Genomic DNA, 144,179 nt, shown 5'->3' with positions numbered 1-144,179 from the left:
TATTTTCTGTTGTTATTGTCATTGCTTGTAATAGCCATCCTAACGGACAGGGGGTGGTATCGAATTGTGTGTTCGATTTGCATTTCTCTAATAATAAGTGATCTTGAGCACTTTTTCTTGTGATTATTGGCCGTTTGTGTATCATCTTTGAAGAAATGTAAATTCAAGTCCTTTGAAGAAATGTAAATTCAAATTCTTTGCTCATTTTTGAGTCAGGTAATCTGTATCTTTGTTATTGAGTGGTTGGGAGTGAATTTTTTACATATTCTGGATATTAGCCCCTTATCAGATATATGGTTTATAAATATTCTTTCCCTTTCTCTGAGTTGTCTTTTCACTCTCTTGATAATTTTCATTTTTATAAAGTCTCATTTACCTATTTTTCTTTTGTTCCCTGTTCTTTTGGTGTCATATCCAAGAACTCATCGTCAAATCTAAAGTCAGAAAGCTTTTCCTGTATGTTTCCTTTCCCTTTTTTTGGCCACACTACGTATCATGTGGGATCTTATTTTAGCTCCCTGACCAGGAATTGAACCCATGTCCCCAGTGAAAGCCCTCTGAACCACCAGAGAATTCCCTTTCTCTGTTTTCTTCTAAGAGTTGTGTAGTTTTAATATAAATTTAATTCAAAACTCTAGTACTTCGGCCACCTCATGCAAAGAATTGACTCATTGGAAAAGACTCTGATGCTGGGAGGGATTGGGGGCAGGAGGAAAAGGGGACGACTGAGGATGAGATGGCTGGATGGCATCACCGACTGATGGAAGTGAGTTTGAGTGAACTCCAGGAGTTGGTGATGGACAGGGAGGCCTGGCATGCTGTGATTCATGGGGTCGCAAAGACTCAGACACGATTGAGCAACTGAACTGAACTGAACTGAATTAATTTATTTATTTGACTGAGCCATGCGGCATGTGGGATCCTAGTTCCCCAAGCAGACATCAAAACTCTGTCCCCTATATTGGAATTGTGGAATCTTAATCACTCACCCACCACGGAAGTCCCAAGGCATTTTATTTTTAAACCTCAAATCGTTCTTAGGTTTTGTGAAAAAAAGAAAAAAGAAAAGAAAAACCTATAAAACACATTTAATTGTTTAGAACTTTGTGGCTGGAGCTTTAGCAAAACAGTTTGATTTTATAAAAATTCCAGGGGACTGCTCTGGCACTTTAGCGGTTAGGAATTCATGCTTCCACTGTAGGGGGCACAGGTTCGATCCATGGCTGGGGAACTACCATCCCACATTCTGTGCAGTGGAGTCAAAAATTTTAAATAATTTAAAAATTCTAAGGGAAAAAATTTCTAAAGAAATAAATGAAAATTATTTTAAAAACTGCCTTTCAGCTAAAATAGGAAATACTGAAATGTGTTTTCTAAACCTGAAGTTTCCTTACAAAAGATTAGTATTTCAACAAGTCATAAGGAGGAGATGACATTAAAACAAATAATAGTTAAGTAGGGGAAAACCTTCCAGAACCACATATTTCTGGTTTAGCTAGAGGTATCCCCACATTGGCTTTCCTCCCCTCTCTAAAGCTTAGAACCAGTGATGTTTCCTGCAAAGGAAATAAACAAAGGGATAGGTACATAGCAGCAATTCACCTTTTAAATGTCTTTCCTACACTAAGTACTATTATGCCTTACAACCAATTAAGGAAGAAGAATTTCCCCCAATTATCAGGCTCTTTGGCTCTGGCTATTCCTGCTGCTTGTCCAGAAATGCTTTGGGTCTGAACAAGCCTGGCAAAACCTCCTCGCCTATGGATAATCATTAAGCAGCATATCAAATCCCCCTCATGTACAATCAGATGACGTTGACTTTCCCTTCCCAGAACTACAGCCTGAGAAAAACAGGGCAGAACAAGTTAAAAGCAAATTTAATTTATTCTGATTTTCTATAACTGGACAACTTGGGCTTTCTTTCCTCATTTCTCCCAAGAAATAGTCCAAATGATTATACAATTAGTTATCATGTCCCAAATTAATAACAAATTGATGAAAGGCAGCAAAATGAAACAAAAAGTCAATAATAAGCCAACACACATTTATTAGATTCAGTACTTATGATATGTTCAGCAATGACGCCAAAAATTTATATTTTGTTAGCTGAATTTGGCTCTAAACTTTCTACAGAGAAATTCAACTTCAATATCTCCTGCTTTAGATCTTGGCAAATATTTTATCAGCATGCTGAGAAAACAAACAGGATCTCCAGCCTCCAGCCCTCCTCTTTTTCCTTTGTGTTTTGTATGTTCAGTTCAGTTCAGTTCAGTCGTTCAGTCGTGTCCAACTCTTTGCGACCCCATGAATCGCAGCACACCAGGCCTCCCTGTTCATCACCATCTCCCAGAGTTCACTCAGACTCATGTCCATCGAGTCCGTGATGCCATCCAGCCATCTCATCCTCGGTCGTCCCCTTCTCCTCCTGCCCTCAATCCCTCCCAGCATCAGAGTCTTTTCCAATGAGTCAAATCTTCTCATAAGGTGTCCAAAGTACTGGAGTTTCAGCTTTAGCATCATTCCTTCCAAAGAAATCCCAGGGCTGATCTCCTTCAGAATGGACTGGTTGGATCTCCTTGCAGTCCAAGGGACCCTCAAGAGTCTTCTCCAACACCACAGTTCAAAAGCATCAATTCTTCGGCACTCAGCCTTCTTCACAGTCCAACTCTCACATCCATACATGACCACAGGAAAAACCATAGCCTTGACTAGATGGACCTTAGTCAGCAAAGTAATGTCTCTGCTTTTGAATATACTATCTAGGTTGGTCATAACTTTTCTTCCAAGGAGCAAGCATCTTTTAATTTCATGGCTGCAGTCACCATCTGTAGTGATTTTGGAGCCCAGAAAAATAAAGTCTGACACTGTTTCCACTGTTTCTCCATCTATTTCCCAGGAAGTGATGGGACCAGATGTCATGATCTTAGTTTTCTGAATGTTGAGCTTTAAGCCAACTTTTTCGCTCTCCTCTTTCACTTTCATCAAGAGGCTTTTTAGCTCCTCTTCACTTTCTGCCATAAGGGTCGTGTCATCTGCATATCTGAGGTTATTGATATTTCTCCCGGCAATCTTGATTCCAGCTTGTGTTTCTTCCAGTCCAGCACTTCTCATGATATACTCTTCATAGAAGTTAAATAAGCAGAGTGACAATATACAGCCTTGAGGTACTCCTTTTCCTATTTGGAACCAGTCTGTTGTTCCACGTCCAGTTCTAACTGTTGCTTCCTGACCTGCATACAGATTTCTCAAGAGGCAAGTCAGGTGGTCTGGTATTCCCATCTCTTTCAGAATTTTCCACAGTTTATTGTGATCCACACAGTCAAAGGCTTTGCATAGTCAATAAAGCAGAAATAGATGTTTTTCTGGAACTCTCTTGCTTTTTCCATGATCCATCGGATGTTGGCAGTTTGATCTCTGGTTCCTCTGCCTTTTCTAAAACCAGCTTGAACATCAAGGAGTTCACGGTTCACGTTTTGCTGAAGCCTGGCTTGGAGAATTTTGAGCATTACTTTACTAGCCTGTGAGATGCGTGCAATTGTGTGGTAGTTTGAACATTCTTTGGCATTGCCTTTCTTTGGAATAGGAATGAAAACTGACCTTTTCCAGTCCTGTGGCCACTGCTGAGTTTTCCAAACTTGCTGGCATATTGAGTGCAGCACTTTCACAGCATCATCTTTCAGGATTTGAAACAGCTCAATTGGAATTCCATCACCTCCACTAGCTTTGTTCGTAGTGATGATTCCTAAGGCCCACTTGACTTCACTTTCCAAGATGTCTGGCTCTAGATTAGTGATCACATCATCATGATTATCTTGGTTGTGAAGATCTATTTTGTACAGTTCTTCCGTGTATTCTTGCCACCTCTTCTTAATATCTTCTGCTTCTGTAAGGTCCATACCATTTCTGTCCTTTATCAAGCCCATCTTTGCATGAAGTGTTCCCTTGGTATCTCTAATTTTCTTGAAGATATCTCTAGTTGTTACTCTCTGCTTAAAGAGCAAGCAGGCCAGATTCTTGACCTGCTCCTTCTCCAAACTTCACTGGCTCTGTAGGTGGTGGGCAGTTAGGAAGAAGTATGAGTTCCAGGTATTGGATCAAATGCTTAATTAATAGTGGCATCAGGATTAAAATATTTGGAATTGCCCAGAAAACAGCTGTGGGTGGCTGAAGCACCAACCTTCTGAATTCTGAGTCATCTCCGTGGAATGGAATACAGCATAAATATGTTCACACCCACTGAATTTATCTCAACCTCTGGAAATTATCTTGAACCAAACAGGGATCTCATTGCATTGGCCCTCAGGCTTACCCTCCTGGAGGAAAAACCTCTCTCTGTGGGAAGAATCTGACATATTTGCCAAGAACTCTGAACCATCAGGAAACTTTAAAGAAAAGTTCATACGAGGAAGTGGAGGTGGGATGAACTGGGAGATTGGGGTTGACATATGTACACTGCTGCTGCTGCTGCTAAGTCACTTCAGTCGTGTCCGACTCTGTGCGACCCCATAAACGGCAGCCCACCAGGCTCCTCCGTCCCTGGGATTCTCCAGGCAAGAACCCTGGAGTGGGTTGCCATTTCCTTCTCCAATGCATGAAAGTGAAAAGTGAAAGTGAAGTCACTCAGTCGTGTCCTACTCTTAGCAACCCCATGGACTGCAGCCTACCAGGCTCTTCCATCCGTAGGATTTTCCAGGCAAGAGTACTGGAGTGGGGTGCCATTGCCTTCTCCAATATGTACACTACTATGTATAAAATAGAACCTACTGTATAGCAGAGAGCTCTACTCAGTGCTCTAGAGTGACCTAAATGGGAAGGAAATACAAAAAAAGAGGAGATACATGTTTATGTATAACTGATTCTCTTTGCTGTACAGCAGAAACTAACTCAATATTGTAAAGCAGCTATACTCCGATAAAAATTTAAATAACCAAAAAAATGCATGAAAAATAGATAAAAGAACAGTTCATGTTTCTGTAAGTGTTTTCTATCATATGAAAGCTTTTGCTGAGGGCTATCTTAGAGTCTTCTTTAACTGTCCAGCTTTATTGCAAACAGATACTTTTTTTTTTTTTAGTTTAGTTTATTTTTGGCTGTCCTGGGTCTTCATCGCTGCATGGGCTTTTCCTCTAGTTGGGCAAGTGGGGGCTACTCTCTAGCTATGGTGCTTGGGTCTCTCACTGTGGTGGCCTCGCTTGGGGAGCACAGGATCCAGGGCGCAAGGGCATCAGGAGTTGCGGCTCCTGAGCTCTAGAGCACAAGCTCAGTAGTTGTGGCGAATGAACTTGGTTGCTCCACGGCATGATTGAACCTGTGTCTCGTACATTGGCAGGTGGATTCTTTACCAGTGAGCCACCAGGGAAGCCCCTAACACATGTCTCAATAAGGAACTGAGATACTGGCAGCTGGTGCTGGTAGCTAAACACTGCTCCATTATTTATGCACATAAATCAACTCTGAACTTTCCATAGCCCTTTGCTCTTGTGATATCATCCTTCTACCATTATATTTATGGCCTGACTCCCTGTAATATAACTTCACTTGTGCTCAAGGAATCAAATGCATTATAATATTAATATGAGTAAAATTACATTAATAGTAAAAACATTGAAAGTAAAATGTTTGCATACCTATCATTATTAAATTGCTCCCTCCACTGAGTTGATTGTTAATGTAAATATGTATTTATACATATATATACACTTAACCATTTTTATTGGTTTTTACCCGTAGTTTAGCATTAATGTTTCAGGCTTAAGAGTTATTTGAAGGAAAGAAGTGTATGTGTGTGTGTGTGTGTGTGTGTGTGTGTGTGTGTGTGTATGTGTGTGTGTGGTGAGGGTGGGCAGAGGTTGAACAGATCAATGAGATTACATAGATAAGCAATAGTAGAACCAGGACTGGAGTATGTATTCTTCCTTCAATTTGCTCCTTGACACAGACAAAAAGTAATCAAAGTAACCCATTACCCAGAGTAAAATAAAACCAAACTCTCTAGGCAAAGAGCATTTACTATTCCCCACTGCTGATTTTTTTCCCCCAGAACTCAACATCTTCCTCTGTCAATAATATACCATTTCTTTGCAGTTGAGAGTTGAGTCTAATTAGCTTTGCACAAGGTTGGTCTTCTTTTCACTTCCACATGGTGGCAGCCTGCTGAAAATGCTTATTGTTACTGGTGCTAAACTATACTTGAATTTAGCACAAGGAGGATCTGACTCTGATGTAAGTCTGTCCATCTTGTGTTCTGTAGAAAGTTCTCGTTGTATAAAGATCTCTCTATACATAACCCAGTGTTACCAGGAACAATTTCTTCAGCATTTGCTCAAATACAGTATGAAAGAGAAGCTCTCTGCATGACCTGCAAACTCATTTTGAGAGCTGAATATGAACTACCCCAGACTTCATCTAACCACATCAAGCAAAGGAAAGCAAAACTCCTCTATATTGAAGTTCCCTTGTCTGTTACATTAGGAAGTTGGGCTCAATGGCCTCAAACCATTTTGAGCTCCATGAAAGCTGATTTTACTTTCTGTAATGTTTTAAGAACTTATAACCACAGAGATGGAGCCTGTCTTTAGAAATTTACTTACACAATTGCTCCTAATGGGATTTCTCCCTTTCAGAAGAGGCTTCTAATTTTCCATGTTCTAACTTTCCTTACCCAGGGTACTTAGAGATGGCTTTGTATATATTAAATAGTCCATAGAATGGCTCATACCTTATAAAATAAAGCAAGAACTCAAACCCAGAAGTTAAATGTCTTTTGGAGGTTTCTAAAGAAGTCAGAGTTACAGTCCAAATTTACAAAGAGTTCCCGGGCTTTCCTGATAGTTCAACTGGTAAAGAATCCGCCTGCAATGCAGGAGACCTGGTTTGATCTCTGGGTTGGGAAGATTCACTGGAGAAGGGAACGGCTTAACCACTCCAGTATTCTGGCCTGGAGAATTCCATGGACTGTATAGCCATGGGGTTGCAAAGAGTCAGGCACTACTGAGTGACTTTCACTCACCAAGTCTGATGTTAAATATTTTGTTTTTATTTAGAGATACGCTGCACGGATGATCATTTTCCTTCCTTTATTTAGTGAATAGAGAACTAGATATGGCTGACTGTTTATATTTCTTGTTAAATGAAAATGCAAGAATCCTGTCCCAGCATGAGTCAGTCTAATGATGTTTACTGAGTGAAAAATAGCTACAGTTTCCAAAGGAGGAGTATGAGGAAATATAATGGAAATAAAAAATGTATATCCCTCAGAAAGGGCAAATATCATGTGGTATTGCTTATATGTAGAATCTTTTTTTAAAAAATGGTACAAAAGAACTTATCTACAGAATGGAAATGAGTCACAAATATAGAAAAGAAACTTGTGGTTACTAGGGAGGAAAGTTGGGGGGGATAAATTAGGAGATTGGAATTGACATATGCACACTACTATATTGAAAAATAGATAACAAGGACTTACTGTATAGCACAGAGAACTCTTCTCAGCACTCTGTAATGACCTATATGGGAAAAGAACCTAAGAAAGAGTGGGTATATGTATGTGCTGTGTGCTGTGCTTAGTTGCTTAACTGTGTCTGACTCTTTGTGACCCCATGGACTATAAGCCCGCCAGGCTCCTCTGTCCACAGGGATTCTCCAGGCAAGAATACTGGAGTGGATTGCCATGCCATACTCCAGGGGATCTTCCCAGGGATTGAACCCAGGTCTCCTGCATTGCAGGCAGATTCTTTACCATCTGAGCCACCAAGGAAGCCTGGATATATATATATATTATATATATATATATATATACTGCTGCTGCTAAGTTGCTTCAGTTGTGTCCGACTCTGTGCGACCCCATAGACGGCAGCCCACCAGGCTGCCCCATTCCTGGGATTCTCCAGGCGAGAACACTGGAGTGGGTTGCCATTTCCTTCTCCAATGCATGAAAGTGAGAAGTGAAAGTGAAGTCGGTCAGTCGTGTCTAACTCTTAGCGACCTCATGGAGTGCAGCCTACCAGGCTCCTCAGTCCATGAGATTTTCCAGGCAAAAATACTAGAGTGGGGAGCCACTGCCTTCTTGGATATATATATATGTATAAAACAATCATTTTGCTCTACGGTAGAAACTAACCTGCATGTGTGCGTGCTAAGTCGCTTCAGTTGTGTCCGACTTTGCAACAGTATGGACTGTAATCCACCAGGCTCCTCTGTTCATGGAATTCTCCAGGCAAGAATTCTGAAGTGGACTGCCATGCCCTCCTCCTGGGGATCTTCCTAACCCAAGGCTCGAACCCAGGTTTCTTAAGTCTCCTGCATTAGCAGGAGGGTTCTTAATCACTAATGCCATCTGGAAAGCCCAGGAACTAACACCACATTGTAAATCAATTATACTTCAATAAAATTTGCTTTTAACGTCTATCTCTTCTGGGCAGCTTTCAATCCATAAAGAGAATACAAGCAAAGACTTTCGTTTTATCTAAAATGCTGAAATTCACATTAAGCATAGTAGTTAGTGACACTGTAGGAAGTTAACATTATGTGACTGTGGTTGGTGGGGTGACTGAAGCTGTATGGGGATGAGAAAGAGAAAATCTTTTCTAACAGAGTGAGTTTTAAAGGCAAGGAGGGACATGGTTAGGTGAGAGGAAGACGGGAGTTCTCAGAGGAATTGTGTGGGTAGGGCTCTGAGATAGGAGAATGCCAAGAATGAATGCATAATTCAATTTAAAAGTGATCACAGACTTGCCTTCCAACACTGATTGATTTCATTTGGCTGCACTGGTCCTTAGTTGTGACACATGGGATCCTTGTTGTGACATGAGAGATCTTTAGTTTCAGCATGGATGGAACCATGGATCACCAGGAACGGAACCCCTGCCCACTGCATTGGGAGTTCAGAGTCTTAATTCCTGGACCACCAAGGAGGTCCCTTGATATCTATATTAACTCTCACTTATTTACTCATATAGGAAATACTAAGTGTACTATGTAACATCCATTGGACTTGATATCATTAACTAACTGAAAATTTCATTACTATGATGATGAATTATAAATAAATACCCTCTGTTTCCAAATCCGTTCCTATCATCTCTTATCACCCATTGTTTTGATCCGAGCATCCTTCCAGTTTATCATGGAAGGAAGTCTTTAAGTTCACTCTGTCAGAAATCAACAGAACAGTTAACTGGTCAGGCATTCCCCATAGAATCCCAGAGGATGGCCAGTTAGCCCCTCAGAGTCAGGTCTCATATTGGAACCCTGGAGAGTGGCTTTTTGGCATAGTGTTCTGATCATTCTCCCATGTTTTGTCCATAAGAGTGAGGCGGAGTTCTAGAAACTCAGAGTGTACCCCAAGGCTATTCCCTATCTGAATAGACAGCATCCTTTCAACTTTCTTTTCCTCCTGCGCCATTTCTCCCCTCTCACACATAGCTTTTCCATTCTTTTTAAACTTTTAGCACTTATAGGGAATGTGCTCACATGTGTAAAGCAAAAACTCAGTTAGAATTGACTGGGGATTGGTTACCTAAAGCAATAAGAATCCAAGAGGTAAGTAATCCAAGGCTTGCGCTAAGGAACTAGGCATCTTTTATTCTCCTTCTTCTTTATTCCTTAGCACTGATGGCTGCAGTCCCAAACATTCTACACATTCCAAGTAGAAAGAAGCAAGAAGGAGATGATGTCTATGTCTCACTGTCCAAACTAAGTCACATGGCTGGTTATTTACCAGGGAATCTGAGAAGGCAAAGACTTCAGTAAAGGAAAGGCTAGGGAAGAGGGGGCTGGGGTCAATGATAAGTATGCCCCTGCCACAGACTCCAGCTCCAAAGTCCTACATGCCCTTTATTATTCCTCTGCTTGAGTTGTCAGTCATTATTAGACACGTCTGTCACTGCAGCTGGATGGACTGAGTATATGTGTTTGGCAGTAAGGGCTGCACTGACCAAGGCTTGAAAAGAAGCCTCAAAGTGATCAGTTTCAGAACAGAACATGTAAAAAATGCTCAAAACTCTCCCTCTGAAGATGTACCTCTTTCTAGCATTTTTTCCATTATCTATTAATACTATGAGAAAAACGTGTGTTGCCTTTCCACTCTGAAGCTACAGTGAAAAATGTCACTTTCTATCTATCTAGTCTCAGGAGATGTCAAACTAGGTAAGAGGAAGAGATTGGAGATAGAATCACTCTTCCATGCTTAATACTTTCATTTGTGTCCATGATCATCCCATTCAGCAGGTATAAATCTTTAAGTCCTTACCTTATTCTTGCTTTAAGAATAAGTCCTTATTCTTTTTATCTTTCTGCTCTCACAAATATTTCCCTCCTCTAATTTTCCTAATGTTGTTATGGGCACACTATTCAGCCACTCAGTCTGCAAAGCTGGCAATTTCTCCATCACGTACTTCCCTACCACCAACAGGTTTGCAGTCTAGCTGATTCTTCCTTTCTAATGCCTCTTTTATCTTTTCTTTCCATTCACTTTGCTGCTGTGCAGTGGCAGCCATGCCCAAGTTATCGCTGTCTCTTTAAAATGTAAACCTAAAAACAAACTCAAAAGCAATTCATCTGTTTCTCCCACCCTTCACCACCTCCCTGTGGCAACCACCAATCTGTTCTCTTGCATTTTTGAGCTTAGTTATATGTGTTTCTCATATAAGAGAGATTATATGGCATTTATCTTTCTTGGTCTGACATTTCACTTAGCGCAATGTCCTCAGGGTCCATCCACGCTGATACAAACGGCAAGATTTCCTACTTTTTTCATTGCTGAGTAGTAATCTGCTGCATGTGTAGAAACCACAGTTTCTTTATCTATTCATCCACTGATGGGTACTTCCATATCTTGATTATTGTAAATAATGCTGTAGTGAACATGGAAGTGCAGTCATCTTTTAAAATTAAGCTTTTGTTTTCTTTAGATACATATTAAAAAGTGGACCTGCTGGATCATAGGGATCCAGCAGGATCATCTATTTTTTAATTTTCTAAAGAACCTCCACACTCTTTTCCATAGTGACCATAGCAATTTACATTCCTATCAACAGTGTATGAGGGTTCTGTCTTAGAGAGCCAAGACCTTTTAATTGAACATGGATCTGCTAACTGTCATTCTAAGTTCTCTTTTTAGAATACGCATACTTATGATGAATCATTTTTGGTTTCCTGGATATGATTTTTGTCAAGTGGAGAAAGGACTTATATACATTGTGAAACAAGCACAGAACCCATCTAGGTTTCAAGGACTTTCCCTTGGTCTTTTGCTATCGTTTACAGATTTGATAAGTTGTTTTGTTACCAACTCATCTCTATGTAGACCCTCAGAAATATTCAATAAACTATGAAAAACTTCAACCACTTTTGTTTCTGTCCTCATATGACATTGGTTTACACCGTGTTTAATCAGAATCTATGGAGTTTGTTTCCAGATGAGAATGAGCACGCTTCTGTCTCTGAACAGAACACACAAAGCAGCTACTTGTCCAAAAAGTAAATAATGGCAAAATTTGAAGGAAAAAGCCTAGAATTTGAAATATCACTGACTGAAGCATTGCTAAATTTACTACATCTTTTTCTCTGGTCTTCCCAAGGCTTAGACCCACAAGCAGGCAAAGTTGTAGAAGTTGGCAGCAGAGTGGTTAAAGAGAGCCCCACCTTTCAGATGTGAGAACCAAAATGGGAGTTCAGGAAACTGGAAAGTACTGGGATATCTGGAAGAGAGGACTGCTCAGGAAAGTGACCCCATAAATTTATTCCTGAATCCTGAGCTCATGACAAAGTAGTACATACTCGGATCTGTCTAAAGTCAACACTGAGATTTAACAGACAGGCTACCTGCCCACATCGTAGATTAGCTGCTGGAGAACGCACACGTGGAACAGGCTCAAAGAGCACTTCAAAGATATGGAAACTGACCTGGCATTAAAAACATAGCCCACTGGAGGTGAGTTAGAGATTGTGACCAGAACCTAACCAGACTGATTGCCTACTAAAACAAAAATAGCAGCCTCCATTCTCCATATAACGTAAACAAGATCCAGAATCTTATAATATTCAAAAGGTCAAATATGCAATCAAAAATAACTTGCTATCAAAGAATCAGGAAAATCTCACTTTGAATTTAGGAAAAAAGAGTTCAGTTCAGTTCAGTCCCTCAGTCGTGTCCAACTCTTTGCGACCCCATGAATCACAGCACACCAGGCCTCCCTGTCCATCACCAACTCCCAGAGTTCACCCAAACCCATGTCCATCGAGTCAGTGATGCCATCCAGCCATCTCATCCTCTGTCGTCCCATTCTCCTCCTGCCCCCAACCCCTCTCAGCATCAGGGTCTTTTCCAATGAGTCAACTCTTCGCATGAGGTGGCCAAAGTATTGGAGTTTCAGCTTCAGCATCAGTCCTTCCAATGAACACCCAGGACTGATCTCTTTTCGGATGGACTGGTTGGATCTCCTTGCAGCCCAGGGGACTCTCAAGAGTCCTCCAACATCACAGTTCAAAAGCAACAGTTCTTTGGTGCTCAGCTTTGTTTATAGTCCAACTCTCACATCCACACATGTAGCAGATGCCAAAGATGAGTAACATGGTTGTTAGAATTACCTGGTAAAGACTTTAAAGCAGCTATTATTAAATGTTTTTAAAAAGAGATCACAAACACATTTGAATCAAATAGAAAGTTCTCTGCAAGAAGAGAGAAGATATAAAGAAGAACCAAAAGGGAATTTTAGAACTGAAGAATACAGCAACTGAAATAAATAGACTCGCTTGCTGGGCTCAAGAGCAGAATGGAGATAATAGAACTGGAGCCAATGGACTCAAAGACAGATCAATAGCAATTATGCAGTCTGAACAACAGGGAAAAGAATTGAGAGAAAAAAAGGACTTGGCCTTGGGAACATGTGGAATATTAACAAAAGGTTTAACTTTGACTCACTGGAGTCCAAGAAGGAAAGAGGTATGAGTGTGGTGCTGAAAATATATTTGAAGAAATGGTCGCTGACACTTAATCAAAAAAGTTTTTGCAGATGGCAAATGAGCACATGAAAAGATATTCAATATCTTTAGTGATTAGTGAAATCAAAATTAAAACCATGATGGGATAATACCTCAAATCTATTAGAATGGCTTTAAAAATGCCAACAATGGAATTGGAATGGGCGGCAATGGAATTTTCTGGTAGACCAATTGTGGCATAGTAATCTATACATGCCATGTAATATGTCAAAATTCATACAACTGTACCCCCTAAAAGTAAGTTTTAATAGTCTATACTTGAAAAGAAAAAAAAATGTATAATTACAATAAAAGGCTCATGGGTATCTGCCAGAATTACAGAGAGAAGGGAGAAGATTGGATAACTTGGAGATTTGGTTAAATAGAGGTCTGTTAAGAGAGCTTCCCGTAGTTCCAAAATTTTACCCTTTCTTCAAAAAATACATTCTGATTTTTTTAATTCTCTAGATTAAAAAAAAAAATCTCTGTATAACTGTCTTTTATCTTTAATTACTGAAAATCAGTAACACTTTTTCAGGGGACATGAGTTCACAGATATACTTCCCACATGGGCTGTTTCAAACTCTGACCCAATTCAAAGTTCTCAGTTCCTCCTCACTGTTCTCACTTAAAGGTAATGACCTCTGTTACCCTCTTGTCAGGGGAGAGGGGGCAGGGGACAGCTTATGGAGTGCTAGTATGGCTAAATCCCAAGGACGGAGGAGCCTGGTGGGCTGCAGTCCACGGGGCCGGACACGACTGAGCAACTTCACTTTCACTTTTCACTTTCATGCATTGGAGAAGGAAATGGCAACCCACGTCAGTGTTCTTGCTTGGAGAATCCCAGGGACAGCGGAGCCTGGTGGGCTGCCGTCTATGGGGCCGCATAGAGTCGGACACGACTAAAGCGACTTAGTAGCAGCAGCAGCAGTATGGCTAAGATCTCCATTGACTGGAAGAAAGCTGCCAGCTCTGACCATCAATATTTCAAGAGTTCACTGATTTCAAAAAACACACGATGGATGACGGAATGAATCAGGATCTTCATGGGACCATTTATTTGCATGGAAGCATTACTTGGAAAAATTATGTTGAATATGGCCTCTACTGAGAAAGTTCCTTCTGGGTCAGATCAAGAGACACCCACCATGAAAACTCTGGCTAAAATTCCATCTTCTTATTTCCCTGTTTCATCTTTTCCTTCTCCAAAAGTCTCAAAGAGTAGACCCTTCTCAAAGGTTAACCATCCTCTGTGTGCTCTGAATTCTAGCAACTTATCAAAGTCAAAAATCTCCTCTTGTCCAATGGAACCCATTTTCATATGCTCCAAAACCATTTATCCTTGTGTAATCATTTCTGGTTACCTTTAGATCATTTTCAAATGGATGAAGAACTGTGGGGACATATTTTCATGATTCGTCTGTTTGTTAAAACATTCTTCAGCTACTTCGCTCAGAAGGAACAAATGCTTTTATCTTTTCCTATCTCTTTTTATTATTTCCTATCTCTTTCTATTATTGCTTTACTCAAGAGGCTTTCTAATCAATATGTAGAAATTTCATCTTTGTATGATATGTTATAAAGAGTATTTCTGTCTAGTTAAGTCAGTGTATGGAATCTCATGCCATTTGAGCTATATAGAACCGACACCATAGAATGGAATGTCCTTGAAGATCCTTGTGTTGAAAGTTTCCCTGTATGGCCTTTGGCATTTGAAGCGTAGGGTTGAGGAGAAATCAGTTAGCACCAGTTCATGACTGCAGCATTTCTTCTGTTTCTGCAGAACCCTTTGAGGTTGTGACTTTTACTTCATGAGAGGAAGCTGTAGGAAGAAGTCTTGAACAGAGGAAATGGAAAAAAAATCACAAGAAATGCCCACAGTCTCAATTATCTCTAGTGGTCCCAACCCTGAACTGAAAGGAACCCAATATTAGTCTGTTAGGAGGCAGGGCATGGAGTCTCTGTGACCAAGAATAGATACTGTGTGATGGCTGGGAGCCACTGGTCCTCCCTTCCCATACACTTTACACCTACTCACCAGCACTGCTTGGCAGTCTGGACTTTGAGCTCACCAAATTCAAGTCTGGGCTCATGTGGAAAATAATAATGATACTAGTGGGCTGCAGTCCATGGGGTCGCTAAGAGTCGGGCATGACTGAGCGTCTTCACTTTCACTTTTCACTTTCATGCATTGGAGAAGGACATGGCAACCCACTCCAGTGTTCTTGCCTGGAGAATCCCAGGGACGGGGAAGCTTGGTGGGCTACCGTCTATGGGGTTGCACAGAGTCAGACATGACTGAAGCGACTTAGCAGCAGCAGCAGCAGCAGCAGCAAGGACATTAGGCAAAGCATGAGAATGATAACAAAGTTCCGAATGAAACACTGTGTGCCCATTTTTTTAATTAAGTATTTTGCATGGTGATATCTAAAAGTCAACACTAGCTAATGGTGACAAGTAGATTTCTGAAAAAATAGAGAAGTAACTTCACTTCTGAGTTGACACCTTGATAATTTATATTCTCTTACCCCACCTGCCTTGTTTCATCTAGAGGGAAAAAATTTCCTCTTTCCCCCACTCTCTTTCCCCCTCCTTTAAAAAATTAACAAAACCTGATCTGTCATTAACATCTATTCAGTCGCTAAGTCATGTCTGACTTTTTTTAACCCTGTGGACTGCAGCACGCCAGGCTGCCCTGTCCTTCACTATCTCCTGGAGTTTGCTCAGACTCAGGTCCATTGAGTTAGTGATGCCATCCAACTATCTTATCCTCTGTTGCCCTCTTCTCCTCCTGCCCTCAATCTTTTCCTGCATCAGGGTCTTTTCCAAAAGGCGGCTCTTTGCATCAGGTGGCCAAAGTACTGGTGTTTCAGCTTCAGCATCAGTCCTTCCAGTGAATATTCAGGGTTGATTTCCTTTACAATTGACGAGTTTGTTCTCCTTGCTGTCCAATAGACTTTCAAGAGCCTTCTCCAGCTGCACAGCATCAATTCTTTGGCACTCAGTCTTCCTTACGGTCTAACTCTCACATCTGCACATGACCACTGGAAAAACCATAGCTTTGACTATAGGGACTTTTGTTGGCAAAATGATGTCTCTGCTTTTTAATATGCTGTCTCAGTTTGTCATAGATTTTCTTCCAAGGAGTAAGTGTCTTAATTTAGTGGCTGCAGTTACCAACTGCAGTACTTTGGGGACCCAAGAAAATAAAATCTGTCGCTGTTTCCAGTTTTCTCCATTTGCCATGAAGTGATAGAACCAGATGCCATGATCTTAGTTTTTTGAGTGTTGAGTTTAAGCCAGCTTTTTCACTCCCCTCTTTTACCCTCATCAAGAGGCTCTTTAATTCCTCTTCACTTTCAGCCATTAGAATATTTATTATGTCCTTAGTCTGTGCAAGTCACTTTTAGACTTTGGGGCTACAATCTACAAGGATTCTGTCGTTCCTGCCCGTCTGAAACTCACCCCCTTGAATAGTCTTTCTCTATGCTTTTTCATGCTTACCCCCGACCCAAGGAAACTTATTAGAAAAAATTCCCCCCCCTTGGGACTTCCCTGGTAGTCCAGTGATTAAGAATCTGCCTTGCAATGCAAGGGACGCAAGTTCAATCCCTGATCAGGGAACTAGGATCCCACATGTCACAGAGCAACTAAACCCACACCACAACTAAAGATCCTACATGACACAACAAAGGTGCCACCTGCTGCAACTAAGACCCAATGAAGCCAAATAAATAAATATATTTTGAAAAGAAAAAAGTCTTTTTCCTAACTGGCTCCACTGTGCAATTTTAATACTACAGATATACTGTATCTCTGTTTAAGAATTGTGTTTAATACCATAGCTATATTGTGAGTCTGTTTATGTATTGTGCATATCTTTGCTTTAAACGTAGAGGAATTTTTTGTGTGTGTGTGCCTCTCCAGGAACCAGTTTTTACCCTTTTGCGGGTGATATTGCATTTTCCCTGTGAAAAATACATACCATAAGAGAAAGAGAAATAAGACAACAAATGAGAAAAATAATTGTGATGAATAAAATGAAGGGCATTAAAGGGACTAAAAACTGGGGTGTGTTACATTGGATACTGACACCCAGTTGCTTGCACTGACTGAAAGAATGAAAAAAAAACAACAACAAGCTACAGCCTCTCCTTATTTTTCTTTCTTCTCTATGTCAGTTGGACTGGGAATGAAGGACTCTTTCATTACCCCTGTGTGAGCAGTGGGTATGGATGCTCAAAGCTTCTTGGTCCCATTTTTCCTGAAGCCTGGTGTTTAAATCTCCCATCAGAAACTGAAAAGGAAAAAGAAAGACTGAATGTAATCCACAATGTACAGATAATCTCTCTCTTCTCTCTTTCAAATAGACTCACGTTAGTCACATTGCCTACAGTAAACAACCTTTACACCTCAAACAGCAAGGCTGCCAAAAGCCAGCCATTCGGGAATCCAATCTACTTGGTCATTGATTTCTGTGCAGCTCTGAATAGGCCATTATTCCTTAGTATGACTGTGAGACTGTCAAAGATGAATTTAACTTCCCATGGTCGTGGTGGAACAAAGCATGTATATTTGCATAATGCTTTCCACATAGGTGTGTTTCAACAAAATAATGAAGACAAGCTAGCCGGACAGCATAGAGCAGTTTAATACTCGTTATGTGCTCAGGTTCAGGTTTCAGAGTCCAGACCAGGGTCTGTAAACTGGCAGGTAATTTAACCACTCTAAGACTCAGTTTATCCATGTGTAAAATGAGAATAAAGATACTGTGATAGTGGATTGTTATAAGAAATAATGTAAGTAATATATACAAATTTTTAGTATAACACATGGCATGTAGAAAACCCTCTATAAATACCTGCTGCTGTTACAACTGTTTCCATAAGCCAAGCATGTTTTGGTAATCCTACTTGGTTTTACTATTTTCTCTTTTTTTACCATAAAAAGATTAAAATTTGTTTAACATCAAAGCAGGATCTCTAGAATTTAATCATGAGTAGCATTTTTTAATGGCACCCCACTCCAGTACTCTTGCCTGGAAAATCCCATGGACAGAGGAGCCTGTAGGCTGCAGTCCATGGGGTCGCTACTAGTTGGACACGACTGAGCGACTTGACTTTCACTTTTCACTTTCATGCATTGGAGAAGGAAATGGCAAGCCACTCCAGTGTTCTTGCCTGGAGAATCCCAGGGACTGGGGACCCTGGTGGGCCGCCGTCTATGGGGTCGCACAGAGTCAGACATGACTGAAGCGACTTAGCAGCAGCAGCAGCAGCATTTTTTAAAATGGGAACATAATTGCTTTACAGGCTCCCCAGTAGCTCAGTGGTAAAGAATCCACCTGCAAAGCAGGAGACAGAGATTTGATCCCTGGGTAGGGAAGAGCCCCTGGAGGAGGGCATGGCAACCTGCTCCAATGTTCTTGACTAGAGAACTCCATGGACAGAGGAGCCTGGAGGGCTACAGTCCATAGGGTTGCAAAGAGTTGGATACCAATATGAGTGAAGCGACTTACAACTGTAGCAATTGCTTTACAATGTTTGTTCGCTTCTGCTACACAGCATCATGAAAAGTCAGCCACGTGTATACACACACATCCCCTCCCTCTGGAGCCTCCCTCCCACCCTCATCATCCAGTCCTCTAGGTCATCACGGAGCACTGAGCTGAGCTCCCTGCGCTGTATGGCAGCTTCCCCTTGCTATTTCACACATGGTGGGGTTTATATGCCAATGCTACTCTCTCAGTTGGTGCCCCCCATTTCTTCCCCAAGTCCACAAGCCCATTCTCCACTCCTGCACCTCTATTCTCGCCCTGCTAATAGTTCATCAGTATCATTTCCCTAGATTCCATATATATACGTTAGTATATGATATGTTTTCCTCTCTCTGATTTATTTCGCTCCTGATCTGCCTTTTAGTTATCCTTGCTCTTCAATTCCATTTGTTGGTATTTTTCTAAACTAATCTGTTATTTTCTTTTCCTTTGGCTGCTTAATTACAGTTTATAATTCTAATTGTTGCTATCCTTCATTCAGTGCTATGAGATGGTGAGCTAATACTAGCAGATTTACTAAGTAGTCTTTTTAAAGGCTTACACAGTTTGAGTCCTAGAATGTTTCGAAACGAAGGCTGTCTTCCCAGTTCCTCCCTGAATTGGAATCAGCTCTGAGATCTCTGTCCTGGCTATTAGCATTCCTATCCTGACCACTATCTTTGCTAATCCTTAGGGTCCTTTGTCCTCCTGCACAACCTTATCTCTCATCATGTCTATGTAATATTTGTGTTATGTGTTCCTGACTCTCCATGCCTTTTCCAAAACCTATCTAAGTACTTTTCCTCAAAAGAGCTGCTCTTCTCAGATGCCAGACACACACTCAACCACAAAGGAAAAGACATTCATCATGTTTAGGGCCACTCAGCATGTTTAAACATGCTTCTTATGTCTGGGGAATTCCCCATAATTTGCTTAGCCTGCTTAGTTAAGGTTCAGGGATTCTGCCAGGGGCAGATCTTGATTTTGTAGGGCTTGAAGCTAGTACAATTAAGGGAAAATTTCTTTCATTAAAAAAAGGCACCAAAATTATGAACTTAAAATTAGGCTTAAAAATTAAATACTTCTTTAGAATGAGAAAAAATATTTTTTTAATTTAAAAAATGACCAGTACCATACATATCACGAATCTAGAAAAACAATGTAATTTAAATTAATTGCCTAATGCATTATTTTTATAGTTTTATTTATGATTATTTATTATTATTTTAGCTGCATAGTCCTTGATTGACTTTTTATATGCAATGGCTTATATTTTGTAAAAGAATAGGAAGATACTTGAGACTGTTCTTTAGCCAAGTTGGTCAAAGCTTTTTTTTTTTTTTTTTTTTTGATTGATGGTTTAGAGAAGTTTCTTTAAGCTTTAAAACAGAGTTGATCACATTGTGTAAATTTAGTAAGCAGGGCAGAGGAAGCAGGGTTGCAGTTACAGTATCTTTCTTATACAAATTGTGCAGAATCTATACCATTCCTAGGACTCTCCCAGGGCCTTGGAAGGGGTCTGTGCATGTAAGGGGTCCTGAGGCTGCAGCTTCATTAGCTCCGTGCATTGTCCATCTTTGTAGATGGTTAGGTTTCACCCATTAGACACAGTCATAAAGATTTCACTCCAGAAGTGAACAAACAACCTTAGGAAGCAGGAGCACTTGTAATCTACCATTTCACAACAATGACAATAGAGGTATCAGCTCTATTGGTGAAACTTGTGCTGAGTCCCTGGAGTCACTGGGGCTGTGGTCTCTGTGCCCAGCAGCAGTGAAGCCCTCTCCTCTTCAGCAGCCCTCACAGTATGATGCAGGCATGGATCCTGATTGCACTGCCTCTAGGCCAGCACTCTTCGAAATTCCACGAGGTACCAAACATCATTCATTAAACTTTAAAAAAAGTTTGTCATAAACTCACTAGAGTAGTTTCCGTTTGCAGTTTTGAATCCTAACAAATACAGAATGGAGGATTAAGGCCAAAGCTGAGGCAAGGATGAACTTGTCAGAGATGATGGAAAGGTCCAAGGATGAAAGTGAAACAAAGCATAGTGCATAGGAGAAAGCTGGTGTCCACATAGCAGGAAAGTAAGGATGAAGGTTAAACTCAAGGGGCCCAGGCTTGAAGGCAGAAGTCAGGGAACAGAAAATCTTGATCAGGAAGGGGAGAAAGGCAAAGGAGATTAACAAAAGGCAATAAAGGGCAGGTCGAGTCCATTTGATGGGACAGCTGTTGGATGATATGAATGAGGGTTTCATGGGCTTAAAAGGTCTTAAAAACAAATGGAGGCAGACATAGATACAGAGGACAACTAGTGGTTACATATAGGGAGGAGGGGAGGGGCAGTAGAGTGGTGGGGAAATAGGAGATACAAACTATTGAGTGCAAGGCAGATCGAAGATGTATTGTACACATGGGGATACTTTGTAATAACTGTCAATGGAAAGTAGCTTTTATAAATTATATAAAATTTTACTGTACAGGGAGCTCCATTCAATATTCTGTAAACTCGGCAGTGGCCACAGGACTGGAAAAGGTCACTTTTCATTCCAATTCCAAAGAAAGGCAATGCCAAAGAATGCTCAAACTACCACATACTTGCAACTCATCTCACACACTAGTAAAGTAATGCTCAAAATTCTCCAAGCCAGGCTTTAGCAATATGTGAACCGTGAACTTCCAGATGTACAAGCTGGTTTTAGAAAAGGCAGAGGAACCAGAGATCAAATTGCCAACATCCGCTGGATCATGGAGAAAGCAAGAAGTTTCCAGAAAAACATCTATTTCTGCTTTATTGACTATGCCAAAGCCTTTGACTGTGTGGATCACAATAAACTGTGGAAAATTCTGAAAGTGATGGGAATACCAGACCACCTAACCTGCCTCTTGAGAAACCTATATGCAGGTCAGGAAGCAACAGTTAGAACTGGACATGGAACAACTGACTGGTTCCAAATAGGAAAGGGAGTATGTCAAGGCTGTATATTGTCACCCTGTTTATTTAACTTCTATGCAGAGTACATCATGAGAAACGCTGGGCTGGAAGAAGCACAAACTCAAATCAAGATTGCTGGGAGAAATATCAATAACCTCAGATGGGCAGATGACACCACCCTTATGGAAGAAAGTGAAGAGGAACTAAAAAGCCTCTTGATGAGAGTGAAAGAGGAGGGTGAAAGGTTGGCTTAAAGCTCAACATTCAGAAAAGGAAGATCATGGCATCTGGTCCCATCACTTCATGGGAAATAGATGGGGAAACAGTGTCAGACTTTATTTTTTGGGGCTCCAAAATCACTGTAGATGGTGACTGCAGCCATGAAACTAAAAGACGTTTCCTCCTTGGAAGAAAAGTTATGACCAACCTAGATAGCATATTCAAAAGCAGAGACATTACTTTGCCAACAAAGGTCCGTCTAGTCAAGGCTATGGTTTTTCCAGTGGTCATGGATGGATGTGAGAGTTGGACTGTGAAGAAAGCTGAGCACCGCAGAATTGATACTTTTGAACTGTGGTGTTGGAGAAGACTCTTGCGAGTCCCTTGGACTGCAAGGAGATCCAACCAGTCCATCCTAAAGGAGGTCAGCCCTGGGTGTTCTCTGGAAGGAATGATGCTAAAGCTGAAACTCCAATACTTTGGCCACCTCATGCGAAGATTTGACTCATTGGAAAAGACTCTGATGCTGGGAGGGATTGGAGGCAGGAGGAGAAGGGGACGACAGAGGATGAGATGGCTGGATGGCATCACTGACTCGATGGACGTAAGTTTGAGTGAACTCCAGGAGTTGGTGATGGACAGGGAGGCCTGGCGTGCTGCGATTCATGGGGTTGAAAAGAGTCGGACACGACTGAGCGACTGAACTGAACTAACCTGAACTGAATGGCCTATATGGGAATTGACTCTACAAAAAGAGTAGATATATGTTAAATAATTCATTTTGCTGTGCAGCAGAAACTAATGCAGTGTGTTAGTCGCTCAGTCGTGTCTGACTCTTTGTGACCCCATGGACTGTAGCCCACCAGGCTCCTCTGTCCATGGAATCTCCTGGCAAGAATACTGGAGTAGGTTGCCATTTCCTTCTCCAGTGGGTCTTCCCCACCCAGGGATCAAACTTAGGTCTCCTGCATTGCAGGCAGATTCTTTACCATCTGAGAAACTAATACGATATTGTAAATTAACTATAAGCCAATAAAATTAATTTAAAATGAAAATGTTTTAAATTGTATAAAATTTTTAATAAAAAATAAACACCATAATCTAAGTGAAGAAAATGGAAGTTTTGTCTTTACGATATCATTAAAAATAAAAAGGGAAGAAATGGAGGAAGCCTGCACAGTACAATCACTCAGGCTCTCATTACTTTGTGTTGGGAAATTGAAGCCTTCCAACTTCCTCTGACTTTCTTTTCTGCTTGGCAGCATGTTCTCTATACAAAAACCCCATAGATGTCATTGTAATTCCCCTAATTAAAAAAAAAAAAATCAGTCATGGCTCCCCAGTGACTACAGAACAAAACAGAACTCATTAGCTTGGCATTTCTGACCTGCTGTCCTCTAGATCAATCCATCTCTCCAACTCATTCCTCATTAATCTTCTCATCCTCTGTGTTAGGGACACAAGATAAATCATTTAATGTTCCCTAGACATGCATTGCATTTTCCCTTGGTCATGGTGCGCTTCCTGCCTGGGATGCCCTCCCGGCCCCATCTCAACACATCCAAATCCCTCTGTCTTTGAAAGCCCAGTTCAAACGCCACATCTCTTCTTCAGCAGGAGTATTTCTTCCCCTGAAGCACATTAACTGTACTGCTCATGTTACTTTTCCCACCCATCACTGTTGTTATTGAGGCGCGTATTTTTCCTTCATTTAAGAAGCCAGAGCCTGACTTCTGGCAGAATTCTTGGCATGCTGCGTCGTATACTCAGGGGCCCTAAGTAGTGTTGAACAAAGGGCCAAAGGAGGCAACTTTTGAGACATAATTTTCTCCAGAACCCAGAACCAGTGATGGTGGCCTAACATATGAGAGGGAAAATGCAGGTTTTGATATCAGACAAGCAGGAGATGGAGTCACAACTCTGTCACTGTCTAATGAAGACTTTTGGGACAAGTTGCCTAATCATAAGAAGCCACTGGGAAGATGGAGATGATAATCCTATGGCAAAGGATTACTTTGAGAATTGACCAAGGTTCTAGAAGGCATCTTGGGTTTCCCTGATAACTCAGTTGGTAAAGAATCTGCCTGCAATGCGGGAGACCTGGGCTTGATCCCTGGTTTGGGAAGATCCCCTGGAGAAGAGAATGGCTAACCCACTCCAGTATTCTGGCCTGGAGAATTCCATGGACTGTGGATTGCAAAGAGTCGGACACAACTGAATGACTTTCATTTCACTAGAAGGCATCTAATTCAGTTCCCTGGCACAAAAGGGATGCTAATTGGATCTTAGTGGTATCCTTCCCCTTAGTCTCCTCTTCTTCAGCCTCAGCATCTCTCATTTCATACACTGTTCCTCACATAACTCAGTGTTCTGGTTTGCCCACCCACTTCATTTCATCAATATTGCTATTAAAATTTGATTATGAAGATGCCCCAATTGCAGCCTGACTAGTTCATAGAACAGTGGGAATCTGACTTGTCAGTGTCTCAGTATGCTTCTAGTTTTTCAGGACTAGATAGTCATGTCATACTTGGACTAGTTTTCAGTTCAGTTCAGTCGCTCAGTCGTGTCTGACTCTTTGCGATCCCATGAATCGCAGCGCACCAGGCCTCCCTGTCCATCACCAACTCCCAGAGTTCACCCAGACTCATGTCCATCAGGTCTGTGAGGCCATCCAGCCATCTCATCCTCGGTCATCCCCTTCTCCTCCTGACCCCAATCCCTCCCAGCATCAGAGGCTTTTCCAGTGAGTCAACTCTTCTCATGAGGTGGCCAAAGTATTGGAGTTTCAGCTTTAGCATCATCCCTTCCAAAGAAATCCCAGGGCTGATCTCCTTCAGAATGGACTGGGTGGATCTCCTTACAGTCCAAGGCACTCTCAAGAGTCTTCTCCAACACCACAGTTCAAAAGCATCAATTCTTCGGCACTCAGCCTTCTTCACAGTCCAACTCTCACATCCATGCATGACTACTGGAAAAACCATAGCCTTGACTAGATGAGCCTTAGTTGGCAAGGTAATGTCTCTGCTTTTCAACATGCTATCTAGGTTGGTCATAACTTTTCTTCCAAGGACTAAACGTCTTTTAATTTCATGGCTGCACTCACCATCTACAGTGATTTTGGAGCCCAAAAAAATAAAGTCTGACACTGTTTCCACTAATTCCCCATCTATTTCCCATGAAGTGATGGGACCAGATGCCATGGTCTTCTTTTTCTGAATGTTGAGCTTTAGGCCAACTTTTTCACTCTCCTCTTTCACTCTCATCAAGAGGCTTTTTAGTTCCTCTTCACTTTCTTCCATAAGGGTGGTGTCATCTGCCCATCTGAGGTTATTGGTATTTCTCCCGGCAATCTTGATTTGAGTTTGTGCTTCTTCCAGTCCAGCGTTTCTCATGAGGTACTCTGCATAGAAGTTAAATAAACAGGGTGACAATATACAGCCTTGACGTACTTCTTTTCCTATTTAGAACCAGCCTGTTGTTCCATGTCCAGTTCTAACCATTGCTTCCTGACCTGCATACAGATTTCTCAAGAGGCAGGTCAAGTGGTCTGGTATTCCCATCACTTTCAGAATTTTCCACAGTTTATTGTGATCCACACAGTCAAAGGCTTTGGCATAGTCAATAAAGCAGAAATAGATGTTTTTCTGGAAACTTCTTGCTTTCTCCATGATCCAGTGGATGTTGGCAATTTGATCTCTGGTTCCTCTGCCTTTTCTAAAACCAGCTTGAACATCTGGAAGTTCACGGTTCATGTATTGCTAAAGCCTGGCTTGGAGAATTTTGAGCTTTATTTTTTGTTGTTAACAGAATTCATTTTTAAAATTAAATATCTATTTGTTTGTGCTGGGTCTTAGTTGTAGTACCTGGGATCTAGTTCCCTGACCAGAGATGGAACCTACACCCTCTGAACTGGGAGTATTGAGTCTTAGCCACTGGACCATCAGGGAAGTCCCAATTTTAATCTTTAGACTGACTAAAATCTTCAGAATTTTTGGAACAACCTACCTCCAGGTCACATGTTCATTTTACACTTGAACCTAAATGCAAATACTTGCTCTTATCTTTGTTAACTTTCAACTAATTTATATAAGGCTAGAATTTTACTTTACCAAAATCACATTCAACCCTGATTTTAATCATCTTTAAAAAGTTATCAGGGGTAGCTTGGTGAAAGAGGCACTAAAGCAACAACTTCAGAACATTCTTCTCACTCATTTAATTGCAGAATAAATACCTCCCATGGTGAGCTGTAATACGACCAGCGTTTGAGTCTGTGTGGAGGAAAAAGATGACTTTTGCACTTTGGTTCTGTCAATCAGAGCCACATAAGCAATTAAACTTCAACAAACTTAGTGACTGAATAACAGAAATACATTCTTTAGAGATCACCTTAAGAAAAATGAAAAATAAAAATGTGGCATTCTTAATTTCTCAAATAGAAAGAATCCTTCTGTGTTTTAATTAAGCACTCTGTTGTTCTACCAATAGCACTGGCCCCAAACTTTGGTTAGCAACAAATAGTCTTGCTGTATTGCAGGGTTGACTCATTGGAAAAGACTCTGATGCTGGGAGGGATTGGGGGCAGGAGGAGAAGGGGACGATAGAAGATGAGATGGCTGGATGGCATCACTGACTCGCTGGACGTGAGTCTGAGTGAACTCCGGGAGTTGGTGATGGACAGGGAGGCCTGGCGTGCTGCGATTCATGGGGTCTCGAAGAGTCGGACACGACTGAGCGACTGAACTGAACTGACTGAACTGATTGCAAAAAAAATCTCAGAAATGGAAGTTTCTCAGATTCTGTGCAGATAATACTATATTTTTCTTGGAGGACAAATAAATAAACAAAGCAATCTGAATGTAAAACTTTTACTGAGATTCTTCTGAGCAGCTTCTCCATTGAGGAGCCATAAGTGACTTTTTATTAATGGAAATTTATAGGAAATATTTTTGGGAGCTTTCCAATTTTTCCTAATCAACCTAAATCCTACATACATCAAACATTTTTTTTTAGGCCACTCTATGGGGCATGTAGGATCTTAGTTCCCCTACCAAGGATCAAACCCGTACCCTCTGTTTTGGAAGCATGGATACTTAACCAACGGATGGCCAGGCAAATCCCTTAAACATAATTTTAAGGAGAGGGATATTAAATAATAAATAGAAATTTCTTCAACCTAGAATTTCTATAAAAGTGAAATAACTTTAGTAAAGAAAAAGTCTTCTTTAAAAAATGTCTAGATCATATTTTCCCATTTATAGCTGGAGATTCAGTTATTTAGTATAAATAAAGAGAGATATCTAAAATAGCCAAGACTAAAAAAAAAAAAAGCCATGGTTTTTGTTAGTTTTTTATATGCTTTTAGATAAAGGAAGCAGTCCATATAAAATATAATCAAGCTTTTTCTCTATCAGTCAAGATTGCCATTATCAACAATTTATATTGTATGGTAAATGGAGTCTATGGGGGTCTATCAGACCAAAAGTGAATTCATGCTCTGAAATATCTTTTCTTTCACAAATCCTTTGTATTTGTTGCTCTGTCTTAGAATGTGTGTCTTTAAGGTCTATGGGAAAGGTTTTTTATTAGGTTGAACCATGATGCTGTTGATATTTAATTATTTTAATCTACAAAACATTCATTTCTCTTGCTTTAAACTAACATAATTAAAGATTGAGTCCAAGGCTGAAAAGTTTCTGTGTCAACTGTTTTTATCAGCATCCTTTTTTAAATTAATTGGCTTGTTTGTTATTTATTTATCTTTGTTGCTGTGCGCAGGCTTTCTCTAGTTGGGTGGGGGAGGGTGTTACTCTATAGTTGTGATGCTGGCTAGCTTCTCCTTGCTCCCAGCTCACGGGATCTTCCCGACCAGGGATCAAATCCCGGTCCCCTGCATTGGCAAGCAGATTCTTAACCACGGGACCACCAGGGAAGTCCCAGCATCTTTTGATATTTGTATACTTCTTACCATATCTTACATGATGAAATATAGACTATGCTGGGCCATCTCTTGCCCTCCACACATGCAGCCCCTGGAGTCATCCCCTGGAATCATGGTCTTGTTTTCCATTCCCACAATCAAGAGACAAGAGAGCCACATCTCTAAGAGAAATCACATTGCCCTGCTGGCTTCTCTGGCAGTATAACATTTGACCCCATTTTTCTGGTTTACTGTCATCAAATCACCACCTATTGCTTTGTATTAGCTTTTAGTACATTATGATGAAAAGTACTTGGGATTGTTAGTTGTTGAGTTTTAGAGCTAGAAGAGATTTCAGCAATCCTTTACACCAACCTTCCTAGAGTTAACACTTCAGTGTTAGTTGCTCAGTCCTGTCTGACTCTTTGTGACCCCATGGACTGTAGCCCACCAGGCTCCTCTGTCCATGGAATTTTCCACGCAAGAATACTGGAGTGAGTAGCCATTTCCTTCACTAGGGGATCTATCCAACCCAGGTATCGAACCCCTGTCCCCTGCATTGAAGGCAGGTTCCTTACTGTCTGAGCCATCAGGGAAACCCATAGTTAACACTGTTGATTTCCGATTCCCTTTGTCAGCCCAATTTTCACCCAGTCTTTCACCTTTTCAGCTGCTGCCAATGTGTTTTGGCCACGGGCTTGACTTAGTGGTGGGGATGACCTCACTGGTTTGGAATCTCAGCCTAAGCCAATCTGCTCACCCAGATCCCTGCTATTAGATGGGTGTTAATGGCCTGAATTGTGAGCTTCCCAAATTCATACATTGAAGTCCTAACGCCAGTGACTCAAAACATGACCGTATTTGGAGATAGGGCCTTTAATGAGGTCCTTAAATTTAAATCAGGTTATTAGAGTTGCCTTAATTCATTATGACTTCAGACACAGACATGTGCAGAGCAATGACAGTGTGAAGACACAGGGAGGAGATGACAATTTTCAAGCCACGGGGAGAGCACAGGAGAAACCAAACCTGCTGACAGCTTGATCTCAGACTCTAGTTTACAGAACTGTGAGAAAATTAATTTCCATTGTTTAAGCCACCCAGCCTGTGGTGTTTTGTTATTGCACCCATAGCAAACTAATACAATGGTATTGGGCTTTGGGATGGAACCCAATTTGAGCCAAAAAGGAGAGACATTTTGTAGAAACCTTGAGGAAAATAAAACCTTGGTAAAGAATCTGCCTGCCACGCAGGACACCCAGGTTCGATCCCTGGGTCAGGAAGTTCCCCTCGAGAAGGAAATGGCAACCCACTCCAGTATTCTGGCCTGAGAAATCCCGAGAACAGAAGGAGCCTGGTAGGCTACAGTCCATGGGATCACAAAGGGTTGGACACGACTGAGGGAGGAAAATAACATCCCTTGTTTAAAGGAGATTACCTGAAGACACACTCTTTCTTCTTTTCAACGTTGTGAGACAGGGATGTGAAGCTTGTAAATTCTTGCCATTGTTTTGTCATCAAAAATGATACTATGACTGACAGTGAGGCAGTACTCATTAGCCAGGGGAAATGAGGAAACAGGAGCTGGAGTTACTTAATTAAACCAACCTCAAAACCTGCTCAGTCTCTGGACTTCCAGTTATGTGAGCCAATACACCTCTGTTTAAGCCAGCTCAGACCAACTCTTTTGTTACTTACAGTCTTTAGTGTATTTGGTTTGCTACCTATCCATTCATTTCACAGAGAGAGGCTGAAAGTCGCTCAGTAGTGTCCGACTCTTTAAGACCCCGTGGACTACACAGTCCATGGAATTCTCCAGGCCAGAAGACTGGAGTAGGTAGATGTTCCTTTCTCCAGGGGATCTTCCCAACCCAGGAATCAAACCCAGGTCTCCCGCATTGCAGGCAGATTCTTTACCAGCTGAGCCACTAGGGAAGCCCAAGAATACTGGAGTAGGTAGCCTATCCTTTCTCCAGGGGATCTTCCCAACCCAAGAATCGGGGTCTCCTGCATTACAGGCAGATTCTTTACCATCTGAGCTACCAGGGAGGCCTCTTCAAATTTGAGTGACTTGTTCGATGTACAACAGTGTAGATTAAATAACTCAAAATAATGCTCTTTCCTTAACACAATAATGCTCTTTCCTCTACTGTTGCAGGTAGGTCAGTTCTGACTCCATGTTGGGAACGTTTCTTTGACTTGCTTTTGTTAATATAATCATACATAATGGTCTGCCTCAGAGACCCTGCCCCTCTGGCTGACTGTTAAACGCTTTTGTTCAGAACCGTGTCAACCTGTATATGGCAGGAAGGAAGAAATTAACATACACCCTGCCTGAGCTTTGCCCTTCTAGAAGATATTTGCAAGATTAATGGCTTTCTTATTTTGTTCCCTCAGCTTTCCCCCACCCAATGTCTCTGATGTATAAAAGAACCTGGCATCCAGACCCCAATGAGACGGTTATTTTGAGACACTATCTGCCATCTTCTCAGTCATTGGGCTCTTCAAATAAAGTCATATTCCTTGCCTCAACACTTCATCTCTTGGATTGAGCCAGCTTGGATTAGTAACTCTAGGTTCAAGATAGAGGGTACACAGAAGTCACAGGGCTATAATATACAGCAGAAGAAGTACAGTCAATAATATTATAATAACTCTCTACGGGGACAGATGGTTACTAGACCATGGTGATCATTTCACAATGTATGCAAATGTCAAATCACTATGCAGGACAGCTGAAATTAGCACAATGTTATATGTCAACTATGTTTCAATTTTTAAAAAATGGCAAAAACTTAAGAGATAAAAAGAGATTGAGGGAATTCCCAGGTGGTGCAGTGGTTGGGCCTCCACACTCCAATGCAGGAGGCACAGGTTCCATCCCTGGGTGGGAACTAAGATTCTGCACGCCATGCAGCTCAGCCAAAGAGATAAAAAGAAAAAAAAAAAAAAAAAAAAAACAGATTGAGAATACATACACAGTTGGTAGGAGCATTAAGAAAAGTACCGGTAAAGTAAAGGGTTTTATAAACATGAAGAAGAAAATATTCACTTTTCTCTGACAAATCCAGGAAGGCTAAATAGAGACTTAGAAGTATTAGCAAGGGAGAGAGAGGACCTGAAAATTGGCTTCCTGGTGTCAGTAAGTCAGTTTTTTGTCCTTCCCTGTAACTTCATCTTTAGTCTCTTTAGAAGGGACTCCCCCTACTCAACTTTCTTCCCGTTTCTTTCTTTCATTGCCTTCCTATTTATGAGTTTCAAAGTGGCTCAGTGGTAAAGAATCCATCTGCCAATGCAGGAGACACGTATTTGATCCCTGGCCTGGGAAGATCCCACCACATGCTGCCAAGCAACTAAACTCGTGTGCCACAACTCCTGAGCCGGTTTTCTAGAATCTGGGAGCTGCAACTACCAAAGCTCACAATTAGAGAAGAATATGAGCTATCAAAACAAAAACAGCAGAAGGATTTTGACTATGTGTAATTTATTAAAAACAAACAAACAAACAACTTTCTATATTCTTCTCATGTGCTTCCCTGGTGGCTCAGATGGTAAAGAGTCTGCCTGTAATGTGGGAGACCTGGGTTTGATCCTTGGGTTGGGAAGATCCCCTGGAGGAGGGCATGACAACTCACTCCAGTGTTCTTGCCTGGAGAATCCCCATGGACAGAGGAGCCTGGTGGCTACAGTCCACAGGGTCGCAAAGAGTTGGACACAACTTTACGACTATGCACACACATTCTTCTCATAGTTAGCTCTTTTTTGTCATTGTCTTTGTTCTCATGATTTCAAACTCTGAATTGTTTGAGGATTTAAACTGCTTATTACCTTAAAGTACAATTGATATTATATCCAAATGTATGACATTCCCCTCATTATAATTAGGGGAAAATTATCATGTTTTTAGTGTCAATCTACTTGACAACTATATTGACCACTCATATTTTTTCTAGAAACCATAGTCTAGAAATCGGATATGAATAGTATATAAATTGCAGCCCAGAATTTCTGCCTCCTAGATTTAAAACCCCCAATATTAAAAAAAAAAATTCAGTATTCAGAACACCAGTCTTTGAAGTTAGCCAAGACTATTCCCTGATGCTCCAGTTGATTTTGTATGTTAATATACTCTATGCCTTCTTTCTTTATACCAGAAACAAAAAAATTCTTTAAAAAAAATGTTACCTACTTGCTCAAAAGGAAAAGGAAAATGCATTTAAGTTTCATTCAACAATATTCATGCTCCACTGACCCCAGTTCAGCTTTCTTTCCCTCATTTTGTGATTCTAGTGCTCCTTTTTTCGTGGAGTTTTGAAGACAAGACTGAGTAAAAAGAATGTATCCTTGCTTTTTAAGTGTTGCCAGTAAGGACTAAAAAGTGTGCCACTTGGCAGCCAGTGCAGCCGTAACTTTTCCCCTTCACTCTCAGTGTTCACATAACAAGGTGAACTTAATCCTCTTAACCAAGGTTTACTAACTGTGACTCGCAGAAGAAAGCTCTCTGATCTTTGCTGTTTTAAGAACTATTGTCAGTGGATAATTGTCATGTTAAATTATGTGGTAAAGAGGTTATCTTCAGTCTTAGGCTATCAAGGAGACTTTGACAAAGTGCTTTGTATTTCCATTTGTTTTCCTGGGGTGTCATTGTCTGCTCAAAACCCCACTGTCATTTCCAATCACTGACCACTAAGACGTCACCCAAGACTACAACAGTTTCAGTGTCATTTTGGCATCCAACAGGAAGCCTTTAGAAATCCCTGAAAATGCGCAAACTTGCCCATAGATTCTAGGAAATAACACATCAAATAAAATTTCTATCCAGGATCATTAAAAAAATAAAACAAAACATTAACAAAACAAAGGAAAACACATTTTAAAAAACATAGTGCTTCATTTGCAGCCTCCCTATCAGCTGCAGATTTGAGATTCAGTGAACATGCCAGAAGCAGCCAGCCAGGTCTTATGACTCACAGACACATGATGCTTCTGCTAGGAACACAGACAGGTGGATACACTCCTGATCTATTCACCAACTCTTTACTGGGATTTCAGATATAGCACCCATGAGCTGGTGGAAAATGGTGCCACTTGCTTTTTTTTTTTTTTTTTCAATGAATCTTTGTAGATTGAAGATCACTTTGAAAAAGGAAATGAAAGGAACCTTAAAATCAAATAGGTTGTGTGGCAGCAGCTTCAGTGTGTAGGATTTAGTTTTAGAGGATCTCAGGTGGCGTTGTCAAGCTGTTTGTGCTCCCAACTCACTGGGAGGGTCCTTACAACATCCTATGGCTGGGGGTCCATCCTTAAAGATTCTGAATCATTGACCCAACAATTCCATTTCTAGAAGGGAAACGAAAGAGATTTTACTTTTCACTTCGTATAATTTGTATCCTGTTTGAATGTTCTATGTTTATATTACCTTTTATTTTTAAAAATTAACTCGAGGGACTTTCCTGATGTTCCATTGGTTAAGATCCCAAGCTTCTACTGCAGGGGGCAACGGTTCAATCCCTGGTTGGGGAACTAAGATCCCACAGGCCACACAGTGCAGCTAAAAAGAAAAATTTAACTTGAAAAGCACTTGCCTTTAATACGGACATTCCTGTATGCTCCTCACTTGCTAGTGGTTATAGTTCTTCCAGGTTCTCAAAATACCAAACCCCCATTGAAACAGAAATCTATCTATAGTTTTTAGCGTATTGGACTGATACTGTGAAGTTTTATGATAGAAACATGGATTGTAAAGTCTGGCTCTGCCAGTATAAAAATTTAGGTGAGTTGTATAAACTCTCCAAGTTTCAGATTCTTCAACCATGAAATGGGCACCTTAACCCTGTGCCTGTTTCTTGAGATTGAGTGAAAACTAAATGATATTCATGCAAAGCGGTTTTTACAATACTGCTTCTGTTTTATGTTTTGGAGTTTTGGCCACAAAGCATGTGGTATCTTAACTCCCCAACCAGGGATTGAACCCACACCCCCTGCATTGGAAGGCAAAGATTAAGCTCTGGACATCCAGGGAAGTCCCTAAAGCAGTTTTTATAAAGCAGGTATTCAATAATGGTTTATATCCATTACCTACTCTAACCCCCATTTCTGCCCTGACATAAGGGGTAGTTTAGAGTATATTTAATTCATTTATTCATATCATCTTTTCATACAAATATATGATCTCTCATTTACAAACGTAGAAAATATATGATCACTTTCTGAGCTGAGTATCCCAGTCAGAACTCAAAGGTAAATAGTATTAATATTTATTATATAGATGTTTATTTTGGTTAGCAAATGTTTCTGGTTCTTTTCTGCCAGGTTTTCCTTAACACCTGCCATTTGTGTACCGATCTTTCCTCTTTGGTGTTTGTTTATATATAACCACACCTTTCACGGCTTTCCAAAGTTCAAAAGATGTTTCAGTGGGGAGTGTGTTTTTAGATAGGAGACAGATGGATCAAGGATAAACACAAGTCTTTGTGGTTGATGGTGATGGTATTTTATGTTTGCCAGGTAAATACGAACTCCAGAAATGAAATGAGATAAGAAGCCAGAGAGATTCTACTAATATAATATGTGGCCTGTGTTTGGGGCTTCATAGTTTCCCCATATACTTTACCTCATTGAACAAAGTTTAGTAACATTGTTATTTAGCATTCTCCTGCCAGCTCTGGAGAGGGTATTGGGGTCCCTTGTGGCTGGACCAGCAGCATCAGTATCACCTGGAAACTTATTAGAAGTCTAGAATCTCAGCTGCCCCCTCCCCAGCTATGGAATCTGCATTTTCAGTAACACCCTCACCTGATGTGGGTATACGCCATAGTTAGAGAAGCTCTGACTTAGGGAACATTTAAGTCTCATTAGTTGCCTGCGATACCTGACTGTCCCATGATGTCTTTTAGTTTCATTGAGACTGTATTCAAGGCTTCCCAGGTGGCATTAGTGCTAAAGAACTTGCCTGCCAATGCAGGAGATGCAAGAGATGAGGGTTTTTGATCCCTGGGTCACTATTTTTGCCTGGAGGATCCCATGAATAGAGAAGTCTGGCAGGCTATGGTTCATATGGTTGCAGAGTCTGACATGACTGAAGCAACTTAGCACACACACAAAGTCAAGACCTTGACATTCAGAACAGGCTTACTACATCTTTTTTCTGGTGTACTATGTCAGTTACCTTTTAGTAGCTGACTCTCAGTTGAAAAGGTAAGGCTCTTCAGTGTCATTACTCTAAATTCTTTTTCAGATAGGTTGCCTATTTCCTCTTCATTTATTTGGTCTTGTAGGTTTTTACCTTGTTCCTTCTTCTGTAACATATCTTTTTGTCATTTCACTGTATGCTTATGGCTGATTCATGCTATTATTTGGCAGGAACCAACACATTCTAAAGCAATTATCCCTCAATTTAAAAAGATTGCCCCCCCCCCCCAACCAAAAAAAATGTAGGGTTGAGTCATAGACTGAATTCTCTTTGGCAAGGATACCCTCAGGACCAGACAAGTGGTTGGACTGACTCAATCCCTTTTCTGGCCTCATTTCGCAGTATGACGCTGTACTTCCACATTTCTCCTACAGAATCACAGGGAGAGTTAAAACGAGAGTAGTAGCCAATCTGAAGTAGTGAGTTTACACAGTATCTCTAAATCTTTGACCAATTTCTCAATCACTGGCATAGTACCCCAGTCAGGAAACTAAGATCCCACAAGTCACGTGGTGTGGCCAAAAAAATAGGAAGAGGGCTCTCCGTGCTTCAGACAGTGTTCTAAGGCTTAAAAAATATCAACTCGTTTGATCTCAAAACAACACTGTAAGATATGTGCTACTATCAGGGCTATGTTATAATGAAGAGCCCAGGGCACGGAGAGGTCAAGTAACTTGCCCAGGGTCATACAGTCAGTAAATGGCTTAAGTAACACAGAAGGCGGCAATAGGTCACTCCTCCCAGTCACCATATCCTACCTTTTGTCTCTTCTAACCAAATCCAGTGCCGAGTCCCTCTTGAGGGATTCCATCATGGCTACCCCACCTCATATTAGCCAAATGCTTGAAAACTCATTTTCCCTCTGTTTTATTAAAATTAGCATTCTCTGGTGTATTTGTTTTAGCCAGTTTCTAGGAAAAAAGCCAGAAATCTGATTTAAACTAACTCATACCAAGGATTATTAAATCAGATTATGGCTTAACCTAGTCATCACTGCATGGGTTTTGACAGCTCCAAAGAGAACACTCACTATGTTACAGGAATTTATCTCAGTTGTAATAATTTTCAAAATTTAGAAGGGTCAAATGGTGCTGGTTGGGGGGGTGGTGGCGGTATTCCAAACATCTAGCCTCAAATCCCAAAAGTCTCCTTTTCTAGGTCAGGGTTGTGCATAAAACTTCATTTGGGAAAATAAAGGAGAGTCTGTTGCTTAAAATAATAATAAATGGACCCATTGCTCTAGTCACTTTCTGGCTTTCCTTCCCTCCCCGGCCCACCATGGGACACATCCCATCCACCTGTTTCTGGATAAGAAAGCACTTGGGATTCACAAAATGGGCAGAACACCTCTGTGATCAAAGAACTTCCAGAGGAGATCCAGATAGTAATTTTGAGCAGATACTTTGAGCCTCTCAGCAAGGTGAAATTACACTGCAGAGGTGAACGTCTTGACAACAGGATTATTCTTTTATTTTTTTAAAATTGCCACGCCACACAGCAAGCAGGATCTTAGTTCCCCCAACCAGGGCCTGAACTCAGTCCCAGTAGTGAGAGCACCAAGTCCTAACCACTGGACCACCAGGGCATTCCCAGAATTATTCTATTTGATGTGTGTGAGCAGGCTCAGTCGTGTCCGACTCTTTGCAATCCCATGGACTGTAGCCCGCCAGGCTCCTCTGTCCATGGAATGCTCCAAGCAAGAATACTGGAGCGGGTTGCCATTTCTTCCTCCAAGGGATCTTCCCAATCCAGGGATTTTCCCAATCCAGGGATCCAACCCGCATCTCCTGCGTTTCCTGCATTGGCCGGCGGGTTCTTTACCACTGTGCCAGATACCTGGTGCCAGCAGCCACATTTCCCGGTATCTTGGCCTCAAACATTCTTGACAAAGAATGGGCATGACCATTTCTGCTGGGCATGACCAGAACAGGAAAGTGACCAGCCATGCAGCTTTCTTACAGTTCCCCTCAGCAAAGGCCTGAAACCTCTGGGGGTCTGGACGCCTCCCTTGGTCCCAGGCAGTTGGCTTTTCAGCCTCCCTCAGTTCTTCCTGCTAAATGGCTGAGATTGCATCTAACCAAGTGCCGGTCAATGTTGTCCTTCGATGAAATCAGATTTCTGGTCATGGGTCAGATCACTGCTTGAAGCAGTTTCTTCCTCCACACCCAGTGAATTCCCCAGGGAATTATGCGGGTTTACGGCAATTTCTGCAGGCCCCTGTTGGTATTGAGAGCAGCCGGGAATGCTCTTCTTGGTTCTAGTTAGTGATTAACTTTTGAAGGCAATTCTTCTAGTGTGTGTGAGTGACATGGGGCACCTGTTTAAAGTGATTCCACACCAAGTTACATGCCGCTTTTCCTGATCAAGCCCTGGCCCAATTCCAAAGTGTTGTGACTTCTGTTGAGTCTGTTGTGATTGCTATGACTATGTTCCGGAGATTTGCTTAGTTGCTTCAGTCATGTCAACTTTTTGCTACTCCAGGACCTGTAGTCCATCAGGCTCCCCCGACCATAGGATTCTTCAGGCAAGAATACTGGAGTGGATTTCCACTTCCATTTCCAGGGGATCTTCCCAACCCAAGGATCGAACCTTGCATTGCAGGTGGGTTATATACTTAAAAATTGGTTGATAGTGACCTAAATGAGAAGAAAATCCAAGAAAGAGGGGAGATCTGTAAACACATAGCTGATTTGCTTTGCTGTACAGTGGAAACGGACACAACATTGTAAAGCAACTATACTTCAATAAAAATTAATTTAAAAATTAAATTTAAAAAACTGTTGAGAAGGTAAATCTCATGTGACCACAGGAGAAAAAGGGTTGGAGGGTATGTAAAAAAGCTTTGGGAGGTGATCAGTATCTTTATTACCTGAACTACAGCGATGGTAACAAGGTTTTATACAAAAGTCCCCCAATCACCAAATATTATTCATAGGTTATGGTCCAGTTTTTTGTACACTAATTATATCTCCCTAAACTTGTGTGGGGGCAGTGGTGGGGAATAAAGCCCTTTTCTCTCAGAAATTTCTCAATTGCTATAGAAGGGAAATCAGCTTGTTTTCTCCCAGATCACTACTGTGGTCCCCTATGGTTGACTAGGGGCTTCCCTTGTGGCTCAGCTGGTAAAGAATCGGCCTGCAAAGCGGGAGACCTAGGTTCGATCCCTGGGTTGGGAAGATTCCCTGGAGAAGGGAATGGCTATCCACTCCAGAATTCTGGCCTGGAGAAGTCCATGCGTTATATAGTCCAGGGGGTCACAAAGTGTCAGACACAACTGAGCAGCTTTCACTTCACTTCTTCATAGTTGACTAAACCGTTTCCACTTAAGTTCTTTAACCTCTGGGAATCCACAAGCCAGTTCAGTGACATGCCCAGAGAAATCAGCAGCCTGATTGTACTGAGAGCTGTATACACATTTCTCAGTGAGAAAGCCTTGGATTACCACTTCTATTCAATTCCTGCTAGTAGGTTTCTTTTCATATTACTAAGATTGAGACTCATTCACTATGTACATTGGAAACCTTATGGTTTAAGCCTGTGGTAAAGGAAATGGCAACCCACTCCTGTATTCTTGCCTGGAGAATCCCTTGGGCAGAGGAGACTGGCGGGCTACATACAGTCCATGGGGTCACAGAAGAGTCAGACACGACTTAATGACTAACCAACCAACCAACGAAAGCAGGTTTTGTTAAGACCTGTATTTATAATCAAGGTTTTATATGTTTGATGATTTTTAAATGCATATATTCAGCAGACTTGCCTTCTCATAAATTTTGGTTCCTCATTTCAACTAATTGCTCAGTTTCTGCTGTTTGAAAGGACTTGTCCGACTAATGACCCACATGCTTTGTAAACCGACTTATCTTCCCCAGTCGAATACCACTTCCTCTGGATTCCCCATTTATGTCCCCGTTTCTTTACACAATTCCTTTTTCTGGTCTCTCGAGCTCAGCATTATATTTAATTTACTCATCAAAATATTTTCATAGCTTAATAGGTTTGATTTTTGCAAGACTACCTTATAGAAACAATGGAAACAGTGACAGACTTTATTTTGAGGGGCTGCAGAATCACTGCAGATGATAACTGCAGCCATGAAATTAAAAGACGCTTGCTCCTTGGAAGAAAAGTTATGACCAACCTCAGTTCAGTTCAGTTCAGTTCAGTCGCTCAGTCATGTCCAACTCTTTGCGACCCCGTGAATCGAAGCATGCCAGGCCTCCATGTCCATCACCAACTCCCAGAGTTCACGCAGACTCACGTCCATCGAGTCCGTGATGCCATCCAGCCATCTCATCCTCTGTCATCCATTTCTCCTCCTGCCCCCAATCCCTCCCAGCATCAGAGTCTTTTCCAATGAGTCAACTCTTTGCATGAGGTGGCCAAAGTACTGGAGTTTCAGCTTTAGCATCATTCCTTCCAAAGAAATCCCAGGGCTGATCTCGTTTAGAATGGACTGGTTGGATCTCCTTGCAGTCCAAGGGACTCCCAAGAATCTTCTCCAAAACCACAGTTCAAAAGCATCAATTGATGACCAACCTAGACAGCATATTAAAAAGCAGAGACATTACTTTGCCAACAAAGTTCTGTCTAGTCAAGGCTATGGTTTTTCCAGTGGTCATGTATGGTTGTGAGAGCTGGACTATAAACAAAGCTGAGTGCTGAGGAATTGATGCTTTTGAACTGTGGTGTTGGAGAAGACTCTTGAGAGTCCCTTGGACTGCAAGGAGATCCAACCAGTCCATTCTAAAGGAGATCAGTCCTGGTGTTCACTGGAAGGACTGATGCTGAAGCTGAAACTTCAATACTTTGGCCACCTGATGCGAACAACTGACTCGTTGGAAAAGACCCTGTTGCTGGGAAAGATTGAAGGTGGGAATGACAGAGGATGAGATGGTTGGATGGCATCACCGACTCAATGGACATGAGTTTGAGTAAACTCTGGGAGTTGGTGATGGACAGGCAGGCCTAGTGTGCTGCAGTCCATGGGGTCGCAAAGAGTTGGATACAACTGAGTGACTGAACTGAACTGAACCCTACAGAACTGTTCTTTTTTTGGAATCATGCTTGCAATTTGCAGGTGCCAACAGGGAATTGTGGTTCCGGCTATGGAATTGGGGCTAACTGATCAGCCTGACCCAAGTGATGGATAATTGAAAGTCAGTCTTCTGTGTATGCTGCTACTGCTGCTGCTGCTAAGTCACTTCAGTCGTGTCTGACTCTGTGCAACCCCATAGACGGCAGCCCACCAGGCTCCCCTTTCCCTGGGATTCTCCAGGCAAGAACACTGGAGTGGGTTGCCATTTCCTTCTCCAATGCATGAAAGTGAAAAGTGAAAGGGAACTCGCTCAGTCATGTCCGACTCTTAGCAACGCCATGGACTGCAGCCTACCAGGCTCCTCCGCCCATGGGATTTTCTAGGCAAGAGTACTGGAGTGGGGTGCCATTGCCTTCTCTGATTCTGTGTATATATTAGATACAACTAGTCACACTGGGAAATGGGAAAGTAGCAAATGAGTGCAAAATGCAATATTAAGACAATATCTAAGTAACAGGAAATATTTTTTAACACATAAGTGATATCAAAAATAATAAAAGTAGTATAAAACTAAATTCCAACAATTATCAACTACTGTTTCACCTATGTTCTTCCTCAGCTAGACCAAATAGAAAACACATTTATTTCAAAGAGTATTAATTGATGTGGTTATCTTGCTCTGTGGATCAGCTCTATCAGAATCATTGGAGATCTTTTAAATATTGATTTTAGTTTACTTGGTTTTGTTTTGCCTTATTCTATTAAAAAAAACATTTAGTTTTACATGTGCAAAGTATCAATTTAAATAGTTACAAACTGGGCCTTTGCAGGTAGTCCATTTGTTAAGACTCCATGCTTCCACTATAATTGGAGAACTAAGAGCCCACATGCTGCTCAATGTAGCCAAAACAACAACAACAAACAAACAAAACAGACAACAGTTACAAAGGATTATGCAATGACAATAAACTGTCCTTCCCTTCGCATCCTTCAGCTGTTCAGTTCAGCTCCCCAGTGGCAACCACTGCACCAGTTTCTTTTATTTCCTTCCAGAAACATACCATCAGTGTTTCTAGCAGATAGATTGCTTAATTTCTTTAATGTCCATTCTCAGCCTCCTACTAGAAATCCTTCCTGTGTTACAGAGGCTAGAAAGCTAAAAATACAAGCTTCCAGACTCTGTTATAACCAGAGTTCTTGAAGCTAGCTGAAGCCAAAATCATTCCAGAGGACAGTAGTGGGTGCTGGAGATGCTGTTTGAAGTAGGGGATAGGGGTGGTTTATCTCTTTCCCTGGCCCTCTTTATTAGTTTCCTATTGCCACTATAACACATCACTGCAAATTATGTGGCTTAGAATTACACAAACTTAGGGGCTTCCCTGGTGGTCCATTGGCTAAGACTCTGTGCTCCCAATGCAGGGGATCCAGATTCGATCCCTGTTCAGGGAACTAGATCCCACATGCCGCCCTCATACTGCAACTAGAGAAGCCTATACACCACAACGAAGACCCAGCACAGTCTAAATAAATAAAGTAAAAATGTTTTTTAAAATTACACAAACTTTTACAGGGCTTCCCTGTTGACTCAGACGGTAAAGAATTGGCCTGTGATGTGGAGACCTGGGTTCAACCCCTGGGTTGGGAAGATCCTCTGGAGAAAGGAACAGCTACCCACTCCAGTATTCTGGCCTGGAGAATTCCATGGACAGATGAGCTTGGCAGGCTATACAGTCCATGGGGTCACCAAGAGTCGGACACAACTGAGTGCCCTTCATGCACTCTTAATTTTACAGTTCTGGTGTTCAGAAGTCTGAAACAGGCCTCAGTGAGCTAAAAACAAGATTCAGCAGAGCTGCATCTTTTCCTGGAGGCTCTTGAGAATGTGTTTCCTCAGCTTTTCCAGTTCCTAGAGGCTGCCAGCCTTGGGTCATGGCCCTGTCCCTATCTTTGAAGCCAGCAATGACTGCTCATGTCCTCTTGATATGACCATCTCTCCAGGTCTCCAAACTCACTCTTCCACTTTTCAGGATCCTTAAACCCACCTGGATTGATGTGGCATGCTCTCCTTCTTTTAAGGTCAGCTGATTTCCCAAACATAATGCTGCAACTCAATTGCCTTTTGCCAAGTAACATAACTTGAAGCACAACCTGGGATCAAGATTTCTGGGAGAAATGTCAACAACCTCAGATATGCAGATGACACCACCCTTATGGCAGAAAGTGAAGAACTGAAGAGCCTCTTGATGAAAGTGAAAAGAGGAGAGTGAAAAAGTAGGCTTAAAACTCAACATTCAGAAAACTAAGATCATGGCATCCAGTTGGTCCTATCACTTCATGGCAAATAGATGGGGAATCAATGGAAACAGTGACAGACTTTACTTTCTTGGGCTCCAAAATCACATGGTGACTGCAGCCATGAAATTAAGAGATGCTTGCTCCTTGGAAGAAAAGTTATGACCAACCTAGGCAGCATATTAAAAAGCAGAGACATTACTTTGTCAACAAAGGTCTGTCTAGTCAAGGCTATGGTTTTTTCCAGTAGTCATGTATGGATGTGAGAGTTGGACTATAAACAAATCTGAGCACCAAAGAATTGATGCTTTTGAACTGTGGTGTTGGAGAAGACTCTTGAGAGTCCCTTGGACTGCAAGGAGATCCAACCAGTCCATCCTAAAGGAGATCAGTCCTGGGTGTTGATTGGAAGGACTGATGCTGAAGCTGAAACTCCAATACTTTGGCCACCTGATGCGAAGAACTGACTGAGTGTAAAAGACCCTGATGCTGGGAAAGATTGAATGTGGGAGAAGGGGATGACAGAAGATGATCACCGACTCGATGGACCTGAGTTTGAGAAAGCTCCAGGAGTTGGCGATGGATAGGGAAGCCTAGCGTGCTGCAGTCCATGGGGTCGCAAAGAGTTGGACATGACTGAGCAACTGAACTGAATTGAAGTAACATAACATGTTCACAGTTTCCAGGGGTTAGGACCTAGGCATTTTTTTCAAATTATTTTTTAGGAAAAAAAAAAAAACAAAAACGTATTTATTTGGCTGTACTGGGTCTTGGTTAAGTTGCGGTCTGTGGATCTACTTCCTTGCACTCTGCGTGTTAGTCACTCAATTGTGTCTGACTCTTAGTGACACCATGGACTCTAGCCCCACCACATTCCTCTGTCCGTGGGGATTCTCCAGGCCAGAATACCGGAGTGGGTTGCCATGCCCTCTTCAGGGGATCTCCCCAACCCAGGGTTGGAACCCAGTCTCCTATACTGTAGAGATTCTTTACCATCTGAGCCACCAGGGAAACCCCTAGTTCCCTGACCAGGGATCAAATCCAGGCCCCTGCCATTGAGTGTGCAGAATCTTAGCCATTGTACCAAGGAAGACTTGGGAACCAAGACATCTTTGAAAGGTATTATTCTTCCTTCCACACCTTCCAACCTTCTATCCTCAGCTGGAAAACAGCTGACTGGGGAAGTGGTATGCAGAGATCAGCACCCTCCCCGTCCCCCACACACCCATAGGGGAGAAAGATAACTAGATCTGAGGGCAGATGGATACCTGGATACCTAGTGACGAAGATCTCTAGAATAAAGAGTTCTTAGAAAGCCATGAGAAAATAATAAACAAAAATAAGAAATGAGTCAAAGATATGGGCTGGAGGTGGGCAATTTTAAAGAAATAAAAGTAGTCAGTCTACAAAGATTCTTAGCCTCCTTAATGTAAATTCAAACAATGAGCTTCAACATTTCTCCTACCATATGGACTAAACTCAAAAGATCGTTAAATACTCAGCTTCGGTGACCATATAAATCGTTGAAGAAATGTCAATGGCACAATATTTTTGGATGAGTTTTGATCTAGCAACTGCACTTCTATGAAAAATTGCACACTAATGTGCAAAAATTTACATACAAAGAAGTTCACTGAGGCAGATTTATGGCATCCTGAAATACAAAATTCTGGAAGCACTCCAAATGATCATTAATGTAAGATTGGTCATGATTCAATAAAACAATAGAATGTACCGTTTGAAGTGATGACTTGGTTTGGAAATAAATACAGTGAAATTAGGCGGAAAAATTACAGTTGCAAGCAATGTATGAAGTGTGTTCTACCACACTACACTATAGTATAGCGCAGTATAGTACACCACTCTATTATTATGCTATACTACACTGTAGTAAATTATAAGCAATTACATGTAAGAATTATAAGCAATTTGCATGTTAGAACATGAATACAGATCTGGTTCATATTAACTGTTAAGAGTGGTTATTCTGAAACATGGGATTTTGGGGGACTTTTACCTTTCAAGTTCAGTTGCTCACTTGTGTCCGACTCTTTGCGACCCCATGAATTGCAGCACGCCAGGCCTCACCCTTTACTTTACATATTTCTTTTTTTTTTTAAGGTTTTAAAATAACATTAATTTCTTAAAAGTTAACATGTGCATAATAGGAAACCAAAAAGCACAAGAAGCAAAAAACGAAGCCATTCATAATCACAAGCAGTTTACCATTTGACATGTCCTTCTAGGTCTCATTTGTGTATTTTCACAACTAAGCATGCATTTTTATGTAATTAAGACTGTACAGTTATGTATCATGCTGTTTCACACATCATGAATATTTACCATTTCAAAGTCCTAAAGCTATGACTATTTTGATAACCAAGAATACAGTACGTATTTCTTTTTATTTCTGAATTTTGTACAACAAGCATTCTTTACATAACAGAAGAGAAGCATAAAAATGTGGAAGTAATTAATATATGGATTTAAGAACAGGCCAAGTTTTTATTTACACTGGATAAATTTGACTTCACTTTGTCACGCTAAATTTATCACATTAAGAAATCATGAATCATGATTGAAGCATTCTCCTCTAAAACTGAACAGATGAATGAAGGAATGAGTAATTAAGAGAGATTTTCTCTTCAGGCTTTTTTTGCCCGATATTTCTGTCTCTGTCTGTCTGTCTCTCTAAATAAATTTGTTCAGAGAGTTCCTCTTTCTCAGGGTCCTTTTCCTACAAATGAAAATGTCCTCTTGGGCTTTCAATTCCTATCTCTACAAGGTGTCTGTCATGAATTTCCTTTCCGTTTCATTTTAGTTTAAGTAATATTCAAATAGAGCCTCTAACACTTTCATTTGGGAAGAGAGGTCCTTAGGTGAACTTAACCAGAAATGGGAATTCCTCTAAAGCTCTTTCTCATGGCATAAAATATCATTTTCCTGGGTCCTTGAGAACTGATGGTCTTTTAACAAAACTCTACTGTGTGGTGATCGCAACATCTTTCTGTTTTGTAAAATGTCTACTGACTTGTTTAATCAGATTCAGAAACACTGAGCACATCTCCCACTCCTGGGCTCTCGTTTCCTCCAGATCTGAGAGGACACTGCACTGGGGAGGTGACTAATTTCTTAATCAGCAGGGCATGACTAACGTTTGAGCACAATCTTGTAGTGACGTCATAGCTCGGATTTCCTCATTCTTTGTATGCTTTTTAGAGGTTAGAGGTAAGCTTCGAAGAGGAAAGTGATGGTCCCCTGCTGAAAAGTGAATACCGCATGCATGTAAACACAAATATACTTCTGTGAAAAGGTGAGTCTAATGAGACTTCACCTGCAGGAGTGGCTGCTCTGATGCATGCCACAGGGTAGTTAAGATTTTTCTAGCATGTATCTCACACAGCCAGCATTTATTTCACTCCTTCCTCCCTCCCCATAACTCTTAGGAAAAAAGAACTATGACTTTGTAATAAGTAGAATGCATTATATTTTGAATATATTTCTTCAGTTTTTTTAAAAGTATTATTTCTACCAAAATTCTAGTATGTAAAAATTAACTGAAATTTATGACAGTTGTTTAAAAGGAACTGTCTTTACTGCAAAAGATAAAGGATCACTTAGTCACGCATGTGCCTAAGTAATGACATCTTGACTAATCATGTCCAGGAAAAGTTTGCCACAGAGTGGCAGATAAATCACTGATAAGATAGCATTTGTAAGAAGAATATGACTGAATCAGTGAAGTCATACTGCCTTGATTTGAAACATTCAGGAGGTAGAGACATAATTTTCCAGTATCTTTCTGTTGTTGAATTTAGGCCTTTTTGCATTAATGGCAGGCAAGGGTACTTTGTTGGCCATCCAGTGGTTAAGACCCCACACTTCCAATGCTGGGGGAACGGGTTCAAGCCCTGGTTGGGGAGAACAAAGATCCCACATGCCCACATGCCACACAGCAAAGCCTTTTTTTTTTTTAATGGCTGGCAAGAATGCAAAGATAGGAAGAAAAAAGACCCAGTCTCAAGACCATTACCCTCAAACAGGAAATGCAAATTGAAGGATAATAGCTGTATGCAAAAGGAAATACGCCAAGTGTTCTAGGAGAGAACAGACTGTTTCTGAGGAAGGAGAGAATACTTTGACAAAGCAGGGGTGGTGTTGGAGGTGGCATGTGAGAAATAGTGTAGATGATTTATACCGTGCACTTGGGAACCGCAGCTTCTTCCCCTAGACCGCAAGCTCGATGAGGGTTGGGTCCACATCTCCGATATCACTTCTCTACATCCATCTTTCAAGCACCTTGTGCACTTCCCGGCACTGAGTAGGTCCTCAAAGAATGTGTAAAAGTAGGAAGAGAAATTAGCATTAAGTGCCTACTCTGTCCCAGGCCCTTTCTTGGTTGATCTGTATAACAGACTCCCGAAGGAGGAACCCTTTCTATCTGTTTCTGGGACAAGAACAGAGAGGCAGACGTGCAGAATGGACTTGTGGACACAGCAAGGGAAGGAGAGGGTACGAGTTGAGAGGGAAGCGTTGACATATATACACTGCTGCTGCTGCTGCTAAGTCACTTCAGTCGTGTCTGACTCTGTGTTACCCCATAGACGGCAGCCCACCAGGCTCCCCCGTCCCTGGGATTCTCCAGGCAAGAACACTGGAGTGGGTTGCCATGTCCTTCTCCAATGCATGAAAGTGAAACATGATTGGGAAGTCGCTCAGTCGGTTCCGACTCTTAGCGACCCCATGGACTGCAGCACACTGCCATGCATAAATTAGGTAGCTAGTGGGAAGCTGCTATACAGCACAGGGCTCAGCTCTGAGTTCCCTGACAACTTAGAGCAGTGGGATCGGGGGTGGGTGGGAGAGAGGCTCAAAAGCGAGGCAATATAGGTATGAAAGTGAACTGAAAGTGGAATTGGTTCAGTCGTGTCCGACTCTTTGTGACCCCATGGACTATACCGTCCATGTAATTCTCCAGCTCAGAATACTGGAGTGGGTGGCCTTCCCCTTCTCCAGGGGATCTTCCCGACTCAGGGATCGAACCCAGGTCACCTGCATCACAGGAGGATTCTTTACCAACTGAGCTATGAGGGAAGCCCTAATATATGTATGCATATAGCTGATTCATGTTTTTGTACAGCAGAAACTAATGCAGCATTGTAAAGCAATTATACTACAATTTAAAAGAAAAAAGTGGGGAAGGAGGATTCCTTTAAGATCCTCGTCCTATTCCTTTCTCTCTCTCTTCTTCCTCCTATTTATTTATTTATCTATTCTCCTCCTCTTTAAACAAACAAACAAAAAAATCACGACTTGGGGTCAAATTGAGATCAACTGAAACATTAGCTGTGAAATTAGCTCTGTGTGCAAGCACAGGCACTGCTATTAATAGTTATGTGATCTTATGCAACAGAATTACTGGTCTCAGTTTCCAGCTCGTTAAAATGGGGATGATTATACAATAATTCATAGCATTATAATAAGAACTGTATCAGATGAGGGGTATAAGGTGTATGGGTCAGTGCCTGAGACTTAAAAATGGTTAGACACTCTTTGTCAACAAAGGTCCGTCTAGTCAAGGCTATGGTTTTTCCAGTGGTCATGTATGGATGTGAGAGTTGGACTATAAAGAAAGCTGAGCACCGAAGAATTGATGCTTTTGAACTGTGGTGTTGGAGAAGACTCTTGAGAGTCCCTTGGACTGCAAGGAGATCCAACCAGTCCATCCTAAAGGAGATCAGTCCTGGGTGTTCATTGGAAAGACTGATGTTGAACCTGAAACTTCAATACTTTGGCCACCTGATGTGAAGAGCTGACTGATTGGAAAAGACCCTGTTGCTGGGAAAGATTGAGGGCAGGAGGAGAATGGGACGACAGAGGATGAGATGGTTGGATGGCATCACCGACTAAATGGATATGGGTTTGGGTGGACTGGGGGAATTGGTGATGGACAGGGAGGCCTGGCGTGCTGCGGTTCATGGGGTCACAAAGAGTCGGACACAACTGAGCGACTGAACTGATCTGAGACGCTCTCAGTTGTTATTAATGTTGCCTTCGTTACTAATATTGCAAAACAAGAAATTATTTCACTGATTTATTTTAAGGAATACATTGAGATTACATGCTATTAATGCATAAAAACTTTGTTACCTTAAAACCGCAACAATAAGTCTCAGTAAGGTCTAAGATTGCTCTGTGAAAAGATATTTGGTGACCAGAGAGGGTTAGGAGATCAGGGAGGCTTCCTATGTAAAGTTGACTAGACCGGACAGACTGGATTGGCAATCAGAGGAAAAGGAATTAGAAGAGATATGTTGTAAGACAGAAAGAGGAGGGAAGGAACAATGAAAAAAAGGAGGGGTATTTAGTCTAGGAAATTAAGGGTGAAGAAAAAGTAGCTCAAATATAAAATTATGAGAGTGCCCAGCAGTGATATGACTGTTGAGAGAAAAGAGGGGGACAGGGTCCTGTTAAAGCATCAGTTCTAGAGTGAAGGAGGTGGGCAGTATGTGCAGGAGATCATTTAGAATGACTCAGGTTCCCTGGTTATAAACTGGAGGGAAGGATGTGATGTGAGGAAAGGCAAACGCTGGGCGAGGTGATGTGGGCTGACCGCAGGAGATGGAGGAGATCGGCTTAGGAGCCACGTATAGAATCTGCCAGAGTTGAGGGAGTGGCTCAGAAACCGGCAGAGCAGCATGTGAATTCTCAGGAACAGGCAGAGAGGAATGTCTTGGTTCATGAGCTTCTTTTGCTTTGGCAGGCATTTAACCCCAGACATCAGAATAATGTCAGAGCAAGCAGTTTAAACGCTCCAGTCTCAGATGGGACATAACCTTGTTGTCATCTATGCCATTAAGGAGGTTAAGTAGAGATTTGAAATAAGGTTTCTACTTCTTGTTTTAGAAACCATTCATGGCTAGATGAGCAGAAGCATAGAAATATAACACTTTGATAATTTGATGAGTGCCTTTTAGGCAGACACAGGAATGGTATTGACCAGGGGATGATGATTATAGATGGAATCCTCTGCTGAGAATTCTCTTAGGTTATTAAAAAAAAAAAAATCCCTTCTTTGTCATTTATAAAAGCTCACAAGCGAAGAAAGCACAGATCACTCATATTTTTGTTTTCAAAAAATCTACTCTTTTTTGAAACTTGTGATACAGTAACGTGATATGTATAGATATTTTCTGAGTTGGGGGTCAACAGGTCACTTGTATTTATTGCTTAGAATTTGCAAAGAGATCTAAATAAGAATACTAATTCATTACTAAATTCATGACTAAAACGAGAAGGTACCCAGTCTATTGGTTTTTGCCGTGATAATTCTAAACGTAGATTCTCTGAAAAGAGGTAAAGTTCACAGCAGTTAAGCATATCTTATAGATGCCTGAGCTGGAAATCACATTCCTTTGTTTGTTTGTTTTTTAATTTTTATTGGAGTATAGTTGTTTTACAGTGTTCCATTTTTTAAAGTTTTTATTGGGTTATAGTTGATTTACAATGTTGCATTAGTTTCAGGTGTACAGCATAGTGAATCTGTTATACATATTCATACATCCCCATTCTTTTTTATATTCTTTCCCCATATAGGCCATTACAGAGTACTGAGTAGCGTTCCCTTTGCTATACAGTGGGTCCTTATTAGTTATTTATTTTATATATAGTAGTGTGTATATGTCAATCTCAGTTTTCCAATTTATCCCTCCCTACCTCTCCTTACCCCCGGGTAACCATAAGTTTATTTTCTACATTTGTAACTTATAGATAAGTTCATTTGTATCCTTTTTGTAGATTCCACATATAAGTGATGTCAGATGATATTTGTCTTTCTCTGTCTGATGGAAATCACAATCGTTAAAGGCAGAGTTGATGTTTGCTACACTGCATCTTTCATGGTGCCCAGCATCCACAGTGCCTTGTATATTTTGTTAGTTTAATTAATTTAGTTTTTTTTAGTATAAGTGAAAAACATATTTATTAACTGATCAAGGGTAGTGGGGCGTAATCAATGCTTATAGAACCAAATATTTTATACTTGATTTTTTAAAATGTGAAAATTTTTTTCTGTGGCTGAAAGAGCAAAGCAATTACCTACTTCAAGTTCATCGTTAACTACGTGTAACTTCTAGGATAAGACCTCACTATCATCTCCATCACACATGAACTCTCTGTGTTTGACTATGGTTCCCCCAGCCTGCTGCTGCTGCTGCTGCTAAGTCGCGTCAGTCATGTCTGACTGTGTGTAACGCCATAGAGGGCAGCCCACCAGGCTCCTCTGTCCTGGGGATTCTCCAGGCAAGAATACTGGAGTGGGTTGCCATTTCCTTCTCCAGTGCATGAATGTGAAAAGTGAAAGTGAAGTCGCTCAGTCGCGTCCAACTCTTCGCAACCCCATTGACTGTAGCCCACCAGGCTCCTCCGTCCATGGGATTCTCCAGGCAAGAGTACTGGAGTGGGTTGTCATTTTCCTTCTCCCAGCCTGGCTCCCCCTAAAAGCTATCCTGGACTTTCAATAGTATACCTACTTCTTGTCCTAGCTGTCCAAATACACTTTCTTGTCCTTATTGGGCAACTCCAGTGTATCCCCCAAAACTCCCCAGCCTTTGCACTTTTAAGAGCAGAAACTATATTTTCTACCTCTATATGTAAGACAGAGCAGGTGCTGATCTATAACGGGTGATCCCTAAAAATGTCTGTTGAGTTGAATGAATCTGTACTCATAGCCAGAAATTCTTCATGGGATATTGTGTGTATAATTGAGTTGCCTGATATTTGAAAAATGGAAATGTATAATATTTGTTATTTGGGATTGTTTAAAATATCTGATCCTTCAAAAGAGACTGGCTTTAACATTTTGAAAAAGTAATGCTTCTTGAAAGAGACTATTATTGGGGATCTATGACAAGGCTCTCCTCATTAGTATAGTGGTGAGTATCCCCGACTGTCACACAGGAGACTGGGGTTCAATTCCCCAGTCAGGAGATAAAAGGGCCTATTTTGAGTTTCTTTCCTTGTGGCTCAGACAATTGAAAAATCTGCCTACAATGCAAGAGACCCAATGAAAGAGACCCAGCTTTGATCCCTGGGTCAGGAGATCCCCTGGAGAAGGGAATGGCAACCCACTCCAGTATTCTTGCCTGGGAAATCCAATGGACAGAGGAGCCTGGTGGGCTACAGCCCATGGGGTTGCAAAGAGTTGGACAGGGCTGAGGGATTAACACTTTCACACTTTCACTTTCACCTTCTGAATAAAGTTCAAATAACATTACTAAAAAGGCCCCTTTCAGCTTGCAAAGTGATAATTCATTTGGATGGGTTCATCATATTTTTAATTAAACTTTTTCTTAATGTGCAATAATGAAAAGTGCTTAGAGCCATCATATATTTGAGTACATCCCCCAAAGTACCAACAGAGTAGCTGGATTTGTCAGAAGCTGATGGGTCACCAGTTTGGGCAGGGACATTTTTCAGCTTCACTGACTTCACAGTATAGGTATTGTGTTTGAGATTATTATTTCCTACAATTATTTTCTAAAGAATGATTTTTTAAAAAATTGAGGTTATACACTGATGCAATTTGTGCTCAAGTATACAACAAACTAGCACAGGCAAAACAAGATAACAATAAGAAAGCTGGCCAGGAAATCTAGTCCTTTGGAACTAAGAATAAAGAAACAAAAATTTGTTGCCTTTAAGATCTGAGCTAAATGCGTGTTTTTAAAATAACACAATCGAGTTAGAATTTAATTTTTTTCAGAATAATCTTCCTGGTTAGAATAGTTTACACCAGAAGGAAAGGAGATAGATGGGTTTTTCAATACAGACATCTTCTGATAAATTCCTAAGAAAACATTGAGGAAAAATGATAGCAGTTTGGCATGAATTAGACTGGTTGAAATTGTCATTCTCACAGAAATTGTAATATTCTCTTTCATACCAGGTCAATATTCAGCAGAAAAAAAAAAGGGGGAATAACTAGAGTGGTATTAGTTCATTTGTCTGGGAATACAAAAAAGGGTAAGGTCAGACAAAACCTAACTCATAATAAGCTAAAGGACATAAGGGCAAAAAGAAAAGGTAATTTGTTCTTAGCTGAAAGGTGAAAGTAAAGTCATTCAGTCATGTCTGACTCTTTGTGATCCCAAGGACTGTAGCCTACCAGGCTCCTCCATCTATGGGATTTTCCAGGCAAGAACACTGGAGTGGGTAGCCATTTCCTTCTTGAGGTTAAATCTAAATATATGATAAGATTATCATCTCATCATATTTTCTATCATCCAACTAATAGTTACTGTTGAGGAAAGCATTGTTTTGAGCTGAGCAATGTGCTAGCTGTATAAAAATGTATAAAATAAAGGACCACAGGTTGAAAGTCTCCTGGGGGCTGGTGATAAGACTTATAAGATGAAAAGAGCTCCATGTAGTAATTAATAGCTGAAAACATTTGCTTATTAGTACTCACAACTTGAGAACATAGTTTCACATACCATTTTCTAAGTTTAAAAAATATATTTCTAATTTTGTTCTTCTATTGGGATTTCCATTGGCTTCTTCTTCTCTTGAAGACAGCATCGGGACTTCCCTGGTGGTCCAGTGGCTAAGACCCTGAGCTCCCAATGCAGGGGTCTCAGGTTCAATCCCTGGTCAGGAAACTAGATCCCACATGCTGCAACTACAGATCCTGTATGCCACACAAAGACCCAGAGCTGCCAAACAGAGAAAAACAAGATATTATTAAAAAAGAAAAAAGATAGCATTAACTCTGGGATGGTTCTTCGCTTTACTTCAGTTTTCTCATCCTTATGGTCCTACTCCCTGATCCTTCCAATTTCTTTTATGATCCAGTATGTCAATATCACCTCAACCAGATTTTGCCTTCTGAATTGATAGAGTGATTTTGCCTATTTCAATTTTCAAACTTCTAAAATATGTGGTTTCCGATCAAAACACTACAGATCTTGAGATTTCTAGGGTAGAACTGATCGCAGATTTTTTACCTTATCAGATTATGCGACCTGACTTCTCGTTAAGAAAATATGTTCATCTTATGGCCTCACTTCTTTTTCACTTATTTAGTCATTGAAACCTTCAACTGACTTCTAGCTTTTGTGTTCTATATGTGCTGAATATATGCAGCTATATATATTACGTATTCTGTTATGTATATTCTTAAGTTACAGTTTCAAAGGTAAACTTATTGTCAAATCCAGTGTTCTTTTTTCCACTCCTTCTGTTTGTTTTCCTGACCCTCTCTTCATTTCTATTCATCGGTCTTTCTTCTTAAAATATCTAGGATCCTGGAGACTAAGGTATTTAGTTCTCTTCCTATAATATCTTATATTTTTCTTTGTTTCCTTGTATGAGTCCTCTTTTGCCTCTCATCAGCCTCATTCATTCAAAGTTTAAATGGTTTGCTTTCTTATAGGTTGCATAAAACTCAAAATTCAGAAAACTAAGATCATGGCATCTGGTCTCATCACTTCATGGCAAATAGATGGGGAAACAGTGGAAGCAGTGACAGACTATATTTTTTTGGGCTCCAAAATCACTGCAGATGGTGATTGCAGCCATGAAATTAAAAGACGCTTACTCCTTGGAAGAAAAGTTATGATCAACCTAGATAGCATATTAAAAAACCAAGACATTGCTTTGCCAAAAAAGTTCCATCTTGTCAAAGCTATGGTTTTTCCAGTAGTCATGTATGGATGTGAGAGTTGGACTATAAAGAAAGCTGAACGCCGAAGAATTGATGCTTTTGAACTGTGGTGTTGGAGAAGACTCTTGAGAGTCCCTTGCACTGCAAGGAGATCCAACCAGTCCATCCTAAAGGAAATCAGTCCTGAATATTCATTGGATGGACTGATGCTGAAACTGAAACTCCAATACTCTGGCCTCCTGATGCGAAGAACTGACTCATTGGAAAAGCCCTTGATGCTGTGAAAGATTGAAGGCAGGAGGAGAAGGGGACGACAGAGGATGAGATGGTTGGATGGCATCACCGACTCAATGGACATGAGTCTGAGTATACTCCGGGAGTTGGTGATGGACAGGGAGGCCTGGTGTGCTACAGTCTGTGGGGTCGCAAAGAGTCGGACATGACTGAGCAACAGAACTGAACCGAACTTCTTATGGCTTGAAGGAATCAGACAGATTTCAGGATATTTCCCTTGCATTTCCACTTTCACCTCTTCTAGGATTCCTTCAGGTTGTGATTACTGCCATCCTCCAAGCCTTAGCTCAATTTATACCCTCCTCCTGAAGCTCGCCTTTATTGTTACTTAGTGTTAGATTCTTTTGAGACCCCATGATCTGTAACCTGCTAGGTTCCTCTGTCAATGGGATTTCCCAGGCAAGAATACTGGATTGGGTTACCATTTCCTTCTCCAGGGGATCTTCCCAACCCAGGAACTGAACCCACCTCTCCCGCATTGCAGGCAGATTCTTTACCCCTGAGCCACCTGGGAAGCTTGCCTTGCCCATAGCTACACACACACACCTCATACTGTCAACTATTTGTTCATGTCTCTTCCTGGTTACACTGCAAATCTTTGAGGATAAAGGCTGGATTTCAGGTTTTTTGGTTTATTTATTTGTTTGCTTGCAAGGGGAGGGTGAACACAATACTCAATAAATATTTGTTGATTGAAGAAAGTCACACTGTTTCATGGTTTCAATACAACACAACCAATATGTACATCTTTTTTAGGCATGCTTATTAATTTTTTTTCTTTTTTCCTTATTGGTCTCTGACCGTAACTGACACTTTTTGTTCTAAAGGCATGCTATGCAGTCTTTTTAGAAGTAAAAGATTAAAGGATGTCAAATGCAGGCATATAGGAGATAAGTGGAAATGGATATTTACAAGGTTGCTACTATCAGACACTGTGCTTTGCACTGTGAAGATTTCTTTCAGCAGACTCAAGAAACTGAAATCCAGCAAGGTTAATTTAACCAAAGTCCCATAGAAAATGAATGGCTGTGCTGAGTTTCAGAAATTCAGAAATCCAGGTTTGCCCGGATGATTGTGAGACTTAAAATAACACAACTGTTTTAAAAGTCACTAGACAAGAGTTGGCATTCAACAAATGTTGCTGTCTGAGGATTGGGTTTGCTTCAACAGTAGGAGAAAAAAGTTATATATATATACACACATTCTGGTCATCATGCAATTCACTTCTCCGCCTGATGTTCTCGTATCTATAACATGGCTCACAGGATATAGCTCAAAATATTATCTATAGCTCTTGAGGAAGAATTAAAGGTCCTTGACTATGCCTAATAACTACATTATTTAGTCTCCTTTGTTATATATATACACACACATTCTGGTCATCATGCAATTCACTTCTCCGCCTGATGTTCTCGTATCTATAACATGGCTCACAGGATATAGCTCAAAATATTATCTATAGCTCTTGAGGAAGAATTAAAGGTCCTTGACTATGCCTAATAACTACATTATTTAGTCTCCTTTGGCGGTTTTGTTTCTGCGTTTCTCACTTCTCTGATTAAACTTATTCTTTGACTAAAGTTTTCCCCAGACAAAAGGTAGGCAGAGGACATGGTTTCCGGGGTTCGGGGTGGGGGCAAGGACCATAGGGTTGTACTCCGTTTTAACGTCTGATTACAATAAGTCCTATGCTCTTCTTCATATTGCGGCTAGAAAAAAAAAATACCAGCCAATATTTCAAATTATGACTATCCCGCCCTGCTCCCCATCAGGTAGCAATTTATATTTTCAAAACAGAAAATAGAAAGTTGCCTTCAGCAAACAGAAACTAAAGGAACCCACTAATTGAATCCTGTAAAAGAATTTATTCTGTGCCTATGATTTTTTTTTTCGATGAAGAAATGCTTCTAATTCATACAGCACTTTGCAAGGTAAACCGCAGGTCCTGTTTGCAGCTGGGTCTCTAAAGGTCGAAAGAAAGTGGGTTCTCTCTTTCTCTGTACTCTTGCACGTCTCTTTCGCGGTCTCTTTCAGGTCCCCCGATGCCTGCCGTACTGCAAAAAAAAAAAAAAATACAGTGCAAAGTGGGGCAGCCCAGGCTCACTTTGCCAATCAGCAAAACCTTTTTGAATCCATCGGAGGCGACAAACCACACAAAACTCCCGTCCCAGCTGCTTCGAACCTCAAGGCAGAGAAGTGACCGCAGCTCCGCCGCCTGTCTCCCTCATCCGCTCTGCGCACCTGGACGCGGGCGGCGTGAGCCCCGGCCGTGACGTCACCGCACCTGGCAGCAGCCCCAGCCGGGCGGTGAGTCGGAACGCACGGGGGCGGGGCAGGGTGGCCTTGGGAGTCTCGCGAGATTTTCCTCCTCCCGGCCCTGCTCCCGGCACCTTCCCGGCCTCTGTCCCGGTCTCCACCTCACTCTTTGGCGTCGCGTTCGAGGACGGCGGGCGCCGACGGAGCTGCCAGGGGCGGGCTCCGGGGCTGGGCTGGCGCTCTGCGTTGTAGCCGACGGCCAGGACGAACCAGCAGGTCCCGCCCCGTGGCAGGAGCGACCGGGGGTGGGAAAACCGCCGGCTGGGCGGGCGGGGGAGGGCCCTCCGGCCGCCACGAGTGAGGAGCCGCAGCCTCCGCCTGTTCCTTGCGGGCCGTGGGGACCGGACTGGCCGGGGAGCGCCGCGGGCGGATGGAGGCTCCTCCTTGTCCCGCCTGAGCTCAGCCGGGCTAGAGCCGAGGGGAGGGCCCGCCTCCTGCCGCCGGAGCGGCCGCGCGAGCAGCGGGAGGAGGAGGAGCAGCGGGCGCCGGGCTGCTCCCCGCCGGAGCCCCCAGCATGGGTAAGGGACTCGAGTGCGCTCCTCGCCATCCGCTCCGACTTTCCGGGTTCGGGGAGGCGGCTCCCTTTCTCGATTTCGGCGGGGAGGGGTCGGGAGTGGGGGTGGGGGTCGGTCCCTGCGCTGCCAGACGGCCCGCTCCCTGTGTCCCCTCTCGCTCTGCCTTCCACCTGGCTCATCTCGCGGAGGAGCTGGTTGCGGGGCCCCAGGGTGCTTTTCCCGGCTTGTGCTTTTCCGCCACCTCTTTTCCTGGTCTCGGGAAAGGTGAGGGGATGGGTGGGGGGCGGTCCGATCACTTCGCCCCCCGCCCAGCTCCACTCAGCACCGAACTTCCTCCTTACCCAGCCCCTTTGGTCCCAGATCCTGGTGGGATGGGGGAAGGATGATCGAAAAACTTGACCGCGTAGCACTTTCAACTTCTCTATCTTGTGCGAACCTTTTTTAGAGATTGGCCTTTTAAAACACTTTTTTGGTTTGTTAGAAAAGGCATTCTACCCCCGCCCCCCCAAGCCTGAAACTTTCAAGGGGTATCTCAAGGGCAGGAAAGCTTGAGTATTTGCTCCGTTTCTACCCAGGCAAGTGTGTTGGTACTTAAATATTAAATCTCTTCCTGAGAACTGGATTGGAGTTTAGTAGGATTTCTGCGTTGAACCCTTTGAGAAGCAGTTTCCTGTTTGGAGTTAGACTTCCTCGCTAGAAGGGGAGAAAAGTACAAGGCCTTATATGTTATTTACAGTGTGCTTTAAAGTTTTGTTTGGAGCTAGAGAAGGAATGTGTTGCAGTCTGGTTTGAAAGGGAGTTTTGTTGAGTAGTGTAACAATTATTTTGATAACAAAAGTTCGATGTGGGCTAGGCGCTATCTCCCGCAATCCTTTGAAAATGAAATAGCAGTTTAAAAGAGAACTTTAAAAAAAATCAAGCTGTGTCACCATAAGGCATATGCATGCTCTGTAAGAGTAATCCCAGCGTTGGTTCTGTAGTCAGAAGGACGCTCTCACTTTTTGCAGTTCAGGAAGGAGTTGGTACTGCTTCATCTCAACAAACTATTAACTGAAATTAATAATTCATGAGACTAACAAATGATTTAGAAGCAGGACAAACACAGGACTGCTGATGTGGCACCTACTGCCCACACATTGTCTTGTGGGAAATGCTTTAAGCATAGTGTTTATAGACAGTTGCAGTAGCTCTTCTGTGTTTTCCTAGACTTTATACTTTTATAAGGCCTCCCTTTTGCTTTCAGGTAACTTTTGTGCACAAAGTGCTCTTAAACTTAGAAACAGTAAAACCTTTGTTACTTGGGACTTTCCAGTGAATTTCTAATTGATTAGTTGAGCTTACTGGGTAATTAAGGGTTTATCCTTTAAGCTTCAAATTATAAAACCACTTTGAGTGCAGATCATACTAAAATTAAATGTGTAATTCTTTTCTGTTTTAAATAGGATGCGAGTATAATTAAATCTTTTGATGACCTACGGTCATCATTTGTGACCTTCAGTTACTGTGGTTTGTTGAGGATCTATCTGTTGGATTGTATATAGGACTTCTGATCAGATTTCTTTGCATTTTGGAGTTAGTATTTTTCATGCTTTGCTGTTGGATGTGCTTATTACTGTGATCAGTGTCCCCCTTCACCATCTCCACCAGTTTTTCTACACCATTTTTTTCCTACGGAAATCAAATTTGTAATTCTGCGAAGAGAAAAAATGAGTTGACCCTTGTTTAGTGTGTGAGATCTTTTGAGAATAGTGAGTGTCCATCCTTGCACATTGGAGTGTCTATTTTGGTTGTCCAGAGGCCTTCACTCAGTGACTTTGCTGTGTTCTGCTTAGGTGAGTTCTGCCATATTATCTTAGTACAGTGTGATGTTTGCGTACTCAACTGGACTGTCCAGAATGTGTTTTAAAGTTTGGTTACTTGGGGGCATGTGCAGTTAATTTTTGAAAGGTATTTGTCAGATGAATGTATACTTTAAATTTATTGGTCATATATTCATAATAAAACTATCAAAATCATTTAAGGAGTGTTTTCTTTAATATAAGTCTAAGGTGCTTGATTTTGCTGTCATAAGTCTTAATTTCTTATGGCTTAAGATGACAGTTTAAGGATTCCCTGGTGGTCCAGTGGTTAGGGATCTGAGCCTCACTGCCAAGGGCCCTGGTTCAGTCCCTGGTCGGGGAATAAACATCCTACAAGCCCTGCAGCATGGCCAGGAAAAAAAAAAGATGATAGCTTAAAATATTTACATGGTATTTTATCTAATTTATCACGAAATGAAAAATCTGTAATTTCTTCACTTTGAAGTAACTTGGACACCTGTTAAGTGATGCTTCTTGACATTTAGGTGGTACAGCTAGAGTTAAAAGCATGGGCTCTGAACTGGGACAGTTTAAAGTCAAATCTTTGTTCTTCTGTCTACGAGCTGTTGTGACAGCTTTAGTTTCTTAATCTATAAATGCGATAAAACTATCAACCTCAGGTTATTAGGAGGATTGAGTGAGTTAATACTTGTAAAATGCTTAGAACAGTGCCAGTGTTGGTTGCTGTGATTTTCATTTTCAAATAATGAAATAAATGAATAAAATAAAAGTTTTCAAATAAGTTTTCCCAATTCTTGCACCAACTTGAAAAAAATAATGCTCAATGTTTGACCTTTTTGGAAGCATATTATTATCTTTAAAGATCAGTGGGATGAAACGATTTTGTACCAATGCAGAAATAGGTAACCTTCAACATTCAGTATATACTGCGAGAAAGTCCAGTGTTGGTAGTAAGGTTAGTAGAGTAGGGAAAACTAAGTGGGATGAGTGCTCATAGAGACTTACTTGAATTTTATCTTAAACTTAAGCACTGTTTTTAGTTTCTGCATTTGGTTAAATGTGGAAGAAAGCTTATAAGGAAATTTGAGGCATTCTTTGGGAAAGAATTTGGGGAGAGTGTTAGCGAGATGGAAAGACAATACTATATTTCTTATTGGAAAAGTAGAGATCTGCATTTTGGAGTGGAATAAGACAGCAATTGGCACAAAGTGTTACTATATGTAACTTCTTATTTTTGAAAAAATAAGTGGATTTTAAGGACTTGATATTTCTTAATTTTAAATAAATTTATGAACTTTTCACATATGACATATAACAAGTCAATATGTTTAAATTATGAGGCAGTTAATGGACAGAAATACACAGTTGGTTTAGAGATAATATGTGCATTTCTATAATAGAGTGATGTATTTCTTTGGCTCAGTGTTTGAAGAAAATCTTGATTCACCCAGATAAGTAAGGGCAACTAGAAATTGCCTGCTAGTAGCTCACCTTTTAATTTCAGGATTTGCTTCAATTAAACTAATCCAGAACACGAAAGTGGAATATTAGGAAATTTTGTTTCAAACTTGAATCCTAGTAAATAATCAGTTGTATTCTTTAATTAGTAAGTACTTGTAATCAGATTTGTCTTAAGTGCTTCAAATTCGGATAGATATAATTCCATAAAATCACATTTAGGATGAAAATACACATTCATAATATGTTTTTCCATAAAAACCAGCTTGAAGTTTGCCATGTATCTCTCTAAATGAGGGGTTGGACAAGTAAGATGATGTCTTATTAACCTAATAAGATGATCTAAATTTTAGAACATTTAAGATAAAGATAAAACGTGAAGTGCTTTTGGTTCATTCCATATTGTCAATCGAAAATACCTTCAAGTTTTTATTTGTAAGTAATCCAATCTGTGATTTTTTTTTTTTCCCTCCTCTTCTGTGTCTTGGAATATCCTCTGTGAGATACCTTTTAAGTATGATACCATTTTTAGTGTGTTTTAAAAGTGGTGTCATGTCAAGAGGTTGAAGAGAGGCAAAGAAAGAGGTGAAGATTCTTGATTTGGGTGGGAGCAGGACAGCTGCAGAAGCTGTAAACTGGTGCAAGTTGTGAAAGATCTGAAAGCTTTTGGAGTTTGTGTTCAAAAAAGAAAGAAGAATAAAACTTAATATGATGTGATTGAAATTTAGGTAAATTGGTAATCATTATGATGGGTCTGTGACCTTATTAACTGTAAAATTTGATACCCAACTATTAGGCAGGTTTACCTCAAGTGGAATTAGTTCTTTCTCAATGGAGAGGCCAGAACACTGGCCTCGGAAATCTGGGTGAAGGTCCCTGTATGCCTATAGTTAGCGTCTCAGCACGGGGGATACAGTGTAGCAAAAGCCAGTGCACAGACAGGTGGAGGTGGCCGGCTTGGCATGGTGGCGAGCAGCGGGCACCCTGGAGAGGTTCAGACTGGTGTCCTGGAAAAGGGAGGAAATGGGTTTTAGCAGTAGGCTTTAGAGAGCTAGCACGGGAGAAACAAAACCAGTCAAGATCCAGATTTCTTATGAGAGATACAAGATAAGCTATTTGTTCCTGGGAACAAAAGTAGGAGCTTGGTTATTGGATTGTTTAGGATGAGCCAGGCAGTAGTATTGACAAGGTAACTGAACTCTTAAACTGTTGATCTTACTTATTTTCTGCTTGGCACTGCATCAGTAGCTGAATCTGTGTGTGTTACAAGTTGTTCTGGGTAACTGGGATGAAAGGAGATTTTCTGTCTCAGTGCTTGAGGATATTTCTTGCCCACAGTTTAGCACTTCCTCTGTTTACTTGGTCTCAGGGATTTGATACATCTGCCTTTTTTTTTTTTTTTTTGGGCTGCTTTTTTCACCTGTTCCTCTCCTTTCTCACCCAAGACAAAGCAGATTACAAAATTTCAGCATACCCTTCTGTTTGAGAAACAAGTGCATAGCGCTTAACAGTTTTAAGTAGTTTTAGCTGCCAATATAATAATAAATAATAGAGTAAGCCACAAGAAACTTGAAAGTACTACTAATTGTTTATTCCTGAACAATTTCACTGAAGTGGTATTAGGTTAGTTATTAGAATGACCTTTCTTGGTTTTGCTTTGTTTTTTAGTAGGGTATATCTGCCCTTTTCAGCCCTCCCTCATACTCCCCCACTCCATGTTATCCACAGCTTTCTTTTAGGTTTGTTTATGCTGGATAGATGCTCATAATAGTTGACAGTTTTTTATCACTACTGGTAAGCGTATAGAGTTCCCTTCATAATCCTACTAGGGCTTCTCTGACCCAAGACTGTGCTATACTTTCAGTTTTTAGTTATAATTACTTGGTTTTAGCCCCAGGTGAGTTAGGTATTTTCTTTCTAGGGTCTAAATGTTTCTTCTTTTGGACTAAATGACATTACCTCTTTTCTGTTTCTTGGGTTTTGTTTGATAGTTTCTGAAGACCTCAGTTGCCTGAATGTTCTATTCTTTGATTCTTTTATTTCAACTGAAAGCATGTTTTACTGGTTGTTTGTATTTAAAGGAGCTCTTACTCTTACAAGTAACTCTACTGTTTAAGTATTCATTATTCTAAAATGATATCTAGCTTAAAATGTTGATCTAGTGTCAGACATGGCAGTTTTATGAACTCTTTCCTGGAATCTCATTATACCACATCATTCTTTTCCATTGCCTCCAGTAGACTTGTGTTTTTAATCTTTAAAATTTTGTTTCCTTATTCCATTTGCCTTCATGATCACATTTTATTTCTCAACTAAGTTTCAAAGCAGAGATGACTAACGTAGGATCCTGAATTCCAGTGACCATTTTAGTGCCACGTAGCTCTGGTTCTTTTTGATGATCCAGTGTCCAGGTAATTCTTAGGGAGTGACTGTGACATCTAATCACTAGGAGTTCCCAGTGGAAAAATACTTTAAGTGTGGTAACAGTAACAGTTACCACCAACATTAAGAGAAAGGTTCTGTCTCAAGGCCACATTTTGTCAAAGAAAAGAGCTTTCAGTGAGAGATAAATCCAGAAGTATCTGTCTTAATGAGAGGAATGTGATTAATGGCATGTTCGATGCTAGGAATATTGGGACATGTACACATATAGTGGTTTACAGCAGTGTTAGAGGTTGGGCATATTATTGAAGTCGTTTGGATTTAAAAAATTTCACACAGGAGGTTCTGATGTAAATGCTCCCATGTCTCCTTCCCTCCAGTTGTTGATGAGTGTCATCAGTGGGTTGGGATGGCTGAGTGTTGTGATAGGAGGAGTGTCATCAGTGGGTTGGGATGGCTGAGTGTTGTGAAAGGAATAAGACTTACCATAATAGGAATAAAACTTAGCTCACAGATGACCAGAAATCCATTTAGAAAGGGAATTTCGTACATTAAGAAAGTATCAGTGTCAGAAATGTCAAAATATAATAGAAGTATAAGGAAAATCAGGATATAGATTCCTGCATTGGAAGGCAAATAGGATTTGTTCATTTCTCCTCATTTGACCAATGACGTCATGAGTCCTTGACAGTAGCCAGGATATTTTTTTCTCTCCTCCTGGTACTGAACCTTTAGAGTGAAGCACACCTTCATTCGAACTGTTTTCTTCAAGATCCTTTTACCTGAAGTACTAAAACTGTACTAACCTTAGTGTCTATCAGTGCCCCCGGTACTGAGAAGGTCAGAATTTACTTAACATCTAGGCTGACTTTGTTAATTATCAGAGTTCTATTCTTACAGTATATGTATTTATCATGATTGTTAAAATAATCAAATTCCAAGTTGTTTGGTTTATAAATGTCGAATTTCATATATTTGTAGCAGCGTGTAATGATTTTAGGAAACATATTTAAAGTTGGTCTTTCAAATGTATGGGCTTCCCTAGTGGCTCAGATGGTAAAGTATCTGCCTGCAATGTAGGAGACCCAGATTGAATCCCTGGGTCAGGTTCAGGAAGATCCCCTGGAGGAGGGCGTGGCAGCCCACTGCAGTATTCTTGGCTGGAGAATTCCATAGGCAGAGGAGCCTGGCAGACTGCAGTCCATGGGTTCACAAAGAGTCGGTCACGACTGAGCAACTAACACACTTTCAGATGTATACTCTTCTACATTTTTTTCCTAATTGTTGTTAGACTTAATAGTTAGAATGTTTTTTTTTTTAATTAGACTTTAATTAAAGCTCCAGCTCTGCTGCAGCAGAATGTAGCCTGATGAGTATTGCGCCTTGCTGCTTTGGAGTGTGCATGTGTGTGTACGTGTGCATGTGTTTGAGGTATTTAAGATGAAGACTCCATTTTTTCCTTACCTCTTAATTAGACCATTTTTTATCAAGCACACTTTTTTGAAGCAGTTAAAAAAATTACCTTACATGATGAAAACAAATCTGTCAATGAATTTTCAGAATGAATGTCATGGAAATGTAAAGGCTATATTTTAAATTTCTAGGTAACCTCTTTCCCGCAAAAATTGCCTAAATTTCTTATATTCTATGCAACCCAACTGAATTTACTATTAGAACCTCACAGCTATGTAACCCAGCTGAACTTACGATGAGAACCTCACAGTTTAAAGCCTAAATAAAAATTCCTATATTATTACTCTCTTTTATATGTAATAATCTTACTTGCCTGGAGCTTATGTATGCCAGAGACCCCATAACTTATTTTATACTATTAAAAAAACGTAATACTCTTAGTAACTCGCAGAAAATTCGGAGCTTGCTGTGTGTTCACCAAGTTTGTGATTCAATAGTGTTTTAATTTGGAGTAATTGGAGTGGATGAGGTCTCACTTTGTTTTTAAAAAACAGTTGACCGTTGGTTTGAGCTTCCCAGGTCCACTTATATATAGATTTTTTTCAGTAGTAAATGTCTCAGTACTATAGGATCTGCGGTTGGTTGAATTTGTGAATGCAGAACTGCTGGTCCAAAGAGCTGACTAAAAATTATATTTAAATTTTCAACTGTGAGGAAGATTGGCCCTCCTAACCCCTGTGTTGTTCAGGGGTCAACTGTGAACTCTTTAATCTTTCCTGTATGACTCACTGAGACTCTTTAAGTCCCTTTAGTAGAGAATCAGTAATCAAGGATATTAAACATCTTGTCAGGTGGGTCTGCAGCTTGCCTACTCCATGAATGTTACAATGAGGTAACATATTTCTACTAAATAAAGGGGAAATTGCTTATTTTTCAGTTGAGAGATATTTCTTTATGATTCTCCAATTTATCCTGTTAAATAAATTTAGGTATAAAGGCTTAATTTGCTTCCAAAAGTTTGTTTAACTTGAACAATGTTGTTGAACTATAAAATTATATCATCTTAAATGGGTATTATGAAGCAGCTATACATACATTCTTTGAGGCATACTAAATTGATACATTACATATATAATTAAAATTTTTCTAGTCGCTGTGTTAGAAAATACAGGAAAGGTGAAATTAAATGTTTTGGATGTTTTTTTCTACATGTTCAATATAAAAGTCATTAATTTGTATACTTTTTTTTGTCTTTGGAATCTAGTATGTATCACACATTTATCTCAGTTTGGACTAGCCATGATTCAAGTGCTTCATATTACCTGTGGCTAGTGGTTACTGACTAGATGATGCAGTTTTAGAATGTAAATCTTAAAGGCTTTTGTGAATCTAGTGAGAGTGTATGTGAAAACATTTTATAAGTACTATGCAATTATAAATAGTTATGTAAGGAATTGAACTATTGTAGGGTTTATGTAAATAAACCATTTTTGGCCTTTACCAATTAGTTTTTTTATTAGATATTTAATTATTTTTGATTAAATAACAAGTATAAATTCTCATGGAAACCCCCTAATGTGGTTTAAAAATGAACAAATTTAAATATTATTACCTAAAAATTGTGAATTAATTTAAACATTGTTCATGTATTTGGGTTAATATTTTCTCTCAAAAGACTTACATTTTAACTGTATGACACCTTGGTCTTTTACTCATTTATCCGTCAATAATAGGGGAATCATAGGATTTATTTATTTTTTTTTTGAGGGGGTGAGTTCTACAAAATTTCTCGATAAAAATTTATTGGTATTTTTAAAAATCTGGCTTCAAATGTGCTTAAAATTAATTTCTAGTGTTTTTTCAGAGTTAATAGTGGATTAAAAATCTGAAGAATAATTGAATTTTCCAACTTATTTGCTTTTTAGATAGATTTTGTAGATTTGTTGTTTTTAGGATTTATTATTTTGGGAGGAGACATCACATGCACATGATAATTTGTTTTGGGCTAATTCTTAATTTTTGTGAGAGTGAAATCCTTTTTCGTTTTTAAACTTTGCTTAAGGTTGTTTTTTGGGTGTCTGTCACCTATTGATCTGATTTAGTAATGTTTAAAGGAATGCAGTGCTATGTAAAAGCTTCTTTATACCACATTTTCTTTTCTTCTCTTTTACTATATGGTAAAAGTATATGATACTTTGCATACTTTTCACACTCTATGTGAAATACAGAAAGGAGAGATGGGTTTTGTGTGTGATATCTGAAGAACGACAGCATTTATTTATCTGCTCTAAGAAATGCTGATTATCAGTTCTGTGTTTAACAAGCTTGAGGAAGTAAATTATAGAAATTCTAATATTATGCATATAGCTAAAAGGTTGCAAAATGCCAGACTAGATGAATCACAAGGTGGAATGTAGATTGCCAGGAGAAATACCAACAACCTCAGATATGCAGATGATACCACTCTGATGGTGGAAAGTGAAGAGGAACTAAGAGCCTCTTGATGAGGGTGAAAGAGGAGAGTGAAAAAGCTGGCTTAAAACTCAGCTTTCAGAAAACTAAGATCATGGCATCCAATCCTATCACTTCATGGCAAATAGATGGGGAAACAATGGAAACAGTGACAAACTTTACTTTCTTGGGCTCCAGAATCACTGTGGACAGTGATTGCAGCCATGAAATTAAAAGACATTTGCTCCTTGGAAGAAAAGCTAAGACAAACCTAGACAGCATATTAAGCAGAGACATCACTTTGCTGACATATAGTCAAATCTATGGTTTTTCCAGTAGCCATGTACAGATGTGAGAGTTGGACCATAAAGAAGGCTGAATGCTGAGGAATTGATGCTTTTGAATTGTGATGATGAGAAGATTCTTGAGAGTCCCTTGGATAGCAAGGAGATCAAACCAGTCAATCCTAAAGGAAATGAACACTGAATATTCATTGGAAGGACTAATGCTGAAGCTCCAAATACTTTGGCCACCTGATGCAAAGAGCTGACTCACTGGATAAAACTCTAATGCTGGGAAAGATTGAGGGCAACAGGGGAAGGGGACGACAGAGGATGAGATGTTGGATGGCATCACTGATTCAAAGGACTTGAGTTGGAACAAACTCCAGGAGATAGTGAAGGACAGGGAAGCCTGTTACGCTGCAGTTCATAATGTCACATAGAGTAGGACAGTAGTTTTTTCATTTCTCCATTTATGGTGAAGATAGTCCTGGAAATAAATTTCTGGTAAAGATGTTTGGTTTATGGTTACAAAAAAATTAACCCTGAAAGTAACTGAAAATACTAAAAATGAGTAGGAAATAAGAGTTGGAACCGTTTAAGTATTTTTTATCATACAGCTACTTCTTTGGCAATAAAGCTTATAGGGAAGTATGTTTCTGTTCATTTTTGTGTAACTTTCTATATTTTGACCTTAATAAAGGTTATTACTATAATAGTTGCTATAATATAAATAAAGTTAGGTCCTATAATTATATAGGTGTTATAATGTAAATAAGGTTAATTTGACATACCCAGTTAGATGATGCTGTTGTGCTATTTATCTGTATTTTATTAATCCAAACCAAAGTAAACATTCCCTAGTGAATGCTCGTACTGCTCAAACCTATTTGGAATTTGTGTGAATTGTTACATTATTTCTTCATTAGATGGTATTTCATTATCAAAAAAATATGGAATTATTAGTGCAGAACAGTCACAACTTTTATAGTGTTATTATCTTAAATACTTCTGTGCATGATCTTTTAAAAAATTAGGGATTTTTAAGAGTTTTAAGCTTAGTTTTCAGATATTTTTGTTTTAAAAATATCAATATTTTCAACTTAAGTGTTTAAAACATATTCCACCAGAACTACCCCCCACCTCATTTCTTCTTGCAATCAAGTTGTTATATAAAAAATTTTTTTTGAGGATTAAATTCTTAGAGTGGTTTAGTGTACTTTTAAATACTTCACTTTCTTTTACTTCATTATCATTCTGGGTTTTCATAGTTGTCTTTTTGGTTCTTATAAATACTTTCAATTATTAGTCTTCCCAGTTTTCAGTTTGTTTGCTTTAGTTTAGAAATTTCTTCTTTCTCTATAATTTTGATATTTGCTTCCATTTCCTTCTCTCCTGCCTGTCTACTTCCTTTTGTTTGAGTGTGTGTGTGTGAAGAGTTCTGTTTTACTCAGTTAGAACTGTGGGATATGGTATGAGATGAAAATCTGTATGTAGTGTGTTACCCTTATACACAGTTTTGTGGCGGTTTTGTGTTGACATTTGGGGCCAGAAACTACTTGGTGAGAGGCTATCCTGTGTTTTGATGGGTGCTTAGCAGCATCCCTAACCTCTACCCAGTAGATGCCAGTAGAATTCCCTGAGTTTTAACCACCAAAAATGTCTCCAGACATTCCAAAGTGTCCCCTATGGGGCAGAATTATCTTGGTTGAGAACCACTGCCCTAATATAAATTAGTTCTGAATTTATATGTTCTAAATCTAGTTGTCCTGAGAGACACTGACTTGCTGTTTTAGCCCCAAACTTACGTTTTCTGGGGCAAAGCTTGAGGTTAAGACCTCACACAGTGGACTTTTTACTGCAGCCAGGGGGATCAGGTTCACACAGACTAATACACAAAGGCTAATTTTTATTTAATGCTTATTTTAGAATCTGTAGATCATGTGGTTTTTCATATTACATCTATTTATATGACAAATTAGATTTTCCAGGATTAAACCTATCCCATGATAGACCTTGCTTAGTTGTAATAGCCAATTATCTAATTATGCATTTGAATTCCCTTTGTTGATATTTTATTTAGAACCATTTCTATTTGAGAGAGTACATTTTTGGGTGCAGTCTTTGGTCTGAATAACATTCAAATTATTTCAAATACTGATTATTCTTAAATAATGAAGATTTGTAGACGTACTTTGTGTTCTATAGAAGTTTTGCAAAAGCCTTTAAAACAAGTTTTTTTTCTTTCTTTAGTAACTTTTTCTGAAGTCATTTTTTAAGACCACTTTCTGATTTTATTCCTGGATTGATCTGTTGATTTCTAAAAATTTCTCGAGTAACTAGTTTTTCTTTAAAATAGAAATTTATCCATTTCATTGAGATTTTTAGGCTTGGAACTTTTATAGCATATCCAAGAACAAGCCTAGTTTGGTTAAGTTCTCACATCCCACTGGACTGCTGAGTCTGGCCCAACTCTGCAGCATCTCTTTTTAGAGTGTTGAATTGGCAGATCTCTTTGTGTGTTCTGTAATCTCTTGTGGCTCCGGTTTATTTTTCATTGCTCATCCTGATAGGCTTCTTTGAGGTATTCAATCTTTTGAGATGCTTTGGAAATGGATTGCTGGATGGGTTAACCAGAACAGTGCTAGTGCTGTTTGAGATCACTTGGTGGAATGCACCAGTTAAATATACATATTTTCGATATTAGATGTTAGAAGGGCTATTCGTATATTGGCAAAAAAATATACCCAGATATCTAGGATGAATTTATTTTGAAGTTTACTGACTTCAGAAAGATCTGGTTCACTTAGCTCTAATAAGTGAGATGCTAGTGTTTTTTTTTTTTTAAATATAGTTTGATTATCTGAGAAAAATTAAAAATAGAATGCTACTTTAACATGTATATGACAAACTGATTTTTAATGAATTAAGTTAATTTTACTGGAAAAAACATGGATTGTTTCAAGTTGGACTTTTGAATAAAGGTTTTAAGTGGCTAAAATATAGGAAAGTCAGCTCTTATTCTGCAAGATGACAAAAATAAAGAGTAATTTAATGAGAAATTCGTTGTACTGAGAGGCAGGTCTGCTTGGTGTAACATTATGGAGATAAAATTTTTGTCTGACTCTTTTTGCTTTTTCATTTTCTAAAAACATTTCTGTAGTTACCAATCCTTCTTTCACAGCTTGGTTTAGTTTCACTGCCTGTATTATAGAAGGATCCACCTCATAAAAGAAGTCAAAAGCTGTCTTGAATAATCAGCACCCTTCTGCAAGATTATCTCCTGTCAGTCTGTTTCTGGCACTGCTGTTTCTATGTCATCTTTGGAAGCATTGCTATTAATTCCTGTTGCATATTGTCTGTTAGCTCTTGAATTTCTGCAAGATCCCTGTCTTGAAACCCTTCATCCTCCACATTTTTTTTTTTTCCGTATCTATACTCTCTCATGGTTTCCTTGACTGGCTCTGTTGTAAATGCTGTTAAGTCATGTACAACATCTGGACATGGTTTTCCCCACTGGGAGTTTTTTGTTTCAGGATTGATGGCTTTCATGGCTTTTAAAAAAGTTACAGCAGTGGCATCTTGAGTGGTGTAATCCTTCCAGACCTTCATGATCTCTCTGTCAGGGTCCTCTTCTGTAAGTATTGCCAACCTATTCTGTAGCCTAATGTATGATGAGCCTTAAAGGTCCCTTGACCCCCTGATCTAGAGGCTGAATTAGAGACATTGTGTATGAGGACAAATAGGTAACCAACGCCTTCATTACTGAACTCATGAGGTCGTTGTTCAATAACAATGGCCAGGGGACATTGTCCAATAAAAGAAGAACTTTAAAAAGTAGTTCTTCACTGGCCAAATACTTCCTGACTTAGAGAATATGTCAGTGGAACCAGTCCTTTTTCTGGATTGGATTCTCATCCAGACCTTCTTGTTTTATAACCAAAAGATTGGCAACTGATGTTTATCTTTTCCCTCAAGGCTCAAGAATTAGTAGCTTTATAGAGGAGGGCAGTCCGGACCATAAACCCAACTGCATTTGCACAAAACGGTGTTAGCCAGTCTCTTCCTCTCTTAAATCCTGGTGTTTGCTTCTTTCTCTTCCTCCCTCTCTCTCTCTCTTTTTTTTACACTAATAAATATTCTTTTGACTGCCCTCCGCCCCCGCCCCAAAATAGGGCACCTTTGTCTGCAGTAAAAACCTTTTCAGACAGATATCATTTCTCCTCAGTGATTTTCTTAATGGCATATGAGAACTCTGCTGCTGTCTCTTGGTCAGCAGAAGCTGTTTCTCCAATTATCTTGACATTTTTAAAGCCAAGCCTCTTTCTAAAATTATCAAACTATCCTTTGCTGGCATTAAATTTTCCCAGCTTCACATTCTTCATCTTCCTCTTGCTTTAAGTTTTCAGGCAATGATTTTGCTGTTTTTCTTGAATTGTACTAGAGTCTGTTGGTATGCCTTTCTTATAGCAATCCTGAATTAAAAGTTGCATTTATATGAGTAAAAAGTGCAAAGTTTTCACAGTCTGGGACAGCTGCAGTGAGTGACAGCTTCACAAATTTCCTGTCTTTTATTTTTTTAATTTAATAATAGTCCTTACCCTGAATTTGTTTATCTTGAAATAGTGGTCAATTGTAGCTATAGATCTCAATCTGACGCATATCAAATAATTCAACTTTTTTTTGCGTCACAACTTTTCTGTTTCTTGGGATCATTTCCAGCATCAGTAGAGGCACTTTGTATCACAGTGGTATTTCACTGGATGACTGTACCAGTTTTTTTTTAGTCCATTTGTCTATTGAAGAGCATTTGGGATTTTTCTAGTTTGTGGCAGTTAAGAACAGAGCTGTTATAAACATTTGTTTATAGATTTTTATGTCAACATAAGTTTTACTTCTTCAGAGTATGTATAGTTTGGAGTCATATGGTAAGTGTCTATTTGTGTGAAACTTCCAAATTCTTCCTGAGCGTATATACCTTTGTGTGTGTGTGTGTGTGTGTGTGTATTGGCACCAGCAGTGTATTAGAGTATCAATTGCTTCATGTCTTTGTGTGGGTTTTTTTTTTTTTTTTTAATGTTAGCCATTCTGATAGGTGTGTAGCAGTATCTCATGGTGTAGAATTGGGAGATTTCTTCTTTAAATTTTGCTGGGGAAGCCGTCTGGCTCTCGGGATTTCTTTTTTTAGAAAGCTTTTAACTACAGACTCAATTTAAAAATAGTTATTCAGACTCTCTCAAACTACTAAAGCTTTGCGGATTCATGTGTGTCTTGCTTATGCTGCTGCTGCTGCTGCTAAGTCACTTCAGTCGTGTCTGACTCTGTGCGACCCCATAGACGGCAGTGTCTTGTTTATAGTTTTATTATTTAAAAAATTAATGTGAAGTCTCTGGTGATACTCCTTTTAATTCTTAATATTGGTAGTCTGGGTCTTCTCTCTCTTTTTTTCCCTTGATCATTCTTCTTAGAGATTTATCAATTTTATTGACCTTTTCAAATAACCAATTTTGATTTCATTGTTTTTTCCCTATTTTTCTGTTTCTCTGGTTTCAGTTGAACATTTTATATTATTCAAATTTATGTCCTTTTATACTTAAAATTTTTTTTTAGTGTAGTTGCTCTAGAGTTTACAGTATATGTTGATTACTAATCTAAGTTCACCTTTAAATAGCACTGTCCCACTTCATGTCAAATGCAGATCCCAGAGTATTCCCCACTCCTGTGTCCTTTATGATATTGCCGTCATTCATTTATCCATATGCTAAAAATCACCCAGTACATTGTTACTGTTACCAATTTAAACTAATCTTTTAGATAAATTAAGAATAATAAAAGTAAAAGATTTTATTTTACTTCACTTATTCCTTTGCCTTTACTCTTTATTTATAGATTCAAGTTTTTGACCTGTATAATTTTCCTTCTATTTGAAGAACTTCTGTTAACATTTTCATGGCAGGTCTGTTATTTTTGTTCGTGTGAGAAAGTCTTTATCCTTTTCTTTGGAAAGACAATTTCACTAAATATAGAATTCTCAGATGGCAGTTTTTTCTTTCAACAGTCTAAATAGTTTGCCCCACTTCTTCCTTGCTTGAGCATTGCTGAGAGAGTCCTGCTGCAATGCTTTCCTCTGTTCCTCTGTCGTTCAGGTGCTTTTTTCTTATGGCTTTTTTCAAGAGTTTCTGGGTCTTTGATTTGAATATGGTACACTTAAGTGTAGGCTTTTCTCTTTTCTTTTTGTCCTTTGAGTTTCCTGGATGTATGGTTTGGCACTGGTATAGGTTACTAATTTTGGAAACTTCTCCACCATTATTACTTCATTTATTTCTTTTGTCTTGTTTCTTCTTTTTTCCTTTTCTTATATTCCAGTTATGCATATGTTATATCTTTTGAAATTGTTGGGTGAAACAGAACTTGGATGTTCTGTTTTGTAAAAGAATATTATTTTTATGTTTTAGTTCAAGAAGTTTCTGTTGATCTGTCTTCAAACATCTTGATTCTGTTCGTGGTGGTGTCTAGTTGGTAGATGAACCCACCAGTGGCATCCTTTATTTCTATTACAGTGTTTTTTGATTTCTGTCATTTCCTTTTGATTGCTTATCTTAGGGTCTTTATCTGCTTACCTTACTCATCTTTGCTTACCTCCTTTTTTTTTTTTTTTCCCATTATCACCCTTAACATATTTAAAATTATCTGATTTCAAAAAATTTGTTATGCTTGAGTCTGGCTTTAACTCTTGCTTTGTCTTTGTGTTTTTCTTGCCTTCTGAGTGAATGATGTGTAGTTTTTTGTTGAAAGTTGGACATGCTGTATTAGATAAAAGGAGCTGAGGTTAATAGGCCTTTTGTGTGAAGTTTTATAGTAGTCTGTCAAGGAGTGTACTCTTTAACATCGTTCCAGCTGGTAGGTGCCAGAGGCATCAGATTCCTTTCGTGGCCTTGTTTTTGCCCCCCCTCTTGGGTTTCCCTAAGCACTCCTTCTCAGGTAGACTCTGCATCATGTAAACGCTTTCAGTGGAGATTAACTCTTATATTAATGGAGCCCCATCAGTGTAGTTGTAAGGTGCTGGGGAGAGGAAGCATCCTATAATCTTAAAATGAAACTTTTGGTGGGTCTTTGTCCTGGGTCTGTGATGTCTTATCTCCCCGCTTCTCTGTGTGAGACAGAAAGGTAAGAGGGGACTGGAATCAGAGAAATGCTGTTATACCCTTTCCAGTGGTGGACTGAGGACCTGGTGAAGTCTTTTTCCTGGAGAGCAGGTCTTTGTTTGGGTTAGTGGTTATTTCACAGTGACTGCTTTTCCTTTCCTCCTTGCCAGAACCACAAGGAGATCTTTATAGATTCTTCATTGTGAGAACCCGATGGGGTTCCTGGAGGTAAAACCCACAAAAGGTGGGGGCCTGCTGATACTGTGGTCCCTAGGAGTTTTCTGCTCTTAGGCTGTTTCACACTTGGCCTCCAGAAATTCATCAAAGTTTGTGTTTTAAATTTTTGTAGTAGATTGACTTTTTGGCCCCGAAATGTTATGTCTAAGTCCTGCCCTGGTAACTATGGATCTTAAGATGATATCCTAGATTTAGGGTTGGCCATAAATCCAGTGACTGGAATCCTTATTAAGAGTAAGGAGAAGCAGATTTGAGACAGAGACACAGAAGGGGAGGGCCATGGAAACGGAGATTGGAATTATGCCAGCCGAGAAATGCCAGAGATTGCTGGCAGCCCCTAAAAGCCAAGAGAGGAGCATGGAGCAATTCTCCATCAGTCTTCAGGAAGATCCAACCCTGATGATACCTTGATTTTGTATTCCAGCCATCAAAAATGTAACCGTGAAAGAATTTCAAAAGTTTTATTGTTTGAAGTCACCTAGCTTGTGATAGTTTCTATGTTAGCCCTGGGAAACTAATACAGTATTCATACCAGTTGATGACGCCAGTGTTTTCCGCTTGGAATGATCTAGCAGACCTTAACTGTGACTCTGGAGGTGCCTGTGTCTCTGTATCTTGAGATGGTGGTTTACCCCCTGTCCTCACTTCTCTGATGGGCCCACGGAAAGTCATTGATTGTTTAGCTTGTTTAAATTTTTTCTCGTAAGGGTGAGTGTGACAGTCTCCGAGCTTCTTTCATGTTGAAACTGAAATCGCAGACCGAGTTTTTTTGTTTTTTTGTTTTGGTGGGGTGGGGATCTGGCATTTTATACTGTATTATTTTAGTGATTAACACATGCATGTTTATCTTTTAAATATCTAATGTTAATTATTGCTTTTACTCTCCATTTGTATCATGCAAGAGTCTTAGGCTGCTTTAACTCCTGATTTATACAGCTGTTATTATTTTAATCTTCCTATATTTTAAATTTCCTCATCAGCCTCCCTCCTCCGTTTTCTGCTTCTTATTTAGGCTTTTTGTTGGGGTATAACTGTCATATAACAGTGTATTTCAGGTGTACAACATAATGATTTGCTATTTATATGTTTTGAGAAATGATCATCAGAGTAAGTCTAGCTAAGATCTGTCACCATACATAGTTACAAAGTTTTTTTTCTTGTGATGGGAACTTGTGAAAGGTTTACTCTCTTAGCAACTTTGAAATATGCAGTATAGTTTTATTAAAGTCACTATGCTGTGCATTACATTCCCAGGACTTACTTATTTTATAGTTGGAAGTTTTTATTTTAATTTCTCTGATGATTACTGATGTTGAGTACCTTTTCTTGGATCTGTTGACTGTATGTATGGCTTCTTTGGAAAAATGTTTCTTCTGATTCTCTGTCCATTTTTAAATCAGATTTTTTTTGGTTAGCTTTTTCTTTTTGTGTCTTTGCTTTTAAGTTGTATGAGTTCTTATTAATCCCTTTCAATACACATGATTTACAGATACTTTCTCCCATTCTGTAGGTTGTCTTTTCACTTTGCTGACGAGTTCCTTTCTGTGCTGGAGCTTTTAGGTTGATACAGCTCCACTTGTTTGGTTCTCCTCTCGTTGCCTTTGCTTTTTGATGTCATATCCAGAAAATCTTCCCCAGGACTGAGGACAAGGAGCCTACAGCCGGTGTTTTCTGTGAGGAGTTTCATGGTTTCAGGTTGTAAGTCTTCAGTCCATTCTGAGTCAGGTTTTTATTTTACACGGTGTTTATCTGCCTATGTGTTCACCACTCTCCCTTCACTTAGTGAATCTCTCTCTGGATATTGGCTGTGTTCCTCTTTTCCTGATGTGCTCAGAGAACACCTTCAGAGTTTCTTTCAGGGTGGCAAACTCCGTTTTTGCTTGTCTGTTCTTGTGTTTTGAAGGAGTTTTCCCCTCTGGTTCAGATTTTACGATTTGCAGCTATTTTCTTTCTGCATTTTGGAAATATGAAACTGCTGCTTTCTGGCTTCCACTGTTGCTCCTGAGAAGCCCATTTTAAGTGTTGCTTCCTTGGTAACCTTTTAAAATTTGTCTCTTCTGAGAATTTTTTTCTTTTTCCTCTGTGCTATTTGGCAGATTTACTGTGTTGAGTTGCAGGTTTCTTTTTGTTTATTCCATTTGGAATTGCTTCTTGACTCTGTGGTTTGATATCTTTGATCAGTTTGGTGAGTTCATAGCTATTAACTTTTCAGATAGTTTTTTTTTTCTTCCTCTGGGACGCCAATTAAATATGTTAGACTGGTTTACTATATCTTCTGTTTCTGTTACATTCTCATCTCTATTTTCTCTATTTTTGTCCTTGGCTTAATTTTGGTTAGTTTCTATTTACCTATCTGCCTTTCAGCTAGTTTTCTGCAGCCTTGTCTAATATACTTTAAAATTTATCCTTGAGTTCCTAGTTTTGGTTATTGTCCTTCTCAATTCTAGAATACTTTTGTGGTTCAAGTTGATTTTCTCACCATCTGTGCTATTCAGCTTTGTGTCAGTTTTTCCAAGCTGTAATTTATATCTCTGAACATGGCAAATGCCATCATTTTAAAGTCTGTATGTGATGCGTTCAGTATTTGGAATTCATTGAAATGTTTGTTATTTCTTGTTTCCCTAGGTACTTATTTTAGTCTTTTTTTTTTTTTTTGCTTTACATGCCAGCTTATATTTCCTTGTCTCTGGATGTTGTAGAGGGTTCTGGTTTCTTCTCTTTTGTCTTGGTGTGAGGTTTCCTGAGTCACCCACATAACGTTAAACTGGGGTACAGTGCTTGGGTGCATTTATTTGGGTCCTGTCTCAAACTGTATGTGTAGATTTCCAGTGCTCACTTCAATTTCATCTGATAAAATTGCTACATTTTTAGTCGTTTAATCTTCCTAAGAAGGTGATTTTTATATTTCATCCAGGGTTTTTACATTTCATCCTGTGAGATTTGGTGCAGATTATCTAGTGTTCTTTTATTTTGAGTCCTTTGTTGCTGTGTTTTAAAATCTTTATTACCCTACTGATCAGATAAATGCTAAAATGTCATATCTGCTTAAATTGGATAGCTTTCTTCACACTTTAAAAAGAAACTGTTACATAGCCAAATTTAAATTTTACATTCTCTTTCAGAAGCAGTCACAATTGAAATGAACAATGAATAATCCGCAACCAGAAAGTGTCATCTTAAATGATAGGTTTTGTGGGAGAGTAGGTCAGGGGGAAGAGCATCAGTGACAGACAGGGTCTGTATACCTTTTGTAATCCTGGAGTGTTGTTCAGGATGTCCATGTTCTCTTCCTTTTATTTTTTTCCTTCCAAATGTTTTTAGTCAACATGTATTTCTTCACTTTAAGCAACCATTTAAAGTGAAGAAATAAATTTAGTCAGTCAGATACAATTGTTCTAAGTGGTGAAAGAGTTTTGTTTAATTTGAAATTTAAAATAATGAGTTTTTTGAATTTCCACAATATGGAGGATACTGATTCTTGGTATAGCAGACTTGTGAATCAAATGAACTTGTATTTAACCTGTTCCAGCTTTTCTGCACGTATCATTGTTGCATACTGTCTAGTGAGCATGAGTGTTTCTAGTAGCTTGTTTTTACCTAACTAGTGTATGTTTATTGTAGAAAAATCATTTCAGGATTTTTCAGTATTTCAATGGGTTACTGTTTCTAAGAATGCTCTCACTTATGACAGCTGCAGACTTTGGGGATTCCCACAACTGCCTTCACATTTGACAGTTGGTTGGTTGGGTTTGCAGAACTCATTGAAAGCTGTTATACTCTTGGGGATGGTATTCTATTGTAAAAGGACACAGATTAAGGTTGGCCAAGGGGACGGAAGCCTGGGGCAGATTTCAGGAAGGTACCCGACACGTCAGTCTCTCTCTCTAAAGTCTTGGATGGCGTTAAGTCCTGGTGAGGATGTGTGACAACATGGAGAGTATTGCCAACTACGGAAACTCACTCGAGTCTTAGTGTCCGGAGTTTTGTTGGAAAGATATAGTTGACTGCCCAGGTAACTGACTTTTTTAGTGTCTAGCTCTTCCAGAGGTAGAACAGCTGCAACAGGGTTTGAAGCCCCACCATAATGACATTGTATGGTGAAGTCTTCAGGTAACGAAGGTGTCTGAGGAACTTCAGAATCCCTCAATAAACAAAAAAACTCTTCCTAGAGATCAGAATGAGGCCAAGTCCTATCCTCTCTTTCGGATGAGATTAATTTTTTTTTTAATTGGAGTATAGTTGATTAACAATGTTGTTTTAGTTTCAGGTGAACAGCAAAATGATTCAGTTATACATCTACATGTATCTATTCTTTTTCAGATTCTTTTAGTTGTTACGGAATAAATACCAAGCAGAGTTTCCTGCTGTTATATAGTAGGTCCTCATTGATTATCTCTTCTAAATAAAGCAATGAGTACGTGTCAACCCCAAAATCCCAGTCTTCCGCCCCAGTCTTAATTCTTTACTAAAGGTGAAATATTATATTAAAAAGAGATAACAAACAGCATCTTAGATCCCTTCAGGCATCTGTTAACATTTTGGAATGTAACTCTTTATATTTTTCTGTGCATATGTTTGTTTCTTCCCTTTTTACAAAAATAAGTTATTATAGTACCTTTGTTTTATAACCTTTATTATTTAGAATGATATTACAAGCCTAATTAAAGATGTTTAAAAGGGCAAGAAGGACTTCCTGGCAGTCCAGTGGTTAAGACTCTGTGCTCCCAATGAACCCATGGGTTCAGCGCCTAGTTGGGGAACTGAGATCCCACGTGCTGCTGCGTGGTGTGGCCAGATGTTAAAATAAAAGGGCACGAATTTAACCTTATTTACCATATGGTGTTTTCTTTAGGAGAAATAAATTATCTTTGACTCAATAAACTTTTAAATTATGAAACATAGAATCATGAGTTATAAACATCTTTACAATAATATTGGACAAGCCGCCTTTAATACTTAGTGCTTTGTTAAAAAAAAAAATCTTATAGAAGTAATACCTGCATATGCTATAAAAACAGAGGAGCCTGGCATATTACAGTTTATGGGGTCACCAAGAGTTGGATATGGCTTAGCGACTGAACAACAACAATGGAAAAGCAGTATTTCCTTGCCTTCCTGTTCTCTTCCTCTGTTCTCCGGAGGGAAACAACTTAGAACTAGCTAATCTTTCAGTTTTGATTTTTTTGGCTTTTGTATTTCTAAATAACAAGTTTATGTAGCTGTCTCTGATTGGATACTTGCGTTTTTTAACCTTCTGATATGATAGGTAAAGATTTGGCTTACTTGTTTTTTTTTTTTTTAATTTTGAATTTTTATTTTTTTTTTTATTTTTTTTAATTTTATGGCTTACTTGTAATCTCACTTCTGGTCTTTGTTTATCCCGATACGGTTTTATTTCTCTCTTGGATACCTTTCTGAATTCTGAGTTTTATAGTTATACTTCTATTTCTTTTTCAGCAACTAACACATTATTTCTGGACTTAGAAGTTTGTATGATGAAGATTTACCTTTCTCTTTATCAACCTCCCCAATATTTACTTTATCCTATAATGTGAAGTCTTGTTAATATTTACATTTTGTTCTGTGACCATAACATAGTCTTCTTGTTTTGTTATAGGTTGGTTTTCAATGTTAAAATTAATAACTAGTCTTTGTTGTTATGACCATGTGAATACTTGTAATTTTGCAGCCAAGTAGTGTATATGATGGTTATATTTTCAACACTGTATAGCTCTTTGCCTTTTCAGAAGTTTCTAGTCTCTTTAGTTTTTCTTCTCCTTATAGTTTTATTGTCTCTGAATTCCAGATTCTTAAGGATAGTACACAATTTCACAGTCTGGCTCTTGCTTCTTTTTTGCCCCCAAATACTTGCTCAACTTTCTGTCTCCTGCTTCATCTAGACTGTTTCTTAGATCTGTTGCACAATTACTGTCTTAGAACTTTTCTTGCTCTAAAACTGGCTTCACTGGTTCTTGAATTTTGTACCCTCTCTTTTGGTTCTTGTTTTGTCGGATAATACATGTAATTGCCTATGTCTTGTGTTGTTCAGTTGCTGAGTTGTGTCTGACTCTGCGACCCTGTGGTCTACAGCCCGCCAGTTTTCTCTCTTCTCTACTGTCTCCTGGAGTTTGCTCAGATTCATGTCCATTGAGTCAGTGATGCTATCTAGCCATCTCATCCTCTGCTGCCCTGTTCTCCTTTTGCCTTCAGTCTTTTCCAACATTGGTCTTTTCCATTGAGTTGGCGGCTCTTTGCATCAGGTGGCCAAATTGCATATGTAGGAATTAATTTTCTTTGTCCTTGTCTGTCTGAAAATGTTATATCTTGAATATGGAATACATTTTTCTTCAGTACTTAGGTGGCTTTGCCTTTTTATTTTCTTTTCTGGAATCTGGTGTTGCCAGTGAGAAGTCTCCTAATGAATATGATTTTCATTCTTTTGTATATGAACCTTTTATTTCTTCTCAGAGAAATTTCTAGGATATGTTTTTAAAATTAATTTTTAATTGGAATATAGTTACTTCACAATGTTGTGTTAGTGTCTACCGTATAGCAAAATGAATCAGCTGTATGTGTATGCATACACATCTCTTTTTTTGGATTTCCTTCTGTTTATGTTACCATAGAGCATTGGGTCGATCCCTGGGTTGGGAAGATCCCCTGAAGGAGGGCATGGCAACCCACTGCAGTATTCTTGCTTGGAGAATTCCACGGACAGAGGAACCTGGTGGGCTACAGTCCATGGGTTTGCAAAGAGTCGGACATGACTGAGCAACTAAACACAACATAGCAGAGAGCATTGAGTAGGGTTCCCTGAGCTACACAGTAGGTTTTCGTTAGTTATCTATTTCGTATATAGTATCAGTAGTGTGTATATGTCAGTCCCAATCTCTGAGTTCACCGCCCCCCACTCCCAAGAAGTTACTTTTTAATTTTTCTGTTGTACTGGACTCTCACAGACCCCTTTCAATTTGAAGATTTGTTTCATATAGCTTTGGAATATTTTCTTCTATTATTTCATTACCTATTCTCTGTTTTCTCTTTTTTTCCCTAGAACCGTTATTTGGGTGTTGAATTGATTATCTGTGTCTTGTCTGTTCTTTTATGTTTTCTTTATGTCTCTCTACCTGTTTTGATAAAATTTTCTTGGTTTTGTCTCTACCTTTGCAAAAAAAAATTAACACGACTTGTTGGAAGATATATTGCCAAATGCTTTTTCTTTTCATATTTCTTTTTTTAAATAACATTCTGTTCTGATTTTAGGAACTTTATTACATCTCTTGAGGGTAAAAATTTGTAGTTTAAATCTTTTAAAATTTTTAGACATTAAGTTGTAGAAATGTTTAAAGTCCAATACAATGAGTTTTTTCCTGACTGATGCTTTTCTCCTGAATATTTTAGTGTTTTCTACAGATCAGGATCTTTTACTTAATCACAGTTCAGTTATAAAATGTAAGAAATAAACATTTATTTGTATATGTGTGGACTCATGGTTTTTTTTTGCTTTATTCAGTGGGGTATATTGTTACACTATCATTTACTTTATTTTAGTTTTTTCATCATTTATTTTGACGCTCAGATTGTCTTGACTTGGCCAGTAGGATCTGTTCTGATACTACTTCTCCGTGTCCTTGGACATCAGCTTATCTTTCTTTGAGAACTTCCTTGCTTTCTGGCATAACACCACGTTCCAGGTTTATCTTGTGCTTTTCCTGCCTAAGCCCTAGAATTGCATATCTTCCCAAGGATTCCTGGTTTGTTTCAGTAGAAAGTGGTTTTTATAAGATCTCAGTATTAGGTTTGCTCATAGAGAGGTTGTGGTTTCAGGCTCTTTCAGTGGATAGAGCTTGTATGCCTGTGTGGTACATTTGTGTTTTATGTGTATGTGAATGTCTATGTATTGAAAACCATGAGTTCATGGTGATACTTCTCATTCCCATTTAGTATCATAGGGTTAAGTGAAGTCTTTTCCCATTATGTTTGTAACTCTCTTCCTTTCATAGAGAAACTTGGCTTCCATTGTCCTTAATTTATTTGATGAACTCTCCTAGAGGTAACCAGTCATTCCCCACCCTTATATGGACACCATCTTCTCTGGCATGGGCTGTTCGACCTCGTTCTAGGTGACCTCCACCCTCCGTCTAGGTTACCTTTCCTCTGCATGGTGATCTGGCCCTACCCCCAATACAGTGTGGCTTCTGATATTCCTCACCAAGCTACCTATCAGCTTGGATGCCCTCACCACTGTGATTGGGACCTGGCATACCATATCATGTCGCCTCTGCTTGGACACCTTCCTCACCCTACCTTCAAGTTGTGATAGGCTGCGCTTGGGGAACCGCCACAGACGGACACCCTTCTCACCCTATTTGGCTCTGATGGTGTCGCTGCCACCCCTGCCCTAGCTTTGGATACCTTCTCTACTCTTGCTGATCCCTGTCTTCTCACACCTTCTCAGACTCCTTCGCCTCCTTGGTCTCCCTTCCCCCTACTATGCTTTTCTATACCTAATGACTTTAGTACTGAATCATTCTGGAAGGGGAGAGGTTGCTGTGTGCTTCATCCAGGAGTAGTTTTTCAATTTATCATCATCTTTCATGGTTAACTGTTATCTACTATTCATATTTATGAATAAATGAAAAGCAAAAAGCCGACTGGGAACTCTTTATATGGATATGACTTTTAAATTTTATTTTAGAGTTAGTAGGTTGGAAACCACCCATTGCTCTGGAGACCTCTAAATTCTGGGTTATCAGAAGTCATTTTTCTAGAAAACCATCACTCATCCATAGTAGCTTTACTAGTTCCCCCAGACTAGTGTGTGTGTGTGTGTGTGTGCGTGTGTGCGTGTGTGTGTGTGTTTCTGAGATTGACCCGTTAGTATTTTACCTTTGAAGAAAAATAACCTGCCTGTGTACCATTGTTGTCTCAGAACTGTTGTGGTTAATAATGGGTCTCAGCTCTTCCATGAGATGTTAATTTCCCTATTTTCAGTTCTGTTTTTCCCATGAGCGCTCGTTTTCTTAATTTCTGGCCTTTCTGGGGTTTTACAGAGCAGTTTGATGTCTCAGTTATAGTTTCCTTAAGTTTTCTGAGCTCTGGCTTTATCATTTATGGATCCATTTTCAGGAATCTAAAGTTTCTTGCTAATTCCCTTCTCAGATTGGTATGTTTTCAGCTGCAAATACAAATCTCATCTAGAATTTACTTAAAAGTTAAGGAAAAAAACTGCTTCTGTAACAAGAAATCTAAAAGTTATAGGGCTGGTTAGCTTAGCAGTTGGATCAATCTAGTAAAGATCCAAGCCATTTTCATCTTTCCTTTCTTGTATTCTAAGCTTATCTGCTGTTTTTCTTGTCTAATCCAGTTGTAGCAGTTTTGGCCATTACATTTTCAATGAAGAATATCCAAAGTCTGTAGGAGAACACTCTTTCCTTGTGTTTTGTTTATAAGGTCAAATAAAACCTTTCAAGAACCCCTACTTACATTGTATTGGTCTGAATCGATCCATCATACCTGTATTTGAAAACCAGTCTGTGTGTGTGTGTGTGTGTGTGTGTGTGTGTGTGTGTGTGATAGAGAATATGAATGAGATTACCATAAATATGTGTGTGATCTGTGTGCATGCTCAGTCGTGTCTGATACTTTGCAACCCAGTGGACTTTAGCCCACCAGGCTCCTCTGTCATTGGGATTTCCCAGGGAAGAATACTGGAGTGGATTGCTATTTCCTTCTCCCGGGAATCTTCCTGACCCAGGGATTGAACCTGCATCCCCTGTGTCCCTGCATCTCCTGCATTGGCAGGTGGATCCTTTACCACTAAGCCACCTAGGGAGCACCTGCTATAAATCAGTTCTCTTCAGACCTTTGTCTCCTTGACCAGAAATGTTAGGTGTCCTGGGACCTACTCAGTCTGTGCTTAAGCAAGATTCCCAAAGTCAACAAGATGACCTGATTGTACGTTAGTATTTGAGAAGTACTGATCTACAATAGTTTAACCCTCTGGGTTTAACCCTCTGAGTCTGAGAGAAGCTTCACTTGTAAAAGTACAGGGTTCCAGAATACCTGAACAAAATCAGGGTTCAGTGAGAAAGGAAGGAGGAGTCGGAGTCGGTGTGGGAATGGCTGTTTGTTTGGTAGCCAACAGTGTCTGCCTATACTCCCTTTCCTTTTTTTTTTTCCTTTTTTGGTGTAGTTGTGTATATGTGTTCTTTTTTCTTAATCGTTCTTATAGGAGGAAGAAAAGGTAATGGTGGTATAACTAGTTAAAATGTTAATAGTATGCTTATATGCTGTCCTATAACCTTAAAATCCTTAACAGCTTTCATTTCAGGGTGTATTCATTTTCTACGCTTCTGTGAAAAATATCGCCACAAACTTAGCAGATAAAAATAATACACATTTTTTATCTCAACGGTTTTTGTGGTTTCTTCAGTCCGGGCATGGCTGCGTCCTCTGCAGGGCTGCAATCAGTGTATTGCTCATGGCCGGCTTCTCAGCTGGGGAAGGATCTGCTTCCAGGCTTACGAGGCTGCTGGCATTATTCAGCTCCCTGTGGGCAGTTGGACTGAGGGCCTCAGTTGTTTGTGGGCTCTCATCCAGAGACTTCCTCAGTTACTTGCACGTGGCCCTCTCCATAGGCCAGCACAACAAAACAACTTGCGACTTCAAAGCCAGGAAGTTACAGAGTTTCCTAGCAAGGGGATATTACAGCCTTATGTCGTCACATACAATCCATCATCTTTGTCATATTCTGTTGATTAGAAGTCAGTCATAGATCACATTCACACTGAAGGAGAGAGGATTACACAAGGGCATGAATATCAAGAGATGGGTATCGTGGGGACCACCTTAGAGTTTGTCACAAAGGATGTATAGCTGATTGACAGAATAACTGACGAGATAAATTGTACATTGTGTTGAGGTTTCTCCTTAACACTGGTACTGTGCATTATAGTTAGGCAAAAAGAAATTTGCGGATATAGCCAAATATTAAAAACTGAGGTAAGCCTTGATGGTATCTTTGTTGTATTAATCATTGCTAAATAGGTTCCTTAGTTTTAAGTTTATTAATATGGTTAGTAGTGTTTCATGAGTTAAGTTTTTTAGATGTTTGTTTCTTTTTTTTTAGTTGACTATATTGTGGAGTATGACTACGATGCTATCCATGATGATGAGTTAACGATCCGAGTTGGGGAAGTCATCAGGAACGTGAGGAAGCTGCAGGAGGAAGGATGGCTGGAAGGGGAACTGAACGGGAGGAGAGGAATGTTTCCTGATAATTTTGTTAAGGTAAGCATTCTCGGTTAATTCCTTGCTGTTGCTCCGTAGGATTTAATCTTGAAGAAATGCAGACACATATTTTTAACACAAAAATATTTTAGGTAAATTTTTCATCTGAGGAATTAAAATAACTGGAGACTCAGGTATCATTGTAATGAATGTTATTGTTGCCTGGTGTCCTGGGGGATTATAAAACTGTGTGTGTGTGTGTGTGTGTGTGTGTGTGTACACCTGTCTACCTGTAATTTAGGTAGCACTTTGTAATTTGCAAAGAGTTTTGCTATCTACATTTCCATTTAATCCTAAACGTCTTGTGGAGGAAGTAGGGCAGATGATAGCCCCATTTTAAATCAATGACATGTAGGTTGAGAGGTTAAATGGTGTTTACCCAAGGTTGGTTAGCTAATAAAACAGAATCTGAACTGAAATCTGAGATAGTTGCCTCTTTACTCAAGTGTGAGTAAAAACACTTACTGGGTTTTGTTACTTTTCTAACCCCTTTGAGAATCTTGTATTCTTATTTTTAAGTTTTAGCATTGCAGCAGTCATTCCTTTTTAAATAATGTTCTAGTCACTTCTGCCAGAAAACAATCAAAATTTTTAAATATATTACAAACTAAAAATGTTCTCAGAAGTTTAGAGGAGGAAAAAAGAAGTAAAAGATATCTGTGTATTTACACACCATTTATAATAGTCTTAACCCAGAGCTTCCTTGGTAGCTCAGACAGTAAAGAATCTGCCTGCAATGCAGGAGATCCCGGTTCAATTCCTGGGTTGGGAAGATCCCCTGGAGAAGGGAATGGCAACCCACGCCATATTCTTGCCTAGAGAATTCCATGGGCAGATCATAGGATTCAAAGAGTTGGACACGACTGAGCAACTGACACTGCTATAGTTGTCTTTATTTTCTAGATTAGTTTTCTTACATTCAGCCACATCCCTCTTCTCATGAATTTGTAGCTGTGAGCTCTTCTGGGAAGGCTCGAGTCTATCTCATTTGGTTTGTCCAACTTACAGAGTAGTTGTTAGAATGTCTGTGCAGTGTGAATGCTTCGTAAATATTTGCTCAGCTGCGGTTTTACTAAGTATGAACACATACTTTGTTAATTGATTTTAGAGAAGGTGAACTAACTACATTTTACCTCTCGAAAGACCTGAGAAAAGCTGTAGTAGAAATTGAGCTCTTTTGTTTATTTTTTACTTTACAAATTGACTTTCTTCTAATCTAAAATGGAGTATAAAGTAGATGCTGTCAAAATTGAAGTAGAATAACTGCATTTAAACACAGTCAAATTAAATCTGCCTTTGTTGGTAGAATGATACAAGGAAAATCACATAATGGTTTTGTTTTCTTCCTTTTAAAGTGGCCTGTCTTTAGTCTAGTCTGTCTATAGTAAGCTGCAACATTGGCCTCTCATCTCTCTCTCTCTTTTTTTGGGGGTGAGTGGGGAAAGTGGCTTTTCAGGAAAAATATATTGAAGTAATACAACAGTGGTTTAAAAAAAAAGGAACTTAGTCAGAAGTATTACTATGGTTCTCTTTTGAATTGTGTGCTGATAGGTAGTCCCTGTGCTGACATGTGGTCACAGTAGTGGAGATGACCTGTCATGGGACTCCCATCTTAACATATATTTTCCTGTCCTGTTACAGTTCAGCTAATTGTAGAACTTGGATTTAATGAACTGCCTGCTAGTAGAGGATGCTGTTTGTGTTTGCTTGGAGATGGAGGGAAGCTTAATCTGGGATTAAAATGAACCACAGGGTGGATTAGAGTTGGGAGACATTAGCATGAACTCATGTTTAATTTAAAATATATACAGATACATACAGAAATAATTCTATATGTGTATGTTTATACGCCGGTCAGTACACAGGCATATATATAGTCCTCATTTCTTCCACTGAGGGCCTGGAAGCAGTGACACACTAGTACCAGTGAGTACGCTCGGTGCTCAGATCTTGGTTTCAGAATATCATTTTCCAGTAAAAGGAGGCTCCTGGGAGGAGTGATCCTATGGCTGATCCTGTGGCTGCAACACGGTGTTCACAGGATGAGCCTGGAGCAGCTAGTAGTGCCAACAGTAAGAATTTGGAAAAAAACAAAATGATGGGCCATGTCAAGGCAACATAGGTGCCAACTGGAAAGCTGGTTGAACATCAAAATAACCTAGTGTTTGAAGAGCAGATAGATAATGCACGAGTCTAAATAAATGAATGCTGATATAAATAGATTGTTATGTAAGTAATGGAATAGAAAGGATAAATCTTACAGAATTATTCCAAATAATATTTGTAAATACTGTCCCCACCCCCAAGTATCCTTCAAGTGTAGGTTGGACTAAAGAATAGATGAAAGAGAAAAATGGCAACTTTACAGTGGAGAAATTCAGCAAATACTGCCTTTACCAGTAGGCTAACATCAAGGCTAACATCATCAGTAATAAATTATGCTGATACCATGTATCTACTGAGCCTCTGGTATTTATTCTTCTCCCAAACCTATCACTGCAGTCCATTTGTGAGAAAAAAAATCAGACTGACCCAAGTTAAGGAACATTTACAACTATCTGATCAGTACTTTTCAAAAATTTAAAGGTCATTAAAAAACAAGGAAGGCCTGAGAGACTGATGTTGAAAAGAGACTGAGGACCATAGTGACACATGCATTGTGGTGTCCCGGATTGGCTGCTGGAGCAGAAACAGGATGTTAGGGGAAACCTGTGAAATCTGTATAAGTCAGTGGTTCTGCTAGTAGTCATGTACTAGTGTTAATTTCTTAGTTTTGACAAGTATAATACAGTTAGGCCAGGTATCAATGTGGCATATATATGGGAGATATATGGGAACTGTGGGCAGTACCTTGTCAACTTTACTGTAAACATAAAATTATTACAAAACAGAATTTTTAAAAATTTTCTTTTAGCCATATATTTATTTATGATTAATTTATTTTTTATTAAAGGATAATTGCTTTATAGAATTTTGTTGTTTTCTGTCAAACCTCAACATGAATCAGCCATCAGTTCAGTTCAGTTCAGTCGCTCAGTCGTGTCCGACTCTGCGGCCCCATGAACCACAGCACGCCAGGCCTCCCTGTCCATCACTAACTCCCAGAGTTCACTCAAACTGACGTCCATCGAGTCCGTGATGCCATCCAGTCATCTCATCCTCTGTCGTCCCCTTCTCCTCCTGCCCCCAATCCCTCCCAGCATCAGAGTCTTTTGCCAGTGAGTCAACTCTTCGCATGAGGTGGCCAAAGGACTGGAGTTTCAGCTTTAGCATCATTCCTTCCAAAGAAATCCCAGGGTTGATCTCCTTCAGAATGGACTGGTTGGATCTCCTTGCAGTCCAAGGGACCCTCAAGAGTCTTCTCCAACACCACAGTTCAAAAGCATCAGTTCTTCTGTGCTCAGCTTTCTTCACAGTCCAACTCTCACATCCATACATGACCACAGGAGAATCCATAGCCTTGACTAGACGGACCTTTATTGGCAAAGTAATGTCTCTGCTTTTCAGTGTGCTATCTACGTTGGTCATAACTTTTCTTCCAAGGAGTAAGTGTCTTTTAAATTCACGGCTGCAGTCACCATCTGCAGTGATTTTGGAGCCCCAAAATATAAAGTCTGACACTGTTTCTACTGTTTCCCCATCTATTTCCCGTGAAATGATGGGACCGGATGCTATGATCTTCGTTTTCTGAATGTTGAGCGTTAAGCCAACTTTTTCGCTCTCCTCTTTCACTTTCATCAAGAGGCTTTTTAGTTCCTCTTCACTTTCTGCCATAAGGGTGGTGTCATCTGCATATCTGAGTTTACTGATATTTCTCCCGGCAATCTTGATTCCAGCTTGTGCTCCTTCCAGCCCAGCGTTTCTCAAGATATACTCTGCATAGAAGTTAAATAAGCGTGATGACAATATACAGCTTTGACATACTCCTTTTCCTATTTGGAACTAGTCTGTGGTTCCATGTCCAGTTCTAACTGTTGCTTCCTGACCTGCATATAGGTTTCTGAAGAGGCAGGTTAGGTGGTCGGGTATTCCCATCTCTTTCAGAATTTTCCACAGTTTATTCCACACAAAGGCTTTGTCATAGTCAATAAAGCAGAAATAGATGTTTTTCTAGAACTCTGTTGCTTTTTCCATGATCCAGTGGATGTTGGCAATTTGATCTCTGGGTCCTCTGCCTGTTCTAAAACCAACTTGAACATCTGGAAGTTCATGGTTCATGTATTGCTGAAGCCTGGCTTGGAGAATTTTGAGCATTACTTTACTAGCGTGTGATATGAGTTCAATTGTGCAGTAGTTTGAGCATTCTTTGGCATTGCCTTTCTTTGGGATTGGAATGAAAACTGTCCTTTTCCAGTCTTGTGGCCACTGCTGAGTTTTCCAAATTTGCTGGCATATTGAGTGCAGCACTTTCACAGTATCATCTTTCAGGATTTGAAATAGCTCCACTGGAATTCCATCACCTCTGCTAACTTTGTAGTGATGTTTTCTAAGGCCCACTTGACTTCACATTCCAGGATGTCTGGCTCTAGGTGAGCAATCATACCATCGTGATTATCTTGGTTGAAGATCTTTTTTGTACAGATCTTTTTTCTTCTGTGTATTCTTGCCACCTCTTCTTAATATCTTCTGCTTCTGTTAGGTCCAGACCATTTCTGTCCTTTATCGAGCCCATCTTTGCACGAAATGTTCCCTTGGTATCTCTAATTTTCTTGAAGAGATCTCTAGTCTTTCCCATTCTCTTGTTTTCCTCTATTTCTTTGCATTGATCACCGAGGAAGGCTTTCTTATCTCTTCTTGCTATTCTTTGGAACTCTGCATTCAGATGGGAATATCTTTCCTTTTCTCCTTTGCTTTTCGCTTCTGTTCTTTTCACAGCTATTTGCAAGGCCTCCCCAGACAGCCATTTTGCTTTTTTGCATTTCTTTTCCATGGGGATGGTCTTGATCCCTGTCTTCTGTACAATGTCACGAACCTCATTCTATAGTTCATCAGGCACTCTATCTATCAGATCTAGTCCCTTAAATCTATTTCTCACTTCCACTGTATAATCATAAGGGATTTGATTTAGGTCATACCTGAATGGTCTAGTGGTTTTCCCTACTTTCTTGTATTTCAGTCTGAATTTGGCAATAAGGAGTTCATGATCTGAGCCACAGTCAGCTCCTGGTCTTGTTTTTGTTGACTGTATAGAGCTTCTCCATCTTTGGCTGCAAAGAATATAATCAATCTGATTTTGGTGTTGACCATCTGGTGATGTCTATGTGTAGAGTCTTCTCTTGTGTTGTTGGAAGAGGGTGTTTGCTATGACCAGTGCATTTTCTTGGCAAAACTCTATTAGTCTTTGCCCTGCTTCATTCCACATTCCAAGGCCAAATTTGCCTGTTACTCCAGGTGTTTCTTGACTTCCTGTTTTTACATTCCAGTCCCCTGTAATGAAAAGGACATCTTTTTTGGGTGTTAGTTCTAAAAGGTCTTGTAGGTCTTCAAAGAACCGTTCAACTTCAGCTTCTTCAGTGTTACTGGTTGGGGCATAGACTTGGATTACTGTGATATTGAATGGTTTGCCTTGGAGACGAAGAGAGATCATTCTGTCATTTTTGAGACTGCATCCAGGTACTGCATTTCGGACTCTTTCGTTGACCATGATGGCTACTTCATTTCTTTTAAGGGATTCCTGCCTGCAGTAGTAGATATAATGGTCCTCTGAATTAAATTTACCCATTCCAGTCCATTTTAGTTCGCTGATTCACTCTTGCCATCTCCTGTTTGACCACTTCCAATTTGCCTTGATTCATGGACCTGACATTCCAGGTTCCTATGCAATATTGCTCTTTACAGCATCGGACCTTGGTTCTATCACCAGTCCCATCCACAGTTGGGTATTGTTTTTGCTTTGGCTCCATCCCTTCTTTCTTTCTGGAGTTATTTCTCCACTGACCTCCAGTAGCATATTGGGCATCTACTGACCTGGGGAGTTCCTCTTTTAGTATCATTTTGCCTTTTCATACTGTTCATGGGCTTCTCAAGGCAAGAATACTGAAGTGGTTTGCCATTCCTTTCTCCAGTGGACTACATTCTGTCAGACCTCTCCACCATGACCCGCCCATCTTGGGTGGCCCCTCGGGCATGGCTTAGTTTCATTGAGTTAGACAAGGGTGTGGTCTTTTTGTGATTAGATTGACTAGTTTTCTGTGATTATGGTTTCAGTGTGTCTGCCCTCTGATGCCCACTTGTAACACCTACTGTCTTACTTGGGTTTCTCTTACCTTGGATGTGGGGTATCTCTTCATGGCTGCTCCAGCAAAGCGCAGCCGCTGCTCCTTAACTTGGACCAGAGGTATCTCCTCACCGCTGCCCCTCCTGACCTTGAACGTGGAATAGCTCCTCTAGGCCTTCCTGCACCCACGCAGCATATATCACCTCCTGTTTGAACCTCCCTCCCATCTCCCTCCCCATCCCACCCCTCTGGATTAATACAGAGCCTTTGTTTGAGTTTCCTGAGCCATACAGCAAATTCCCATTGACTATCTATTTTACATATGGTAATGTAAGTTTCCATGTTATTCTTTCCATACATCTCACCTTCTCCCCCCACCCCATGTCCATGAGTCTGTTCTCTATGTCTGTTTCTTCATTCAGTTCAGTTCAGTTCAGTTGCTCAGTCATGTCCAACTCTTTGCGACCCCATGAACCACACCACGCCAGGCCTCCCTGTCAATCACCAACTCCTAGAGTCCACCCAAACCCATGTCCGTTGATGCCATCCAACCATCTCATCCTCTGTCATCCCCTTCTCTTCCTGCCCTCAATTTTTCCCAGCATCAGGGTCTTTTCAAATGAGTCAACTCTTCGCATCAGGTGGCCAAAATATTGGAGTTTCAGCTTCAACATCAGTCCTTCCAATGAACACCCAGGACTGATCTCCTTTAGAATGAACTGGTTGGATCTCCTTGCAGCCCAAGGGACTCTCAAGAGTCTTCACCAACACCACAGTTCAAAAGCATCAATTCTTTGGCGCTCAGCTTTGTTTATAGTCCAACTCTCACATCCATCCATGACCACTGGAAAAACCATAGCCTTGACTAGACGGACCTTTGTTGGCAAAGTAACGTCTTTGCTTTTTAATATGCTATTTAGGTTGGTCATAACTTTTCTTCCAAGGAGTAAGCATCTTTTAATTTCATTTCTGCAGTCACCATCTGTAGTGATTTTGGAGCTCAGAAAAATAAAAGTCAGCCATTGTTTCCACTGTTTCCCCATCTATTTGCCATGAGGTGATGGGACTGGATGCCATGATCTTAGTTTTCTGAATGTTGAGCTTTAAGCCAACTTTTTCACTCTCCTCTTTCTGTTTCATCAAGAGGCTCTTTAGGTCGCTCTTTAGGTCTTCTTCACTTAACTGCCCTGTAAATAAATTCTTCAGTACCATTTTTCTAGATTCCATATATATACATTAGAATACAATATTTATCTTTCTCTTTCTGACTCACTTCACTCTGTATAATAGATTCTAGGTTCATCCACCTCATTAGAACTGACTCAAATGTGCTCCTTTGATGGCTGAGTAATATTCCATTGTGTATATGTACCATAACTTCTCTATCCATTCGTCTGTTGATGGGCATCTAGGCTGCTTCCGTGTTAGAGCTATTGTAAGTAGTGCTTCAGTCAATAGTGGGGTACCTGTGTCTTTTTCAGTTTTCGTTTCCTCAGGGCATATGCCTAGGAGTGGGATTGCTGGGTCATATGATGAATTGATTCCTAGTTTTTTAAGGAATCTCTATACTGTCCTCCATAGTGGCAGTATCAGTTTACATTTCCAGTAACAGTGTAAGAGCATTCCTTTTTCTCCACACCCTCTCCAGCATTTATTGTTTGTAGACTTTTTGATGATGGCCATTCTGACTGGTGTGAGGTGATATATCTCATAGTAGTTTTGATTTGTGTTTCTCTAATAATGAGCAGTGTAGAGCATCTTTTCCTGTGTGTGTTAGCCGTCTGTATGCCTTCTTTGGAGAAATGTCTGTTTAGGTCTTTTCCCCATGTTTTCGGTGTGTTGTTTGTTTCTCTGGTATTGAGTTGTATGATTTGCTTGTATATTTTGGAAGCCAGTCCTTTGTCAGTTGTTTCGTTTGCTATTATATTCTCCCATTCTGAGGGCTGTCTTTTTACCTTGCTTATAGTTTCCTTTGCTGTGCGAAAGCTTTTAAGTTTAATCAGGTCCCACTTGTTTACTTTTGTTTTTATTTCTGTTACTCTAGGAGGTGGGTCATAGAGGATCTTGCTTTAATTTATGTCATCGACTGTTCTGCCTATGTTTTCCTCTGAGTTTTATAGTTTCTGGTCTTATGTTTAGGTCTTTAATCCATTTTGAGTTTATCTTTGTGTATGGTGTTAGGAAGTGTTCTAATTTCATTTGTTACATGTACTTGTCCAGTTTTCCCAACCCCATTTATTGAAGAGGCTGAAAGCAGAATTTTTATCTAAAAGTTAACCACAGGTAATGAACAACAGTGTAGAGTCCACAGTTCTGTAAGGTAGTTGGCTTTATCATTTCAGATGCGCATTAGAAGTTTCAGGGAAAAATTGTAATTTTTTTGTCTACTGGAAAATAAGCTTTCAGTGGGACAGTAGTATGGTGCTTTGTAAACACAGAACTGTGGTGTCGACGGTACAGTGAGGCTTCCTGCAGAAAACTCATGCTGCTGTTGTTTTGAATAACTGTACTGAAAAGCAGCATTTAAATAGGGCTGGAAGATGGATAGAAAGGTCACATCATGTTTGTAGCCTGTTATGAAACATGATAGATACTGTAAATTTTTTGTGTGTGGCTAACATGTCTGTTTTCAGTGTCTCTTTGCAATGTTAGTTCATCTGTATATATGATTTAGAAAATATTTTACAAAAACTGTAGGACAAGAATCTGTGAACTTAATGTAAGAGTGTTGTCACTGTTATTTTCTGCTTCAGAGCGTTAACTTTATAATAAAGAGAACATGACATATAACACTGAGTTTTTTTCTTATTACCCTCTTCTCATTTCTCTTTCTCCCAGTTGCCCGTGTTCTGAAGCTGTGTGTATCCTTCTAACACAGTTTTATATGTATTTACCTGTGCATAAATACGGAGAAGGCAATGGCACCTTACTCTAGTACTCTTGCCTGGAAGATCCCATGGACGGAGGAGCCTGGTAGACTGCAGTCCATGGGGTCGCTGAGAGTTGGACATGACTCAGTGACTTCACTTTCACTTTTCACTTTCATTCATGCATTGGAGGAAGAAATGGCAACCCACTCCAGTGTTCTTGCCTGGAGAATCCCAGGGACAGCGGAGCCTGGTGGGCTGCCGTCTGTGGGGTCGCACAGAGTCGGACACGACTGAAGCGACTTAGCAGTAGCAGCAGCAGCAGCACATATGCCAGAAGTTCCTTTGTTGTTCAGTCGCTAAGTTGTGTCGAGTTCTTTGCCACCTCATGGATTACAGCACACTGTTACTGTCTCCTGGAGTTTGCTCAGATGCATGTCCATTGAATTGGTGATGCTGTCTAACCACCTCATTCTCTGTCACCTCCTTTTGCCTTCAGTCTTTCCCAGTATCAGGGTCTTTTCCAATGAGTTGGCTCTTCACATCATGTGGTCAAAATAGTGAAACCTCAGCTTTAGCATCGGTCCTTCCCGTGATTATTCAGGGTTCATTTCCTTTAGGATTCAATTTGTAATAGCCATATAGTGTTCCATTTAATGTCTTTAGCATATTTTATGAATATTTATCTATATTCTAATTTTTAGCTATTAAAAACAGTGCTGCAATGAACACTGTTCATTTGTAGATTATGTGCATAGCTAAGAATTTGCTGCATCAACTGTCAGATTTCTCACTAAATAAATATGCTAATTTAAACTCCTACCAGTGGTGTAATGAGTGTTTTTCTTTAATGTTCTCATTAATATTTGATGCTATCAAATTTTCTTCTTTATTCTGTGTTCTATGTCTATGTAATGTTCCGAATTTAAACTGTGGTTAGTGACAGAAGTAGGGAAAAGTGTATGTATTCCATCTTTCCACAAGATAATCTAGATGGTGATGCATTTTAATAGAGATTATAATGCATGTTTTTAACAGTCTAAAAACTCGCACAATATAGATGTTTCTCCTTTTAGAAGTGGTGTTGGAATAGCTGTTTTTCCCTTAAGCTGTGGTTATAAAGCTAGTGTTCAGAAAAATGTAATATTAGTTACCTTTAACATAAGAGTAGATTAGTGTTCAGTAAAAAGGTAGTAAGCATATTTGATACCCTTTAAGTTATACCTTTCTTCTGAAGGTTAGGGCTTCCTAGTGGCTCAGCTGGTAAAGAATCCACCTGCAATGCAGGAGACCTGAGTTCTATCCCTGGGTTGGGAATATCCCCTGGAGAAGGGAACAGTGGCTACCCTGTCCAGGATTCTGGCCTGGAGAATTCCATGGACTGTATAGTTCGTGGGGTCACAAAGAGTTGGACATGACTGAGCAATTTTCACTTTTTATGAAGGTTAAGATAACCATGAGAGTAGCTAATAGTGCAGCTGACTAGTTGTATGCATTTACTAAGCGTTAGTGGACTCTGTTCACTGAGGAGTGTCGGGTATGGTAGAGGCCATGGTCTGATTCACTGAGAGTGAGTCAGAGGAGGTTGGGCAGGGCAGTGGGAGGAGCATTACTATTCAAGGTACACTTGAAAGTTTGACCAGTGTTGAAACACGGGGCAGTACGGAGGAACCAGAGAAATACCAATGTAATAAGATATAAAGGAGGTGAAAAGAAATTATTTTTATTAGTTGGACTTGAGTATTAGCCCGAGAGTATTTGTGGTAGGAGATGCTAATGTTCGAGCTTTGAAGCAGCTTTCCTGTGAGCACTATACTTATACCGTGGAGGTGCTACAGGTTATTCTAAGATCTGTTAGTAATACGGTTTTTACTTTAGTGCTTTAAAAAATAAATGAGTATGTCCACAGAAGATGTTTCAGAGCTGGTAAGTGAATTGCTGTTCTTTATATTTTTTATATAAAGTGGGATTTTTGTCCCTTTTGAAGAGTTCTCAGAGCTGGATAATAATGTTTTAGACTTTCTGGTATAATAAGGAACAAGGGAACAGAAGTTATTCACACTTTAGCCGGTAAGTAAGTAAAAATCATTCAGCTGTTTACTCTTGTTTAGACCTAAATTTCTGAACAAATTTTTTTTTCTGGTTTAGAAAAAAATATTCAAATCACTGCACCTGCTTTTTTCTTAAATATTATGTAGTGTGACAACTTATCTTGCCTTCAAAAACGCTTGTTTTCATTTTATTTCTAGATTTCATAAGTTAAATGGCTAAGTGGACATTAAATCTTTATTCACATCTTTTAAAAACTGCTTTTAAAAAAAGTGAAGTAGCAATATGGGAAATAAGATGATGATGAGATGGATACTTTGAAAGAGTTTCAGTGATTTTTTTGTTTGTTTTTTAAATATCACATTTTGATTTAGTTTTAAAATCTTATTCCAGTATTTCCATAGGAAGAATTATTATTTGAATGAAATAAATGATGGTTTGATTTTATGTCACCTTTAACAGTGGATGTGTATCAAATAAACATGTAATCTTGCTTATTTTTCTTTAGTAATATCACTTCATATCTTCTGACTTATACTTCTATAAAGTTGAAGGTACTAGTTTTAGGTAACACTTTTGGAAATCCTGAATGTTAAAAGTAATTAAGTGTAGTCCCCTCCTTATCCTTGGTTTTGCTTTCTGAAGCCTTAGTTACCCACAGTCAAGTGTGGTCTGAAAATACTTAAGCAGAAAATTCCAGAAATAAGTCATGTTTTAAACTGTGCACCTTTCTGCCTGGGATGTGAATCACCCCTTTGTCCAGCGTCTCCCACCCTTTAGTCGCTTAGGAGTAGCCCTCTTGATTATCAGATCAGTTGTCTCAGTATCCCAGTGTTTGTGGGCGAGTAACCCTTATTTTATTTAATAATGGCCCCAAAGTACAAGAGTAGTGATGCTGACCACTCGGATATGCCAGTAGAAAGCATATGAGTGAAAAGGTGTGAAAGCTTAATAAACAAGAAAAAGTCGTCGGCTGAGGTTGCTAAGATCTACGGTAGGAATGAATCTTCTGTCTGTGAAATTGTGAAGAAGAGAAAAGGAATTCATACTAGTTTTGCTGTCTTACCTCAGACTGGAAAAGTTACTGCCACAGTATGTGATAAGCGCATAGTTAAGATGCAAAAGGTATTATATCTGTAAGTTATTTTGAAAGATGGAAACCACATTCGTGTAACTTTTTATTAGAGTATATTGTTATAATTGTTTTATTATCAGTTGTTAATCTCTTACTGTGTTGAATTTATAAATTAAACTTTTCTTAGGTATGTGTACATAGGAGAAAACAAATATAGTATGTGTAAGACTCAGTTTGCTGCATTTTCAAGCATCCACTGGGAGTCTTGGGACCCTATGAATGAGGAGGGACTACTGTATTCCTCAGATTTTAATTAGCATAAGCAGAACTGTAACTCTATTTAGAGATTTGTTGGTTAAGTTATCTGCCTCTTTCATCTGAGAAGTAAAAGAATGCTCCTGCCATCTGATCTGGTTTTTATTATTCTTTGTGACCTTTGCTTCTATATTCTAGAGGTAATTGCTTTCTATTTTCAGATCATGGTCGTTCACTGGCCATGATTAGATAATCAAATTATAAAATAGGTATATTTCAACATGATGGAGTGGTTCATGAATTTTATTGATGAACCTTCTATCTTTTTTTAATTAATGTGATTGAAATTAAGTATTCTTCTTTACCTCAGATCAAGAGTAACTATCCTTTCCACCTTTTTAAAGCTGCTTCTTACTTGCTTATATTTTTCATCTTTTCCTTTAATTTATTACTTCCTACTCCTTACCCTACTTTCTTATCCTTATGAAAACAAGCAAATCAATGTGCACTACGTTCTTATCTATATGGCAATCATCCACGCTGTATTTTTTCCCTGACTGGTTCTGTATTGACATTACCTGTTGTGTAGGAGACTTCCCTTATTTGTACAGTGAGGTTTAGTTTTCTGACTTTGCTTTGTCAGTACATGATCCTGTTTTAAGTGAGGGCTCATTCTTACTGCATCTCTGGAGTCATTTTCAAAGTCAGTAAAGGAAGCGAAATTTGTAGGAAAGAGATGTTACAGTGTTAATATGTCAATATTTTATTTACTGGCTGATTCTCAGTCTCAGTTCAGTAGCTCAGTTGTGTCCGACTCTTTGCGACCCCCATGGACTGCAGCACACCAGGCCTCCCTGTCCATCACCAACTCCCGGAGTTTACTCAAACTCATGTTCATTGAGTCAGTGATGCCATCCAACCATCTCATCCTCTGTCATCCCCTTCTCCTCCCACCTTCAGTCTTTCCCAGCATCAGGGTCTTTTTAAATGAGCCAGTTCTTCACTTCAGGTGGCCAAAGTATGGGAGTTTCAGCTTCAGCATCAGTCCTTCCAGTGAATATTCAGGACTGATTTCCTTTAGGATTGACTGGTTGGAGCTCCTTGCAGTCCAAGGGACTCTCCAGAGTCTTCTCCAACACCTCAGTTCAAAAACATCAATTCTTCGGCGCTCAGTTTTCTATATAGTCCAACTCTCATATCCATACATGACTACTGGAAAAACCATAGCTTTGATGAGATGGACCTTTGTTGGCAAAGTAATGTCTCTGCTTTTTAATATACTGTCTAGGTTTGTCATAGCTTTTCTTTCAAGGAGCAAGTGTCTTATAATTTCATGGCTGCAGTCACCATCTGCAGTGATTTTGGAGCCCAAAAAAATAAAGTCTGACACTCTTTCCACTGTTTCCCCATTTATTTGCCGTGAAGTGATGGGACCAGATGCCATGATCTTAGTTTTCTGAATGTTGAGTTTTAAGTTAGCTTTTTCACTCATCTTTCATGCTTATCAGGAGGCTCTTTAGCTCCTCTTCACTTTCTGCCATAAGGGTGGTGTCATCTGCATATCTGAGGTTATTGATATTTCTCCTGGCAGTCTTCATTCCAGCTTGTGCTTCATCCAGTCCAGCATTTCTCTGATGTACTCTGCATATAAGTTAAATAAGCAGGGTGTCAATATACAGCCTTGATATACTCCTTTCCTGATTTGGAACCAGTATGTTGTTCCATGTCCAATTCTAACTTGCTTCTTGACCTGCATACAGATTTCTCAGAAGGCAGGTCAGGTGGTCTGGTATTCCCATCTCTTTCAGAATTTTCCACAGTTTATTGTGATCCACACAGTCAAAGACTTTGGCATAGTCAGTAAAAGTGAAAGTAGATGTTTTTCTGGAACTCTCTTGCTTTTTCCATGATCCAGTGGATGTTGGCAATATGATCTCTGGTTCCTCTGTCTTTTCTAAATCCAGCTTGAACATCTGGAAGTTCACAGTTCATGTACAGTTGAAGCCTGGCTTGGAGAATTTTGAACATTACTTTGCTAGCGTCTGAGATGAGTGCAGTTGTACAGTAGTTTGGGCATTCATTGGTAGTTTGGGCATTCATTGGCATTGCCTTTCTTTGGGATTGAACTGAAAACTGACCTTTTCCAGTCTTGTGGGCACTGCTGAGTTTTCCAAATTTGCTGGCACGTTGAGTGCAGCACTTGTGTAGCATCAAAATAAAGGGCAGAAGGAAGAAACAGTAGAAGCCTTACTAACAACCCTTCAAAGGTGCTCAATAAAATTGCTATTTAAGATGATAGCTGAAGAATAATTTGGAGGCACTGTGTGTCCAGGAATGGGGGACTAGAGTAGAGAGAGAGAGGGAGAGAGAAGGGGGAGATAAAGGGGGAGAGAGATTGGAGAGAGAGCGAGAGAGAGAAAGAGATTGTATGTCTGGTGGTAGTAAACTGTAGCAGGAGGAGGTTCCAGAGATGGAGTGGGGTGGAGCCTAAAGTGGACCTTACCTTACCTATAATTTTGCTTAGACCCTAAATTCACTTGATACTTTTGATAATGGCTTAGTTGGCACTGTGTGTGTGTAAGGCTGTAATCCTGAGTTTTCCTTAGGCACTGTAGATTGTATATATATATATATTTTTTTTGTTTTCCTCCTCTTTTTGTGTCTTTTGTTCTCAGAAGATGTATTATATCTAATATTCATGGGTTTGATTTCTCAGTGAATATTGAAGGTCCTCAAAGTGTTTCTAGATCTTGAGCAATATGTTGTAAATTTTTATTTTTAGAAATGGTAGACATTATTATTGTCTTGTATATCATACCTGTTTATAAGGTTAATTTTTATTAAAAGGTAACACAAATATCTATTTAGCCTTTGAACAGGATAGAATGAAAATTTATACCCAGGATATAAAATTTATACCCAGGATATATTCTCCTGAATCTGTCTCCTGTCTCACATTGGGTCAACCTGGAATTATTTTCTTAGAGGAATAAGATTTGAATATCAAGCCGAGTTCTTGGTCTCTTGTACCAGAGAGGAAACAATAGTTTTCAGACATACGATGTTTGTCTTTTTAAAATGTAGGTAACTCATGAGACGTTCAGGAGAATCCAAAATTAATACTCTTTGGCATGTTGAGGTTGCAGCTACTAGTTTTTGCATAGATTTCATATTTGTATTACTTTGAAGAATACTTAATGTGGTCTGAAAACTGAAGTTTTCATATGGTGTGTCATTTATTATTAATAGCCATTGAAGTAGTTTTCCTTACATACGTTACCAGTAAAAATGAAGCAGTCACTACAGTGTGAAATATTTTGTGTGTCTTCTATGATTTATACTTTAATAGTTTTCATGGTTTCTCATCATTTGAACAGTTATTCCAAAATGAAAAAATTTTCTGTTTGCAAAATGATATGGCTTGTTAAAGTAACACAAAAAAGCAAGCATCAAACATAATAATCTGAAATCCTACCAGCTAGAGTAACAAGTTAACATTGCAGTAGACATAAACACCTGGAGATATAGATTCTCTGTTAACTTTATATGTGAAAAATACCTTCTGGTTAGGGATTTACTGTTTTCTTGTGGTTACTTTTTATGAACAGAAACTGTTAATTTTAATATTAAATGTGTGAGGCGGGAATCCAGTTTCATTCCCTGCTGCCTAAATATGAAACACTGCATGCACCATATATTTTGAGATTAATATTTTCCCCTCCCTTTTTACCTGTTGTAAATCATTTTTCTGTTTATGGATTTTTGTGCCAATACACACTGATTCGTAGTATCGTATGGTTTTTCTTTATTTCTTAGTTTAAAGAAAAATCCCCTCACTTTCTTTTCATTGAAGTATTTTGGCTGTTCTTGGTCATTTGTTCTTCTCTACAAATTTAGAAATAGTTTAATTGCTCTCCCAAATCTGTGACATATCTATTCAATTGCATTGCATCAATTTTAGGAGAAAAATACTATCTTTATGATAATGAGTTTTCAACATCTGAACATGACATGACTTTTCTTTCCTGTGTCTTCTTTTATGTCTTCCAGTAAAACTTCATACTTCTTTTCGTGAAGATTTACCTATCTTCTCTTAGACCTGTAACTTAGAACAGGGTTTATCAGACAACAGCCCATGGGCCAAATCTAAATACCACCTGTTTATTTATAGTGTCGCTGAACTGAGAATGCCAGCTAAGAGTTATATAAATAGTTGGAAAAAGTGAAATGAGGAGCAGTATTTCATGACATGTAAAAATTATATGAAGTTGAAATTTTAGTGTCCATAAATAAAATTTTGTTGGAGCTGTAACCAAAGTGTGTGATAGTCTTTAGATATGTGTGGGCAGAGAAAAAGGTTGCAAACTGTTGATACTTTGTTTTATATAATAATCAATGTACCTGGTTTTGGTATTTTGCATTTGAGGATTTAATTTAATGAAATACAGCTTAATTTGCCTATCTGCTGATTTCCCCTTTTGTAGGAAATTAAGAAAGAGACAGAATCCAAGGATGACAGTTTGCCCATCAGGCGGGAAAGGCACGGGAATGTAGCAAATCTCGTACAACGAATAAGTACCTATGGACTTCTGCCTGGAGGAATTCAGCCACTTCCACAAACCAAAAACATTAAGAAGAGTATGTAAATAATTTTTTCTTCTTCATTTAAATAAAAATAGAAGTTTGCTTTATAACTAACTGTTCATAAGTTGTGTTAAGAAAAATCAACCTTTTGTAGCAGACTACAGAAACTTCCTGCTTATTCTTCAGTTACTAGTTATGGGCCCATGTTATCAGTCTTCATTTGGTAATCCAGCATGAGCTGTCTGTAGGAATTGTAAATTAAGATAGAAAACTTTGTTTTCTTGTTAGTCTTACAGGCTCTGTTGGGTAGTTAATCCTTTGCCTTAAATTTACTTGAATATTTTTTATTAAATGTTAAATGGGATGCTAAAATGTCTGCTCATCCTTAAGCAGTATAGATGCAAGCATTTGATAATGCATTTTCTTTACTGGTTAGCCATCTGAACATGAATATTCAGTTTTCCAAGGTGGTTGGCCTAGCAGAGTGCCTTTGAAGTATTTGGTGTAAATATGTTAAGAGAAGAGTTTAATATAGAGGGAGAGTGCCACATTTAAAATCAGACATTAGTTTGAATCTGTCTTATGACCTTAGATCATTTAGACTCTTGAGTTTTATTGTACTACTGGTGGAAAAGTGGTTTAAAAAAATAAAAAGACTAGTAATATTGCTGTTGTCAAAAACTTAGTCTTTGGAAAGACTGCTACTCAAAGAAGTACTTCAAGTCTGGGAGCAGATAGTGTTTTACCATAGTAAACCTGAGGCCCCATTAGAGATTGAATACTATGTTCAGTTTGATTTGATAAGTTATAAATGAGTATTTATCCACTATCATCTTCGATCATTCTTTTTTTTAAACCCACCTCCTCTCCCTCCCTCACCACTCCCCACATCAGTCTCTTTGATGTTGGGGTCTGTTGTGTTTGATGCTGGTTGCTTACCTTGTGTACCAAGTAGCCTATAATATAAAGAAATTTTGTTTATATATGTTTCATAAATGTAAGATTATTTTTTATTTTTATAGTCTCATACCTGTTACTTTCTGTGCTACTGTCTGTGAAGTTAGGGGAAATCTCTACTTTTTAGATTATATCACTTTTGATTATTTTCATAAAATAAAAACAGGTTTTCATAAAAATGAACAGGTTTCATGACACAGAGACAGACCAGTTACAAGGTACTACTTGTTCTTCTTTTCTCCCAGTAGATGTGGTGTACAGACAATGTTTGGATGTCACCCACATTGCCTTCAGTCTTCTGCCCGAAGGCGGACTGTTTAGTAGTTCTAGTTGTCCCGGATTCTGAAACTGTTTGTTTTGGAGATTGGGGAATAGATAACGGAGTTATCTCCCCGTCCTATACGGGAATCTCTACGTAGAATTTCTGTGCACAAGGAGAATTTTAGACCCATGAAACAGTTATTCATGATCTCTGTCTGTTGTGAGATACATGTGCTACTTTCTTTAGCTCTAGTGAGCTATAAAGGAACATACTTCTTCTTAAGTAGAGGCTAGACAAAGGGCTTCAAGTTTATTTTGTCTCCTAATAGGAAAGGACACTAAACTTTACCTTCTTTGAGAACGCTGTCCATCATTTTTCTTGTAAGAAAGAGAAACCATTATATAGTTGTTGCTAAGAAGCTTAGGCTTTTTCACTTGTTTTTAATGTGCTGCAAAGACTAAATTAGTCACTTGGTGTGCTAAGTAACATTTAAAACAGGATGCAGGTTGTTTTTGCTTTCAGATTACTTTTCCAGGAAAAGCAGCTAATTTTTTTTTAATCAGATTTTTTTTGTTACTGTTAGTTTGCATCATTTCCTTGGTTAATGAAATAGATCAGTTATTCAAAAGTGGTTCATTGTAATGTTAAATAGTAGTATATACCCTTTTAATCAATACTGTTAATATAAAAAAACCCCAAACCATTGTAAAGGTTGATAATGGTAAGCACTGCATTGTGAAGGTTCAGTTCAAATCTCTGCCAAGACAAGCGAATCTGCATGTGTGCCGAATTTTGACTAAGCAACCTCAAGGAAAAGTTCACATAGTTAATATGATAGATATCTGGAGACTGGAATTGTTAGCTATTTTTATCTCCAAAGCCAAAAAGCGTTGGCTTTTTTTGTGTGTGCAAAGTCTGGTCATGAAACCATTGAAACTTTTGCTATTGTATGTAAATTAAGCAAGACAGACAGTTATTTTTTAGATTGAGCACAGAAAATTTTCCAGGACAAAGTTGATTGTAAAAAGTTGCTAAAATTATAGAATAGAACCAATTTACACTTTTATAGCAAAAACATGTACAAATGGCATGACTGCTGAGACCCTTGTAAAATCGGGCACAGAGATAATGGTGTAGAATATTTTTACTTGGAGTAAAGAATTGACGTCTTTCAGCATCACAATTGTATATAATGTGCAGTGTGGCATATTAGTGGATATTCCACTTTGTATTTGGAAAACCGTGATACCAGATATGAATCCACTCATGGCATATTGTATTCCTTATTAGTGGGAATTTATGCTACAGAAGTGATTTTCCATCTAGTTATTTTGAAATACAAAAGATGCATTGAGATTGAGATTGATAAATCATTGGTAGTTGTACAGAAATAAATACATTAAAATTTGGTTGACTAGAATATAATCCACATAGTGTTTCATTCTCAGACAACGCTTGGTAACATGCCTCCCAACTTTGACTCAGTACTGAAGAAGATAAATTTCTGAATCTCATCAAAGTATGGTCACTGATTATACATCTTTGCAGCATACATGTGAAAAAGAAGGGGCATATTAGTAGTGCAGGCTCTGCCCTTTGACATTGAAATATTCTGACTTAGAAGGGGAATAAAGTGAAAGTGAAGTCGCTCAGTCGTGTCCGACTCTTTGCGACCCCGTGGACTGTAGCCCACCAGGCTTCTCCGTCCATGGGATTCTCCAGGCAAGAATACTGGAGTGGGTTGCCATTTCCTTCTCCAAGAAGGGGAATAAAACCTCATTCCAATGACTGCTCCCTGGCTGCAACCTCTCATATGAATGGGGTAAGGTTTTTTGATTTTTTATTTTATTTGGAAAAATTTAGTCTTAGAGAGAAGTTGAAATAATAATTGTCTGCTAAACATGGTATATTCTTCGCCTAAGCTTGCTTTGTTATATTGGCTTTATATATCTGTTGAAAATATGTGGCTAGACGTGATACTTCATCCCTAAGTACATGAGTTTTTTCCTTCATGATAGTGGTGATGATGATGTTTTCTAAGATTTTGATGATCTTAAGTGTGTATCTCAGCAGTATAGCTAGAATCTTGAATAGCTTAAATTTTTCACTTACTGGCTTAATATGATTTTTTTATTGCTGCTGATAAGAAAACAATTTTAAAGATTCAGCCATGTAGCAAATGGCTCAGTCTTGATGTTTCTTTACTTTTGATGATTACCTTTGCTTACTAGAGAAAGAAATTGATAAAAAAAATTTTTTTTACATTAGAAAATGCTGTAATAAAGTTTGACGATTTACTTTCCAGAACTAAATGGAACTAAAAGTAGATCAGGAATCTTTTTGTTGCTATCTCTGAAATTTTGGAATTCAGCCTCCTAACTTCTGAGTATGATATGCTCTTCATTTTAGCATTTGATGGAAAAAATTAAAACAGTGTTATTAAATGAGAAATAATATAAGAAATACTTAAGAACTCTGTTTGACCTGAATATTTAGATCTTTTTTTAAGAACCATGGTATACTTCCCATTTGTGATGACTTATATTTGAAAATACAAAATATTTTTAAAAGGTTTTTCTGAAATTATTTGACATTTATGTGATGAATACTGTAACACCTGTGGGTATGAAGACCGTAAGAGCAGTGTTAATGTGGACAGTCAAATCTGCCAAATAAAAACTGGATATGGATAATGGATTCAAAAGTCACAGTTTAACAGAGGAAAATACCAAGTTACTCTAACACAAGGATGATAGTAATAATTACCTTATAGGGTTTTCAAAGTATTAACATGTTAAGTAAATATTATAAGAAATGCTCTGTAAATGTCTGTACTTGTTATTGCAGTATTTTATACTATTAAGTGGAGAAGGCAATGACACCCCAGTCCAGCACTCTTGCCTGGAAAATCCCATGAACAGAGGAGCCGGGTAGGCTGCAGTCCATGGGGTCGCTAAGAGTCGGACACGACTGAGCGACTTCACTTTCACTTTTCACTTTCATGCATTGGAGAAGGAAATGGCAACCCACTCCAGTGTTCTTGTCTGGAGAATCCCAGGCACGGGGGAGCCTGATGGGCTGCCGTCTATGGGGTCGCACAGAGTCGGACACGACTGAAGCGACTTAGCAGCAGCAGGATCCTATTAAGAACCATACTTCTTGTTGTTGTTCAGTCACTAAGTCATGTCTGACTCTTTGCCACCCCATGAACTGTAGCACGCCAGGCTTCCCTGTCTTTCACTGTTTCCCAGTTTGCTTAGATTCATGTCCATTGAGTTGGTGATGCTGTCTAATCATCGCATCCTCCTCTGCCCTTTTCTCTTTTTGCTTTCAATCTTTCCCAGCATCAGGATCTTTTCCAATGAGTTGGCTCTTTGCTTGATGACTAGAAACATACAAAATGTGCAGTTGAGATTCAAATGAAAGGGCAGTTCTATACCAGAGTCATCAAGTAAAGTGTCCTTAAGCTCTTTAAGTAGGACATATCATTCACATAAAAATTGGAGAGTATGGCGTTGCAGTTAGAATTGCAGCCTTTGAAAGACCCATGAAGATAAGCAAGTCTACGGTATTTTCAGAGAGTAAGGATCTAACATGACTAGGGTACATGAGTTATGGTAAAGCACTCTAATCTGTGAAGAAAGCAGCCTGATGCAGTGGGAAGGAGTTCCTGTTTCTCCTTGATACAATATGTCTTAGCAAGTTTTTATGCTCTTTTGTGTGGGAAGTGTTTATGAAGGACTTGGAGTAATAAAAATTTGTCACTGCCTTTGTTGTTACACTTCTTTATTTGGTTTCTTATTAATAGCTTTACTTATAAAATACTGATTTAAAGAAATATTTTATCATTAATTTCTTTGTAGTTCTGAAAAGCTGTATGGAAGTTACTTATGTTAAGAAAATACTACAGTTAAAAAATCGACTGACTGCTACACATCCTTTTATTGACAGTTTTACTCTTTAATTTCATTTTCTTCTGTGCTTACCAAAGGTTCTGATGCATTTTAGAAAGTCAGTAAATATTTATTGACCAATATGTATGGGTAGATATTGTATGTGCCATTTGAAATGTGAAGAATCTCCAAATTTCTTAACTTGTGCTGCCAACTAATAGAAAAGTTCAGTATAGGCAGTCGTTCTAACATAAGAGTAAGCTGTATAAAAATATGGAATCATACAAAAATTTTTCTTTTTAAAATAAATGACTCACATTTTGTGGCAATGGTAGGGGCTATTTAGATATTTTTATCCAGTGTGGATTTTCCTTTTAAAAATGAGAAGTTCCTTTGCAAATAATTTTGCATACTCTCTTAGAAAAAAAATTGGAGAATTATGCTAGTGTGAAAGACAAGATAAAAACAAAGCTTTTGATTAAAATATCACTAGGTTGCTTGAAGTTAATTGACATATATGCTTAGGGGCAGAGGGGCTAATTAATACTCTTTATTGACTTTAAATTATTTAAAAAGATACTGATATTCATTAAAAAGAATCAAGTTACATCTTTTGAAGTCCTACATTATATAATCATTACTTTTCTGAATAAATGAGGCTTGTTTAAAACACTAAAGTGAAATTATTTTTGTCTTCACTTGTGTTTTTATCTGTCAGAAAAATTATTAAATAAGATAAAATACATTTTAGATTTGTGCATTTTCTCTTTTTTTTTAAGCACAGATACTCTTGACTTAGTGCCTTTAAAGTATTCCTAGATTTTGATCAAGAAGCAGTCTGAAAATCACTAGTTTGAAGGACTTGTCTGATAAATTTGTTATAAATTTGTTATGCCAATAGTGTCTTAAGTCTGTGTTTCTAGTTTCCAAATTGGCAGTGGAAATTTTACTTTTGTATAATCAGTTGGATCTGATTTCATTTCTGAGAGCCTACCTTATTTGCAGTTGGCTTGAATTTATTTTAGGATGAAGAAAGAGCTTCTAGGGTCGGGGGCAAGGTGGAAAGCCAGACGGCACAGATTAAGGTTAGCTGTTCAGAATGCTTCCGTGCTCTGCTTTTATTCATACATACAAATCCTTTGACAATAAACACGTTATGTAAATAAACGTGCTATTGTTTGTTTTAAAGATCTTTGTTAATTTTTTTATGTGACTTCCTATAGAGACCAAGAAGCGTCAGTGTAAAGTTCTCTTTGAATACATTCCACAAAATGAGGATGAACTGGAGCTTAAAGTGGGAGATATTATTGATATTAGTGAAGAGGTAAGTAAAAACACATGTTAGAGATAAAGCAGCAATTAGAATTAATGCTCTGGGTATTAGAAAAATGCTTTGTAAGAATATTAATTTTTAAAATTTATTTTGCCAGTTTTTTTTAAAATTTTAAGATACCTATTTTAAAGTGGATCTTTAATGACCTAAAGGAAGGTTTTTTAATTGTAGAAATAAAGCTTTATTCATCCTTGCAATGCCTAATATTTGTGTACTGAATTTGTATCTTTGACTTTAAAAATAAAATAAGCTCTTTTTTTAAGCTAAAATTGATGTAATCTAAGTAGCTAAGCATATAAACCTTTCTTTGATTCTGAATTCACTTTAGACACAAACCATAAAAATAGAAAGATTTTTACCTTTTGCACAGCAGAGATGTTTGCAAGCAGAATGTAAAAGCTTTGTTTTGTTTGAATGATCACGTTCAAATATTAACCCCGAAACACTTGGCCTCATTTTAATATCTTAGAATAAGATTTTAAAATATTTCAAAAATAGCTTTTCATATATCTACTTTTATCATTAAAGGAATATCAAAGTGTTATTTAGCAGCTAAAGATGCCATTTTCAGAGTATGTATTTTGATATCAAGTATTGCCACTGTAACTGATTTTGTTTGATAACATGTAATTTATCGTTAGTTTTTGTTAAATTCCAATGTGTTTATATAAAAGGCAGTTCTGGTTTATGTCTACCAGGTGGCAATAATAGCAGTGTTCATCAAGCTCACATTATGCCTGACACACCATTCTGAGTGTTTCAAACTTATTATTTCATTTAAGTTTCTGAACAACCTAAGGAGATAGGAATTTTTATCCCCATTTTACAAACAAGATGGAATCACAGCAGATAAGGGATTGGCTTATCTCCTGTTGTTGCAGGACACAGCATTCCAAATTTTGTGGCAGAGAACACTGTTTTGTTAGGTTTGTTAGTTACGTGTGTCCAGAATTCAGATTGGATGGCTTATTTCTGTTCTGTGATTTATTATAAGATCTCATTGTGGAAGGGTTGCAAGGTGCTATTGATTAATCCGTGTATGATTAATTCAATCCACATAGATTTAATCTACTTAAAATTTTTTCCCCCTTTGTTTTTTCTTATAGATTTAAAGGGATTATTTTGTACCACTAACTTTGTGCCTGTTCATTTCTGTAGCTCAATTTTTCTGTTGGGGAAGTGAAAACTTAAGACAAACTATTATTATTTTTGAGTTGTGAACTCTTTCAGGTAGAAGAAGGCTGGTGGAGTGGAACCCTGAACAACAAGTTGGGACTGTTTCCCTCCAATTTTGTGAAAGAATTAGAGGTAACAGGTGATGTTGAAACTCACGAAGCCCAGGAAGATTCAGGTAGATTATTTTAAAAATTTGAATAGATTTAAACCAATTTTGTATATGACTAGCGTTCATTTTGTATATTTTTAGTCTCTCGTCTTTTTGAACTATGAGCTTTAGTTTATCCACTTTTAAAAAAAGCAACTTATGACAAAGACTTAAAGTGAAAATGTTAGTCGCTCAGTAGTGTCTGACTCTGCAACCCCATGGACTGTACCCGCCAGGTTCCTCTGTCCATGGGGTTCTCCAGGCAAGAATACTGGAGTGGGTAGCTATTCCCTTCTAGGTAATTTACTGTTTTCCCTTCTGATGTCTGCTTCAACCCAAAGTAAACTTATAGTACCCTTATTATGAAATGATACTGCTTACGTTACCTGATTTCTTCCCACTTAAGGTCTACTTATATACAGTTGTGATCAGAGTTTGCAAATGGCCTGACTACTTAAGAAATATTAGAAGTTCAAAAGACTCTTCCTCTGAGTTTCTGTATTCACATAATAGATTTTGTTTTCCGTGTGTAGCCAGAATGTAATTTAACTATTTCGTGATCTCTGTCATTTAGAGACTCACCTATAAATTATTCTTAAATTTGCTCACCATTCAGAAGTATAATTGAAAAAGCTTTATCCCAAAACTTGGAATTACATCTGTGAACTGCTGAGGGATTTAGGAGAAATTTTTTTTTTAAAGAGACATTAAATTCATAAGTGGTGGCATAGGGATAAGTAGATATTTTTCTTTATGGAAAAGTATGTAGTGAAAATGTTCAGGGATTAACACTTGTACACTTGTGTTATTTGGCAGTTTTATAATGGTTACATAGATTCATAGATAATGAGATATAGACATACAACCTTAAGATTGTTGATATTGCTTTTTTATTTCAAAGACAGTGTAGAGTCAAGATACGAAGACTATTGTTTTAGTCCATTAGAGCTGCTGTAACAAACTACCACAACCTAGGTAGCATAAAAACAACAGAGATTTATTTTTCACAGTTCTGCAAGCTGGGAAGTCCAAGATCGAGGCTCCTTTCTGGTGCATAGTTGCTGACTTCTCACTTTGTCCTCACAAGTTGGAAGAGGCAGGGGAGCTGTCTGCAGCCTCTTTGTAAGACACTAATCCCATTCCTGAGGGCTCTGCCCTCATGACCTAATCACCTCTCTGAAGGGCCACCTCTTCACTTGGGGAGCTAGGATTTCAACATAGGAATGTTGCAGGGACAATTACTGCTTTGCACACTGTCCCCTGAATTACTTCAGGCATATATTGGTATTAAGTGTCATAGATACTGAATCTATTGATGTTTATTTTTAACGTTAAACTTTAGTGTGAATTAAAGTGTAGAGTGAAATAGTCTTTATGATGCCATATAAACTGAGCCCTTAAAATACTGTATGAAATTCAAAGTCCATAAGGGATCAGTAGCAAAAGAAATCGAATTTAAATTTGGATATAGTTAATTACTTCATAATTATAATACTTTGGGCATTTCCTTGCACTGTTCAGCCTTATTTGAATTTTAGTAACCTTGCAGAATCATAATCTGTTAAAAATGTACTTCCTTGCTTGCTTAACCCCTTTACAATAACAGTGCATTCTAAATGTGGAGCTTTGTGATTATGGGGTGGGAAGTCAGTGGTTGAAGTACACTGTAATTTCCCTTTTTTTTTTAAACTCGAATTTTCAGGCAGAAAGATTTTGCATATTGATGTAAGTGCCAAGAAGTGAGCACTTTATAAGGTCTTTAGAACTTTAGTAAAGACATGGTGTCCTTTGAGTGTTAATTTAAGCATTTGATATCTTACACATTGGGTCTTAGAGAATGAAATATAACATCTTCTGTGTTAACTAATGTTTTGACAGTCTTCTTTAGTCAGTATAATAGCATCTATTTCAGATAACTGTTACAGGAATTACCAACTGTTCATTTTGAAATGTGTCCTTTTTTTGTTTTGTTTATAGTATTGGAATGCCATATCTACCGCATTTATTTTAGTTTCTTCTTACACTCCTTCTTTTAATAGATAGAATGAAATATATGGGATGTGTTCATGGTTTGACCAGTTAAACTCTGGCTATTACTGCTAAGAAGATAATTCTGACTCTAGACAGTAGGAAGACAGTGTTACCTGAGCCTTTATGAGTAATTTATTTTCATGCCCTCTGTTTTCATTGAAGAACTGTGGAATAAAAGCTATAAGAAAGCCCCTTTTTATATTTTTTAATAGGAATATGGTAAATTTATAATCTGTTCTATTACTTAGTGATTTCTATATATAAATCTCAAGATTAATATCTTTTTAGTAGTCAATTTCAGGAAAAGCATTGCTTCTCTAGGGAAGTGTTATATTTCAGTTTTTATAATGAAGTGACTGCCCTTTCATTTTGTCAGATATTCTTAGCCTTTGTTGTTTAGAGTGTCCTTTTGTCTTGCCTGTAAAACTGTCTTTTCATGTACTTTCACCCCTGTGAGAAATATGAGCAGTGATGTAAGAGTTTGATGGCATTTCCCATGGATCCAGTGTATTCCCAAATCTGAAATTTAAACATTGAAGTGAGTAAAGGGAAATTCTAAATATAAATGTTATTATTTAATTAAGTCAACATTTATATATTTGTTCGCTCAGTGCATTGAATGCTCATTGAGCATATTGTGCACGCATGCTGTTTCTGTCCCGTGTCACCTTTGTAAAGGAGCTATAAATTTTGACATACTCTTCTTAAGAAACTGATATACTATGATTTCCTGCATTTCTGATTGGTCTTTTACAAATTAGAAATACCTAAAATTGTTTCTAAATATTGGGGAAAAAAAATCAGTATAAAGTGCTTAGGATATTTTACTACTCAGCAATTTTATTTTTATTCTACCATTTTTTTATTAGGAGTTATAGGATATAAACACTGTGGAAGTGGAATGTCAAGGTTTTTGTGATTTTAGGTGTCATTCTTTAAAAACCAGCTATCCTTTCAGAAGCTGTTCTGACTGGGCCTACCTCACCTTCACCCCTCTCTCTGGGGAATGGGACTGAAAACGCACCTGGATCAGTTACCCAGCCAAAGAAAATCCGAGGAATTGGATTCGGAGATATTTTCAAAGAAGGCTCTGTGAAACTGAGGACAAGAACATCCAGTAGTGAAACAGAGGAGAAAAAACCAGAGAAGGTAGTAGCGATGAGCTTTCCTTAGATTCACCCCCTTCATTCTCTCATTAAACAATTTTTAAAATGTCACAATTAGTTTGCAACTCCACTACCTTTTTTTTTTTTTGGAGATTGCTGGTGATGGGTTATGAATGAGAAGACTGTGAGAAACTTTTTAAGCTTAAGTGACTTCCGTTAATGTTTACATTTGATTCTTATAAAATTGGATGGGGGAGCCAGTAAATTTAACACAAACTTTTCTTAGTGGAAATTTTAAAGTTTTATCATAGTGTAAAAAATATAAAAGGCAAATACATTTTTGTCTTCCTTTTAAATCTAAAATTATGTTTTGCCTCTCAGTTTGAAGTAGCTCTAAAATGGGCCAGTTTAAAATGAATTCACAGTGGGATATTAAGTTAAATTAGGCCTTGCTTAATTTTTCTCTGGATTGTTAGTAGTGGTGAACTCTACCAATCATTAGCCCTAGGTGTATGGAGCACTTTATGTTTTACTAGCATTTCACTGGCATTGTGAAATAAAGAGAATGTACCATCTAATAAGTGATTTTAAAATAAATCATTAAATGTTTACTTTGGGGGGAAATAGCTACAGTCTTTAGGATGTTCATTTCAGGTCTTGTTTCTGGTGTTAACACCTTGGAGATTAGTTTGGGTACTTACTTGAGGAGGCTTGTCCCTTGACTTTTAAAGTATTGTTTCCCTTCTGGTTCTCCTTTGTTATGTCTTATTTAACTCATAACATTTGAAAATGTTTTAGTATTTACTTGTCTTTTTAGTTACATTTCACTATTAAGACTGTTTTGATTGGTGAAATATATTCTGAAATTTTCTCCTAAAATGGTTAGTTTCAACTTTTTTTTCCTTCCTTTCCCAGCCTGTCACATATTTTCTTATATAATAATAAGTTAGGTTTGGGAAAGAGAGCTTACACTTCCTCTTCTGCCCTCTCCTAGCTGTGTGACTGTCTGACATTAGGATTATGGGCCGAATTCGTTCTTGGTTTTAAAGGTACAGATCAGAATTCTTGTTGGGATGGTGCTATATAGTCCTGTAACAGCTAGGAATGTCTAGAAGCCATGTCTGCATTATGAGGGATATTAGGCTAGATGATTTGGGGTCCCTTTCTAACTCTAAAGCTTATGGTTATGTTGAATAACTTTATCTGATTATTGATTACACTGGTAATCTTTCCTTTGCCATTTTTTTTAAAATTTCTGGCTGGCTGTGCTAGGCCTTCATTGATGTGGGCTTTTCGCTACTTGGGGTGAACAGGGGCTACTCTCTAGTTGTGGTGCACAGGCTTCTCGTTGTAGTGGCTTCTCTTGTTGCGGAGCACACGCTTGAGGAGTGCAGGCTTCGGAAGTTACAACATGTGGGCTCAGTAGTTGTGGAGCATGGGCTTAGTTGCTCCATGGCATGTGGGATCTTCCCGGACCAGGGATTGAACCCGTATCCCCTGCATTGGAAGGCAGATTCTTCAACACTGAACCACCAAGGAAGCCCCTCCTTTGCCATTGATAATGTTCAGTAAAGAGTTGTTGTAAGTGAGAGCACTCTCAGGATTACCATGTAAGGTGGCCTTCCAAGACTTGATTTGATCACTGACCTAGGAATTGATAAAGTAGGGAGCACATTTGCTGTGTTTGTAGGCAACACCAGATTGGAAGATATAATGGAGAAAAGTTAGGAGAAACTAAAGTGAGTATTTTAAAAGATAAATAGAATGCACAATGATATTACCAGTTAGCAGTATGCTCAGATTTTTAACTAATGAAATCTAAGGTCAAATGTAGTGTTACTTCAGAGAAGAGAACTTAAGGAAACACTAAGACAGGATGAAAGGCTTACTGTAGTTGATTACAATGGAAAACTGTCTGCTAGACTATATAGTTACAAGGGTTGTAACATTACCTAAATGCTTTCATTCTGGTAGCAGCATTGAAGTAAGTATAAAAACTTTCTTTTCTTCTCTGTCTTACTGTAAGGAAGTTCAGTTCTGTCGTTTAAGAGCCCACCTTCTGGAGTCGAACTTTCAAGGTTCAAATCTGGGCTGCACTGCTAAATTATTTTTATTGTGGTCAAGTTATTTAACTGCTTTCTAACTTATAAAAAGAGTGACTAATAGTGCCTACTTTATTCTGATTGTTCTGAGGATTAAATTACATGACATGTAAAGTGCTTATCGGAGAAGGCAATGGCACCCCACTCCAGTACTCTTGCCTAGAAAATCCCACGGACGGAGGAGCCTAGTAGGCTGCAGTCCATGGGGTCGCTAGGAGTCGGACACGACTGAGCGACTTCCCTTGCACTTTTCACTTTCACGCATTGGAGAAGGAAATGGCAGCCCACTCCAGTGTTCTTGCCTGGAGAATCCCAGGGATGGAGGAGCCTGGTGGGCTGCTGTCTGTGGGGTCGCACAGAGTCGGACACGACTGAAGTGACTTAGCAGCAGCAGCAGCAAAGTGCTTATTAGCTCAGAGATTGGTACATGATACATTTTCAAATGCTATTTTTATTTGTTTTGGAGGTTCTAAAATAAATCACAGCATTTTGGGTATCAGAGTATGTTTGTTATCCTTAAGACAAGAGTGTTTTAAAACCAGAAGTTCTAGGCTACCATTTAAATAGCTTTCCAGATATTTATCATTTCATGGCAGAGTTTTCAGTTATATTACTAACCTGGCTATAAGTACTGTTAGGGAAAACTAGATAATTGTTAATGGAAATTTTGTTTAACATTATTAGCTTTGTTACAACTTAAAATAGACGATACTATCCTTTCTATTCTAGCCTTTAATCACACAGTCACTAGGATCCAAAACTCAGAGTGTGGAGATAACAAAAACAGACACTGAAGGTAAAATTAAAGGTAAGTTTTTTAATGAAATGTTCATGTTGAGTGAAGCATGCTCAAATATATTATTAGATTTGTTGAAGACACTTGTTACATTGTACTACTTCATCAGAGTATTAAATCCTTCTAGATGTGAACACCATGAGGTCATAGATTTTTGGATGTTTTTTGTTCCTTGATGTATCCAGTACAGTTAGAACTGTGCCTGGAACAGGTAGGCACATAGTACCTATTTGAATGAGTGAATGATCAATGAAACTCGTTATTTAATTCAGCATGAAGTAAATTGGCTTAAATTATTGAAATCATCTCTGAAAGCTAGTGTTCATTTCTTTAGACAAAATGGAGGCTTAATAAGTATTTGTTGAAAGAAGTAATTTATATATAAACTTTATTTACGTTTTTCGTTTTAGCTAAGGAATACTGTAGAACGCTATTTGCCTATGAAGGTACTAATGAAGATGAACTGACTTTTAAAGAGGGGGAGATAATACAGTTGATAAGCAAGGTAAGATACTTCTCAGGCTTTTCAGTGAATAACTTAACTTATTCATAGAAGTATTTTTTCAGTAGTCTTGCATTCACACTAGAAGGTAAGCTATGAAAGACCTGGGCTTTGCCATGTTTGTTGCTGTGACCTCAGAACCTGGAGTATAGTAAGTGATCAGAAAGATTTTTTTAAAGCAAATGTTTATTGTCTATTATTGTTATAATTGATGTTTTGGAAATTATTTTTACCCTCATGTTGTGGAGAAATATATTTTTTTAGTAGGATCTCAAAGTCTGCTTAAAGTCTTTATTTTTTCCTTATAAAAATAATGGAATTCAGTGTTTTCTTATTTTGTTGCTTACTTTTTTTCTTATTTAGATATAACCACTATTATCCTTATTCTTCATTTTGCGGTTTAGGAGACTGGAGAAACTGGCTGGTGGAAGGGTGAACTGAATGGTAAAGAAGGAGTATTTCCAGACAATTTTGCTGTTCAGATAAATGAACTGGATAAGGACTTTCCTGTAAGCTTTTCTTTTTCAGTGATGATGATAAGTTAAAAAACCTTTTGCTAATATTTCTTAAAGAAACAAGTTTTTTACATAGTTACTGAGTAAATTTTCCAGGAATTTCAGATTTATATAATCAGGTAAAAATTATTTGAATTATGGTAAAATAAAACAGTGTATCACTTCTGTGTTTATCACTTCCTGTTTTTCTTTTCCTTTGACTAAAAATTAACTTAGACTTTATTACTTTATTATGATTAAAAGATAAAAGACTGGCTGTACTATTCAGACAAGTTAGCACTTGACTGTAAGTCATTAAAGTTAATTTTGTTGAAAATTTTTATTTTAAGGTACTGTTGGTTGCTGTTACTCTGTCACTGCATTTTTGGGACAGTGAGAAGGCTTTATTTAGCCTCCTTACAGGATTTAATTTATCGATCTCACTTCTCACAGTGAATAAAGTGAGACTGAGTCAGTGATCTTTTGCTTTTCTACAGTTTGATCCCCTTTTTTCCACCTATGGAGGGATTAATGAATTTTTAAACAAGAGGAAAAGATTTACACAGAGAGCTGGCAAACCCCAGCAAGGCAGTCTGCCATATTTAATTTAAGCCAGTGCAGCAATCTCTAACCTTTGAAATCTTTTATTTAAAATAAATTACAAAAGGATAATGTATGAAGGCTTACACTGTCTGAGATTCTTCCTTTGCTAAATTTCATTCATTATTAATTCAATAGGCTTCAGGTGTACTTTATTTTTACACACTTTATAGTCTTGTTAATGTACTCATTTTCTTTGACTTTTATTAGATGTTCATGGAGTATTGGTTATCAGTTATTTTTAATTTGGAAAAACCAAATTCACAAACTTAGAAATGTGTTTCAAGTTTTTTAAGGCAAAAATGAATGAATACTTGTAAACCCAAGAGAATTTTAATAAATTAAAAAATAGACCTTTGCCTTTATGTTCTTTTTGAGAGTCCTGAATAATCAAAAGTGAAAGCTCTCTATATTTATTAGGTATTATTCTTTTAAAATAAAGTATCTTTCTTTCCCTGCCAGGTAAAGAGAGGTAAAAATGGTGCATAGAAATCTTAAAATAGGGGAGATAGGGAAGAATGTTCTGCTCATCATTAAGCTTTTTTAAGTTTAAGTCAGTGATAATTTTTGAAATATTTTAATTTTGATCAAAGAGGCATTTGTTCTTATAGGATAAATTTTTTGTCTTTGATCTTGTTTGGATCTTATCATTTTATAATTTCTAGCAGGGATGGGATAAGGAGAGGTATTTATGTAACTTAGATTATTTATGATGAGAGTTTAACTATAAATATTTAATATGTAAGTGTTTTACTGTTTTCACAATTATTATTTTAATAGAAACCAAAGAAACCACTACCACCTGCTAAGGGTCCAAGTAAGTAAGAAACAGATTATTCAGTTTTCTGTATTTTATAGTTTTAAGTTCTAAAATGATGAAATTGGGTCTTCTGTAAATCATTTATTTTTGTTAGCAAAAATTAAATGCTATGACACTATATATAATTTTTTTAAATACATAAAAATTGAGTGTTCATGTGTATTAATATCTATCAGTATTTTTTTAAAGTATAAACCATATAAAATTAGAATTTTAAAATAATTTGGATATTTTATGACATTTTGAGTTAAGAAAATTGACTAAGCTTAAATCTTAAATATTTACCTAGCTGATAAGTTTTCAGATGTAATCCATTTTTCAGTGTCATAAACTAGTAGTGATTTATTTATATATTCTTCAAGGAGTATGATAATGCTTAAGCAAACTGGAAGAGTTTTTGTTTTTCCTTTTTAAACAGTTGCATAAAAGATGAGTACTTAGAAGTATTTTCTAGAGTTAATGTTTTATAATCTGACTCTATTTCTTTAAGTTCTAACCCATAATTTCTGATTTTTAAATGTGCAGTCCAATTTTTTTTCCTTGAAAGATTTGCTTTTTCTTTTTTTTTTGAGTAACACAAGTCCTTCCCTCCTCCATAGTTTCAGCTTTGTGTTTGCTAACCTTATCTCAGAGCAAGGATACCTTAAAGGTAATTTTCGTAGAAGCTGGCATTGGAGAGTTTTTAGCTACTAGTCATACTGGGCTTTTAAAATTAATTAAAATTAAATAAAATTTAAAAGTTAATTGGTTGCAGTAGCAGCATTTCAGGTCTCAGTGGTCAGTATTGGACCATACAAAAACAGTATTTCCATCATTACAGGAAATTCTCCTGAGCAGTGGTGTTGCAGAGGATGTGAAGTCCTTCACTTGAACGAGTAGGAACTCAGTCCACAGTGCTGTCCCTTACTCAAGGTGTTAGTGGCAGTCTCAGGGTTAGACACAGAGTGATTGCAGTTTATTGTTCATTCTGTTAAACCATGTTTTCATCTTACGTTATTTTTTCAACTTTTGCTTTTTAGTAGTATAATTATCTCTGTGCTCTAAAACTATCTTTTTTTAAAAGTATTAACTTTATTCCCCCTTTTAGTTTCAAAGCCTGAGCTGGTAGGTACCGAGAAGAAGTATTTTCCTGCAAAGCCTGAGGAAAAAGGTGAGGTGATTTCTTCCAGTATCATAAAAATAATTATTCTTTATCAGTGTAGAGAAAAATGTATCTCCACATTGAGTCACTGACACTGATTTTTATGTTCATTATGTATTATGAAATTCTTGGGGTTTTCTGGGAGGGAGTTTGTCCAGATCAATAGGAAATTAAGATTTTACTCAAACTGATACCAATTTACATTCATGAGAAAGTTATACCATCACTTCAGTAAGGATGTAGCATTTAATCAGTTATTTCTAATAATGTGTGAGAAAACCAAACATTAAACAGTTATACTCTTATTATTTTCATAGTGTCCCAGTTGAAATATATCAAAAAATTTTTTTCTTAGGTATAAGAGTAAGGTCTTACCTAAAACATCGAAGTGATTTATCATGTATTGTTTGACTTTCACTGTGTATATTTATCATGTAAACTTGGAAAGGTATTCCAAGATATGTATTTTGTTTGAAAACATCACGTTTTGTTATTGTTAGTACCTGCCTCTTGTACACAAGATCTGCAGTGGTCCTGTCTAGCAGAGTAGGTTATATACACTTGCAAAAAACTTGTCACTGTTGCCGAATACTTTTGTGTCTACTGCCAGTGTTGATTCTACTTCCTGTTCTTGTCTCTTGCTTAAAGTGTTAATGTATTCTCTTAACTTAATGATTTCTCTTATTTCAGTCCCTAGTCTGGCTTCTATTTCATGTTGTTACCAGATTAATTTTTTAAAGTTTTTTTTAAATTTATTTAGAAGTTTCAGAATTACAGCAGAATTGAGCAGAAAGCACAGAGTTCCCGTATCCTCCCTGCCCTAGGCATGCACGGCCTTCCCCTCCATCAGTGCACCCCGCAGTGGTTCCCTTGTTACAGTCAGTGCACCTCCACTGACACAGGATCGTCTAAAGTCCATGGTTTACACTGGGGGGTCACCTCTGGCATTGTGCATCTTATGAGTTTGGACAAATGTATAACTGTGCTGTCATACAGGACAGTCTCACCTCTTTAAAATTCCTCTGTGTTCTGTGCTTTTCATCCCTCCCTTCCCTCAACCCCTGAAGCTGCCCATCTGTTAATTTTCTCCCTAGTTTTGTGGTTTTCAGAATGTCATATAATTGGACTCATACACTACGTAGCCTTTTCACATTGTCTTCACTTTGTAATATTCATTTAAGGTTTATCGATGTCCTTTCATGGCTTAATAGCTCATTTCTTTTCAGTGTTGATTAATATTCCAGTGTCTGGATGTAGCACTGTTTATCCATTCACCTACTGAAGTTGGTTTCAGGTTTTGGCAGTTATGAATAATGCTGCTGTAAAACTTGTGCAGTCTTTTTGTGTGTCCATAAGTTTTCAGTTCACTTCGGTAAATACCACAGGGTGTAATTGCTTGTTAACATGGTAAGAGCATGCTTAGTTTTGTAAGAAGTTGTTAAATTGTCTTTCGTAGCGTCTGCACCATTTTGCATTCCCCCCAGCAATGAATGAGAGTTCCTGTTGCTCCACATCCTGGTCCGCATTTAGTGTTGTTAGGAAATGATCCCAGATTACGTTTTTGGTATTATCTTCTACTTTATTCACTAAATGTAGCAACCACACTCTGACTCTAAATGTCATACACCTTCATAGCTTTATCTTCCTCACTGTCTGGGCTCACCATGGAAAGTTTTTATATCCTCAACTCTCCTTTTTTTACATTTGAGATTTTAAAATTCAGATGCAAAGATATTTCTTGATTAGTCTTGTGATAGATCAGCCCTGGGATTTCTTTGGAAGGAATGATGCTAAAGCTGAAACTCCAATACTTTGGCCACCTTATGCGAATTGACTCATTGGAAAAGACTTTGATGTTGGGAGGGATTGGGGGCAGGAGGAGAAGGGGACAACAGAGGATGAGACGGCTGGATGGCATCACTGACTCGATGGACGTGAATCTGAGTGAACTCTGGGAGTTGGTGATGGACAGGGAGGCCTGACGTGCTGCGATTCATGGGGTCGCAAAGAGTCGGACACGACTGAGCGACTGAACTGAACTGAATAGCTATTGTTAGGTCTACATCTTGGATCAGTTTATTTTGGTACTTGGTTATAATATCTGTCCTACATGAAAAACTAACCATACAAAGATATATAGAACCATCATAGAGATATATATATACACATACATACACATGTAAGAAGTTTGTTACTAAATTATTTTCATTATGTTATTTCTTTTGTAGTCCCCTTTTTCAAGTAGGTAAGGGTTTTGTTAAAATAAGGTAGTGACTTTCTGTATTTCCTGAAATCAATCAGTTGATCTTATAAACAAAATGGGAGGTAACACATTTTTATTACATTTATTTTTTCAAAATCCTTGTCGTGAGGAAGTGACAAGGACTGAATTTGCCCTCTTGAGTTAGACAACTAGGAAGCAGGGTAAAGTATATTTAACAGTGGTTTCAGACATTGGACAACAGGTAACACAGGACTGTTATCACTGAGGGAAGTTATCACTGAAACCAATGAGGCAAACCCTAAAGTTACCCCCAGCTTATTGTCTAGAAGCAGTTTTTAGGCAGCAGAAGGAAAATGGATTTGCTTATGTGTGAATGGAGTCCCTGAGGAAATGAGAGAGAGAAGGGACAGAAAAAAAATATGTGAAGAAATAATGGTTGGAAAATCTTCAGATTTGGGAGAAACTTGAAGCCCACAAATCCAAGCTGCTCAGTGAACTCCAAGCAGAAAAAACAGAAAGCATATCACCTTAAGGCACATCATAATAAGTTCTGTGAAAAGCAGTGATAAAGAGAAAAACATAAGGCCTGAAAGAAAATAACTGTCAACCTTGAATTCTCTACCTAGCAAAATTACTTTTCAGGCAGTGGAGGCAAAATTAAAACTTGGAGATAAAATCTGAGAGAATGCTTTGCCAGTAGACCTGTATGTACCGCACAGAGACGGTTTAAAGAGGTTCTTTTTGGCAGAAGGAAAATGATCCTGTATTGGCATTTGGATGTACAGAGAGTAATGAATGCCAGAAGTGGTAATTATGTGAATGAATAAAAAAGACCTCTTCCCCCCCTTATCTGTAAATGTTACCAAAACCACCAAAACTCTTCATTGAAAAAATTTTAAAGCTTACTATGAAGTGTTGATTTCAAAGTTTAGGTGTACGAATGTAAGAAATTTTTAAATAAGTGAAATAAGACAAATACAACAAGGAAAGCAATTCTTAATATTTTGAAAATGTTCTCCTTAACCTGGCATGACTTTAATCTGATGCAAGAAATAAGAAGAATGTCATTGCTTTGCCTATTAACTAGCATTCAGGGAGAGCCAGTATCAATTCAGAGGGTCTGACTATTATAGACATGGGATTCTCCAGGCAAGAATGCTGGAGTGGGTTGCCATTTCCTTCTCCAGGGGATCTTCCCGACCCAGGGATCGAACCCAGGTCTCCCTCATTGCAGGCAGATGCTTTAACCTCTGAGCCACCAGGGAAGCCCATTATAGACATAGATTACATTATTTCTTTAAAAAAATAAACATAAGTTTATCTCTCTTTCTTGTTCCAGAGTCAACAGAGAGAGCTTTTTCAAACCATAGCTAGGTCCACTTGGAGGAACCTTAGGCTTCTGACAGGAGATACAGTGTGTTCCTCCAGCGTGTGTTCCTTCCTTTTATCTCTTTCTTGATCTCCGTTTCACAGAGCATGTCCTGTGAAAAACCCTGCCTTATTGATGAGGATAGAAGTGGAGCTCCCAGAAAACATGCAACAGATCACCTCTTAACTTTGACTATTAGATGACTCCCTATTATCTCACGGGGCCCTTTTCCAGATCGTAAGAGTGGAGTTTAAATCCTCCCTGTCCAAGCCTCCGCATGGGTTGTCTCAGACCTGCTCTGCAGCATCATTCTCACGTTTTCTCAGAGGTACTGTGCTCATCATACATGTTGTCCCTCAGGATAGTAATGATCCCAACACTGAGGAGCACGTGCTTTTCTCCTGCTTTGGGGGAAGACTGTCCTGGACATACCTTTCAGTAGCCTGCTTCATTCTTACCAGAGTAGGACAGAGTTACTGAAATTCATTACTCAGCAAGGAAATTTAATTTTATTTAAACCAGAGTAAGATTCTCACCAACATGAGTGAATTTTTTTACAAAAGACTTAGCAGCAGCAACAGCAGCAGCAATACTAAATGTTGGTGAGGATCCAGATTATCAAAACACTCATACATGGTAGGTGGGAATGTAAGTCGTTATGTCTACCCTTGAGAACTAAAGTTGACCCTGTTGCCCAGCACTTTTATTTCTAATTATATACTCACAAGAAATGTGTGTTCCATATGTACACCAAAAGACTCAAAGTTTATCATAGCATCGTTTACATTGACCCTCAGTTGGAAAGAGCACAAAATGTCTATCAGTAGTTGAATGGATAAATAAATAGAAGTACATTCAGGTGCCAGGATACAGTATAGCATGTGTGTGTGTTAGTCACTCAGTCGTGTCTGACTCTGCGACCCCTTGGACTGTATCCTGCCAGGCTCCTCTGTCCATGGGATTCTTTAGGCATAGCATAGCAACAAATGAATACAATAGAGTTTCACACAGCAGCATATTATGATCTCATTGGTGTAAACTTAAAATATTCAGAAGTGATGTGTCATGTTAGAAGACACCTTTGGATTGGAGCGTTGAGGTGGTGATTGGAAAGAGGCATGAGGAGAAGGAACTTAATGTGGCTGAGGCTTAGTTCTTGGCTGGAGTGGTGGTTACTCAGATGTGTTCCTGTGATGATAGATAGCTCCTTGAACTTTGTACTTAGACTTCTGAAAATAGATCACGTTCCAGTTCGAGTCACTTCAGTGAGATAAATATGGGTAGGTTTTTTTTTTTTTTTTTTTTTTTCTAAAATGTTAGGAAAGTAGAATCAATTAAGGATATACTTCCTACTTTTTGCGGAGTACTGTGTTTCTCTCTAAAGCATTTCTAAGTGACCACTGGTAAAATATGGAACAAGAACTTACAAGTATGTCATTATGTATTAACTATGCCTTTTTGGTGACAAAATTTTTATTAACGTGACATGATACTGTTCTTAATTTTTTTCCCCAGCATATTTTCTTAACTATCTCATAAAATTATTAAGTGAAATGGTACTAATAATATTCCTACTATAATGATAAGAATTATAAATATAAGCCTGTCATTTTCTTATCTGCAACTAATCAATCTAGCCTTAGTTTTTCAAAAAAAAATTTTTGTTATCATGATTATTTATCAATAAATGGCACTAGAGTTTCTACTCATTTTTAGTTCCCTATACTTCAGTTTTAGAAAGTGGACTGGATTTAAGTCTAGATAATGTTGTTTTCTGCTTAGCGTAAATTATACATGATTATATTGGAGTAGAATACCAACCCTAAGAGCAAAGGATGGTGGGAAGACAGTAAGAAGCAGGCATTATTTGTTAATCAGAAGATTATCAGTGGTCCCCCTTCCTACCAGGGTAGAGTTTTTTAAAATGATAGTTAAGTTTAAAGTGGCTCAGACAGTAAAGAATCTGCCTGCAGTGCAGGCTACCCAGGTTCGATCCTTGAATTGGGAAGATGCCCTGGAGAAGGGAAGGGGATGGCTCCCCACTCTCGTGTTCTTGCCTGGAGAATCCCATGGACAGAAGAGCCTGGAGGACTGCAGTCCATGGGGTCCCAAAGAGTCCTACATGACTGAGCAACTAACATTTCGTAAATAAATTATAACTTTAAAACAGATGAACCAGTGTACACATACACGAATAGTGTCTCTTTGTGTTTCACACCTTTCTAGTCTGACATTAGCTTTAAAAATAGTTCTGATTGTTAGTAACTTTCTAAATATTTTTTAATAATAGAAAAATTGGATGAAAAATCAATGCTGGAACAGAAACCTTCTAAACCAGCTGCTCCACTAGTCCCACCCAAGAAGCCTGTTCCACCCACCAAAGCCAGTAATTTATTGAGATCTGGAGCAGTGTACCCAAAGCGCCCTGAGAAACCGGTTCTTCCACCTCCTCCTGTAGCCAAGTAGGTTTTATCTAACTTTAAATTAGTTTCTTGATTTACTTGCTTTTGACATAATTTTGGCTCTATTGTCTTTTTAATCTCAAAAGTTATTTTTAAAGTCCTTGGTTTTCATCTTTTTCGTATAGATTGTAATCTGTGTTAAATGTTATTAATCTTATGTTCACTGTAGGCAGATACACTTATGTTAAACTGTTTTATTTACATTTCTTATTTTATTATGATAGGTCTTAGGGTAGAGGTTTATGTTTATGGAAATAATTTTATAGACGAAAAAGAAAAAATCAGTGTTACACTATAACATCTATAGTGTTGTTAAATCACAATGTTAAAAACATGGTCATGCTTCAGATACAAATGATTTTTACATGTGTTTGATTTTTCTCACTTCAGGATTAATGGAGATGTTTCTACCAGCTTATCAAAATTTGAAGCTGAGCCAGTATCAAAACCAAAGCTAGATTCTGAACAGTTACCACTTAGACCAAAATCAGTAGACCTAGATTCATTTACAGTTAGAAGCTCTAAAGAAACAGGTAAGTTAACATGTGGAAAGATGGTGCACAAGAAATAAAAATGCAAATACAGTTTAGAAACTACTGAATATAAGATTTGTGAATGGATATAGTGGAATTTAATTAAAATTTGTTTAAAATCTCTCAAGCCAAAATAGAAAATGAAACTGAAAGAATATAAACAGACGAAATATTTCTGGTTCACATAAGCTTTGTCACTGGTCAGAGAACTGAGATGGATATTAAAAGATCAGCCGTTTATTGTTCTATCCCTTCATAGTGGAACGACCGTACCACCTAACTTGGGCAGATATGAATGAACTAGAGTTTCAGTGCCATGCTAGATTATATTTAAGAAGAATATTTTTCTTTTCCCACTAAAATCTCCAAATACTGTTGTTTCCAGTTCTGAAAAATAGACTTTTCATGACTCTCTCTCTATATATATATACAGCAAGGTTTACTTCTTTAGCTAAATATTATTCCTTCAGTTTTAGCACTGATTTTTTAGCCTATTAATCCGCTTTGTCTCCTGGTCTTTTATACTTCTCAGTTATAAAATGAAATACTGAGAGGTCATTTCCCTTTTTCTTTTTGCATCAGAGAAGTCTAGATAAAGTCTAGATAAAGGTCTCACTGTTAAAAGCATCACACAGTCATCACTTTGTGGTAATGGTTGTTTTGTAGCAGTCGGCATTTGTTCTTTAGTTTTTTCACACTTTAAACACATTTTCTTATAACACTGACTTTAAGAGGCAGATGGCATTTTCCCCTATTTTGCATCTAAACAAAGTAAGTTTCAGTTATAGCAAATGTTCAAGATCATATAAACAGAAGAGAACTCTTTAAACCCCCTTAAAGTTCTCTGGTATTTCCATAAATTTTTTTTTTTTAATGTCTTAATGTAGTTTTTAGCTTCAAGTTAACATTTCTTTACATTTAAACTTGAAGGCCAGTTACAGTAAACTTTTTTTATCACTGTATTGTAAAATGTGCTTCCTTTCTTATTTTTAAAGTGATTGTATTTTTCTTCCTTCTCTTTAGTTTGAGAGTACAAAAGCTCTCACTTTAGCATAGCCTCTTGTAGTTTTTTAATTAGAATGTTTTATAGATCTTTCATCATATATTTGGATCCTGCCTAATCTGGATGAAGTCATATTTATCAATAATTTCTGGAAATTGAGATGTTGATTGTATTTTAGAGACGTTCACTGAAATATATTCAGTATGTTTTTGGTGAAAAAATTGTTCTTATTTACTGGTAGTTAAATAAAAACAAAAAGCAGCTTTATGTTCTTTTAAAAATCCTTTAATTTTTTAAAAATTGAGGTTAGTAGTAAAAAATATAATTCTATTAGTTCTTACTATTTTCTGTTTGATTTTAAATGTAGCTAGAAATATGTTTTCAACAGTAAAGAAAAATTATACACAAACTCTGGATATAAAAAAATCCATTGGCATTATCTTTTGAATTTCTGCAGTTTTCCGCAGTCTTTTATCACAGAAGTTCTGGATTTTGATTAAAAAGTCTCTTTGGTAGCTGAAAGTATAATATTTAGAGCATTTTTTTTTCCTGCCTGTATTTTTTGTTACTTTGTATCATTCTTTAACATTTGCTCTATTTAGTTTCCTCATAGTCTTGGAAATTACCAAAAAGTTTTTTTGTAAGTTAAAACAAATTTTTCACTTTTTTCCCCAAACCTTATCTATATATGGTTACTAGCAAGCTTTATTTCCTTGACATATGTGCCTACTGGTGATTGGAAAGTTCTGTTTTTTCCCTTTGTTTCTTGGTCCTATTTCTTGTCTTATATCCATAACCATTATTTATTCTTCATTAAAAATTAGAGGCTTTGTGGAACAGGGTTTGAAATGTTCTGATTTCTAGTTAGCTTTTTTGTTGAAATGAATAAAGTTGGTGATGGACAGGGAGGCCTGGCGTGCTGCGATTCATGGGGTCGCAAAGAGTCAGACACGACTGAGTGACTAAACTGAACTGAAGACTATACATGGTCAAAAAAACTAACAGTTAATTTCCAAGCTGCAGTCTGTATCTTCCACTGTCACACTGCCTTTGGTGTATTGCACTTACACACTGTGAAGTTCAGAAAATATAAATTTTGGAAATTGTGTTCATATTAAGTAGCAAATATTTACTGAACAGGTGTGTATTTGCAGTAGTGTTTTGGGCACAAGTAGGATGCTAAGATAAAAGGCATTGCTGCTGACAGCTTGTATTTCAAGACTCAGATCAGAGACTTCTTATTTCCTTTTTTTTTTTTAAATTAGAATATTATGTTCTTAGTAGTTGTAGTATAAAATGAACCTGGTACTTGTTTTACCTCTTCTTCGAGATGTTGGCACCTTAAAAAACAAAAAGAACTGTGCTTGTGACCAGATACAGTCTCAAATTTGGCCTTGCATTGAGGTATGATTTAGTTTACATACATGGGGCAGTGTAAGGTTTTAAATTTTTTAAATGACATGAAACTAGCCCTTTAACATAAGTTCCAGAAAGTATAAAACATACATGAAAGTCTCCTTAGAATTTAGTTATTTTGTAAAGTAATAATTTGAGGTGAAATGACATAGTAGAATTTGCTGTTAAAAAATGTGGGTTTTAAATTATTAGTTGGTAGGTAATTGACATGTTTCTTCAGTTTTCTCACTTATCTAACAATTGAATGATCCCTTACATCTCTGATGTACCTACTCTTGTCTGTTAAGGATGTAAATTCCTTTCTCTACTCTCTGATTTGATTTCCTTATATATGAAGCCATATATAAACATATATATTCATGTATATAAATATTGAGTCTGACTTTTATTCATGTAAGAAAAACATTCCTAGAATACTTAATTTGTTTCAGTTTGTTAAAAAGTTTCTTCGTAAATATTCTCATATGATAAAAGATTGCACTGTATATTACAGAGCTGTCAAAGCATGTTTTCATTTTTTTTTCTTCTCTTTTTCCAACACTTCATCAAAAATTGGTTTAGGATAACCTTACTGCTTCTACAGGTTAATTATAAAGTTCACATAGTCTAAATATTTCTAAAATAGTAAGTTTTCCAGAAAGTAAAATTGGTTTATAAATAGTTTTAAACTTCCAGATAGAAAATTTAGTGGAAACAGCTATTTCATTGAGAAAGGACAATTGATGAAGTATTCTTAGAGTATAGTATTTTATCCTGTTTGATTATCTTTCTGTAATAAATTCTTGCATTAAAAGAAATATTAGAAATATATACATCATTTGATCTGAAAGTCATCACTGTTAAGTAGAATGGTGTTCTTTCTCTTCACTTCTAATTACTAATTGATATATTTTGTTTAATTTCTCAATATTTATTCAAATTATGGTGAGATTTTTCAAATATGATGTCTGCCTGTTGAGCGGTAGGTGCTTTAAAAAGTGAACTTGCATCTAAGCTAGGATTCAAGCCAAAAGAAAACACTGTACCCCAAAATGTAGAATTTACCTGCGAAATAAGGGCAGTAATTAAATTTTTTTATTTTCTAATAATAATTTCCTTGATAATATCATTATAGAGAGTTTCACATAAGGCACAATTGAATTTTCCTTTGTTTCTGTGGGAGATTTTAAGTGTTATATTGAGTTGTATTTTTATGGTGAGATATTTAAAAATAATATTTGGCTTTTTTTTTTCCTATTATATCAGAATTAAAATTGCCTGTCTTATTGTAACTACTATCATCTGCTGAGGACTAAAACTTGACTATAAGGTGGTTTAATTTCAGTTGCAAATATATCAATGAGTTGTTAATATGTTGATTTTATTACTCTGACCTCTAGTTTCAGTACTAAAGCATCCTTTTAGAAATTGTCATGGTGTTAAGTGAGTAATTTTTAAAAAGGCTTCTTTCTAGTTTAATGTATGTTGAAATTAATACTAATCATAGTTTTTCTTTATGAAACACAAAAGAATAAATCTAAAATCTAATACACATCCTAATGTAAGTTTAGATAAACTGCAATATCTGCTAAACATGAAATGGTTCTGTTCATTTACGACTGTTCCTTTTTCCTGCTTTGTAAAATAATTTTTTTGGTTTAGTCTTTTTTCTAGACATTCCTATCCTTGACTTTTCTTTCCAGATTTTGTTTCCTAGCCTGTTTGCCATGTTTCCCTTCTTACGTGTCAGGAAATTATCCTACCTTTCTCCATTTTGGTAAGATGACAATTTATAAAAGAAATCAAAATAATATATTCACTATAAATAGGTGGTGCACATTGAGTTTTCTTTGTGATTTTACTAAAGTGTACATGTTTGTCTGTCTATTCTAACCCTTTTGGTTTTCCATTTTAAAATAAAATGAAATTCATATTGGAAACTTTTTCTTGATTAGTTAGTTTAAAATATTCTTTTGATAAAAGCTTTTTTTAATTGACAACCATAAAAGTCAGTTTATTTTCTCCCCAAATTTTATATTTCATTTTGATTTTTAAAAATTCCATGTCTTCGGCAGTGTGTAGAAGTGTACACGGACTGCAGAGTGGCCGTGTGGATGGCAAGAGTGCCTTTTATGCCATGTGTAAAATATAGATTCACTGATACCACTCTTAGGCAAAATTAGAAACTTTTAAACATATCATGAATCAGAAATGTGCACTATTTCATTTTACTAACCCAGTGACTTAAATGGAGGACCTGAGAGAGTATTAGAATAGTAAAATTACTTGTCTTGGTGTTGTGACCCAAAACTGGACATATAGAAGGCATTTTACATGAGCATGATCTATAATTTTGTAAATCTTCCTTTCATTTATCTTTTAAATTTCATTTAGCTTCATCTCTTCTTGTGTTTTATTTCTTTTTCTTTTTGCATGTTGCTTAAATATGCATTTGAAAATAATCTCCATAGGCAAAAATTACTGGATTGTGCTTTTCAAGATTTTTTTTTGTAGGTTGTCAGTATGTATGTATCAGTGTAAAAAGCAATTTCTAACCTTTCAAACTATAGCATATTTTAAACACCTTTTAAAATACTGTTTTCTTCGTTTATGTAGTAATTATTTAGATATATATTTAAACTCAAGATCTCTCACATTATATAATGCATTTTCCGTTAAAGCCGCTGTGTTTCTTATTATGCTTTGGTGTATATTATAATTATTTGTGGATGGACACTTAAAACCAAAAAATTCAAGACAGAAATCAAACCAAGCATATTAGATTGCCTGTTGTGATATATTAGCCTAGTGACTAGATCCAAGATAGAACATATAAAGCAACCCCAGAACATGAAGATGGAAACGAGTTAACAGAGGTCAACAAATACAATTGTTACAGAATGCATATTGCCAAGTAGTAGTAACCTTCTTCCTGTTTTACCTTTGTGTCTTCCATCCCTTTTAAAAAAAATTCTCTAAATTATTTAGAATATGAAAATTGATTAAGTTTTAAGGGCAATAATGATAACTGTCTTTGGACTTCTTTTAAGAAATAACAGTTCTTTGAATTTGTGCATGTAAATATTTGACAGGAAGCATTTTAAACTTCCAGGCAATGGCAGCGTGAAAAATGATTCCATACTTGGAAGACAAGGTGAAAGACGCCTTGCTGCCGAAATGAGTGATGGCATATTGGCTGCGATTAATAGTCTTTGTTTGGAATCTGGGCCAGAGGGAGATTTTAATAATGGTGGAAGTGTCTGGAATTAACCTTAGGGTTCTTATACCACTTATAGATACCTGGGCTTCAAAATTAAAGATCAGGTCCTTAAGCAAGGTTTTCTGGACCATCTAGCAAAAGGGAAGGTATTATATACCATTGTTTCAGAGATGCAAATTAACCTAGATTTGTCCTTAAACTCAAGATACTGAATGAAAGGTCAACCAGCCTTTGGTGATGGGAAAGCACATGGGTGATGTATATAGCATTTTCCTTTGCTATCTGAATCTGCCTTAGATTTATGACTGTCGTCTGATTCCTACACGTGGATGCTGTCTGAACAGAAGTGCAGTGAAGTATAAACAGGTCAAGGCCCAGCTACAGTATACTATGCACATACATGTATAAAGACATTAAATTACACTTTATCTTTACCTTAAGAAATGTAGTTGGAAAGCAGCAGGGTTCCAGATAAAACTGAGTTTTTAAAATTTTAATATTAGGCTATTACTTGAACTTTAATACACATTCCATGAGTTAATTTTTTGATATATTGTAATTAATTCTGCGTTGAAGTAGGTTTTTTTTTTTTTTATAAGTGAGAACTTGGGAAGATTGGCTTTTTCATACTACTGGCTTCCCTGGTGGCTCAGACGGTAAAGAACCTACTGGCAATGCAGGAGACCTGGATTCAGCCCCTGGGTCAGGAAGATCCCGTGGAGGAGGAAATGGCAATCCACTCCAGTATTCTTGCCTGGAAAATTCTGTGGGCTGAGGCGTCTGCCAGGCTGCAGTCCACAGGGTCGCAAAGAGTCGGACACAACTGAGCGACTAACACACACACAGCTTATGATACAAATCTGTATCCTTCAGGAAGAACTTTGTTGAGGTCTAAGTCTCTACTGAAGACATGAACTTTATATTGTTGATATATAAAATGTATCAGGTAAAGAGGGTGTTAGTGTCTGAGGGTGAGTGTTGTTTTCCAAATGCATATGAAAAGCACAGGTCAACTTGTGAGTCTTAGTGGTACTCTTTCTAATTCTATAGTTTGTTGAAAATACAGAGACATTCTTTTTTACCTTTTAAAATGTGCAGTTATCTCTTAATAGATATGTTTACTTTTATTCTCCAGATCTTGTAAATTTTGATGACATAGCCTCCTCAGAGAACTTACTACATCTCACTGCAAATAGACCGAAGATGCCTGGAAGAAGACTGCCTGGCCGCTTCAATGGTGGACATTCTGTGAGTTACATTTACTGTTGTGAAGCACAGACCGTTTAGCAAATCCAGAGTCCTTCTGAAGATAAGAAAGAGGGAGGATTTATAGTTCCAGTGAAGTTTAAAAAACCAGAAAGACAGCTATACATAAGTGGCCAAGGGTTGTATTTAAGAGATACGGGGAAAGAGACCTGTTCATTTCCGCAGAATGTGGAATGGAAGATTACAGAATCAGAAATGGAGTTGTCCTAAGACCATAACCATAGAGCACAGCGTCGAAAGGAGACAGGGGACCTGTGTAATCTACTTGTCCAACAACAGTAATTAGAATTGAGTGGTACATGTTCACTTCAGGAAAAAACGAGAGCATTCCCCACCCCCTATAACTTCTTTTTATGCTTTGTACATCCCCTGGGATACTGGTAGTACTTTAAGTATTCATATATTACCTCTTAAGCACTATTATGCTTTTAAGTTAATGTAAGTAGAGAAATTTTTTGCTGCTAATAGACAAGCTGTTTTTCCATGCTTACGTTTTGCAACTGTGTTATTCAGCATGAAATTATGTAACATCCTATTAACAACAACGGGATATCTGGAACAGTAGCTGCTGAAAACAGTGATAAAAGTTGCTTACTTTATTAGCCAGATGCTTACTACCTTTTCTTTCTTTGGTGTTTTCTGTTTCTTGATTTAAAAAATAAAATCATTTAGCCAACTCACAGCCCAGAAAAAACCTTGAAGTTACCAAAAGAAGATGACAGTGCCAACCTAAAGCCATCTGAACACAAGAAGGATTCATGCTACTCTCCAAAGGTGAGGTGCATTGTGCTCTAAGATTTGTATAATTTGTAGTGTTCTTTGTGAACATCAGGATTACTGGCTTTAAAAGTGTCTGTCAGGAAGGATTATTTCTTAAGCCAAGAAATAATGCCTACTAAAAATAAAGTGATTACTGTTAAATTGATGTTGCATTATTCCCTGCAGATCTCTTTTCAGGAGGGCCACATTATTTTAAATGAGGAGCACAGATGCTACATGTTTCATAATTTTTAAGGCGTGGATCTGTACATTTGTTTCATTTCCCATTAAAACCCGTGCCAACAGTCCTTTACTCCTTACATCATAGTGAGCTTGACACCATAATAAACACTGAATGAACACGGGAATGACCTGGATTCTTCCATCTGTTACGTGGTGTTGAGGGCCTTTTCTAGACCCTTGTCATTTAATTTAAGATAGTATTGCAAAAACTGACACACATCTTATGTTTGAGATTATTCCTGCTCCTCAGATTCATTGCAAGGCATTTGACTGCCATTCAGATTATCAGATACACTTAGTCTGATTCTCTCAGCTGACAGCAGTCTGTTGAAATTTTATCAATACCTGCTGTTACCCAAGTGAAATAGGAAAAGGGTATCAGGCCATGGATTCATTTTAATGCCTCTTGGGACTACTGCATTCTTTATAGTTGCTTTGCATTGGAGCTCTTCGGATAGTCTAAACAGTAACTAATATGAAAGATCAAAGTAGTACCTTAATAATGCTTTTATATTCTTGCTTCTAGATGCTCCACTCGGCAACCATAAGATAAATCTAATGGATTTTTTTCTTAAATGAAACCTTTGACATTTCTCAGAAAAACCCTTAGTAATTACAGGTTTATTCTTTGGTCATTTAGTGGTTTTTTCCAGTTGTGAACATCAAGCTGCTTTTTTTGATTTTCAGGTTTATCATTTATCTTGGAAGTATTACTTCAGTTATTTATCTCCTTGTAGTAAAAAATATCTTTTGACCTTATTAAATATAAATACAAATAAAATAAAAAATTTCTGTTTATTATGTTTTCAGCTCCCTGTGCACCTTCCAACACCTTCAAGTACCTCTAAACCAAATACAGCTACTTTTCTAACTCCATTAGAGATGAAAGCGAAGGTAGAAGCAGAAAATTCCTTGGATGAACTTAAAGCTCAGATTGTTGAATTGCTGTATGTTGTGGAAGCGCTGAAAAAGGACCATGGGTAAGTAGCCTTTGTGTTCTTTGAGTACTACTTAACACACTTGTAAAGAGTTCTTCCAAATTATATCAAGTAAAGACGTTTGTAGTATGAGCAAGTTTGTTTTCGAAGAAATTTTTTAATAGTGTCTCTCTCCTCTTGGCAAAAAGCTGGAATTAGAAAACAGAATAATTAGAAACTCAGTTATTCTAATTATTCCGATTAGGAATTGGAGAGCTTGAATAAGAAAACCTAGCCTGATTATGAAAAAGGAAAACCAGTGAAAACAGGAAATAGTAGCTCGATTATAGACTAGGTTCCAGCAGTTTGATTGTAGAAAAATGGCCAGTAGGCACATGAGAAGATGTTCAACACCATTGGTCATATTAGCACACGCAAGTCAAAATCATAGAGAGATACTATTTCGTGCCCACTCAGATGGCTATAGTAAAAACTATGAGCGATAGCAAGCGTTTGCAAGGATGTGAGAAATTGGAATTCTCATGCATTGCGAGTGGCATGTAGAATGGTACAGCCACTCCGGAAAACAGCCTGACTGTTACTCAGAAAGTTAACTGTCGTGTTCCCATATGATCCAGCAGTTCCTCTCCAAGGTATAATGCTGTCCAAGAGAATTGAAGACAAATGGTCAAACAAAAACCATATATAGTGTTATTCATAATAGCTCCAAAGTGCAAACAACCTAAATGTCCATCAGTTAAGGAATGAAGAAACAGGGTGTGGTCCATCCATATGGTGGAGCGCTTGACTACAGCCAGAAGAAGAAGTGAGTTGGTAATGCATGTTGTAGCACAGATAAGCCTGAAAAATATAATTTGAAGCTAGAAATGTCAAACATAGGGGTTAATTAGTCTTAAAAGTGCTAGCAAATAAGATTCATCTTATTTTGGATCTGGGATACGTCTGCATGTATATTTGGTTTTCTTCTCCGAGGACTTGGATCACTTTTTGCTAGGGTTGAGTTGGTCGTTTATAAAATAAATGGGTTGGGACATCTTACATTTTTGATGCCATGTGTGCTGTTAAGAACTAAGAAATACATGTACAGATTGCCCGTAGATGCTCTTAAATACGCTGTAGAATGAATAAAAATATTAATGACCTATATTTTAAAGCATATATATCAGATCTTTTAGAAGTCTTTCCAAAGACTATTTTAAAAGTCTTGAATTCCTCTTGGAAAATTAAATAGAAGGCAAAATGACTATCTAAAAAGATAGAAGCCTAGAAAAATGAAAACACGAGTTACAGGGAGAGGAATTGCTGGCTAAAGTTTTTTGTTATTGGTTTGGATTTTGGAGTTTAATGTAATATTTAAGTTTAAAAAAGAGAGAGAAAGACATATGTAAAGTTCAGGTTTATTATATTAAAAACTATAACTTGTTTTGCCCCGTGACATATTTTCACATTCATTTTACCACCTTATGTGAGCTGTGTGTCCTGCCTCAAAATGGATGATAACTGAATATGGAAAATTACCTGTATTCACTTAAAAATTTCCTTCTCTCAGATTTGCCCTGCTTTTGCTTTAACTGTCATTTCGAATTGTTTCAGCTAGAGAATTTAAAGTTTTTCTAATCAACATGGTTGTTTCCTTTGCAAAATTTTTCCTATGTTCTGGGATATCGGCCAACAGATTTGTTCGCCTTAGTCAAATACATTTATTAATTGAAAGACTTAACAGCAATAAATAACTTTGTTTTTAGGAAAGAACTGGATAAACTACGAAAAGATTTGGAAGAAGAGAAGGAAATGAGAAGTAATCTAGAGGTAATTCATTTCTTCCAGCATTGAGATTGTAGTCAGCATAAACTAGACATGTTTTTTCCAACCCAACTGGGCGATTGGTTCCACCACAAATTATGCTGTCTTGCTTTGGTTGGACACTCCCTACCATGGGTCACCATTTAATTAATCTCTTGCTGACTCCCTGCCACATTCCATTCATTCATTCAGCAGATGTTTTTGAGCATTCACTCTTGCAGGCACGAGGCACACGGGATGCCCTCTTGAATGAAGCAGACATCATTCTTGTCTCTTGAAAGTGTCTAGTTCTAGATCTTTTGCACTGTTTCTCTCTTGACCTATAGTTTTCTTCACAGTTATACTTTCTTTCCCTTGTTTTGCTTGGGGGCAGGGATAGTGGTAATGGCAATGAAATGGTTTTAGATTTGCTGACTTTGCTTTCTCACTGAATTAATTTTACTTTATAGCTAATGTCATCATCTTCACTCTGCTGATGACTGACAGTTTCACTTGTTTATCTTCCCTTTTTTCCATCCTCACTGACTTCTGTCTTCATTTGTATTTTTTTGTGTTTGAGTGTTTTTCTGCATATCTCAGTGTTTCCTCCTTTTCTGAAGAGGCTCTTCCCATTTTGTATTTAAGTCTTGCACACTCCTCCCTATTTTACCTTACCTTCTTATTTAGCCTGTTTCTTTTTGTTCTCACTGTGGAACAGCAAACATGGAACTTGTTAAAAAAGAAAACTTGAGCTCCTCTTCTGACCTAGCCTTGTGACTTTCAGTTCAGAACTGCGTATATGTCAGACTTAGCACTTCCTGAACATTGTCTCATTGGACACATAACAACTTGTAAGCATCATTGTTCCTATTTTAAGAGTGAGGAAACTAGGGTTTAGAATGGTTAAGTCAGCAGTGGAGCTAACATTTTTTAACAGAAGCAGCCAGACTTCAGAACCTTTGCTCTTAGGTATTAAGTTACACAGCTTGAATGAGGAAGTCACTTACCTAGTTTAGCTTTACTTGTTGAGATACTATATGTGAAGGTATTTGGCAGATTATCAAAACTCCGTTTTTGCTCTTTTTATCTGACATTTACCCTTTATTGGTACTCTCCTTTCTTTGCCTGAAAATACTCAATTTTCCTCTTTATTCTAAAAATAAAAAGCCCCCCTTTAGGTCTTGCTACCCTCTTGATCTGTAGTTTTCTCTTTTCATTCGTGATTCATTTGTTGCAAAAGCAGAAGAAAAGCATATATTTGTAGTCAGTGATTCTTCGCTTTTAATTTAGTCCTTAACCCTTTGCATTTTGGGTTTCTGAAGGCAGCTCCTGTGTCTCTTCAGTTTCTCCAGCACTTCAGGTTTCTGCTTTTCAAAATGTGTTCTGGGTTCTGTGACCCTGCATTCTTCTGTCTGACTTCTCGTCCCCCCTCACCTAAGTGAGGTGCTCCTGCAGTGCTATCCTCAGCCCTCCTCTGTGTATCCACGGTGCTCCCCTGTGCCCAGGAGTATGGCGATCAGCTGTGGTGCATCTTCCACTGAAGTCTAGTTCTTCTTTTCCCAGCTTCTCTCTTGTGTTTCCAGCTAGTAGTCTTCCTGAATGTCCCACTTAGCATGTCCCCTGTTACCCGTGATACCTTCTATTCAGATTCTGATTTTCTGTTTGTGTCGAAAGTTTGTTGCCCTTCTAGTCATGCAGACGTGGGACTTCTGTCTTTTCTCATCCCACTGACTTTTCAGGTCTCCTGGCTTTATTTCCGAAACTTCTCCCTTATTCCCACCATTTCTGTCCATTTCTCATGCTCTTACCTTCTGTTTAGTTTGTTTCTCTCATGAAGTCTTTTATGTCCCAGTCCTAGTTTATCTTTCTTTGCTCACTTGCTTCTTATCCCCAGTTGTCCCTTACAGTTGATTTGCCTGGATTATTATTATTTATCATTGTTGGCTGTGCTGTGCGGTGTGTGGGATCTTAGTTCCCTGACCAGGGATTGAACCCTCGCTTCTGTGCAGTGGGAATGCAGAGTCTTAACCACTGGACTGCCAGGAAGTTCCCTGGTCTGAATTTTTGCTCCTACTGTATTTTCATGGGTGTCCCTTTTGTCTCATCTTCTCATGCCCAAGTTCTGTAGAATTCTCAAGGCCCTGCTCAAACAATGACATTCATTGAGTTGGCCACCAGCCCTCTGATTAAAAGCAGTTTTTCTTATTTCAAATTCATGTTGTTTAGTTTTATAGGAGATCAATAAGTAATAATTTTCTATCTGTAAGAAACGCCGCGGGAAGAAAGAACCACCCCTACGGACCGTTGATCAGGGCCTTTTATTGGGTGGTCGCTCTTGGGCAGAACTCCCGGGGGCGGGTAAGCAAGGGAGCGAGGGGGGTCTGCGAAGCAAAGGGAGTCAGCGGGGTAAAGGGAGTCTGCGGGGGGGGGGGGGGGGGGGGGGGGGGAGGAGTCTGCGAGGTGTGAGGGGTCGGGAAGGGGTTTTATAGCCCGGCCGGGGCTCCCATATAAGGAAGAAAACGCGGGCTCAGCGGTGATTGGTGTCCAAGGGCTCCGTGTCGGTTCCTGATTGGACGCCGAGGGCTTCGTGTCGGCTCCTGATTGGTCGGCTGAGTTGCCGGCCCGTCTCCGGGGCTTGTCTGCAGCGCCCTCTACTGGGACATGTCCCGACATGCCCAGGCATGCCTCAACACGCCCAACCTTGCCCTGACCCTTCATCCTGACCTCGCCCTGACCTCTTATCCTGACCTTGCCCTGACCCTTCATCCTGACCTTGCCCTGACCTTTCATCCTGGCCTCGCCCTGACCTTTCACTATCTTGTTGCTATTTATGTTATATACTTATTTTGCCCATTTCTGTACTGTTGAAGATGGGATCTTTTTCTGTTTCATCTTTGCCCATAGCTCTTAGTACAGTGCTGTATACATATTAGATTGCTGACAAATTTTTGTCACACTAATAAATGGTAGGAGATACATAATATCTTCCAAATGTATGTTAAATTCCCAGTGTAAAGCATGGTAGACATTGAAAAAAAATTTTTTAATGTTTCTTGAATGTTGTTCCTTATATTTTTATACATAACAATATTCATATATGGAGATAAGGTATTAATGTTAGCAAGAGGAACTAATAATGCTAAATTTGTACCTATGACTTAATTTGTCATAAAAATTATGAAAAGTCAAATGAATTATTTGTTTCTTATTTTGAAGAATTTCATATAATTTTTGTTTCCCAGCAAAATCAGCTGTTACTTAGCTTCTTACTGACCCATGTTATAAATTTTTTTAAATGTGAAAAATTTGACCCTTGTATTTGCAAAAGTGTACTTTAATAAAGGCAATAGAGTTTTAGGATCATAGTTTTAAAGGAGAAACTATGTTTTCCTCCAAATTAAAAATAACACTTTGAATTACTATAGGATTAACATTTGTTGTTGTTCAGTTGCTAAGTTATGTCCGATTCTTTTGTGACCCCATGGACTGTAGCCCGCCAGGCTCCTCTGTTGGTGGGATTTCCCAGGCAAGAATACTGGAGTGAGTTGCCATTTCCTTCTCCAGGGGATCTTCCAGACCCAAAGATTGAACCCACATCTCCTGCATAGATAGGCATGCAGATTCTTTATCACTGAGCTACCAGGGAAGCGCTAACATTAACATCAGATAGTATTAAATGATACTGTGGAGTTATAAAAAAATCTAGTAATGAACATAAACATGCTAAAAGAGAAACTCTAGCTGAAGATTGAGGCTATTTTGTCTCAATCCAGTGCTGCTAACATGTTTAGCTAATAATCGTCTTAGTCAAAGAATAATACCAGGAAATATCCTGGAATAAACAAACTGTTCTTGAATGGTTAGGATCCCTTAGGAGATGGTGAGCTTATTGAATTTATACTTTCTGACAGTTGCAAAATGCTCATCGTTTAGTAATGAACTGTTTGTCAAAAGTTAGCCATAACATGCATTATTTTTATGCCTTATGGGGGAAAGGGATGATGGGAGAGAAGGATGATGCTGTAAGGAGAAGGTAGGCCCTAAATGTTTCTACATGCAGTGAATGGTCAGAGATGATCAAAATATCTCCACTGTGACCTGTCTGTCCTGGGTGGCCCTGCATGGCATGGCTCATAGCTTCATTGAGTTATACAAGTCCCTTCTCCACGACAAGGCTGTGATCCATGAAGGGGATACAATTGGGAAGAGAGTACAAAAGCTGTGGCTTTTAAAGCCTTAGACTTTACCAGTACAAGTTCTGCATGGAATCACAAGTGTGGTATTGAATCTCTTTTAGCCTCAACTTAGTTATTTGTATTATGTAAAAATTAAAAACAACTCTAGAGTTATTGTGAAAATTTTGTGAATTTTTCCAACTTTCTTTTCAGTGTCTTAAATCATGAATTTCTATTAAGTGAAGAATGTCTTCAACCTAATGGTGGAAATATTTATAACCCATTGACTGAAATTTATATATATTCCTGGGCTTCAAAGGCAACTTAATCTAGAACATACTTGTTTACAGTTGAGGAAATTGAGACCAAGTGAGGTTAAGTGATTTACCAATATTATCTAAGCAGTAAGTGAAAAACATAGAACTAAACTGGTCCTGCTTTTTGGGAAAAAAAAAAAAATTCTGTACTGCCCACTTTGTGTAATTACAGGTACGAGTATATTTCTTAATTTGGTTTCGAGGATGCTCTTGTTCTTTGCAGGGCTAAAGATTTTCTTACAGATCTTCAAATACATTACTTAACATTGTTCTCTATAAAAGCAGCTGTAGGTACTTTTGTTGTTGTTATTACCTACCACTAAGGAACTTGCATTGTGACATTTTCTTCTGTTGAACTTTTTGAGTATCTATCACACCATTGGAAATTGGATTTTAGATTGGAAACCAAAATCTGGAGGCTTGAAATTATGATCAGATCTTCTCGATTTAGGATGAAAATAAACACACCTTACTAAAGTAAAGATTTTTATCTGTTGCTCAATTTATGTCTTGTATTTTAGGTGGAAATAGAGAAGCTGAAAAAAGCATTCCTGTCTTCCTGAGGTGACGGGCACCCAGTGTTCTCAATGTTCCAGGGATTCAGAAGCAACACTATGAACTTCAACTGAAATAACAAATGCTGATGTTGTGATAGAGAATATGAGTATATGAACTCATATACTATATGAATATAGTATATTATATCTATAGAAAAGTTGTAGGCGGGAGGGTGAATTTTTTTTATATATTTTGTTTTGCCAATATGAAAAAAAAAAGAGGCCTTATTTCTTATGTGCTGGGATTGCAAACTTTTTTTGTTCAGTTTGCTTTAAAATACTACTGAATCTGTATAATAAGGAAAGAAAGTTCACAACAGTTTTTTTTTTTTAATCAAAATTGTAGTATTATTTTTAAAGAGATCTATACTATAAATATGGTGGTATCTTTTCAAATAATCTGTAAAATATATCATTTGAGAGGGACAGTTTAGCTTTATAGTAAATGTAGCCACTACTTTTCCCATAAAACATAAGGGATATAAACTTTGTATATATATATTTTTCATGTTTAGCTTCTTAACCCAGGATTACACTGTTGTGCCTGTTTGTTTGCAGTGCTGTTTGTACTCTGGGTGATGAAATAGGAGTTTCCTAGCTATGAACCAGATTACTCACCCATGCATATAGTAATAACTAATGAAATAATCAAAATAACTTCTTCAACTTTGGGAATATTTTATATTGCTTGCACTATAGGATTCATAAAAGGAATTTAGTTAAAATGTATCAGATTGTTAAATATATTGGGGAAAATGTGAGCTATATTTTAAGCCTACATGAGGTCTAAGGAACTAAAAATGTCAATTTAACCCTTAACTTGTTGTGCCTACAAACAACAGCACATATAATATGCAAACACCAGCCTTATTGCTGTACTTCTCTGCTTATTTTACGGGCTCAAATATTAACTCATTTCATGTTCTTGTGATTTAATTCTTCGTGCCCCTGCCTCTGATTTTTAATAATGGAAATGTAGAAAACAAAATTTCAGAACTTCAGTGTCCATTTTCATACTTTTATGCGCTATCATTATGTATATACTCAGGTTTTACATTGTATAATTTACCTGCTAGACTAAACTAACTGGTGGAGATGTTTTGGGCTATCATTTAGGTACCAACTTTAAAAAGAGTATCTAGTAGACCATAAAGCTTATTTAAAACCAAATATAGTTGTCCATTTTCAAAATGCATTTTCACAAAATGGATGAAGAGCAGATTCTTCAGAGTCACTTACGAACACTTGAGCATTTTAAAATGTTATCTGCAGATAATATGCCTCAACATATGTGAGTTTATATTAAAAGTAAAAATTTGATTCTTTTTTTGCAAAAAGATTAGACTTTAAGCTTTATTATAGCAAATGACTTTCAGATTTTAAGTACCATCTATCATGCTTCTATTTGGTATTGTTTAAACCCCCAAACCGATATTTTTCCTGTAAGTTTCAGTCTTACAGTACTGAAATCTTTTTTTTTTTTTGAAATCTTGTGTTAATGAAATTTTGTCATGTTGTCTCCAATAAAAAAAGAGTAAAATAGAAAATAATAGAAACTCCAATACATAATTACTTCATGTTAGATCCACAACTTTCGTCTTTGGGGGAAATCTGATTGTGTTTTGAGTGAATACATTGTAACTTTTTAAAGTCCTTGGGCTCTTCTGATGAGGCCACTACTGAACAAAATTATTTATTCCTCATCTAATGTTTTTAAATGACTTGTTAAATGAATGATTTCTTTCTTCTTAAATAAATTGCATCTAATTTTCTTTTAATATGAAAGTTCTTAGGTAGAAATAAAAACAGTGTGTTCTGGAAATCATCCTTCAGCTTGATGACTGTAAAATCTTATGAAGGGACTCCTGCCCACCCTAATAATAGGGTAGGGGAAGTTTCCAGAGGATTTGAGGCTGTTCTTAAAGTTTTTGTTGATCATTTTCTCACCAGTGCATAAGATCAAGATAGTCATGAATGCAGAAAGACATTTAAAGTGTTTGCCTCAGTTAGAATTGAAAATTAATAAAGTAGCATATCTATTTTCCTGCCCTTGACCAAATAGCAAAGAAAACCCAACAAATTCAAAGGGAAAAACGATTACTTTAATCTAGCAATTCACCAGTATTTGCTCTTGATATAGGGATTG

At 38.3% G+C, this 144,179-nt stretch overlaps 1 protein-coding gene across 1 annotated transcript; it reads left to right on the top strand.

The window, feature by feature from the left end:
* The first annotated feature begins 56,854 nt into the window (after positions 1–56,854).
* CD2AP (CD2 associated protein) lies at positions 56,855–142,087 on the top strand. Its single transcript, XM_052649357.1, has 18 exons — positions 56,855–56,906; positions 85,222–85,382; positions 102,330–102,483; positions 108,765–108,865; positions 110,105–110,225; positions 113,188–113,378; positions 116,167–116,245; positions 116,644–116,738; positions 117,140–117,244; positions 118,610–118,646; positions 119,737–119,799; positions 125,674–125,845; positions 126,236–126,378; positions 133,132–133,244; positions 133,935–134,036; positions 135,075–135,244; positions 136,948–137,011; positions 141,998–142,087. The coding sequence occupies exons 1-18, from the start codon at positions 56,903–56,905 to the stop codon at positions 142,037–142,039; spliced, it is 1,917 nt and encodes a 638-aa protein (XP_052505317.1). The 5' UTR covers positions 56,855–56,902; the 3' UTR covers positions 142,040–142,087.
* Positions 142,088–144,179: the final 2,092 nt, after the last annotated feature.

Source organism: Budorcas taxicolor, chromosome 11 (assembly GCF_023091745.1).
Source record: "Budorcas taxicolor isolate Tak-1 chromosome 11, Takin1.1, whole genome shotgun sequence".
NCBI lineage: Eukaryota > Metazoa > Chordata > Mammalia > Artiodactyla > Bovidae > Budorcas > Budorcas taxicolor.
Note: the sequence above shows the minus strand (reverse complement) of the source record. Positions and strands in the feature narration are given on the sequence as shown.

Excerpts from the sequence above, each read along its gene's own strand:
- CD2AP (XM_052649357.1), top strand. Across the intron at positions 102,484-108,764 it reads AACCAAAAACATTAAGAAGA|AGACCAAGAAGCGTCAGTGT; the intron begins GTATGTAAATAA and ends GACTTCCTATAG. Across the intron at positions 133,245-133,934 it reads GCTTCAATGGTGGACATTCT|CCAACTCACAGCCCAGAAAA; the intron begins GTGAGTTACATT and ends AAAATCATTTAG.